At 41.4% G+C, this 113,219-nt stretch overlaps 2 protein-coding genes across 2 annotated transcripts; one reads left to right on the top strand and one right to left on the bottom strand.

Moving 5' to 3' along the window:
* Positions 1-16,531: 16,531 nt before the first annotated feature.
* Positions 16,532-55,587, bottom strand: DDX4 (DEAD-box helicase 4). The gene is made up of 17 exons (XM_086629206.1): positions 55,510-55,587; positions 52,015-52,078; positions 46,029-46,097; positions 45,508-45,582; positions 38,995-39,081; positions 38,597-38,680; positions 34,375-34,416; positions 32,964-33,106; positions 31,150-31,302; positions 29,716-29,870; positions 28,573-28,702; positions 27,350-27,516; positions 22,618-22,763; positions 21,004-21,103; positions 18,932-19,202; positions 18,689-18,775; positions 16,532-16,612 (listed from the first exon to the last, which is right to left on the bottom strand). The coding sequence occupies exons 1-17, from the start codon at positions 55,576-55,578 to the stop codon at positions 16,532-16,534; spliced, it is 1,923 nt and encodes a 640-aa protein (XP_086485332.1). The 5' UTR covers positions 55,579-55,587.
* Positions 55,588-61,177: 5,590 nt separating this feature from the next.
* On the top strand, positions 61,178-112,757 carry SLC38A9 (solute carrier family 38 member 9). Its single transcript, XM_086628867.1, has 15 exons — positions 61,178-61,206; positions 69,472-69,623; positions 80,028-80,160; positions 80,721-80,842; positions 80,992-81,055; positions 81,171-81,264; positions 82,218-82,388; positions 84,986-85,045; positions 87,277-87,474; positions 89,375-89,482; positions 94,152-94,258; positions 101,267-101,380; positions 102,711-102,859; positions 110,381-110,470; positions 112,172-112,757. Exons 2-15 carry the CDS (start codon positions 69,520-69,522, stop codon positions 112,335-112,337), a joined length of 1,680 nt encoding a protein of 559 aa, XP_086484993.1. The 5' UTR covers positions 61,178-61,206; positions 69,472-69,519; the 3' UTR covers positions 112,338-112,757.
* Positions 112,758-113,219: the final 462 nt, after the last annotated feature.

Here is a 113,219-nt window from a genome sequence, read left to right as displayed (position 1 = left end):
TGGAGCAATCTGATGGGTAAGGACGGCACTCTGCAGGAAGGACTCACATTGGAGAAGTCTGTGGACTGTCCTGTGAGTAGGGGATCCACCAGAGCAGGGGAAAAGAGTGTAAGGAGTCCTCTTCCTTTAAGAAAGAAGCAGCAGAAACACATATGACAAACTGACCTACGATCTCCCCATTCCCCATCCTCCTGCTCGGCTGTTGGGAGAGGAGGTAGATCCGGGAAGAAGGGAGGGGTGAGGGGGAAGGTGTTGTTTTGAGATCTGGCTTTGTTTCTTGTTACCCTCTCAAGTAACCACTAATGAATTAAACTGATTTGTCCCCAAACTGTGTCTGTTTTGCCCAGGGCCATGGTTGGTGGGTGATCCTTCCCTGTTCTTATCTCGACCCTCAGGCCCTTTGTTACATTCTTCTCCTCTTCACCTCACTGGAGGGGAGAAGTGAGTGAGCAGCCTCCTGGTAGCTGAGCTGGCGGCAGGGCTGAACCATGACACGGACCTAATAACATAGTTCCAACAGTTGCTTGACTTTTAAAAACCTTTAGTCATCCTTTTGACTGCCTCAGGACTACTTACATGCTTAAATTAAAGCTCCCATAGTCTTAATAAATGTGTTTTGGTGCAGAGTGGGCTGTAGCACTTAGATTGCAGGATGCAGAGGCCAGTTAATGAAAGTGGCAGTATCTGTTCCAGCCATCACTATTTGTAATGATTTAATAGTAAAGGGAAGAACATCTTACAAAGAAAGGTGATGTGATTTACCAAAAGTGATTTGCCACAGAAGACAGGAAACCTTCAGAGTATAATAGAAATCATGCCAAAAATGTGTTTTTATATCCACGCTTACAGACACTTTTACCCAGTTAGCACAGGAATGCTCTAAAAGGACGAAGTCTTCTGTCTTGAGGGTGGGAGGAAAGTGAAAGCTGCTATTCCTGAAACATACGGGAAGAAAGTGCCTTCAAAAGCCCTGTTGGCAGGATGAGACAGGACACTGCAGAACTACCGCTAAAATCTGACCCCTAATCATGCATTAATTTGTTACCTTACAGTAGCTCAGTTTTGAAAAGCATTTATCTTTTGTATTATGTATGACCACACTCCATCACTGTATAATTACAGTGAGTCTATATAAATTAATACAGAAAAAAAAATTGTGTACTTAAGTAGAAAAATGAGGTGGATTTTCACTAGCCAGTCTGCAGATTGGCCTTCCAGCATTTTATCACGCAGTCTTGATGAATGCAGGTTTGATGGAAAACATTCACAGAATTTCACTTCAAGAAAGTTTGGAAGTTATGTACTGAGAGCAGTTCTAGGCTAAACATCCTTGCCAGTCAAATCATCAGTAAACTGAAGGCAAAAATGAGCAAATCAGGGAGATCTAGATAAATGGGCAAAAGAGTAATGACCAGGAGAAGCAAACTGGTTGTGTCCACGTTAACCATTTCACCAATACCCTTGAAAAGCCAGTGCTCACTGCAAGGCTGGAAGGCCTTGATGGGCACAGAAGAAGTCAAGATGTACATGGAGTGACATATGTTGGTAAGGCAGCATTGCCTGAGCTACTCTGATAAGTTTGCTACCTTTCCTCGCAAATGTCTAGACTAAGCAAGATCAAACTTTGTCGCTCACCAGCCTGGGCTGCGGCACCAAGGACGCTGTTGCATCCTCCACAGCCAGGAGGAAATGGCCTGCCTCTTGTAGGCAGGATAGGTACCTTGAGTTGATTAGTTAATTAGTTCATTATCTTCAAGTCAGTCCAGCTGGGTAAGAATGATTGGTGCCATAATTCCCCCTTTTTGTTTTACCATTTTTTGTTTTCACAAAGGCTTTATGGGTGAGCAGAGACCCGGCCCATTCATCCAACTCCAGCACACTTCCCTCCCGCAAATACCACGTCGGGGCTTGCGGCTTTACCTTCTTCTCCAAAGGACTCTTGCTCGAGCTCCCGGCTCCGGCTCTTTTGGCTCGGGCTCCTTTGGCTCGGGCTCTCGGCTCGGCGAGGGAGTCGGGGCTTCCCAGGGTCTCACCGATGTATCACGTCGGGGTCACCAGTTGTCGCTCACCAGCCTGGGCTGCGGCACCAAGGACGCTGTTGCATCCTCCGCAGCCAGGAGGAAATGGCCTGCCTCTTGTAGGCAGGATAGGTACCTTGAGTTGATTAGTTAATTAGTTCATTATCTTCAACTCAGTCCAGCTGGGTAAGAATGATTGGTGCCATAAAACTTAATTCTCCTCTTAACTCTGCCCTTTCCATCTATTCGCACTCTGCCTACGGCTCTCCAAGCCACACAGGTTCTGCAATCCTTACAGCAATACTTCCTTCCTAACCTGCTACAAAGGCTTCAGTCAGATCTTCATGAGCCATTCTCTTGAAGACAGGCACTTCTCCCACCCCGACACAAAGTACTGACTAATCCAAATACCAAAGCCATAACTTTATTTTCCTATAAACTTGTAATAACAATGTAACTGTGAAAGGAAGCAGAAAAACATTACATCTTTGGTTCCTAAACCAAAGACTCTTCTACTGAGTCTTTTTAGTTTACATTGTCAAGTCAACTTTAATGCTAACATTAATATAGCCTGCAAAAGACCACCTGATTAATTGAGACTTGAATTTATTTTTACAGAAGTTCAAAGGTAGCCATGTTCACATTTTTTGTGGACAGGTTTTGTAGCTAAAAACAGAATTAACATAAAAGCAATCTGTAACTTCGTATTTCATTTTATTTAACTATTTTAATTATTTGTATAGAAACCTTGTTCTTAAATGTTACCTATCTTACATTTCTAACTACCGAAAGGACAGCAGCACAACTTCGAAAAAAGGCTTTCCTGATATACACAAGAACAAACAAAATTAATAGTTTGTATTCACATTTGGAAATTCTCACTGCTTCAGAACCTACAGCTTCCCTGCACAGTAACATTGAAATTGCCATGACTTCAGATCCAGCAGGTTAATGTCATAGGAAATGAATAGCACGGTTTTAAAGTTAGACTGCAAACCAAGCCACATTCGGACTGCTTTACAACATCACTAAGTACGTGTCGTTGCGTAGCTATACCGTATAACGGAAACTATCCTGTAAGAATTCTTTTGGGTTTTCCTATCAGCAGCAGGACAAAACTTTCTTCTGCATATGAAGATGCATTGTTATCAGTTTATAAAAGGTACAATTTCACAGCAATGCAAGCCAATAAATGCTGGCACTACCCCAGTCACTCCTGAACCTCTCCGACATTCCTGACTTGTCCCTTACACCAGTACTTGTGCTCAGAAGACCCTGTATAAGCCAACTCGGTCCTAGGTCACTTGTTAGGTTGAATTTTTCCTAGGACAATGACCTGAACCACCTCATTCCCCTAAATGTAAAGAAGAGGGGGCTGACTACTGACTTTCATTGACTTAAGCCATTGCAGAATCACATATAAATAAGAACCATGAGTGTCCTTCTATTCCCTATCGATTTAGTTTCTGTGTGGAGAAAATCCAGCGAAAATAGCCAGATTCTGTTATCAATTTCTGAGTATACACAAGTCTGTTTTTCAGTAAATAACTTGTCATCAGAAATCTACTACCATCAACCTCCATGCAAGGCTGCAATTTAAAGGGGTGAAAAATTAACTTTGTCCTTCTTAAATTTCATTTTAGGATAAGTAAAATTCCACAACAGCAGCACCCTCAAAACCATGCTTCTAAATTTCTGATTTATGACTATAGGCCAGTTTCAATGCAACACATTGGCCAAACTTATGACTACCTTTTCACTGAATAAGCAACAATAACATGCAACAGCTGTATCACTTCGACAGTTTCAGAGGTAGACCTACAAACTATCCAAGCCCAACAGAAGGAAGAAATGTGCCAATTGCTATGCCGAGCAGTGAGCAACTGCCCACATCTAATACACGCAGAAAGGTTTTAACAGCGAAGTGTAATTATTTGTGAATCTTCTTCATCTCTGTTGTAGAGAGGATTTACTCCTCCAGAAAAGAATCAGGTGTTTTCCTAAGAAGGCCACAAAGCCGTTATCCATTTCAGAAAAGAGAACTACGCAATACTTCCTTCCCGTCACATCTTCCTTCACGGTATTGCAACACCATAACATCAGCTGTAATTGCAATCTGTTAAACTACTGGCATAGAAGGGACCCCTTATCCCAAGAGTGCTGCCTTTGAAGGTTTACTACAGAAATTTTCAAAATGTTTTCACCCTATAGTAATTCAAGCTTCCCAAGCCTTTTGCAACAATTATAAAGGCAGAAAAACCTAATTAAACCCATTTGTACAAAGACACTAAGGGAATTACTGAAAATCCCACGTGGCTTTAACAGCAGGACTACAGGATGCTATTTCCTTTAATTTTCCCTTCCAGGACCACAGCAAGCAGAGACTCCCAATGAAGACCACACCAGCACAAGATACTGCTGACGGAGCGCCGCTGTGCAGGAAGAGTCACAGTAGTTTACAGTAACCACCACCTGCATCGAAAGCTAGTTTCTCACAAACTTACATTTTAACAAAGATTAAAAAAAAAGAAAAAGGCTATGTTACAGAGAATGTAACTGTACAGATATTCTTTTCCTCATAAACACCATGTTCAGCTGTGAAAAGATTCACTTTACTTCTGGAGCCAGCAACTTTCAAAGGCGATATGCCCAACAGCACTGCACTTCTCCAAATTAAAGGGTAGGAAACTCAACACCGCACATGTAACATATAAAAAACTCCCAAGAGCCAAAATAGCCTCATCAAAGGCAAACTGTGATAATTATCAGATTTGCAAACCCTTGAATCTCTGCTAAGCTAAGCTCCTTGCTGAGCTGGCCCTCAAAAAACAGCAGGGCCACTACTTTTCAGCTTTCTTACCTTAAAACGATGTGGCTCCTGCCCCAACCTGCCATCCTAGGCTGGGTGTACTCTGCAGTGGCAGGGTTTGGCTACTGAGGAGCTGCAGGGGTGAGGAGAAGCATGGGCTGCCCAGTGCCAGGGACAGCTGCTTCCAGCCAGTCCAGCAGCCCACCGCAGGGCACAGCTGAGCCCCTCAGCCAAGCTGGTAGTGCCTCAGGGAAAATGTGTTTAAGAAAGGGCAAAAATGCCACACAGGCACAGAAAGAGGGAACAAAAAGGAACAAGTAGCAGAGGGAACACCAGGGCCAGAGGAGAAGGAGGAAATAATCCATGGCAGAGCAGGTGTTTCCTGCAGCCCACAGAGGATCCACGCCAGAGCAGATAGTCTCTGCAGCTTGTGGAGGACCTGGGCCACGACAAAGGAAAGGCGGGAAAAGACAGGAGCAGAGTGAAACCTCTAATACTGACCACAACACATACCCCCTCTCCAGTCCTTCCCACACCCCTTGTTGCTGCTCTCGAGTAAGTGTCACTTGCGGCAACAACATGGCAGGGAGGAGAAGTCCCTGGAGTAAAGCTGAGCTTGGAAAATGGGGACAAGATGTATTTTCCTTCTGTTTCAATGTTTGTCTTTTGGCTCCCAATATCTGAATCAGTAATTAAAGATATATATATACATACATATAATTGGCAATAAAGTTAGTTCTCCCTAAATCAAGTCCCTTTCCCCTGCCATGGTAATTGGTGAGCAATTTGTCTTTATCTCTGCAAGCTTTCTCATTCCTCTTCTTCCTTATTTTCACCTGCTGGGCTGGAGTGGCAGGGAGTAAGTGAACAACTGGGTAGAAGTTTTGGTGCTAGCCTGGGCCAACACATCACATTCATACATACTCCACTTTCTGCTGCCTCTCAAATCAACTGGATGACATATGTTGGTAACAAGTGAAGGCACCTCAGACATGAAACCACCTTGTCAGTGCAAAAAAAAACTCATGGAACGTTCAGCTATGACCCCCTCATACTGAAGGACCAGCATTTAGAAAGCAAGCTAAGGTAAGCCAGTGTAATCAAGCAGCAGGCACCAAGAACTTCAGCAAGAACCCTGACATCTCAGCCAGAGCAGCAACAAGGTACTGCCATTTTGCTTGGCAGCCCCCCACACACACTGAATTCGGTGTCTACTGTCATTAACAGCTGTTTGTTAGCGCTATGAACTCATGATGACATTTTAGTTCACCGAGGATTCCACCTAGAACAACAAGAAGGGTTGTAGATTGTCAGTCTACTGCTGGGCAGCTTGGGACCAGCCACTGCAGCAGCTATGAACAGACTTTCTTCTGAAGTATGCTGGCATTGTCATGAAGTGCTTTCTGAAACTTTTCAGAGTGGAAAACATTTAAGAGGTAAATCACTTCACTGATGAATTTCTAACCCTGCAAATCTGAGGTAAATCTTGGTGGCTGAAGAATACGATAAGGAAGTACAACTGCTCTTTATCAAAATAAACAAACATCTCTAGCTCAGAGAGATGGAGTTATGGAAGCAAGCATGACCAACCTGAATTTGAGATTGTGTAGGTACTTGCTAAGTCACCACATCTCTGGAAGAGGACAGACAGTTTACGAAATGTCTCTGATACAAATGACTTACTTCCAAGTCTCTGAAATTCTCATAAAGGATTCATAGAATGATTTAAGTTACTCTGTCCTCATCTGGGTATTTATAATTGGACCTCCCAAAGAGTCAGGACAAGTCACCTTTACTTGGTGAGACTGGGCATTTTTGTTGCTGTGGTCTGTGCTCAGGTTCTTCATCATGACCTAGCAGATGTCTTATGAAGGGTATATTAACAATTAGCCAGGACTAACATGCTACCAGGTACTTATGCTTTCCAATAAATCATTGCTTTCTATTCTTAAGTTGTATATGTTGTACTAGCAGCCTTTGTGCACAAGGAAAATTCCCAAAGAAAAGTGGTTCAGTCAGGGCGCATTATATATTCACCAGTCTAGACAGCAGATGTGAATAAAGCAAGTGTGTACAGTTCTAGAAGTGACCTCTCAAGTCTGAACAGACCAACTGCTACCAAAAAGCTTATAGTGCATGCTCAGGAATTCATTCGTTCCAATCAATAATGGCACCTTTTACTTAGTATATTTGAGGATGCTGCATATGACCACAAAATACAGACTCTCCTAAGGAAAAACACATCTTTCCTTTAATATAGCTTAGTTTATTACATGACTGGCATGTTGAGTGCCAAAGTGCACCAAAAGGCCAAAATTGAGTCAACTTCATAGAATGGTTTGGGTTGGAAAGGACCTTAAATATCCTTTGTTTCCAACCTCCCTGCCATGGGGAGGGACACCTTCCCCCAGATCAGGTTGCCCAAAGCCTCACCCAACCTGGCCTTGAGCACCTCCAGGAATGGGGCACCCACAACTTCTCTGGATAACCTGTTCCAGTGCCTCACCACTCTCAAGAGTGAAGAATTGTTTCCATAGATCTAATAGAAATCCACCCTCTTTCAGTTTAAAGCCACTCCCTGGAGCTTCCAGGCTGAACAACCCCAACTCTCTCAGCCTGTCTTCATAGGAGAGGTGCTCCAGCCCTCGGATCATCTTCGTGGCCCTCCTCTGGACTCACTCCAACAGCTCCATGTCCTTCATATGTTGGGGACCCCAGAGCTGAACACAGTATTCCAGGTGGGGTCTCACAAAAGCAGAGTAGAGGGGAATGATCACCTCCTTTGACCTGCTGCACACGCTTCTTTGGATGCAGCCCAGGATATGGTTGGCTTTCTGGGCTGCCAGCGCACATTGCCGGCTCATGTTGAGCTTCTCATCAACCAAAACCCTTAAGTCCTTCTCCTCAGGGCTGCTCTCAATCCATTCTCTGTCCAGTCTCTAGCTGTGCTTGGGATTGCCCCAACCCATGTGCAGGACCTTGCACTTGGCCTTGTTGAACTTCATTAGGTTCTCACAGGCCCACCTCTCTGGCTTGTCAAGGTCCCTCTGGATGGCATCCCTTCCCTCCAGCGTGTCCACGTCATCACACAGCTTGGTGTCATCAGCAAACTTGCTGAGGGTGCACTTGATCCTACTGTCTACACTGCTGACAAAGATTTTAAACAGCACTGGTCCCAGTACCAATCTCTGAGGAATGCAAATCATCACTGGTCTCCACCAGGACATATAAGTTATTGACCACAACTCTTGAAGCACAACCATCCAGCCAATTCCTTATTCACCAAGTGGTCCGTTCATCAAATCTGTGTCTCTCCAATTTAGAGACAAGGAGGCCGTGCAGTACAGTGTCAAATGCTCTGCACAAGTCCAGGTAGATTGTGTAAGTTGCTCTTCCCTCATGCATCATCACTGTAAGCCCGCTGTAGGCAGCCACCAAATTAGTCAGGCACAATTTGCTCTTAGTGAAGCCACGTTGGCTGTCACCAATCACCTCCTTCACCTCCTTATTTTCCATGTGCCTTAGCACAGTTTCCAGGACGATCTGCTCCATGATCTTGCTAGGCACAGAGGTGAGAATGACTGGCCCATAGTTCCCTGGCTCTTTTTTCTCTTTTTGAAAATGGGAGTTATGTTTCCCCTTCTCACATTGGTGGGAAGTTCACCGTACTGCCACAACCAAATATATAGACAGTGGCTTAGCAACTTCATCCGCCAGTTCCCTTAGGACCAACGGATCACTACATGCCCTTGTGTTTTAAGTTCCAACCTCATTCACCTTTCCAGGAGGGGAAAAAAAAAAAAATCTTTGTAAGCAACCATCTCACCTCTTGTGACTAGGTCCGTATTTCCCTTTGAATAGTGGAAGAGCAGCAAAACAGTAGTCTTTAAAGCTCGGAGCAATTAAAACTGAAATTAATATTGAAACCTATGTTAGGTGACTCAGTTAAAAAAGGAGGGGAAAGAACAGTGCAAGGAAATCCTGCTTGATAGCAGTACTCTATGGTAGTGATGACAAGCTAGCATACTAAAGTCAGTTAACTACAGCCACTGTCTACAATTTTCTCAGATAATACCAGCAGGCAACAAGTACATTTACGGTGAGTTCCAAAGAAAGTATCATTCTTCATTTATACATGGAAATCAGGCTCTGACAGATGAGTCAGATTTCTACAGCTAATTAGAAGCATACAGTGGAAGACAGATATTTTCAGTTACCTTTGGCTCCCAAATAATTTGCCCAGTCAACTCTGAACGGTGCACTGACTCCCAAGTCTTAAACACAAAGTAGTTCCTCTAAGGATCCTTCCTCACCATAGTATTTTCACTTCTGCTTACTACAAAGAAGTAAAAGCCAAACTCATTACACTCAGAGGTGCCAAGGACTGTACTATACAGTTACTCTGAAACAGCTTAAAAAAACATTTAATATCTGTATTTCAACCACTACCGAACTATAGCCTAAAATTACTGTACCACTTGACTCCACTGCTTTCCTTAATTATAAAAAAACACAAAGATCAGATAAATTTGAAAAGAATGCGCTTAAAATCTAAGACTCCAATGTCCTTGGTCCACACTCCATAGGCATATGATTTCTTCTACTGTTGCCTATTAGCTACTGCAGCTGAGATGGAAACTAGACATACCAGAATAATCTCAAACAACAGAGAGTTTTTAAGAAATGGCATTGCCAAAGACTGAAATTAAACACAAGCAGTAATAGTCACAGAAAGTAAAAGTCTGCAATGACAGAACTAAACTGTCTTCATCTTCCACAATTTCTCATGTACAGACATCCACATCTGACCAAGACCCGTCCATATATGGTGTTACTGAGAACAAAACCGTGAGAGCTGGCACAATATCCCCCTCTTGTGTCACCAGAGAATTCCCCGGAACTGCTAACAGCACGCTGACACACTGACAACATGCGGCAAGCTTGCTTCCTGCTCCCTGCTCCAACTGAATTCAGTAAGGAGGGACAGGTTCATTCTCCGGTTATTTTTTAAGCTAGTTTGCAGAAGAATGCAAATTCCAACAAGTATTACCAACAATTAAAAATACTTTTTCAGAACACACTATTTATAAAGTCTTCACTATAGTTTGCTTTCCTATCTGCCAAAACATTGTGAAGGACTTAAATCAATCTGGTATTAAATAGTTTTGAGGATGAAGTCCCTGGAGAGAGACTTTTTACAACGGCACGTAGTGTTAAGACAAGGGGTAATGGCTTTAAACTGAAAGAGGGCAGATTCACATTAGATATAAGGAAGAAATTCTTCACTGTGAGGGTGGTGAGGTACTGAAACAGGTTGCCTAGAGAAGTTGTGGATGCCCCATCCCTGGAAGTGTTCAAGGCCAGGTTGGATGAGGCTTTGGGCAACCTGGTGTAGTGGAGGATTTCTCTGCCCATGGCAGGGGGGTTGGAACTAGATGATCTTTGAGGTCCCTTCCAACCCAAACCATTCTATGATTCTATGTAACTATTGTATCTTTCTGTTGATGTGAACTCTTGTTTATAATCCTTCGATTCCTACACCCTGGAGCGGAGATGCAATCCTAAATTGGCAAATTTAAACACACTGTCAGCTTTCCTCAGCTACTGCCTGCAGATCCCTTAAACAAGTCCATAGCCCATGAGTAGTTGCAGATCAAAGGCTGCAAACCACTAACATTTTCCCTTAGTGCAGAAATTAGACATCATTTGTACTCAAACTGGCATCCTATAAGCTTCAAAAGCAGAACACTTACTGTCAATATTGTTTTATGTATGTCCCATAAAAATCAAGTTTCACTTTAACTTGTAAAAAAGTCCCAGCTACACTTCTGGACTACTGTTGTCTTCCTGGTTTCTCTGACTACGCTAGAAATCATTTGCTGGATGCATTACTATTTCAGTTCATCTTGAAGACTGATGACTAAAATCACCCCAAATTCAGAAGAAACTCCTCCCCAGCTCTCTTCTCTCCTATCGCTACCTGAAATAGCAGGGATCATAGAAGGTCGCCAGTTCAACCTCTGCTCAAAGCAAGGAGACTGGAGTATGTGGCTCAGGGCTTTATGCTGTCTGGTCTGATAAACTATCAAAGACAGTGTTCTGCACCAGGAGGTGCTAGTCCATTAAGATACTAACAGGAAAGGCACTCAGACTCTCTAAGGTATCATTTTAAATGCTGTTAGAGCTCAGCATTTGTCCAAGCTGCAAAGCATAAGACCTGTTCCTCCAGCCTGCCCTGGCCACTCTGGATGTCAGCCCTGTTCTCAAATATATCTGCTAGTGCCCCCAGCATGGTATTTATTGCCTGCTAGCCTGAGGATCAAATGCTCCCTCAGCTCCTCCTAATCCTGATGCATCCTAGAATATTTTTTTCCTAGCTCCTTAAAACTAGCACTTCAGAGTCATCTTGTGATGTGCCAGAACTCCCATCATCTTCTCAACTTTTTGAGTTTCTGTCTGGTGGTTTGATTTGTTCTCACAAAATCAGAATCACACAATGACTGAGTTGGGAAGGGAACCCTGGAGGTCATATTGCCCAAGGGCTGTAAGCCTGAAACTTATTAAAAGGTTTTTCACTTCCCTTTCATTTTTACTCATGATAGTATGCAGTCCTTTGTGCAATTTCTTAGCTTTCCTCTGTACTAATCTACCAGTAACTTTAACCTATAAGAACTTAATTTGTCTCAGAGTACTTTGAGTCATGATCATTGGAAATCCAAAGAGATTGTGCCTTTTTACCTTTAAGACACTATGCCTGACTGACTGTAAATCTGTATTCCAGATTACCAGCTACTCTGGGGAATGCAGTTTAATTACAGGGTAGTGACAGAACATTCATGTAACACAAGAATGATACTGCCTCCAACTACAGCTGTACACCAGTGAGGTTCATACCCCAGTGTTTTACCACAGTACAGCCTAAGTAACTGTGAAGAGAAAAATCAAGACTTTTTATCACTACAGTACTCAAACATAGCTAGGGTGGAAATCTGAGAGATGGAACCTCAAATCACACATTTTTATCATTTGGTGCGAGTCCCAGAAAATAAAGGATATTAAAAAAAACCTTGCATGTTCCTACAATAGCAATGCAACAGGATGCACTGGGATAATCATGGTGTGTGGGCTCATCTGTTTTGTACTGTTGTTACATCTTTTTTATACATATTCAAACATATCAAACAAATTTAAGAATTGTTTCAGGCATCCCAGAAACAAGCAATAAAAAACCAAGTGCTAGATGAATTCTGCCATGTGTCCAGAAAACCACAATCACGCCAATGATCACAGACTGACCACTAACAAAAACACAGCCATACACACCATCCTTATTGGGTTTACAGGATCAGAGCAGACATCTGTCCCCACACACATCCATTCTAGGAGCTCACAGACTGGTTCACAGAATACCTGACCTCCCCACTCCCAAGTGTCTAGCAGCTCCAAACACTTTTTAAAGAAATAAAATAAAATAAAAAATAAAACATCTACAGGGACTGGTATTTATGCTAGCTACGGAGACAGACGTTGTTTCAGAAAAAGGCTGATTATCAAAACTAGCAGTTGCGTAAGGTTCTCTGTTATTTCTCCTTCATTTTTCAGCTATATAAAGAAACCCTTGACTTCCCTTAACTCTCTGCCACTTCTACAACTGCTGCTACGACCAGGATCACAGTGAAAACAGTTGTCCCAAGTCACCTCTACAGACTTCATTCCGCCCTCAGGAATGCAGTCCTCTCAGGGCCTGATGAGAAACCCAACTCATGAGGAAAAAATATTCAGACACTGAATGCATTCAGTGTCTGAACTATTGCACTGTGACAGAAACATGAAAAAACAGCAAAGTATCGTTGAAGGAAAGGTGGCTTCATGGCATTTTGCAACACTAGCTTGTCAAGAATCCCTAGTTTAACCTTGAACTATGCTCCAATACAAACAGCATTTATATATATATATATGTATATATGGACGTAAAAATAGGAAAAAGCATTTAAGGACCTGAGGGTAGCACAACTGTAGGCAGCAGAAGCATTTAGAAGGAATTACAGGTACGCTGTTGTCAGGTTTAAATCAGTTCAGTGAACCTTTTAAGAATGCTCATCCCAACTGTCAGCTGGAGGGCAATGGGACTTTTTGGATCAAAGATGGTATTAACACTGTACTTCCCAGTACGGCTTTCAACATGTTCTCCATATAAACATAAAATTACCTGAGCGCAGGAATAAAAGTCACAAGAGAGGGAGGTGACAGCACAGTTCACTCCCCACCCCAGTTTGCCCTGTTTGTCAGTGCTTTCCTCTGAGAGCAAGATCGAAATATTTCCCTGCAGATTAAACATGTACTTAAAAGAGTCACAAGAGGCTTAAAACGAAACTGAATATTCAAGAAGGACCTGTAGTCTTCTGCAAATATTATTCTTGAACTTTTCCGTTTCCCTTAATCCTAATTCTCTCTCGCTCCCTTTTCAATGGGCATTCTAAAATTCTGATCAGACAAAATTACCTAACATCAGACTTGGTTCTTCGATTTCTCATTCTCTCAGAGTAGTGAATCTGACTTATTTTCCTCTTAGAATGATTTCATTACCATTCTAGGCACAGGTTTTATTGGTTGTCTTTTTTGGGGTTGGTGGTTTTTTATGATGTAGCAGGAAAAAAATTAACATCAAAAAATTTTCTTGTGGCAACCCCTATTATCTTCAGAAACTATTTAAATGAAAGAAATGGCTAGTTTTATTCCCTTAGGAAAGGGACTGTTCTGAATATGCAGAAAGACAGACTGAAGTTGTAGAAAGCACAGGTTAGAAAAACATTTCCATGTAAAGGAAATGCAAAAAAGTCTGCCTTGGCCAGGGTAATGCAGTATATGTTGAACAGTACTATGTTTTAAGTTTATTTACAGACTGTTGTAAAAGGCAACTTCAAGAAGAAATGTTTGCAAATGTGCCACCAAATGTTCCAGAGAGACTTTACCATGGGTTCCAGATTTATGCATGCACTATTTAATGTACTACCAGTTATTACATTGGTAAAGACAGCTGGTTATTGCTTTTTTTGTTTTAAATAAATTATTTTGGTGAATATTTTTATAAATTCAATACCCTACGGCACATTTAGCCCTACCTGAAGCAGGGAAAAAAAAAAAGGAAGAATGTAGCTCAGTGCATAATGGCACTACCTTTCAGAAATAAAGATACCATACTTCAGGACTCTATGCAGGCAAGTTCAAGTGCAAGTTCTGTGCAACCTCTTTTTACCTAGAAACATGAGGAAATAAATGAAGCAAGTCTCTGCATGGAAAGACAAGATGCAAAAAGCACCTATGAAGAACAGAGTAATGAAACAGTAAATCGGCAAAAACATGCATTGAAAAGACACTGCAAGTGTGCACACATACTCACTTTTTAGTTTTATCTTTAACTAGATAAAGGCTTATTCAGAAAACCAGACTAATTATCAATCCTCTTCCCATCCATCCTGAAATACACAAAGTTGAATACTCTTTTCTCAAAATATCTAAGGAAAGCCCATGGGTTCTGATAAACATCCTGTATACACATACTCAATTCTTTTATGTGTAATGTGAGATGTTATATTTGACAAACTGTAACAGGTACTAAAAAACTATTCTAATCACTACTTTCCAAGCTACAAATAAAACGCAAGCCTGAGACTGCGGTGGCTTTAACTTCCACTCACGGCATCTTACGGCCTTTAGGCAGGTATGACAAGTTGTACCTTCAACTCCTCTATAGCAGATTAAAGACGTTTAGTTTTTCATGTAGTGCTTCTAATGGAAGATGTTTAGCAATTCGATCACTTACAGTTCCCAGCAGCAAAAGGTGACATAGCACTTCAGTAACAGTAGCTCTAAGCTAGAACAGAACCATTCTTATCTAGCTTTCCATTCCAGTGACCAGGAACAACAGGGCCACACCACCTCTTCAGACAGTCACATAACTTCCTCTGCTACCCTCATCCCAACTCAAAACGCGCAAGATGGGAGGCAAAGCACAAAACACCCAGTCATCTAAGTGGTTCTTTAAACACAGGTTTATTCTGTTACAAGTGGCCCATGACTGTATTTCCTTTGGTTCCTCTTCACAGAAATGGAAGGCTTCATCAGCTGTACAGATTTCTCCAAACACTACAGTTCACTAGTATTTGTTGCAGCCAGTAACCAAAAGTACTCTCAATTTCTTACCTAAAATTCAGAATTGATGCAAAAATCCTCAAGGAGACTTGTGAGGAAAAGGGAGTCATGCTGCCCAGAGTATTGTACCCTGAATTACAGACTTCCATTGCTTATGGGTTGCAATTTAGATATACCACCCCTTCAGCTCACTTTCAAGTACACAATTAAGGCTTATTTTACTTTTTTGCACATTATGTACCAGTAAAACTACAGTCTAAAAAACGCCAGTATTTTTGTAAATAGATATTTAAGTAGATAAATACTTTTGAAAATATATTCATACAGAGAATAATGATGACAGCTCACCTTCCCACAATAACAGATTCCATAGGACTGCCGACATCAGTTCTGATTTTCACAAACTTGGGCACTAAACCTTCAGTCTTGTAAGGAGAGCTTAAAAGTATTGTCTCCCTGTATTAAGTGGGAAGACTGTACAAGAAATAGTGCTCAGCATTGTGTGCTAAATACCAGAGAACATGAAGGAAGCTTGTAAGCTTGTTCAGCTGTGCTAGACATTATGAATTATGATTACAATTACATTACCATTTTCCTTTGGGACACAATGATATGCATCTTCGTAGCATGCTGTACTGGTAAATAATTAAAAATCTCAAAGAAAAAGCAACTTTAAGGAAATCTCCTTGAACTGTTAATGGCTGCTTACCCTCTATAGCTTCTACAAGTCTGGGAAACTCTTTTGGACATGAGCCACCAAGTCTGTTCTAAAGCAAACTTTTCCACAAGAGAACAGGAGAGTACTTGTGTCTGTCAAAAGGAAAAACATTTCACTAGAAGCAACACAGGGCTCCATCCTTCTCTGAAGACAGCTCTGTAAAAACATGTATTTCAACTAAACTGCAGATGTAGCTACTGACCCATAGTTCCATATGGAGATGTATGTTCCATGCATGTCAAAACAGTATCAGTTCATGAAATTGTGATGACATATGCTCTTCTGCCTATCTGATGTAGAAGCAACCAGCAATACGCACTCCTCAAGCTTTTATTAAGTAATTGTTTACAAGATGTTTAATAGGTCCGTAAGATTAAGTCATCTCATCACTAGATTCAAATTTTCTAACTGACCTGTTACAAAAAGGAATGAACACTAAGTTTAGACAAGCCTTTTACATAAAGTTCTTTCGCAAACTAGGTCTTCACAAGACTATCATCCCATGCAAAATTTTGATAACAAAGTAGTAAGTTCAAGGGAACTACTGTTTTCCACTTACAAAACCCTCATCTTTTTACAGCAGCATACTAGCTACCAAGCATCAAACACTTAATATTCAAAGTGTCTCCTAAAAAACTGCTTTTGACTTCCTACGTTAAGTGGTAATCACTGGGTTCATCATAACAGTACATATACATTGCTGAAAGCTTTAGCGTATGACACAAGCTACTCTTAAACATCAAGTGTTCCATAAACTCAACAGTAAGGAATATTAAATGCAACAGTTCAGTTAAAGCACAACAGAATACAATGTAGTTTGGTACTAAAGTAGTTTTAATCCCATGACTCAAATGCACTCGCAGAATACATCATCTTCTTTCCTCCCGGGTTCATGTTGCCTCTGCCTCCATAATTCTAGGAAACAGAACAGGTACTAGTTCAGAATCATTAATGCTTTCAACCATTTAACAGTAAAAGTCACTACAAAGCAATTCTAGCTTTCTGCATGGACGTCTCTATGTAATTTGAACATCATAGTTTTTAAATAAATACAGAAGCTTTTTCATCATTCAGCTTCTACACATAAGGTTTTTAGACCCCAGTGTAAAATAATGCATTTTAATCAATCTCAGATATTATATGTGGGAATAATCCTTCCCTAAGTTCAAATCTCAACTTCTCTTACCCAACACAAATCAGTTCACACAACTTCGGGAAAAACTTCCTTCTCCATTTCTTATTTAAGAATGACTGTCTTTATTACTTTCCCAGCAAAATCCTTTTCCTTTGGAAAAAGGATGAAGCCCAGTCATCTATTAGATTGTCCCAAAATAATCAGCTAGGAGCCTCCAACAGATTCCTCTTTCAAATTCATCATTTGATTATCAAATGGCCCTTTCATGCCTTCCGTTTAAAAGAGAAAGTGAATTGTAAAAACACAAGATGCTACCTTTCTTCCCGAGAAGAGAGGGCATCAGGATCCTTACTGAACACTAGATGATACAAGCCTCTCTTTCAGTAAAACGGCAAAAAAACAGCTTTAACAGTTAATTTCAAAGAAAACAGGAGGGCTCAATACAAATGCGCAGTTTCTGTCAGAATCACTGACATCAGAAGGTCTCGTAAGAAAGGAATTAGAACCTGATCATCTCCAACTTCAGAGTTACTGCACTACATGTATGCAATTAAAGAGGGCAGAACTCCCAAGGCAAACAGATTTCCTCTGAAACTATTCTGTTCAGAAGTATGTAGAAGAAGAGTCACGGTCAGATTTGGTAACTCAGAGGTAGTAAACAACATGAAGGACAGACTTGGACCTAGAAATGATAGATTTCATGAAATGCTGGCAGACACTCCACAAACATGGGAGATGTGTATTTAGAGGCAATCTAGACTCAAAGGTTGATGAGATACACCTTTGCAAGCAATCTACACAAATTGAAAAAGTGTCCTTGAGTAGGAATTTAGAAGATCCACTGAGGCTGGAAGCATGAGAAGAAAGCAAAAGTTTAAGTATGCAACTGAGGTCTCACGAAGACTCAAACAAAAAAGATTCAGACATGACTAGGGAACTAGTCAGACAGGTATATAAACCCAAAACACTCAATACTTTCAATAATTATAGTATGGAAAAAGATAATTAATGAAAGGAAGGTTTGAACTTGATCTTCGGACATTGTGTAAGCAGTGAGAGTCATTATTTTCTAGTTGTCTCTAAGAGAGCATTAACATTTGGAATACAACCGAGATATTATCAACAAGCAAGAGATGAAGGAAAGGCCTTTGATGAAGGCATTAAAATCCAAGTAGATAAAAACAAAAAGTATCAAACATCTGATGGAGGGAGAAAAAAATCATAATTCAAAGTAGGAGCAGGCATAGAATTTAAATCCTAAACTAGTGACTGCAGACTGATTTGAAAGCTATGTCACCTAGGCTGTCTCATTTACTCAAGCTGTATTTTAACATCTGGTATCAGCAACACTAAGAGATCAGAAGGCTTCTCCTCATCACAAACATTAAGAGCAATTTTGACATGCATCAGATTGGAACATTCATCTAACTATAATAAGCTGAAGTTTTTAGTCAAATGAGTTACTTGACTGAACAATTCAGAGTGACTCCTCACAAGGAGTGACTGCAACTAGCAACTATTTGCTCCTACCCTATATGTGCAGTAGAGAAACTTCAGAAAGAAGCAGAGCCTTTGCATATGTTTGCACAACTCTTCTTCCACAGAGTAATTCTTTACACTACAGATCAAGACTAACGCAGCTAGTAAGGCCACATTGTAAGAGTTCAAGTCAAGCAAGTTGTCCAAAATTAGCTTCAGAAATACTGAGCACTTTCAAGATGCACCACTAAGATAAGGGACACAGTTACAATTGAAACAGACTGAGTGGCATTACTCTGGACATATACCGCTAAACACACTTTTATACTGAGAGAAAGTTCTAAAAGCCAAGTCTTCCAGTTCATTTCTAGACTTACCTTTTGGGTATCACCTGATGCAAAGACTCTTTGTCCTTGAAAACTAAAAGCAATTTCTTCCAACCAAACAGGAACTTCCTGCTGAGCCTACATAATTAGAAAAGTGAATTTAGAGACTCTTGACTGCTTTACCAACTCATATTAAGAGTTCCATAACTATACCAAAGAAATAATAGTTGCTCAGTACATTAGACTGAAATGCTAAAGAACAGAAAAAGTTAAGCACTGAGATTTGAAACTTACATCTGAAAGCACTTTAACTAGGGATTGTGCAAGATGGCCATCTGAACTGCTATCAAAGAAGCAAACTGCTTTGCCTGTATTTCCACAACGGCCAGTTCTTCCAATTCGGTGTACATACTCATCAATGGTGGGAGGAAGATCAAAATTAATAACATGTTGAACGTTTTCAATATCTAGACCTCTTGCTGCCACTGAAGTTGCCACAAGAACTGGACATTTTCCAGAACGAAAATCCTGAAGAGCAATTTCTCTTTCTCTCTGTTCTCTGTCTCTACAAAGAAAGCAATGGTTAATGGATGTCTCAACAAATCTGCGGTATTATTTAATATACAAGGCCATGATTCATGGACAGAAGTAGTTCTTGGGGAGAAAAAAACCACAACAAAACACACACACACTAACAGTTTAGGTTATTTTAATTTTTAACTGACTAGCAGTAAGACACAGCAACTGTTTTAACCTAAATCTCTAGAGAAATTATTTTTCTTAAAACAACCAGAGATAGTCATGTATCCAACTCACTGCCTCCCTAAGATCCACTGGTTTAACTCCTTGCTTCTTTGTGCCATAGTTAGAAGTGTTCTTCCTGCTACTTTGTAGCAGGGAGTCAGAATAGCAGAGTCTAGGTAGACTCCTGCATAGGACATTTTTCAGATACACTACGAAGTGTGGCCAACCAGCAGTACAGAACTTGCCTTTCATTTATCACCAGGAGAAGAAAACTAGATTTGCGCGGGGGTTTGCATTTTTGAAGACTATTTCTCTGTTATCCAGTACTCAAATACAGTAGTTTGTCATCCAAATGAGAGAACAAGTTAGAAAGCTAAAAACCAGTGCTCTTTTGAATCTAACACAGAACATTTAGTGAAGCCTGGTATGATCACTATTCCAGAAGTGCAACTATCCTAACTAATTTCAAAGTCAAGTGAATCACAAATCAGTAACATTCACAACAGTTTAGCAGCTTCCATGGAACCAACTATTCTCTTTGTAAGTATACCTTAACTCACAGTCTAATGATTCTTCAGAAATGTGTTAAGAACCTCCTCTCACACAAGACAGGTTGTGAGACAGCAATTCACGTTAGCCAAGAACAGAAGACAAGATCTCAAAATGATCGTTCACACACTCTAAAAAACTGATAAGGTACAGGATACACATAAACATCTTGTACCTGTGTATTAAGATCGTTTTGAACCACCTACAATCTTGATATTCTAATGCCTGTCAGAACATTGCCCAAAACATCATTTTATTGGCAAGAATTCAAGTCCCTTCCTCCAATTACGGTAAGAAAAACATTGCAAAATTACATTTTTGATGTGCTACAGTTCACCAGGAATCTTAAGATTCAGCTTATTGTGCTACATTTTAATATACAAACAAACATCAGAGAACTACATTCCAGCTTATTACATGAAACACACACCATCTTTTTAGATGGATTTAGACCTGGCATACACAACTATTTCACCTTGCTTCTCAGTGTTTCTTCAGGTATGCAACACTAATGAGTAGACTACAAGCACAAATTAGAAGCATCTTCTCTTTACATCGATCTCCATACAAATGCCATGTCCATGAACACATCAAGGAGGCAGAAATTATCACACTAGAAATCTGTATGGTACATAACTAGACTTACCTTGCCACTTTCAGGAAGCCTGTAAGACAGAGCGACAGGTCCACAACTGCCACTTTAACCTAAAGGTCTGGTTCTGGCCACACGAATGATGCCAAAAACTACATATAAGCAACAGTTGATTCTACTGAATTTCTTATATACTAATTTTTTTTTCGCAGTAGGCATTAATATTCTCCAGTTCATACACAGCATTTGAAATGTGGTCGACCAGAAAGATGTATACCGAGCAAATGCTATGAAAACTGGCCAGAGACACTACGTTCTCATTTGGGTAGAGCTGCTGAGGATTACAGGGCTGTCTGAAACAAGGTAAGCTAAGTCACACAGGTATGGCTAAACATGAAATCTCAATAAAAGCTTGGCATAAGATAGAGTATTAGGTGACTTCCACTTACTACTGCCTGACTTTCACTTAAAAAATACTTACCCATGGATGCTAATGGCTGGTATTTTTTCTTGACAAAGAAAGGCTGCAATGTAGTCTGCTTTTTTCTTTTGGTCCACAAACACCATGGTTCGTTCATCACCTGTTAATCAAAAGTTTATATCCACTGCAGTTTGAAACCTGATGCATCTTCTCTATTCACAGTTGCAGTTACTTATACAAACACCTAATATCAGATCAATATAGTCCTTCACTTGGGGTATAAAAACCCCAAGCATCACTATACACTTGGTGAAGATTGGCTGGAGAGCTGCCTGGTGGAGAAGGACCTGGGGGTCTTGGTTGACTATCAGCTTGATATGAGCCAGCAGTGTGCCCAGGTGGCCAAAAAAGCCAATGGGATACTGGTGTGTATCAAGAATAGTGTAACCAGCAGGAATAGGGAAGTGATCCTGCCCCTGTACTCGGCACTGGTGAGGCCGCACCTGGAATATTGTGTCCAGTTTTGGGCCCCTCGCTTTAAGAGAGATATTGAGCTCCTGGAGCAAGTCCAAAGAAGGGTGACTAAACTGGTCAAGGGGCTGGAAAATATAACTTACGGGGAGCAGCTAAGGGAGTTGGGGCTGTTTAGCCTGGAGAAGAGGAGGCTGAGGGGAGACCTGATTACAGCCTACAAATACTTGAGAAGGGATGGTGGGGAGGTAGGGGAAGGGCTCTTTACATTAGTGATGGGTGACAGAACAAGAGGAAATGGGTATAAGCTTAGTCATGGGAGGTTCAGATTGGATGTTAGAAAGAATTTCTTCTCTGAAAGGGTTGTCAGCCACTGGAATAGGCTGCCCAGGGAGGTGGTTGAGTCCCCATCCCTGGATGTGTTTAAGAAAAGGGTGGATGAACTACTTAGGGATATGGTTTAATGGGGGATTAGGGACGGTTGGACTGGATGATCTCTAAGGTCTTTTCCAACCTAGGAACCTATAGGAACCTATGAATCAAGTTTTGAATAAAGTCTTTAGAGTATGACTGATTTCTTGCCTCTGTTAAACTAACTAAATTCAATCCATCAATTTCTAGATCGACAAAGAAACCCAGGTTAAAACAAGTGCATTGTATTTTTCTCCTCAATAAAGGGAGGAAACAAGGGTTATCTGTAAATAAGTATGCACTCCCTTTCTACAGCACATAGCTAAAAGTGGCACTAAACAGCAAGGTACACAGACCATTTTTTAATTCCAAACTCCCTTTCAATTTTCAGCATTAAAACTTAAGATATCTTCACAGCAAAAATACAAAAGTCCCAGCCATTAACAACATATAGGCACAAATGTTCATGTAAGAAGTTTAATATACCTATAGTCTGAAGGTAATACCCCCAGATGGTTACGTATTGTAACTGACCATATAAAGAAACTAACCAGCTGGGAAGCTTGTCTGCTAGTACTCGATAGAGATGAGACCTTGACAAACATCCACAGCACAAATACGCCTAAAATCTGGAACTCCCCAAGGTCTGCTTCAAGCTTCAACCAGTAGTCTTGCAAAATATGTAACATGCGTAATAGAATGGAATCACGACTAGGTCAATAGCAAGAGCACAAGTTTAAAAACAAGCAATTTTGTCTTCCCTGGAAAACAATTAGCAATAAGGAAAGTTACCTATGCTTTGTAGAATTTCAATCAGTTTATCCCTCTTGGAATACTGAGAAACCTGAAGAATATTTTGCTGAACATCACTGCAAGCTCCACCCACTCGTCCAACAACAACAAATAAATAATCAGTTTTCAAAAATTCACCAGCCAGCCTTGAAAAGAAACAAAATCACGCAACATGAATTCTATTATGTAGCTTATCTTTGCTTTATGATCAAATAACTTATATTTAAGCAACCCTCACAACAAACACTTTATCATTCTTCATAAGGCAGAGCATATAAGTAATTGTTATGTGCACTTTTTGAAAAAAGCTAACAGTGTGTACTGTTTTCTAGACAGTTGTACAAAAATCACTGATTGGTAAGAAGGTAAACAGACTCATTAGGTCCCGGCAGCTTTTCATAACACAAACACTGCATTTTCTACCCATCTCAGAAAGAGTTCCACATATATGCTTGTATTAACATAGGTTACTGACATACACGCTCACAGAAACATTCTTGGTGCACTATTTCATAACAAGCTGGAGAGATGGGAGAACTCTACACAGGCCAGAATTCCAAACAGGCCTCCAAGAGACAACATCATCCTTTTTGACTGTTCAACAAAAGCACTCCCTAAAACACATAGTTTATTACAGGACATGTGGCATTTATTTATCAGTTGCCACATGCAAAACTCAAGCTTTACTCCAACAGCATTCCTTTTCAGTTATCCCTTCCATAGGTAAGGTTCAATCCCTTGATCAAACTCACCAAAACAAGTAATTCCTTGGAATGCCCCACAATATTCAAGTGTTTTACTAAACTGTATTACTTATCAATACAGTGTGCTTCACATCCAGTGTATGCAAAACAGCTTCCACTACTGTAAAATTCAAATGGTAAATAAGTCAACCTTTAACTAAAAACTGGCAACCTCAAGTTTTAGAACAAATTCCTAAAAGAGAGTAAAGTCTTAAAAATATTACAAGACTGCCTTAAGGACTTGAATCTCACCTGATTTACAGGTTTAATTGCCACTGAAAAGGTGTTTTTCATAGCAAATAAAAAAGTTACTGGAAATTTAAATGTTTAGTCTTAAGATCTGACTGGTTTAAGATCTCACAGAGACATAGCTCTAAATTTGAAGTAAAGGGCAAGTTTAAACTCTGAAAATGGAACAGTAAACAAAAAACAGGAAGGGAGAGAAGAAAGAAAAGACCTTTCAATGGGAGATATAGAGCCCCAGATGCTAAGCTGAAGTTCACCACTCAGCTAGGAAATGCATGGTTCTCTCAACTCACGTGCTCAGGAAGACCCTTAATGATCAGATCAAAGGTTTTTGTAGCAGCAGACACGCAAATTCAGGTACCAAACCAAACAGTGTGTTAAAACAAAATCTGATTACACTCACTGAACAGAAGTGCAGGACATCCTGAACATAGCAGGGTCAAGGTCAAAGCACCTTGTCCTATACTATCGGAAGAGTATACTGTCCAAAGTTGTTGATAGCAGAGTATGAGAAAACATTAGCTTTCCTGACTGCAGAATTAGAAAGGCAGTAAATCCTGGAAGAAACCAACTCCAGAAAATAAAGATTTTCAATCTCTAAAACAAGAACATCATCTCTAGGCATTCCAGTTTCAAAAGATAAAAAGAATATTATTATGCACTTGCAAACCATGATTCAAGCACTCAGTCTCAGCACTGAAGCCTTCTACCAGCACTTGTACATAGAATTGTAGAATGGTTTGGGCTGGAAGAGATCTTCAAGATCACCTTGTTCCAACGCCCCTGCCATGGGCAGTGACACCTTCTCCTAGATCACGTTGCTCAAAGCCTCATTCAACCTGGCCTTGAACACTTCCAGGGATGGGGCATCCTTCAACACTGACAGCACAAAGGTAGACCTGTGGTTTTTGTCATTAAACAGAAGATGACAGTCAATATCTTGCACAGTTGAAGGAATCTCCTCCTTTCAGATGCTGGTAGTTACACTACTCTTTGCTCATCCCTCAGTATGTAGCAAAAACCACTGCAAGAGTATTAGTGAAAACACATGGATAAAGACAACAGATCTAGAGATCAAGGGATCAAGATTCCTCTCCCAACCCCAAAATCTAAAGCCATCAAGAGCGCACTGTGCATCTTAAAGCGAGACATACTTGATCTTTTCCCAGGATGCAGTACAAAGTAAGACCACATTCCCGCACAAACAGTAAACACATGGAATCAACACGGAATGAACATGAATGCCCAGAGAGGTGGATGCTCCATCCCTGGAGGCGTTCAAGGCCAGGTTGGACGAGGCCCTGAGCAACCTGATCTAGTTGGAGATATCCCTGTTCCTTGCAGGGGTTTGGACTAGATGACCTTTGAAGGTCCCTTCCAGCCCTAACCATTCCATGATTCTATGAACCACACTCATGTAGAGTATCATTTGAACACTCGATTCCCAGCTGCGGAAACAAGGCAGTTCACTTAGCTTACTAAAGATCATCTTCTAATACAAACAACTATGAAAAAAGTCTTGACTGGGGAACCAAAGCCACAACAGGCAACTTAAGGACAAGTTTACAGTGAATTCAGTCCTACTTAAAGAAAGATGATTCATCTCCCTAAGAGCTGTCAGTATTAACTGCTTGAATGAGAGAAAGCAGCCCAATCTCCTCTTTCATTCAGGACAGTCGACTACTGAAGATATTTTCCCCTCACCTCAAAAAAGCTTTTGAAGGCTTTTGAAGGCCAGAAAGTTGTCAGGACTTGAGTCACTGAGTACTAACATACTTCACTGCAATGGTCTGATGAGTTTACATGCTCTCAAACTGTAATATATCTACTGGTATTTTTAGTGATTCTTTCACAACAGTAACCCTACCACAAAAGTCACCAAATTATGTCAACTGCTCAAACTGCAGTTCAGACTTCTACAATTTGAGTATTCAGATCCCTGACTCTTTCAAAAGTGGAAATACTGAATAATTTCCATCCACCTACAGGGAACGGGGTGTTTTGTTCTGTTACTCCCAGGCTCAGCAACCTCATTATCATCTAATGAAGACTGTTATCTCAGAAAAGTGGAACTTTAAGGGTAGTGAGTACATACAGATAGATATATCCTAAATTCATTTGTGGGAGCTTTAAAACTACCGAAAACAATAGCACTTATGCATGTAAGAACTGTATGTCAGAAAGGTTGGTAAACTGACCAAGGCCCTGAGCAACCTGATCTAGTTGGAGATATCCCTGTTCCTTGCAGGGGGGTTGGACTAGATGACCTTTGAAGGTCCCTTCCAGCCCTAACCATTCTATGATTCTATGATTCTATGAGCAATAACTGGGATGCGTGGTGATATTATGTCCTGGTGCCAAAGAGTGCTATCAGTGCTGCTTGTGAAACAGCAAGATGACTGTTTTTGAGCTTGCACAGATGTGGTGAGGGAAGGACAAGAAAAACAGGAGCAGTATGAGGACTTCTGCAGAAGTGGAATTTAAAATTCAGATAAACTTCTTAAGTTGCTTTAGAGTTTCCACCTAAATTAAGCAGTTAATCTATGCAAGTTCCCTGAAAACAGGGAAGTCTTCAGCAAGGAATGTTAACATCATAGTTTTTCAGTATCTTTTAGCAAGATGTGGTGGGTTGACCCTGGCTGGGTGACAGATACCCACCAAAGCTGCTTTATCACTCCTCTCCTCAGCTGCATAGGGGAGAGAAAATATAGTGAAATGCTCGTGGGTTGAGATAAGGACAGGGAGAAATCATTCACCAGTTACTATCACGAGCAAAACAGACTCGACTTGGCGAAAATTAATTTAATTTATTACCAGACAAATCAGAGCAGAATAACGAGAAATAAAACCAAATCTTAAAACTCCTTCCCCTAATCCTGCCTTCTTCCAGAGCTCAACTTCACTCCTGAATTCTCTACCTCTTCCCTCTCAGCAGTGCAGGGGAATGGAGAATGGGGGTTGCAGTGAGCTCATCACACATTGTTTCTGTCACTCCTTCCTTCTCAGAGGAAGGACTCCTCACACTCTCTCCCTGCTCCAGTGTGGGGTCCCTTCCCAGAAGAGACGGTCCTCCACGAACTTCTCCAACATGAGTCCTTCCCACAGGCTGCAGCTCTTCACAAACTGCTCCATCATGGGTCCCTCCCACAGCCTGCAGCCCTTCAGGAACAGAATGCTCCAGCACAGGCTTGCCATGGGACCACAGCCTCCTTCAGAGGCATCCACCTGCTCCAGCATGGGGTCCTCCATAGGCTACAGATCTCTGCTCCACTATGGACCTCCATGGGCTGCAGGGGGAAAGCCTGCCTCACCATGGTCTTCACCATGGGCTGCAGGGGAATCTGTTCTGGCACCCAGAGCAACTCCTCCCCTTCCTTCTTCACTGACCTCGGTGTCTGCATAGCTGTTTCTCTCACAGATTCTCTTTGGATGCAACTGCAGAGTTTTTTTCCCAAGCTTTCTTCAAAATGTTATTACCGTGGCGCTACCACCCATGCTGACAGACTCAGCCTTGGCCAGCAGCAGGTCAGCCTTAGAGCTGGCTGGCATTGGCTCTATCGGACAAAGGGGAGGCTTCTAGCAGCTTCTCACAGAAACCACCCCTGTAGCCTCCCTGCTACCAAAACCTTGCCACACAAACCCAATACACAAGATAAGCTTTCAAACAGAAGGAGTGCTAACTCTTCAGACATTTAGCTCTATACAAGTACATCTTCTGATATATTGCCATTTACTTTACTCACCTCTGAACTTCCTCAGGAAAAGTGGCACTAAACATTAGTGTTTGACGTTTGTCTTTTGGTGGCATGCTTGGATAAGAAATCAGCTTCTTCATATCTAACCCAAAACCCATGTCAAGCATGCGGTCTGCTTCATCTAGCACCAAATATTTCACCTGATGCAAACCAATCTGCAAGTATTTCAGTGAAAGACTGTATTAGTTCACTGGCAGTATATGCTTATAGAATTTCCTAATTGTCAAAATCCACCTTTTACTTATTATAAAGTCTAGAAGCTATTTATTCACAATTAAAAGCCCATGTGCACTATTTTATTCCCATCTCAAACCTCTACTTAACTTTTTAACCTGTACTTATTCTAATAGTATGTGTACACTTCAGAACCTGGTTCAGCAATGTAAACCAAGACAGAGCCTGTAGATCAATTATTTTTTGGCACATCTGTTTTGAAATTATGTCTGACTTTTAGAAAGGTTCTCTCATACAACCCTCGCATATTCCAAAAAACTCCCTGTTCTGAAAAAATTTATGCCAGAAAGCATTATGGACATCACAACTTCACTGTTGCTGACCAAGACTGTCACTTTGACTACAAGCCTGACAATCGCAGAAAGCCAATCTCCAGTTTATTAGCAAGAAGTGTTTTTCCAAACCTCATTTGTCCAGTCTAACATCACTGACCCACCATTATGTAATATTTAGCAATTTCGATTTGAACTTACAATGCCTGGAAAAATAAAAATTCAAATACAGTACTATACCTGATTTTTTTTATATTTTGAATAAAATCAGTATTAAAACACTCAAAGAATTAATAATACCATCATTCCAGACAGATAAAAGCTATTGCAGCAAAATAAACGGGAAGTCAAGTAAAAATCTGCTATGGAATTTTCCATGAGAACTAGGAGAAGGTGGTTCCATGTATTTTAACTACAAAATTTAATTGCCAAGAACACTGCAGCCAGTTTGATTTAAACTGCTATTTTCCAGTGGGCCCTGAAAGGGACTGAAGAGATCTGGACTCACATTACTCTTTCAAAAACCTCATGGTATAGATGTTACAAGAAAAGTTCACTTATATTTTAAGTGCCTGTACAAAGGCTGCAGCATATTGACTGTTTTTCATGGCTCCACCTTCACTTCTATTGAATTTGAAGAATGAAAACCAGTATGTAAAAAGCTAAGAGTGTTCAGGGAACTCAGATTAAGTTTTAAGATCTTACCTTCTCTCTTCCAATGATGTCTAGAAGCCTTCCTGGAGTGGCACATAGTATATTACAGCCTTGCATTACCTGACGAATTGAATGGCCTGTTTGTGTACCTCCATAGATTACAACAGGCCTTATACAAGTTCTATTATACAGAAAAAAAAACCTTGGATTAATTATGTAAGCATGCAAACAGTGTTCTTTCATGAAAACATGTAAAAATTCATCAGATCTACCATTAACCAGCTTAGAGGGGTTCAATTCCTTCACCACACAGCACAGCTTATAACCAAAACCAGGACCCAAGACCAGAAACTCACTCACCCTAAGCTCAAAGTTCCCATTCACACTATGTAACAGAGGCTCCACAGGTGGCTTACTTGGAAAGAACAATGCATTTCATGAGCATTCTTCCCTCTCCCTTCAACAGAGCTACCGGCAGTAAGAGCCAAAATGATGTTAGGCATTGTCCCTTTTAATACAGTACACTTAGAAAAAGCAGAACAACCAAATACACACCTTTAGAGCTTCAGAAGTTATCTTTCCACACCCTGAAAGGACAAATATAATTTTCTTCCTGTGCACTGGTGAAACCTATCTCTTAGCAGCAGAAAGATCACTGGCAAACTACTACCATGGCACTCTCGTGCAACATCCAAGGGCTCAACGACAAGTTTAGACTTTTTGTTCTGTTTCAAAGAAGCAGAGCTTTAAAAGAGCTTGCTTGAGCTGTGAAATTTCTGTCCAAGACCAGAAACACTGGGAAGTACAGAGTTATTAGAAACCATCACTGAAAGTTATATGTATCTCTATTTTTGTCAAGATGAAAATAAAATCATGTATACATCACATATGGCAAGCTAAATTTAAGTTACTTCATTTAAGAAATTCTGTTTTTCTTATCAGTAAAACTCATGTGACACAAGTTAAGTACTAATCTCTTCAAGCCGGAGTAAGCCTCCACTCCACCCTGTATCAGGAAGATTAGGAGTTTAAATCCCTAGCCATATAGTAAGAAATCTGCTAGCCAGTATTACCATCTAAGTTCAAATGTCTGTAGTCATTTGACTGGCATTGAAAAAAAATTTGAAGTGTTAATGAAAAATAAAACACTGCTGATTCAGACAAACGATACTAGGCAACAGTGCAAAAGCTTACCCATACACAAATTTTCTTGCTTCTAGGAAGATCTGATTTATCAGTTCTCTAGTTGGGGCGACAATAATACATTCTGGTTCTTGCTGCTCTTTAAAGCTAGTAGCAGTTACTCCATCTCTCATCATGTGGGCCACAATTGGTAGAAGAAAGGCCGCCTAAAAAAAAGCATCAGTATTTATGCTGCTTACTTTCAAAGCTTTCATAATTCACACTAAAAGCTCTACTATCAATTGTAAAGCTAGAATGACAGAGCACATTATCAACTTTAAGGAAATCAGACTGCAAAAGGATTGACCTGAATGTACTACAAAACATTTAAGCCTAGTTCTCCTTGTTCAAGAACTATGAAAATATCTCTCTGGACCTTAAAGAGTCTAATAATGCACAAAGAGAGTCATACACTAGCTAACTTCTGGGTTCTTCAGGATGTTCCACACTTCACGCTGACATGCATTGATAATTATGTACCCCAGGATCAAAACCCCTCCTTAACATTTACTTACAAGCTTTACATTATCATCAGTAGATTTGTAAGGTAACTGTATCACCATTCTCCAGACTACTACAATAGCAGATCAGTTTGCAACACAACTGCACCAGCACCCTTACTTCCATGTAAGACTAGTTACCTCCGAGACTCTGTACAGCAGTCCCAAAAGCATTCAGAATTTTTCTAGCATAAACTTTGAACATTTCCCCCTCTGCAAACGGAAGATGCTTTTCAAAACAAGTAACTAATAAGCTACGTAACAACAAAGCTAGAATTCCATACTACACTGAACAGCAAAAAACTATACTTAATATCCAAATATTCTCATATAGAGCTGTCAGTGGTTACATTTGGGTACATTAAACAGTTTAACAAGTTGAGACAACTGTCAACTTAATATCAACGCTCAATGCTTTCCATGATTGATGCTCAGTCAGCTATAACTAAGTTTGGTGCAGAACAGACTTAATCAAACCAAGGATGAAAGACCAGCACAACACATCATTACAACCTGGCATAAGTTTAAAAAAACAACAACAACAACAACAACAAAAAACCCACAAAAACAAAAAACCCCACAACCACACACAAACCAAAACATAAATACCAACACAAAAAAACCACCCACAACTCAACACAAAAACCCATACAAAACTGCTGAGTTTTTTTTCTCATCAGCAGTTTCTGTGACTGCCTAAACTTCTGAATCTGTAACTGCAGCTCTGAAGACTGGCCTGCTGTATCAAGACACTAGTTCACTGAAATTAAACACAGCCCAAAAATGTGACTGTCCATCCATCATTCACATCTGTGCTTAATACTACACCTGTCGTTGCAGTGCAAGTCGAATCATTACACAACAAGCTGTGAAGCATCTGGCACGTGGAAAACCGAGGCATCCACCTCAAACTTCTAGTAGCATGAATACTACACAAAATGCTTACAGTTTTTCCTGATCCTGTCTGGGCACATGCCATTAAATCTCGTCCTGCCAGTATCACAGGAATGCTGTACTTTTGCACTGGAGTAAGTTTAGAGTACCCAGCTCTGGCAATATTCATGTTTAAAGTCTGACAGAGGTTAGCTTCTTCAAAAGCCTACAAGAGAAAAAATGAATTATTAACAGTACACAACCACAGAAAATAAAAATTTAAAAACCGAGATGCCTACCATAGTATACAGACATCCAAACACAAAAAAGTAGTAATATTTGAAGAGGTCTCACCAGTCAGCTAGATTGCCAAGGTTTCTAAAGGCAAAAGCCCAAAAGGTTTCTTCAACCTGTTCATGCCATTCAAATAAAGCTGTCTGTGGGACAGTGAAGGCCTTTAGGTGGTCTTATCAGCTTTGATAGAAAACTACTTGGAAGCCATACATCTGGATTCAGGCAGGTAAATTCACATCACGGCGTACTATGGAAACAAACTGAAACTCTTGAGCCAGCAACGTGCACTTGCAGCCCAGAAAGCCAACCATACTCTGGGCTGCTTTCAAAGAAGAGCAGACAAGAGGTCCAGGGAGGTGATCTTCCACCTCCACTCTGATCTCATTAGACCCCAATTGGAGTATTGCACTCAGCTCTGGGGCTCCCAACATAAGAAGGACATGGAGCTGTTGGTCCAGAGGAGGGCCATGAAGATGATCCGAGGGCTGGAGAGAGTTGGGGCTGTTCAGCCTGGAGAAGGCTGCAGGGTGATCTTACAGCAGCCTTCCAGTACTTAAAGGGGGCCTACAAGAAAGCTGGACAGGGACATTTTACAAGGGCATGTAGCGATAGGACAAAGGGCAATGGCTTTAAACTGAAAGAGGGGAGATTTAGATTAGATATGAGGAATAAATTTTTTACAATGAGGGTGGTGAAACACTGGAAGAGGTTGCCCAGGGCAGCTGTGGATGCCCCATCCCTGCAGGTGTTCAAAGCCAGGTGGGATGAGGCTTTGAGCAACCTGATCGAGTAGAATGTGTCCCTGCCCATGGGAGGGAAGTTGGAACTAGATGATCTTGAAGGTTCCTTCCAACCCAAACTATTCTATGATTCTTGTTTCACTTCACATAGGCGATGCACACTTAGTAACTGTGCTGTAAGGGGAGCTAAAGCAACATCCCTATTCAGCATCAAAAAGCATCATACATGACAAAATCAGTTTAAGAGAGAAAACCTTTCAGAACATGGATGGCAAAAAAAAACCTCTGCATCTTCTCTTTCTACACTACTTATCCCCTCCGCCCTTCTTCCTCATTCTTCTCCCCTAAAAGGAGCTTTTTTTTTCCTTAACACTAGTCACCTGGTATGGTTATATGTTACTTTTAAATAATAAACAGCAGCCACAGAAAAAAAGGCTATTAATTACTTCAAAAACACCTCTCTGTCTAAATGAAAACTACTCCAACAGGTATTTACATTGTTAAAGATCACCCAGTAACAGACTTCAACAAGATTACTCTAACAGGCTTCCCAGAAACTGCTGTCAAAGACCTCTTTCTCTCAACACCTCAAATGGTATTGTTCTGCAATTTAAGGACTATGCTTCCTGTCCATCCAGTATTACTTTCTCGGAGCCATTTCTGTAGTTTGTCAACGTTGTTCTGAATTCAAATTTGTTGTCTTTCAAATGGGCAGCATCTCCTTTCAACCCAGTACTGTCTGCAAGATTCAAAATCTTTATCAATATTTTCATTAGCAGTGAATATTAGACTTAGCATACATCCTTGCGGACTCATGCTCAACATAAACCCTGAGATTAATGAGTTCACTAACCAGTAATGGTGCTGGAGGGTCAAGTCCTGACACTTCGACAACGTTTTCATCATACTTGTCAAAATTAATTCCTGTCTGATAACGTGCAAAGATGGCTTGTTCATCATCAGGCGGAGGAGGAGGCACATAAGTCACCTTTGGACCTTAAGAATATAATATATATGAACAATATAAAGAAAACTTAAACTAAAACTATTTTAAGCATGGAGCTATTGAAGTTAAGTTCAGTGAGATGTCATTTAGACTTCTCTCCACTTCTCAGGAAGGCAAGAAAATCTCATGAATGAATTCTATTAGAACTTAAGTTTTCTACCACTAGACCTAAAACTCAGTTACAAATAAAGTCAGACTTTTGTAAAGCATTCCTGTCTCGCATTCGCTCAAGGACCTTACTTTGAAGGGCAACTCAGAAAATTAAATTAGGCTCCACTTCATCACCATGAGAAAAACAATTCCGCCACAGAAACTCATTACACTATAAATTATCCTATTCAGTAAAAATGCATTTATTAATACACAAGGATAAAATTAATCTGTTCATGGCAGTACATTTATAGTTGTCTTCCTTAAGGTATTTTTTCAAGCTAATAAACTCAGAGGTATAAAATTAATTATTTGATGCTAACTAGAAGGTTAGCAGTAGAAGCCATTTCACAGAGACCTCAAATGAGGAAGGATCAGGAACTAAAATTATTCATACAAAAGTCGGGAGTTCACTATTTGTCTTTTTGCATTTCAAGAGTAAGAGAAAGGCAAAATAAGACTGAAGTCATTTGCAAAAACACTGCAGGTAAGTAAATATTCTAACAAATTGTCCCAGCTGACACTTTCTATACATGTCAGAAAGTCATTACTGATCACACATTTCAACCTGATCTCCTGCACATACAAACCATGAAACGCTATTTAATAACTTGCACTCAGTAAAACACATCAAGCACATTTTCTAGAAATAGCATCCCAGATGCTGTGGCATCTGAAACTGAGAATCTACTGGTTCTTCGCCATTTGCTTTAATGACTGTCATCACTTAAGATGCCTACACTGTTGCCGAATAAGTTCTTGTTACACTTGAGTCTCAAGTAGATCAGCTTTACAAGTCGAAAGAAGAAACAGCCAGCAACTGAGGAATTCTATAGCACCCCATTTCAAAAACTTAGTCTTTATTTAGGTGAGAACAACCACTGTGTTGCCCAGAAATTTAAAGATTAACAAAGTTTAAACATGCTGAGTTTAACAGTAACTTCTTGGCAACTCAGGTTAGGTGAACAGTTTTGAGATGGTTATGCATTTACCAGAATCACTACCTTCTTTTTTTACCCAAATACTTCCAGGAACTTTAAGTAAGAGAATGCTCCTTAATTTAAAAGCAAATTAAAACTGGCATGTTACTTGTGAAAAGGCTACTTACCTTTTTCAGAGTTTATTTCTTCACCGCATTCTCTGTAAGCTGCTGCTAAAGAAAGCATTCCAAAGTTAATTGCCTTTAGGAAAAAAGTTCATTTGAGAGAAAACCTAAATAAGAATCTTAATGAAAAATTCCTAGAGGCACTTCAAAAGCTCAACAGTGGGTCCTGATATGGTCGGTAAAATGAGTGGAAATATTTAGGCAAGCAGTGAAAGTTTAGTTACAAAAAGCCAGAAGACAAAGGCCCCGTATTTGTGTTTTCAAGAGCAGAGAGGATGTCATAACACTATGCTTAGCAGGATCTCACAATAGCAACATGCAGGAATTAAACTCAGCATCTTGCTGAGGGACTTCACAAAGCAGATCTGGTCCTTATGCGACTTGCAGTAAGTCCCTTATCATCAAATCAAATGCAATTATCCAGATCATGAGATGACTATCACAAGATGTCTAGATAAAGCAAGTTGTATTTAAAGACAACCAAGAGGAATGATCCCTCCTAAATCCAGCATTTGCTTTGCAAGGACAGATACAGTTGTCTATATTCACGGAGAACAATCATGAACAAAAAATCACCTGCAACAAGAAACTGAAATGCCACAGAAACGACAGTTTTATAACCCTGTTTTGTTACCTCTTAAGGGAGGTTTTCCCCTAAAACTGATAAACAAAATATTGTGAGTAACAAGAAATTCACACATGCTTAACATTTACAGCATCCTGGTTTTAAGAACTGCTCAACTTCTCCACAAAATCAGGAGATGTTCGTTTTACACTATGCAACCAACTTCTAAACAACTGAAGAGTCATAGCCATAAACTTCCATGTCATCACAATAACTTTTCAAGAGTTAGGAGAAAATTTAAATCTGAAAACTATCATTATTTCAGCAGCCACACATTTATAACATCCACTTGATGAAAGTTCTGACTTTGACACCCACAATCTATCCCGGGGACTCTCTACTCTCAAGAGTGCGCGCTCTCTCTCTCTCTCGTTCTCTCTTTCTTTCTCTCCAGGCCTCTTGCTCATCCAGGACTGCGGTGTCAGGACTTACTCATTTTGGGACTTCCAGGGATGGGGCATCCACAACTTCTCTGGGCAACCGGTTCCACTGCCTCACCACACTCAATGTAAAACATTTCTTCCTTATATCGAATCTAAATCTCCCCTCTTTCAGTTTAAAGCCATTGCCCCTTGTCCGATCACTACATGCCCTCGTAAAAAGTCCCTCTCCAGCTTTCCTGTAGGCCCCCTTTAGGTACTGGAAAGCTGCTATAAGACCACCCCGGAGCCTTCTCTTCTCCACACTCAACAGCCCCAACTCTCTCAGCCTGTCTTCATAGGAGAGGTGCTCCAGCCCTCGGATCATCTTCGTGGCCCACCTCTGGACCCGCTCCAGCAGCTCCATGTCCTTCTTGTGTTGGGGACTCCAGAGCTGAACACAGTATTCCAGGTGGGGTCTCACAAGAGCTGAGTAGAGGGGCAGAATCACCTCGCTCGACCTGCTGGCCACACTTCTTTTGATACAGCCCAGGATACGGTTGGCTTTCTGGGCTGCCAGCGCACATTGCCAGCTCATGTTGAGCTTCTCATCCACCAGCACTCCCAAGTCCTTTTCCTCAGGGCTGCTCTCCATCCATTCTCCGCCCAGCCTGGACTTGTGCTTGGGATTGCCCCAATCCATGTGCAGGACCTTGCACTTGGCCTTGCTGAACTTCATGAGGTTCTCACAGGCCCACCTCTCCAGCCTGTCAAGGTCCCTCTGGATGGCATCCCTTCCCTCCAGCGTGTCCACGACACCACACAACTTGGTGTCATCTGCAAACTTGCTGAGGGTGCACTCGATCCCACTCTCCATGTCTCCAACAAAGATGTTAAACAGCACCGGCCCCAGTACTGACCCCTGGGGAACACCACTCATCACAGGCCTCCACGTGGACATTGAAACGTTGACCACAACTCTTTGAGTGCGACCATCCAGTCAGTTCCTTATCCACTGAGTGGTCCATCCATCAAACACATGTCTTTCCAGTTTAGAGACAAGGATGTCTCTAAATATATAGATATTTTTTTTTATTTTCTAGATATACTCTCCCTTTTTTCCTGAGTTCCAACCAAAGATATCTGTTCAGCTAGGCTGGACCTTTTCCCCACCGGCTTGTCTTTTGGTATATGAGGATGGCCTGCTCCCGCACCTTTAGGATTTCCTTCTTGAACATCCAGCCTTCCTGGACTCCTCTGCCCCTAAGGACTGCCTCCCAAGGGACTCTGTCGACCAGGCTCCTCAATGGGCCAAAGCCTGCTGTCTCGAAGTCCAAGGTAGCAGATCTGTTCATCCCACTCCCTACTTCTCCAAGAATCTAAAACTCTTATCATTTTCTGATCACTATGCCCAAGATGGTCTCCAGCCATCACATCACCCACAAGTCCTCTGTTCACAAACAACAGGTCCAGGGAGGCACGTTCCTTCATTCTCACCCATCAGCTGTATCAGGAAGTTCTCTTCCATACGCTTCAGGAATCTCCTAGACTCATTCCTCTCTGCTGCACTGTATTTCCAGCAGACATCTCATAAGTTGAAGTCCCCCATGAGAACAAAGGCTAGTGGACAATCAAAACACTCCCTAACATGCAGGGCTACCCCACCACCTCTCATTCCTTGTCTATCCTTCCAAAGAGTTTACAGCCAGCCATTACAGCACTCTAGTTGTGCAAGTCATCCCATCACGTTTCCAGGATGACAACTATATCATAGCTCTCCTGCTGAACAATGGCTTCCAGCTCCTCCTGTTTGTTGCCCAAGCTGCATGCATTGGTATAGATGCACTTCACCTGGGCTACTGATCCTGCCACCTTTTTGGAGGTAGAAGCCCTAATTTCTAGACGACCATTCTCAGGCTCTTCCATGGTTTCTAACACATCAACAACCCTTGCATCTTTGCTACCACATGGATCTCCCCCACCCACCCCCCCTGCCGTTGAGACAGCAGACTGAAGGACCTTGCTAGTATACCATCCCTCAAACACTGGCATGCCACCCCCAGGCTTATCTCTCATGAGCCTGGTTTTATTGTTTTTCTCCTTGAGATCTAGTTTAAAGCTCTTTGAATGAAGCTCTTCTTCATGAAGTAGTAAGAAATTCTCATCCTCCATTAAGGATGCAGTTATGTCCATGACCAGTATTAGCATGTTGACTCTAAAACCACTCAAGTTTCTAAAAATCAGTATTTGAACTAAAAATTTGAAAAACATATTCTGAACTAAGTCAAATAGAGGCAAACCAATTGTTCTTTGGATATTAAGGAGCACTTCTGAAAACGCATTCTATCTTTTCTACAGCAAAAAATTCTTTTACCAGTATCACAAAAAATGTTCTTACATTGAGAATATCAGTCATCCACTACACATTACACTAGCTTAATGGTATTTCTAACTTGAATTATGGGACTTTTGTGAGTGATAGACTACTATGCAGTAGGTAGCAAAACAGATAGGTTACAAGTTGAGAGTTGTAGAACACTGGAACAGGTTGCCCAGAGAGGTGGTGGATGCTCCATCCCTGGAGACGTTCAAGGCCAGGTTGGACGAGACCCTGAGCAACCTGATCTAGTTGGAGATATCCCTGTTTGTTGCAGGGGGGTTGGACTAGATGACCTTTGAAGGTCCCTTCTAGCCCTAACCATTCTATGATTCTAAGTTACAGTAGCATCGGTGGCAAAGAAATATAGAACCATGAGGGAAAAATCCTTTGTAGACTGAAAAAAAAAAACCCCACCAACATTAGAATCAAGACATCAGGAAGAGCTACAGACACCACTTGTCAGCCTGGACAAACTTAAAACAACATATCCCTTTAAAGGGGAGGTAGAAGGAGTCTAGAGTGACTATTACAAAACTGAGCAAGTTCTTAAAGGCTTGCGTTGAATTTTGGAGTTAGCACCTCTGCTTCACTGTGCATTAACTGACCCAGAAGCAGCAGGACAAAGAAAAAATTACAGAAGACAACAGCTTTGAAAATCCCATTACTAAAATTCATCCAAGTTACAAACATGTGTTGCACGGGCAGGCAAGCAAGCTGTCTATCATTCGCAGTAGGCTCTTAACGCAGACAGGAAGAACAATCACAGTGACAGCATTTAGCAAAGCTAAGAAGGTATTGCATTGCCACAAAATCAGCAATGAGGAAACCTGAAAGGTTCACCACCCTACTAAAAAGTCTCACCTGCACGACCTCCAAATGTTCCTCTTCCTCTAGAGCCAAGAAAAATGCCAGGCTGAGGTCCGCCTCTTTGCTCATCTTTAATACCTGTAAGTAATACAGTGTAGTGGATATAGTATCTAAAATTAGTATACTATGCTTCAAGCTAACACTATTTACTCAAAAAAAATCTACAATGCAACAGCCTCAACAGATTCTTTGTGACTCCAACCTATGCTGTATTATTCCCAGTGACACTATTTTTCAAAGATGCCATCCATGTTCCACAACACAGCTGAAGAAAAGAAGCTATTTCATAGCTTTCACCTTTATACTTGTCATTCTCAGTGAGCAGGCAAACCCAGAAAGAATGATTATATGTATGTTGTTCCCACACAAACCAGTCAATATAAAAAACTTACTCTCGCTTTGTCCAGAGCCACCAGGAAATCCTCTAAAACCTCTATTTTTGGTACTATAATCTTCTACAACGTTCCTTTCTTGAAAACCTGCAGTAAAGCATAGCACACAACTTAGTTTGCCCAATTTTGCATGTGCAGAACAAATGTCTCTTATCTTGCAATTACTGTTTGCAGTCCTTATTTTATTAATTCAAACAAAAAGCACAATAAAACTAAGTGATCTGCCTAAGTAGATAAAAAAATGAAGAGAATAAATATTTTTTGCCAAAAAGCATGATGAGAAGAAGAGTCTACTGCTTTCCTGTATTATTGCTTCCTGCAAGAAGTAAATCAAACATTTAGTCTTGAAATATTTGACTTTACATGCACATATGCCATATATTTGACTTAATATGCGTATATATTTTATCGCTTCGTTTATGACGCAGAGAAGTTCAGTCCTCTGGTTCAGTCACAGGACAACTGACAGCATTTGTACCTCCTCAGTTTTCATAACCAGCACTGTAGAGTGAGGTAGTATTGCCATTGCTGCATCCTATAGAGAAAGGATCTGAAAACCTGCCTTTCAGATCTATCAGTTTCTATTTTTTTTATTACTCAGAATTGCTTATTCAGTTGCTTGGGACAGGCAGTGTCAAGTATTTAGTGCATTTTTATTTCTAATCCCTTTCCCTAGTCACCCTCCTGATGAGAGGGAGAGGAAGTAAAAAGCCCCATGCACAAACAAGGTATTTCTCATTTTGGATTGGACAGTTTTAGGTGTTGTCTAAGATCCATGCAGTCAACTGGTATCATCGTCTACTCCTTAGTCTTTATTCTTCAACTGACGATCTGTTCTATCATCTTGTAATGACAAAGAGCATCTTCTGCTAAATGAGACCAAGAAGTTCTCCTACCACAGCATTTGTAGCTCCTTCTTCACCAATGCTTGGTGCATACCTATTTATATGTCATTTGAGTTTTTCCAAATTAAAAAAAAATATTTTAAAAATAGTCACCACATCTTAAAAGCAATTGTTGGAGTGTCGGCAACAGAACTGTTTGTCATCATTCCACAGCACCACCAGTGTCTGGCTGCCTGCTTAGTCAAACAAGTCTAGCACTCCTCGACCAGAATCATAGAATGGTTTGGAATGGAAGGGACCTTAAAGATCATCTAGTTCCAACCCCACTGCCATGGGCAGAGAAATCCTCCACTACACCAGGTTGCCCAAAGCCTCATCCAACCTGGCCTTGAACACTTCCAGGGATGGGGCATCCACAACTTCTCTGGGCAACCTGTTCCACTGCCTCACCACACTCAATGTAAAAAATTTCTTCCTTATATCGAATCTAAATCTGCCCTCTTTCAGTTTAAAGCCATTGCCCCTTGTCAGATCACTACACACCCTCGTAAAAAGTCCCTCTCCAGCTTTCCTGTAGGCCCCCTTTAGGTACTGGAAAGCTGCCATAAGATCACCCTGGAGCCTTCTCTTCTCCACACTCAACAGCCCCAACTCTCTCAGCCTGTCTTCATAGGAGAGGTGCTCCAGCCCTCAGATCATCTTCGTGGCCCTCCTCTGGACCCGCTCCAGCAGATCCATGTCCTTCTTGTGTTGGGGACTCCAGAGTTGAACACAGTATTCCAGGTGGGGTCTCACAAGAGCAGAGTAGAGGGGCAGAATCACCTCCCTCGACCTGCTGGCCACACTTCTTTTGATGCAGCCCAGGATACGATTTCCTTTCTGGGCTGCCAGCGCACATTGCCAGCTCATGTTGAGCTTCTCATCCACCAGCACTCCCAAGTCCTTTTCCTCAGGGCTGCTCTCCATCCATTCTCCGCCCAGCCTGGACTTGTGCTTGGGATTGCCCCAATCCATGTGCAGGACCTTGCACTTGGCCTTGCTGAACTTCATGAGGTACTCACAGGCCCACCTCTCCAGCCTGTCAAGGTCCCTCTGGATGGCATCCCTTCCCTCCAGCGTGTCCACGACACCACACAACTTGGTGTCATCTGCAAACTTGCTGAGGGTGCACTCTATCCCACTCTCCATGTCTCCAACAAACATGTTAAATAGCACTGGCCCCAGTTCTGACCCCTGAGGAACACCACTCGTCACAGGCCTCCACGTGGACATTGAACCGTTGACCACAACTCTTTGAGTGCGACCATCCAGTCAGTTCCTTATCCACTGAGTGGTCCATCCATCAAACACATGTCTTTCCAGTTTAGAGACAAGGATGTCGTGTGGGACAGTATCAAATGCTTTGGATAAGTCCAGGTAGATGATGTCCCCTCTTCCCCTATCCATCAATGCTATAACCTCATCATACAAGGCCACCAAATTAGTCAGGCATGATTTGCCCTTAGTGAAGCCATGTTGGCTGTCACCAATCACCTCCTTGTTTTCTATGTGCCTTAGCATAGTCGCCAGGAGGATCTGCTCCATGATCTTGCTGGGCACAGAGGTGAGACTGACTGGCCTGTAGTTCCCCAGTTCTTCCTTTTTTCCCTTTTTGAAAGATGGGGGCTATGTTTCCCCTTTTCCAGTCAGTGGGAACTTCATCAGATTGCCACGACTTCTGAAATATGATGGATAGTGGCTTAGCAACTTCATCTGCCAGTTCCCTCAGGACCCACGGATGCAACTCGTCTGGTCCCATGGAATTGTCCACTTTCAGGTTCTTTAGATGGTCTCGAACCTGATCTTCTCCTACAGTGGGCGGTTCTTCATTCTCACAGTCCCTGCCTTTGCTTTCTGTGACTTGGGCTGTGCCGCTGGAGCTCTTGCCAGTGAAGACTGAGGCAAGGAAGTCATTGAGAACCTCAGCCTTCTCCATATCCTGGGTAGCCAGGTCGCCCGTTTCCTTCCAGAGAGGGCCTACGTTTTCCCTAGATCTCTTTTTATCAGTGACATATCTATAGAAGTTTTTCTTGTTGCCCTTGATGTCCCTGGTCATATAATGGGCATCAATCAGATCAAACAGATTCAGAAATGGTGCAGAATTTTTAAACATAACTTCTAGCAGTTCCACAGCTGTTCTGAAGGTCAGAACTTTTGCCAAACATGCTCAAACCAAGACTAGTTTTCATCTTCCTTGTTTAATCACAAGTTGCGTTTACAGCCACAAAACTAAGCCACTTACGACCTTATTGGCATCACGGAGACGTGGTGGGACGACTCCTATGACTGGAGTGTCAACATGGAGGGGTATAAGCTTTTTAGAAAGGACAGGAAGGGGAGACGAGGAGGGGGTGTCGCTCTCTATGTCAGCAACCGGCTGGAATGCGTGGAGCTTCGCCTGGGGTCGGAGGAGGAGCTGACAGAGAGCTTATGGGTCAAGATTAGAGGACGGAGACGGATAGGGGATGTTACGGTAGGGGTCTGTTACAGGCCACCTGGCCAGGAGGACAGAGCAGATGAGGCGCTTTATAGCCAGATAGGAGCAGCCTCGCGGTCACAAGCCCTGGTCCTCATGGGGGACTTCAACCACCCTGACATCTGTTGGAGAGACGATACGGCAGGGCACAGGCAGTCCAGGAGGTTCCTGGAATGCGTGGATGACAACTTCCTCCTGCAGGTGATAGAGGAGCCGACAAGGAGGGGTGCCATGCTCGACCTTGTGCTCACCAACAGGGAGGGACTAGTGGGTGAGGTGAAACTTAAGGACAGCCTTGGCTGCAGTGACCACGACACGGTGGAGTTCAAGATCCATGGGGCAGCAAGGAAACCACTCAGCAAGCTCTGTACCCTAGACTTTAAGAAGGCAGACTTCGGCCTCTTCAAGGACCTGATGGGCAAAGTGCCATGGGAGGCGGCCCTGGAGGGACGAGGGGCCCAGGAAAGTTGGTCCACATTCAAGGAGCACCTCCTCCAAGCTCAGCAGAGGTGCATCCCGACGAAGAACAAGTCGGGCAAAAAGGCCAGGAGGCCTGCGTGGATGAGCAAGGAGCTCCTGGACCAACTGAAAATGAAGAGGTTAGCCTACAGAGGGTGGAAGCGGAGACAGATAGCCTGGGAGGAATACAGAGAAGCTGTGCGAGTGACCAGGGATCAGGTGAGGAAGGCTAAAGCCCTGAAGGAATTGAATTTGGCAAGGGATATAAAAAGCAATAAGAAATGCTTCTATAGGTATGTAGGGGATAAAAGGAAGTCCAAGGAGAATGTAGGCCCCCTCCGGAAGGATACTGGTGCTCTGGTCACCCGCGACATAGAGAAGGCTGAGGTACTCAATGAATTTTTTGCCTCAGTCTTCACTGATAAAGCCTCTTGTCTTACCACCCAAGCTGTGGAAAGAACTAGCAGGGACTGTGAGGATGAACCACCGCCCACTGTACTTGAAGAGCAGGTTCGGGAACATCTGAGGAACTTGAAGGTGCACAAGTCCATGGGACCTGATGAGATCCATCCGCGGGTCCTGAAGGAACTGGCGGATGAAGTTGCCAAGCCACTGGCCATTGTATTTGAGAAGTCGTGGCGGTCTGGCGAGGTCCCCGATGACTGGAAGAGAGGGAACATAACCCCCATTTTTAAAAAGGGGAACAAGGAGGACCCGGGCAACTACAGGCCGGTCAGCCTCACCTCTGTGCCTGGCAAGGTCATGGAGCAGATTCTCCTGGGAACCATGCTAAGGCACATGGAGAGCAAGGAGGTGGTGGGTGACAGCCAACATGGCTTCACCAAAGGCAGATCGTGCCTGACCAACTTGGTGGCCTTTTATGATGGGGTGACAACATCGGTGGACAAGGGTCGACCAACGGATGTCATCTACCTGGACTTGTGCAAAGCTTTTGACACTGTCCCGCACGACATTCTTCTCTCTAAACTAGAGAGGCATGGGTTTGATGGATGGACCACTCGGTGGATAAGGAATTGGCTCAATGGCCGTACTCAGAGAGTAGTGGTCAACGGCTCGATGTCCATGTGGAGACCGGTCACGAGTGGCGTCCCTCAGGGGTCCGTGTTGGGCCCGGCCCTCTTCAACATCTTTGTCGGTGACGTGGACAGTGGCATGGAGTGCACCCTCAGCAAGTTCGCCGATGACACCAAGCTGTGTGGTGCCGTCGACACGCTGGAAGGGAGGGATGCCATCCAGAGGGACCTCGACAGGCTGGAGAGGTGGGCCCGTACCAACCTCATGAAGTTTAACCAGGCCAAGTGCAAGGTCCTACATCTGGGTCATGGCAATCCCAGGCACAAATACAGACTGGGCGGAGAATGGATCGTGAGCAGCCCTGAGGAGAAGGACTTGGGAGTACTGGTGGACGAGAAGCTCAACATGAGCCGGCAATGTGCTCTTGCGGCCCAGAAGGCCAACCGCGTCCTGGGCTGCATCAAGAGGAGCGTGGCCAGCAGGTCAAGGGAGGTGATTCTCCCCCTCTACTCTGCCCTCGTGAGACCTCACTTGGAGTATTGCGTCCAGTTCTGGAGTCCCCAACATAAGAAGGACATGGACCAGTTGGAGAGGGTCCAGAGGAGGGCCACGAAGATGATAAGAGGGCTGGAGCACCTTTCCTATGAGGACAGGCTGAAAGAGTTGGGGCTGTTCAGCCTGGAGAAGAGGAGGCTCCGGGGTGACCTTATAGCGGTCTTCCAGTACCTCAAGGGGGCCTACAAGAAAGATGGGGAGAGGCTGTTCAAGAGGGCCAGTTGTGACAGGACAAGGGGTAATGGTTTTAAAATAGAGGGAGGTAGATTCAGGTTGGATATTAGGAAAAAATTTTTTACCATGAGAGTTGTAGAACACTGGAACAGGTTGCCCAGAGAGGTGGTGGATGCTCCATCCCTGGAGACGTTCAAGGCCCGGTTGGATGAGGCCCTGAGCAACCTGATCTAGTTGGAGATATCCCTGTTCCTTGCAGGGGGGTTGGACTAGATGACCTTTGAAGGTCCCTTCCAGCCCTAACCATTCTATGATTCTATGATTCTATCTAGAGAGATGCTACGTGACAGCAGCTTCCACTGCCCTATGTCCTTCCAACAGTACCTGGTGGAAGCATATGCAGCAGCAATGCCAAACTGCCTATTACTAACCTCTTCAATGTACACTGCACACAATAATGACACTTGCCATTGTGAGCAGGAAGAGGACAGGGATTAAATATTGCTTTATTGATACTAAAGAAAGCAAGCTTTCAGGTCTTCCACAGAAGAGAACTGGTATACCCCCTCGCATGGCATTTATGCAAACACTAATATTCGGCTGCCTTTTTACTACATTGTGACTCATCAAAATTATCAGAAAAATATCACTCTGGGGAGAATGGAACCAAAGCAAGAGGTAAACAAAATACAGACTTTAAATGTAGAGTCCTGTCTTCTGGCAAATATGGTGGGGTATTTTATGTCATGCAGTCAAAACTGAAGGGTGATACTGAGCACCTACATTATGCAGAAATAAAGACTGGTGTTACCCTCCAAGTCATAAATACTCATTTGGCTCTGACACAACAAAACCGAGCACCTGAATAGGGAAAATTTAACGTACCAAATATGACTAGCCACTAGAATTACAGACACTCCAGAAAGTTACCTCTGTTTCCAAAATTCCTTCTGCTACCAAATCTGCTCATTGGTTGACACTGTCTGTTCAGATACACATCAGTATCTATAAATAGAAAAGAGAATTGACTTAGCATTCAAAGATATCTTTGACTCCAGGGTAGGCTTTTGGTTTTGGGTGAATTTGGGGTAGGTTTTTTTGTTGTTTCAGTTTGGTGTGTTTTTTTAAACTCAACAGTAAAATTACAGAATCATTCAGGCTGAAAGGGACCTCAGGTCTGTAGCCTACCTGCCAATCAACAAAAAAACACCATGTGACAAAGGTGTCCTTTTATAAGACAAGGAAAATGAACTAAATTACAAAGCTTAGGACAGGTGTAACTACTGTAGCAGTGTCATATCACTCAGCAACAGTATTGCTACCAACAGAGCAAAATTTGAGGTTCTCGAATCTACTCGGACACCGCTTGCAAGGTCTTCCATTCTAAATGTTTGTCTAAAAGGAAGGCTTCACCACCCCCAAAACTACAGATTTCAACCATGCAATCCCACCTCTACTCCTAGAATACTCTCCAAAATGATCCTGCATAAGCTCACTTCTGTTAGGCATTTCAACAGCACCTGCAAAAGGCAAAGAACAAGAAAGTAAGGCTTTGACACTGTCTCCCATAACATCCTCATATACAAATCAATGAAGCACAGCCTACATAATCGGATAGTGAAGAGGACTGAAAGCAGGCTGAACCCACTGGGCTCCAAGGGTTGTGATCACCAGCACAAACTCCAGCTGGAGGCCAATTACTAGCAGAGTACCCCAGTGACTGATACTGAGGCCAAGACAGTTTATTATCTTCATTCATGACCAAGATGATAGGACAGAATGCACCTTCAGCAACTCTGCAGCCACACAAAATCGAGACGTAACACTGGGCTGTTGTCCTGGTTTCAGCTGGAACACAGTTAATTCTTCTTTTTAGCAGCCAGAAGAGCTCTGTGTTTTGGTGTTAGTCTGGGACTTGCTCTGAGAAGAACACTGACAGCGCACTGAAGTTTGTAGTTGGCAGTGAGCCATCAAGGACTTTTCAGCCTCCTGTGTTTTTGTCAGTGTGCAGGAGCACAACAGGCTGGGGAGTCGGGAGAACATAGCCAGCACAAGAGGTGCACAACTCTCCTTAGGATTTGAATTTAGACTTGGGATTGAGGGCTACATTGGCCAGCAAAGTATTCCATATCATGTAGCATCATGCCCAGTATACAGGTGAGAGCTGACCAGAAAGAAGGGCTCCTGTTATCCCGGGGACTCTCACTCTCAGAATGCTTCCCCCCCTCCCCCCTCTCTCTCTCTCTTTTCAGGCCTCTTGCTCATCCAGGATTGCAGTGTCAGAACTTACCTGTTCTGGGATAGTTTGCCAGGACACAACAGGCCTTGGTCACTGGGTGGTGAGCAATTACACTGTGCATCACTTGTTTGTATATATTACTATCATTACACATGTATATATTCATACATTATTATTAAGTTGTGCCTATCTCAATCCATGAATTTCCTTCCCTTTCCCCTTTAATTCTCTTCCCATCCCCTGGGGGTGGGGGAGGGTGCGCGAGCAGCTGTGTGGCATTTAGTTGCTGGCTGGGCTAAAGGACTACAGCTGTGTTTCACTCAGGGGAAACTCAAAACATGCTAGAGACATGGGCAGGCAAGAACCTCGAAGATCAAAGAAGAGAAATGCAAAATCTTGCACCAGTACACACTGGGGCCAACCAGCTGGAAAGCATCCTTGCAGAGAAAAATCTGAGGACTGTAGCAGATAGCAAATTGGACATGAGCCAGCAATGTGCCCTTGCAGCAAAGGCCAACAGCCTTCTGGGCTACATTAGGAAAAGTGCTGCCAGCAGGTGGGGACAGCTGGTCCTTCCCCGCTGATGACACTGTGTTTAGAATGCTGCATCCAGTTCTAGGCTGTCCAGTACTAAACAGATACTGACATACTGGAGTGAGTCCAGCAAAGGACCACAAAGACTACAAATCGCCTGATGCATCTGTCATACACAGAGTGGCTGAGAGCTGAACTGCTGTGCCTGGAGACAAGAAGGCCCAAACGATCTTACATCTCAACAGAAGTGAGCAAAGACAACAGAGGCAGACTTTTCACTGATATCCAACTAGACAAAAAGAGGCAATAGGCACAAACTGAAATACAGGAAATTCCACTTTAACACACGGAAATCTTTTTACTCCGAGGGTGGTTAAACATTAGGCAAATTGCCTGGACAGCTTGTATAGTCTCCATACCTGGAGAAATTCAAAACTCAGTTGTACAAGGTCCTCGGCAACCTGCTATACTTGACCCTACTCTATGCAAGGATTAGGACCAGCCAATCTTTCGAGCTGCCTTCCAACCTGAGTGATTATATAAAAATGAAATTCTCTATTCTGCAATATCCAAGTCAAGATCAGGTTACATCAGCAAACATCATAAAGGTATGAAACGTGAAATCAAAACATGAAGTCTACAAAATTAAATGATGTGCAAGTACATGGCACATCACAGAAACTGATTGTTACTGTTTTCCCTCCAAGTAAAAACTGGTTAACACAATGATATAACTACCTCTGAAAAAAACTAGGCACTAGTACAGTTCACAAGACAAACACATTGGTTAAAGAAGATATCACCTGTATACAAGAGCTTGTCATAAAGGAAAAAAAGAAGACAGACAACATTTGGTACACTACTAAGCCACTCCACCAGGAAACTTTGCTGGTACAACACTAAAAGTGTTAAGCTACTGCGTTCACAGTCTGAACAACAATGTTCAGAGTTCCTGCTTCCTTGGAAGATTTGAGTGAGTAGTTTGTGGCAAAGCCAATGTAAAGGATTCTGATATTCATGTTTATATGCAACATGTAACAAGCAGCAAATAAAAAAAACTTTACCAATTATTTAAATCAATATTTTTATGGTTTACCAGAACAGATTGACTTCCATTGACCAAGTCTATTTGCCTTCAAAGGCATGAAGACTCGCTTCCCTTTACTTGCCATCCTAACACATTCTTATTCCACCACTTCCCTCCACTGAGATTTCCATACCTTAAGTGCACTAAGTTAATTCAATATTCAAAGTTTTCGGAAAGTACATCATGTGCCAACAAAATACTTAATCAGTAAAGCACCTTCTTTAATAAGTTCCTTCATCATGCTGTCTTCTGTGTTTACGGCCTCTACTAAGGAAAGAGGCCGGACAAAAACACAGATGTATAGACAGTGAACAGGACACAGCCCATAATCATTCTTTAGTCAAGTCTGCTATGCTTCGCACTTACACCAAATTGACTGCACACTGCACTGTTACTTGCCAACCAACCTATTAAGATTGGTAAAACTACAGCAACTGTCACAATTATCATTTGCCTACTATGCGAATTACTCATGTGACTCATGTCTATACAGGTTTGCAAGCTAACTGGTCTGATAAGGAGTCTAGAAGTATCAAATGCAACTGGTTAATTCATCACTGTATCATTTATCACTCTAAAATTTACTGGTTTCTCAAGTAATATTTGATAGATTTAGAGGACAAGAATGAATTCTCATTTCCAATTCACTGGAATCAAAATGCAGCATTGCATCAGCATATCCCTGAGCAACAGCCATTAGATTCACTGATTTCTTCATCATATGCATTCACTTACAGTTTACTACTGTACACGGGGATTTAAAATCCTGACTTCAGTCTACTCAGAGACATCCACTCCCAAATCCTGTACATGCTAGATGTCATTTTAGCAAGACTTTCAATTGCATTTTTTGTTTCTGGCTTTTTGTAGGTGTTTTGTTGTTGGTTTAAGTACCAAAGGAGTACGAAACAAGAAAGAAAAAAGTTCCTTCAGAATTGAAAATTCAGAATAGTCAGCTTGTAAAGAAAGTTTTGCTTTCACGAAGCTGCAATACAAAGAATGAATTCACTTGTTCAAGTCAAAGTAAAGCTTCAAAAAAAAACAATTTGCAAGTATGCAATATCACTTTTACCTTATTCTCATTACAAGTATTTACACAAGACTACTACTACTAGATATTGTTTCAAGGAAAAAAAGTCAAAATTAAAGTTTAACCTGCACACATCAACTCTACTCATCCTATTTAGTGTCAAGTCAGCTGTATCACTAACAATATAGTTATAAACTATACAGAGCCTGAAGTGCACCACACAGAAGATAACGGCTCATCGGAGCTTAATTTAAAACTCAGCTGAATGAAGTACAATCTGTTCAGAAATTGTTTTTGCAAGGAAGAAAAAAAACCCAAGGCCCACACAGTCTTCTCTGAGAAAACTGCAACAGAAAAAAAAAAAGAAACTTTTTTCTCATCATGTTGTAGGGAAAGAATCCCTAATACTGATGCACCCTTTTAAACAAGGTCAAGACAAGATGTATAATCTTATAAACTGAGAGCCTCACCTCTGGACTTCCCAAACAGCTTTAGTTCTTTAAGTCCTTATTTAAACAGCAAATAAAGTTTGATCGTTTCTATCATAAGTAAGCAATCTCAGTATTGTGACCTATGCTTTAAAACATTGGTAGAGTTACCTAACAACGAAGAGGAATCAAAAATGCTGTGTTAAGCCAAAACAGACCCTTCGGAATTGGTCACATTGATCTAAAATGGCACAATATGCCTAGCTCAGGAAAGGAATAAAGGTTAATGATGACAGTGAAAGTCCTTCAGCATGAAGAGCCCTGCCTGCCCTCAGCTCAGTGCAAGAGGCATTAATCAGATAGATAGTATTTAGTTATTCTTGCAATACGTAATGGAAAAGTTAGTAGACGGACTTGACACCTAGTCAGAAAGGAAGAGTTGGAACAAAACAAAACAGGAAGCTCCAAGACTCATTTCCACCTAATTTGCAATGCAAGTTCTCCTCACTGCTTTTCCTATTTGTTCTGTGTCAAACTATTACTGAAGTTAGCAATCCAGAAACCTCATAAAATATTTCTGCTAAGACAAACGTAAAGCCTGTCCTCTGAAATTTCTACATCCTGTAACTGTGCAAATTCAGAGGCAGTCAAGTAGCTGAAGTGATATACCTTGTTCCTGCCTTTCCTAATTTCCCAACATCTTGGGGACAAGGAACCAGAGAAAGTAAGTCTGCCTTTCAGCTACAGGCTAAAAGACAGAGGATACAAACATTAGCATATATGAACACGCTACCGTGTTCTAACTGCTCATAAATACATGAGCAGTTAGAAACATACAGAGAATCTGTCCCATGAGGAAAGGCTGAGCGAGTTAGATCTTTTCGCCCTGGAGAAGAAAAGGCTCAGGGAGAACCTCATCACAGTAATTCAGTACTTGAAAGGTGGCTACAAATTGGACAGGGACTATCTCTTCACAAAGAGCCACATGGAGAAGACAAAGGCCAACAGGTACAAGTTGCACTGGGAGAGGTTTCATCTCAATGGAATAAAGAAATTTTCTACAGTGAGTAAAATCATTCACAGGAACAACCTCCCCAGGGACATGGTGGAGTCCCCATCACTGGAGATTTTCAAGATGGGACCAGACAGGGTGCTAGATAATCTAGGCTTCCTTTACAATGGAAAAGTTGAACCAGACGATCTTTTGAGGTCTCTTCCAACTTAGGCTGTTCTGTGATTCTAAGATATCAACATAATTTGTGCTAACCACAATTTGTTAAAATAAACTTTAAATTGTTCCTCCACAGTTGGATCGACTAAAGCTCAACATTTTTATCTCAGACTGAATTTCTCTAAAGTTAAAATATCCTCCAGCAGTCTTAAAGAGCATTCCTAAATTCAGAGACTCCAGTGAGAATACCCCAACTGCCTTATCCCACAGACTGTCAGTTCTAAGCAAAAATCGGTTTCTTGATTTGAATATATTGTAGAGTCACACAAAGTAAAGCCTGGGGCACACTATTTCAGCAGCAACCCTGGCTTGGCATATTTAAAACTTCTGTCTTCTATATCTAAACCTCTTACTTCTATATCTAAAACTTGTGTTCAAGATTATGAAGGCATCATCATCCGCACTAAACCAAGAATGCTTTACATAAACATGATACTAAACATCAATGTTTTGTCTTGCGTTTTTTTCTTTTTTTTTTTCCAATTGGATCTATGTTCCTGTTTAACATCATCTTACCTTTTCTTATTTTAAACACAACTGTCAGACAGGATCTCACTAGAACTGCTCAACATTGCACACAACCTTATTTATTTCCAATTCTGTTCATGTTTAGCACCACCTGTTTCAGAAATGCTTGGGAAGTAACACCTACTGACTCTCATTCGAAGTTACATGCTGTATTCAACACAACTGCAGTAAATAAAGAAGGGTTGAGGGTCAAAAGGAAAGTCTATCTGTTATGTTACCCATATAATTTTATGTTGCCTACTCCACAGGGGCACATGAAAATATCACAATGACAACACTGTGGTTTTCTTTAGTCTCCTAAATTGTCCAAGGAACCAACTCCCTCAGATGCCCGTAAAATCAAAAGCACCTTTCACATACCAAATGAGCCTACACTTGGACGGAAGTCAGACGAGGGGCCATTTGGTCTTCCAGAGAAGCTAACCTACAAAAAGGAAAAAGGCACATCATCATGTTAATCCCAAGCCAAGCAAAGCATATAAATACAAACACAGCTGCTGAGTCTTGCACTTGAAAGAAGTTGCCTTCTGCACCTTCTGAAACGCAGCCTCTCAGACTCTTCTGTTCACTTCAGTTTATTCACTTTAGCATACTGTTTGCATCTGAATGTCTCCAAAACCACATTATACACAGCGGACATGCGGAGTTAAGAAGTTTACCTTGCCTTCTGTCACCAATTTATGGGGGCATCAGCCTTGTCACCTTGCCAACAAACATTTTAAGCCCTGAATATAAGAAACACTTACTGTTCAAAATACTGTTATCTTTTGAAGTGTTTTTCTTTTCCAATCTTTCAGACTGTTTGTATTGTGAATAAAAACCTGTTTTCATAACTGTATTTCTAGGGTTGTAACAGAGGATGGTTACAGATTATCTTAGAATCATAGAATCATAGAATGGTTAGGGCTGGAAGTGACCTTCAAAGGTCAAAAAGAAAGAAATAATCTTAAAAAGTTAGAAGTTAGTTAGAAAGAATCTTAAAAAGAAATCTCTGAAATATGTCAGTCCCTGTTCTTTTATTCAAAGATTCAGACACTCCTGAATTTGAAACAACACAGAACAGCACCTGATTTTCACATTTCGCCATTATGGTCAGTTTTATTTCCAGCAAAGACCATGTTTAACTTTCTACTGTTTAATGCAAGCCAGACATGTACTAGTAAGCCAAAACACTAGCTGACTGAGAGACATCACAAACCTTTTACATCGAGATACTACTACTGTTTTCACACTTCTTAATGTGGCTAGCAACCAGTACAGGACATTAAACCCAAACTGGTAAAATTACTATTCTGAAAGTGTACACTAGATTTGTCAACTTTCGTTTTTAGCCTCATACATCCATTCACCTCTCCTCTTCCTCTCTGTTCCTCAAGGCTGAATTTAAACATCCATTAATACCAACGCCAACAAGCAAAGATTCATTACAAATTCTTCTCAAATTTACTGCAGTTTCTTCTGATACCAATATTCACTCAACAGCAGAAGCAGTAAAATATTATTTTTAGCTGTCTCTCATTACACTCCTCTATCTTATCCTTTTCACACCAAAGCATTTTGCAGCCACATAAAAAAAATAGCAAAATTGAATAGGAAGAATTTCTACACAAGATTTAGTTCAGAACTAGGCCTGACAGTAAGTATCTGACATCACTCTAGTTCTGCTTTGAACTCCAGAATTTTAAGAATTCTTCTCGCCTGCTGCCAAACTCTTTGGACCATTAAACTCTACAGTTTAACAACTTACATGTACTACCGCCTGACCTAACTGTAGCTTTTCTCCTGCAAGAGTTCTATGAGCACCCTTTTTCAGTTTCCCTTTGCAAGCTGGGTTTGCAAACACTGTAGTAGCCCAGCTCACTAGAGAGGGGGCAGGGGGAAAAGCAGAGTAGAGGCAACTTACAAAAGCAATTTAAACAGAAGATCTGAGAGGAAGTAACAGCTCCACTATTTCTGGATACATGATAGTTTCCTGTAAGCTTGGGAATGAAGAGGAATGAAGACTGTGAGCTATCCAGACCTGGAAATACAGTTGCTACATAATCCTAGCCAGGATCCACGAGTCCCTTTGCTCTTCTTCTTTAAAAAGCTGGGTATTAAAAACACTTTCAAAATACATAGCAAAAAGATTGAATCCCTTTACAGAACATAGTCACCATGCTAGGATAGACTTAGATTAGATACAAGGAAGAAATTTTTTACATTGAGGGTGATGAGGCACTGGAACAGGTTGCCCAGAGAGTTGTGGCTGCCCCATCCCTGTAAGTCTTCAAGGTCAGGTTGGATGAGGCTTTGGGCAACCTGGTGTAGCGGAGGGTGTCCCTGCCCATGGCAGGGGGGTTGGAACTAGATGATCTTTGAGGTCCCTTCCAACCCAAACCATTCTATGATTCTATGTTAACTTATTTTAGAAGACAACCATGATGATGGGATCGACCACCCATGGCGCTATAGATGTAATGAAGCCCATTTGGTTTCTATACACATTTAAGCCTGCTTGAAAGGCCAGGCTCCCAGTTTTGAAGACTGCAATTTCCCAAGCAAAGAAAATCATGCAATAACTCACTGCTATCAAGAACAGATGAGGTTCCATCTACTTTCTCTTTACGAGCTTTAGTGGTTAATGCCATCTACGTAATTTCTCCACCACTGAAGACTAGTCTCCAGGTTAGAAAACTAAAAGAGCTCACAAAAAGTATACAACAAGCAGTGGTACCTGAACAAAAGAACAGCAAGCAAACTGCTGGTGAGAGGGAATCCTCTTTTCAGTAAGAGTGAACTCTTACAGCAGCCTACCACATTTGCAACAACATACTGTAAATCATATTCAAAGTCCTATCTCCAATCAATCCTCAAACAGGTGCACTCCTCACCCTTCCTACAGCAGCTAGGCATTTAAGACCATACAGTTCGGGAACAACATGAAGTGCAATATTAACTGAATAATGGAGATCAGGTGAGCGAGTCCATGTTGTGTTTGTTGATGTAGTGTAAAGAAATACCAATTCAGTGACTGCCAACAGAGATAGCAAATAGAATAGCTAAAAGGACATCTATGGCGCAGAGACAGAAGTTACAATTTACATCTAACCCATAGCCTAGAACTACCACCAAAAGACACCCTGCTTCTAGTCTCCAATAAGGCAGTTCCACCGCTGCCCTTTCACTATTCAAAAGACAGTAATAAGGACCATCAAAAAAAACCCTACTAAAAAAAAAAAAACAGTGACCTGTTCTCAGGTTACCTTACCACTTCAGAAATGCTAGATGTGACATACATGGGGGAATCAGAAAGTACTGGAAAGACAAAACGGCAGGCAACAGAAACCGCCCCTTTCAGTAGTTACAGAACTTTTGAATACCTTTTACAACTGATCTGCAATTTTAAGTTTCTATTCCATGTAAGATTTTGCTACTTCCCTTCCAGCCTCTGCTGGTCCACTAGCCTATGACCAGCCTATCCACACAGGTACTCAATTCCTAGCCCACGTATTGGGCCCACGAGTTGCTAGCATGCACCACTTTTATGCTGCGGACTTTTCCAAAAAGTACACATCCTCTCATAACTCAATGTAAGGAGGCTACATTAAGCAGCTAGAAGAGTTACACTAATTGGGTACACCGACTATGCCCCAGGAGCCTCCAGGGAGGCAATACACCTCAACATTTTGAGAGACTGAAATTGCTACTATGCAATAAGAAAACACTCCTCAACACACAAGTTAAAGGCAAGTTCCTCCAAACGCTTCAGGAATCACAAGAACAGGAGACCACAGCCCATCAGGCACCCACACTGCAGGGCCAGGGGTGGAAGGAAGGGAGAAGAGAAGCAAACAAGCTGCTGCCACCCCATACCTGATCAAGGGACGGGAGGATTGGTGACGCCTCGTCCCCCATCTCAGCATTCCAGTCCTCTTGGCTCATGATGTGCCCTGCCAGACCTGCTTACGGGACGCAAAACACACCAGCATCAGGCCCCTGCCTACTCCCAGCAGGCCCCGCAGCGCCCGCACAAGGGACCCTTGTGACCCACCACCAACTGTCCTCACCACCACCCCCACGCCGCCGGGGAAGAGAGTGAGTCTTCACTCACGCGCCCAACCCCGCGCCGCTCCTACCTCCCCTCCGCGGCCACATCGGTTCCTTGCTAGAAAAAAATGGCGCTTTTCACCGAGGCCGCTCTTAACGCCACGGCCACGTGCAGCAGCCCGCCCGTCACGTGCCTCGCCCGCCAGCCAATAGGAGCGCGGATCGCCGGCTGAGCGCGCGTAGTCGCGCGGGTCGCTGAGGGCGGGGCACGGGACGGCACGGCGCGCGCGGGGCAGTGAGCCGTTACGAAGGCGGGGGAGGGCGGCGGGGGGTCCAGGCGGGGGGCGCGGTTTGCTGTGCCAAGGGCTGCGTCCAATAAAAGTGAAGTCCACTGCTTGGCAAAGCCGCAATTAAAGTATTGATGATTTAGCCGCAAACAAAATTTTCAAGTGTTGGCATGACAGCTAACAGAACACACCCCTTTACTAGAATAAAAAGAAAAAAAAGTTGGTTTTAGGTTAAACAGGCCATATATTTCTTAAACAAAAAAAAAAAAAAAAAAAAAAGCATCCCCTTTCCACAGTTCTTTGTTATACCAGACTCGGTAAAGAAAAGAGAGAACACTAAAATTCCTGGCTTGGGAGTTTTAGAATCATGGAATCACAGAATGGTTCAGGTTGGAAGGGACCTCAAAGATCATCTAGTTCCAACTCCCCTGCCATGGGCAGAGAAACCCTCCACTACACCAGGTTGCCCAAAGCCTCTTCCAACCTGGCCCTGAACACTTCCAGGGATGGGGCACCTACAACTTCTCTGGGCAACCTGTTCCCCAGAACCTCACCACCCTCCGAGTGAAAAATTTCTTCCTCATATCGAATCTAAATCTGCCCTCTTTCAGTTTAATGCCATTGCCCCTTGTCCTGTCACTACATGCCCTTGTAAAAAGTCCCTCTCCAGCTGTCCTGTAGGCTCCCTTTAAGCACTGGAAGGCTGCTGTGAGATCACCCCGGAGCCTTCTCTTCTCCAGGCTGAACAGCCCCAACTCTCTCAGCCTGTCTTCATAGCAGAGGTGTTCCAGCCCTTGGATCATCTTTGTGGCACTCCTCTGGACTTGCTCCAGCAGCTCCATGTCCTTCCTGTGCTGAGGACTCCAGAGCTGAACATTTTATTGATGCTGAAGTGCAGTCGGACATAGATAGGGCTTGTATCAGTTCAACGCGTCTATTAAAAATTGCAGCAAGTACTCTGACACCTCTGCTTGCGTTGCTGAGCTGCTGGTGCAGTGTGTGTCTTCTCCGCACCTCTTTGCATGCTGTGAAATAATAATATAGCAAGGCTTATTCTTAAAATTGTCAAGGAAGTCTGTATCGTTTCGTAAGTGATAAAATACTTGTTAACCTGCTCCACCATGTTTAATGGATTTGCCTCGTCAGGAAAACTATTTGAAAAACTGTGTGCCTGTTTGAGAACTTTAATGTCTTCTGTATCTAATTTTGCAGTGAACTTCTGAACATCTAGTGGAGGCTGTGGGTTACAATAAGGCAAATTGCAGATGGAGATTATTGGAGAGTGGTCTCTGAAATAATGCTTTGGTTATTTTCACCGTACTCATTGTCATTTAAGATCTACCCTTTGTAGCTGCTCATTATTCAGGAACATCAGGACAGGCCATAGGTCACGCTCAAGTTAGAATGCAAAGCAGGTAAGAAACGAAAGAACCAGCTTCTCTGTCTCACAGTAAGCTTAAGACTGTGCCACCAGATGATACATGCGAGGCCGAGCTTAGTGCAGGTAGCAAAGATAGCCGTTGGAGTTAAACGCTTTCATTAAGTAATGAGTAAGATACACAATCTCCAAGGATGAAGAATTCGCAGTGGGAACATCTCTGCGAGAAGTGTATAAAGCTATTTACAAGTTTCTGAAGCAGCATGTGGAACTAGCAGAGAGGCTCACAAGCTAAATTTTACCCACTTTGTAACACACCATCTTACCTTTTGCCTAAACAAGAAAACAGAGTAGACTGCTTCATGAGCCAAAATGGCTTCTGTTTCCATTGCACTGAAGCTCTATTTTGGACGTCCATAAAGAAAAAGAGCACTGTGTCTGTGCTCCTGAGAAGTTTATGGTTACTGGCAGATGCGCTACTCTGGTACGTCTAAGCCAAACAGAGAGCTTTCAAAAGGTCCATCTTGCTTTCCACCAACAGGTTACCATTCCCTCAGCTTCGCCAGCGTCACTTCATGTTCAGCACTCCCTAACTCACTCCAGGAGACACAGTTTAGCTTAAGACTTTTAATGGTAGAGTATGAATGCAGTCATTGTGGTAGATCTGTAATCATCGGTGGGTGATCTCTTAGTTCATTTTAGATACAATCAGATGTCACGGCCTCTAACTGGTAGATGGACTTGAAGAGTTCTTATTTTCTTCCTCTATTCCTTTGATTCTGCTCTTCATAGGACGCTATCTACTGCCTCCAAATTACTTCCCACTACTTCAGGAGAAGGCAAACGATGAAATTTTGCAAATGCCAAGAAATGACATGGTAAATGTAACTAATTTGTTCAACTCAGAAGATTCTTCAGGGAGCTACAACTTTTTTTTGTCTTTTTCCAAAGGCTGCTAACAACTCAATGTAAACCGTGGTGGCAGGGCACAAGTTGCACAAGATGTTTCCTGACTACCCTGGAGATCGTTTTGTCCAACAAGCCCCACTCAAGCAGAGTCACCTAGAGTCAAAAGACAATAAGGTAGTATCCAACATACAGAAACGGTGTCTTATATAGTACATTCAAATGTAACATGGAGCTGCACATCACCAGAAAAACATATAAAAGTATATTACAAAAACTTATAAAAATGTCCCCAAGTGTGAGTGCACCCCTCTAGAGTGAGGAAGAAGAAACCAGCAACATAAACAACATATTCCTCCCAGAGAAGGACTCCAGATGCTGACAACTTGACATAATGTCCCCTGCTCTCACCACCGCCCAAGGATAAAACCATCAACCTAAGGACCCAGAGCAACAGTGGAAGAGTGTGGATAACACCAGGAAAAGGGCTAGAAAGTAAGCATGTGCATAAAAAATTATCCTCTATCTTTTTGTGTATCAATTGGAGCTGGACTAGTAATGATTAGACTCCTAGGGTTTCAGTCACAGTAACAACAAATTCTTGGCTTTACTTACATGTAAGATGTGCTTTCTCTTTGCCCACAAACAAAGATCTTGAGTGTAACACAATTTCTGTATCTTAAATACTATCCTGATGTATTATCAGTATTTTTCAGAAATAAATCTGGTGTAAGCTCAAACAAAACGTAAAACTCACAAAGTTTGTTAGCCATGTGACTATACCCCTATTTGCAATGATGGGGAAAGTTATTTGTTCATCCACTATAATGTTCTATAATGCCTTAATTTTATGAATTTGTGCATATTACAATTATCTTATACCTGCAAGTACAGACCAAGTACGCCTTAAACCTAAATCGAAGGAAAATTCACATGGTGTGAGGTGGAAATTTTTTTAAGAGCTGGATTGAATATGCTCTCTTTTGTCTGACAAATGTACCAGGAGGTCCTAAATGAATTTAGGCTCTCATTTTTCTAAACACTGCCCAGGCATGTAGGAAGAGGCACTCTTTGACCCGAAGGTAATGTGTCATCAGAATAGAAAGCCACAACACAGCTACTGCAGCACAGTGACTGAATGCCCTTTTGTGAAGTCAGCTGTTGGCAACAGTTCTCATGAGGGAGCAGGAGGAATCCTACACTTCTGTTTGGCTCAACTGCAGTTCTTACAATAAAACATTTTTCCTAAGCATAGCTCAAGGACCGTAGTTGCTGACCAAGAACACCATGAGATGTAGGTCACCTGTCTGCTGTCATAGTAACTATGTAAGTCTTTCATAGCATAGGACAAAGCCTGCAAGAGTCAGACTAGATGCTTGCATGCTGAAAAAAATCAGTTCTTCACACATCTCTACTTTTGCAGGTTTTAGTTTAATTCACTTGCATAGCACCAGCATGTGGTGTGAGCATGGTGTTTCGAATTCAACATGGTAGCAGGTGGACAGACTTCCTGACTCATCCACCAAAATCTTTAAATGTCCAAGAGCCACAGTACAACGTACGCTTGGATTCTAAGAGTGGCTCAGAGGCAAACGATGATGACAGTGCATTTGCTGGGCTACAAAGAAGCAGGAGGTTTGGCCGGCTGAGCTTGTGCACCGCTGAATTTCAGAATGACGGGTGGTGTTAGTCTCTGCTGCCTCGTTTCCTCCCGCAGTCCAAAATTCCATTACACAGCAATGTTCTTGCAGGAACAGTCTCGCTGCTAGCCACACAACCTGTTTTTGGCTGCACTTGAACAGAAAGGACAGGCTGGGATATGTCTCCGGCTTGTTCTGTAATGTTGTTCTCACATGGGGAAGCTCTCTCTGCTGTCTTCCTTGTGTGCAATTCAGCAGTTTTCCCAAGCATGAGCTATAAACATCCCCAGAATTTTGCTTTAACCAGGGTTTCAACTATGAAAAGGCCATGTTCTCAACGTGATTTAACTAGGACCAAAAAAACCACCTAGGATTAAAGCCTGAATTTCTGAAACGTTATTGGCTGGCTGGCGCTGCTGTCTAGTCTGTTCTTTGCTCAGCAAGGGTCACGTACCTCCCTGAGCAGGTCAGGAGACTCATGACACATCGTTCTCCACGGAAGGTGCTTGGCCAGTCAGGTGAGGAGCAGCGCAGTTTGTTTTGGCAAGGATTATGTTTACGCTTTGTCACCATACTTACTGCAAGAGCATAAAGGCAACTGGGCAAGCTTTTTTTTTTTTTTTTTTTTTCCCCCTAAATTGAGGGCCCTCATCTGTCATCACCAGCAAATGCAGGTCTTTTCCTTACGGCTGTTTGCTAAATGGTCCTCCACACCGTAACGACCCCCCTTCAGAACGTGGTCAGGCACGGAGCACGTTTTGTTGTAGCACAGGTGCTTCCAGGCGGCGAAGTCCAGCGCCAGGAAGAGCGGTGCGCTTCACTGCCCAACCAGAGAGCCTGTTTACACCGAAAAAAGAAGAGGGAGGCGAAAGCGCCCCCGAGGATAACCATGGCCCCGCCGGCCCTAAATCCGCAGGCTCCTCAGACCGACTAAATGTCTGGGTTGGGTTCGCCACGAGCATTAACCCCGCCCGGAACCCCCCGGAGCGCCGCGCCGAGCGCGCACGCCCGACAGCCCCGGGGCGGCCGGCGGGGAGCGGCGCCTGCAGGCGGCGGCGCGGCCCCTCCCGCTGCCGCCCCGCCAGCCCCTGCGCCGCGCACGGCTCCCTGGGAAGCGCAGTCCCACGCTCAGTGGCGCTCGGCCGGCTTTCCCAGCGGAGCCGCCTTCAGGAACTACGCGGCCCGCCACGCCCGCCGCGGCGGGCCGCCTTTCGCCGCCCGAGCCCCGGCCCCGGCTCCGGCTCGGGGTCCTTCCTGTTGCCGCCGCGGGAGCGTGGGGCTGGCGGAGCGGGGCGAGGCGGTGCCGCTGCAGGTAGCGCAGTCGCGGCTGTTTGTGTGGGGCGGGAAGGGCGGCTCGGCGGGGCGCACCGCGCGGCCCTCCCCCGGCGCTCCGCGAACGCGGCGCGGCGAGTGTCGCTGCCCCTCCCGCTCCGGCCGGAGCGCCGCCCGCAGCGCAGCTCGCTCAGCCCCCCGCGGGGGCCGGCGGGCCGAGGCGCTGCCTCCCTCTCTTCCTCTCTCCCTCCCGTCGGGGCGGGCTCCGAGGCGCCCGGCCCGCCTCCCGGGGCGCTGCGTCTGCCGGGAGTGGGGGGGGGGGCGGGGGGTCCGGGGCGGGAGCGGCCCGGGCCGCGGAGACTGAGCGGCCACAGCGTGTCTGCTGCGGGTGTTGCGTGGGAAAGCGAACGGGTCAGGTCAGAGCGTTGTCTGATGTGCAGAAGCGGCGCGAAAGCTCTGCTGGCGATCCATAAATCAGGGAAAAGCCTGTATCAGTTTTAACGGGCCTGTGTACCCATTAACCTCAAAAAAGAAAATGGTGTTCAAATTTAAGTTGATCCCTAAGGTGATAACTTCATATTCTTGCAAGTATATCTTTACATTCCCCGCAAAAAAAGTCTGTACGCAAATAATAGATGCTTTATCTGTTGAAGGCAAATCTAAGTAATATTAAGAAGAAATGGAACATTAATTTGATGTATTATCTGGCAGTGACCACGTAGCCACTGGTTTGGTCAGAGGTACAGAGAAGCTCAACAGTGGTTCAGCTTGTGTTTTCAAGAGTTTTTTCCCAAAAGGTTATTAACTTTCCTTGCTTCTACAGTTTTAATCGTCTTCAACCAATACAGTTGTAGGGCAGAATGGGCAAGCTAATTGGGGCAAAGTCTCCAAGTTTTAAGGAGGTCTGAAGGTATGCTACTACTCTTACAACCACTATAGCATTCTTCAGTACTTTCTGATGGAGGACTTGCTGCCTCAAAAGAGGAACTAAGGAACTCTTCTGACCTGCTTTGAAGTTCTTGTTTTTCAGTGTAGACCCTTCTTGTTTCTCATGATTTATGTGTGCAGAGCCTGCAGTTTACCTGAGTTTTATGCCTTGAGCTTTATTAATCCATTTTTCGGCTCAGAATTTGAAAGGTGACCATGTTGCACCAGGTAGCACTTTTAAAAATAGTTTTCCTTATTTGAACTAAACATTTTCGTTAGTGGATTCTAGCATTTAAACCAGGAGTATGAGGTGGAGTTTTAGCAGTAATGACTTTAAATAAGACATGAAACAAGATGTGTCCACAGTTTAAAGTGTCATGGTTTTATTTGTGTAATGTGATTGTCTGGGAGCCATCCTGTTAAGAGCCACTAGAAATCTCAAAACAAAGAAAACTGTTGCTGCACATAAGCACAAGAACAGCTATTGGTGGCAAAATTCCTACCAAAATAATTTAAAGCTGCAACTGTAATTAAACAGATTGAAAACTAGCAAGTTAGAGGTGACTAAGTTCTGTCATCATTTATTTTAAGGTACATGACTTCCAAATTAAGAGTTCTGGCTTCATCCCTGCTGGCTGGTCCACTGAGTCTCTTACACTTGGAAGTTGTTACAGAACCACTGCTGGCATCGGCACAGCAGCTTCAGCTTTAGTAACGTGGAGCATAAACAGCTCTCAGAGCTCGAGCTTCTGTGTTTCCAGCACCATGTCCATCTGCAGTGGTAGCAACGATGGCATGGTAGAGACTGTGGTGGTAGTGGCCCCCTCCAACTTTCTTCCCCCTGCCCTGCATGAAAGGTTCTCTGATAAACAGCTGTCCTGCAAAATAGCTAAGCACAGTTGGTGCTCGCGGGATGACTGACTAACTGAACGTGGTTTTGTTTCTGCTATGGGATAAACCTGTTTGGTAACCCTCTTACATGGCCTGGGCTGTAGCTCTGAATGATCTGTCAAGATGGGGGTCTCATCTTGAAGCATTGACACACACATCTGGTAGGTGAGATAGAAATTACGGTTGTTAGATTCACAGTGCAAGCAGACTGCAATATGGTTTTGTTATCCAGTACAAAGACGACCAGATCACAGCATGGCCACTAGGCTAGAATGAGGTTTCTAAATCTGCTGGGTCCTTGTCTTCACTCCTTGAAGCGTTTCAGACTTTGCAACCAGGGGAGAGAGAACCTGAAGGCAGGAAAAGAGAAACTCACAAGGGCAAACCACTGAGGACTAACAAAGGTCTAACCCTGCTTAGATGATTACCATCTGAAAGTCATGTGGAGTGTAGTCCAGAATGAGACTAGGAAAAGTCAGCCTGTGGTGAAGCTGTCTAAGGCAACCAGTGAAATTACATCCTGAAATGAAAAGGGATGACAGGATTTGAAGTCTGTGCAGACTTTTGACCATTGAAAGACACCTCAACATTAATGGTGTTTGGACATGTAGGTGATTAGATACTTATGATGGTTAAGACTGTGTTGATAGCATATGATTAGAAAAAGTAATTGCTGTTTCAAGCCCCTTACCTAGAAGAGAACCTCATACTTAATTTAGCATGCAGACAGTTTGGACAGATTTTTTTGTCTCTGGAAGAGTATTTCAAATTTCCTTCTAGATGTAGCCGTACCTTTGTAAGTGAAAGGATGACAACTGATCATGCTTTAAGGCATGCACAACAGTTCTTAAAAGATGCTGTTGTCAGCATCACTCCAGGTTTGTTGGGTTTTTGCTGCTACAAAGGTATGTCAAGAATATATTTTCTTTATCACAGCTGTTGTGGAAGATGTATCTTTTTATCTTAATAACTATGCTAGATACAGACATGAAAGTGTAGGGATGTGTTTTCAACAGCACTTAATGCTGACTTTCATGGGGGTAGCAGAGCCAGAGTATTTCCTGCTGGAGTCAAATGCTTGGAGGACTAAGCAGCAGACATCTTACATGATAGGTTAGGAGTTTCACAAGCAAAACCAAACGCTTTCCTCACCAAAGCTGAGTTGGAAACGAAAAGAAATATGGGTGCAGAAAAAACATTCTTACAGCCTTTTCGTCAGCAGCAATGCAGCGTGCTACAGGGGAAAACAAAATTTCTTCCTTTGTTCCTGCCTTATCCATTAGATTTTAGTCGCAAGAGGATACAGTTAGCACTTTCTCTGATCTCCATCTCTGCAGTCACTAGTAGAGGTAAAGAGAGGGGAGAAATTATGTTTGTGGCAGAGGAGGACAGCAAGTAGGCCTCTGCAGGTGAAAGAAGAGAACTTGCAGAAGAGTAGAATGGTGACAAACAAACGGCAAAGGACATGGAGAGACAAGAAGGATTTTTAGAGAGCATAGGATACAGTATGTTGAGGAAAAAAATCGTTCTCATTCATTACCAAATATGTTACAAAGTGAACCTAGTATCTGTGTCACATAACTAAACACACAAACCTGTGTTTAAAAGGACAGAGGTTGCAAAGTTGAAGTATTCAAAGATTGGAGTATTAAACTTAGATGAATTTAATGAAGATTAAAATTGCCTAGGCAGTCTTAGTCATCTTGGTACATATCAATTAGTATATTATTATGTTAATATCAATTAGAAATACTTAGTTATCCAATCATTATTTTTCTCAAGCTGGACAACTCTCAGAATAGGGAATGTTTTCTTGGAGCAGCAAAGTGATAATGTTCTGTTCACTTTTGCGTGAGACTGATCTGCCTTATTTGCTGCTTAACAAACCATAACTGTTCCTCTTGGACGTCTTTTGCAGTGCTTAATATGAATCACAGCTAAGTTTTACGTAAAAGTTAATTTCTCTTCAGAACATGTCTATCAGCTAAGACAAGTACTGGCATTATCCTTATTCTAAGAATGGGGAATAAAGCACAGAAAAAAATCCGCTAATGTTGAATGTTCAGTTTGAGAGTTACTTGGTTTCTTTCAAAATATGTAACATTATTCAGTGGTGCACAGGACAAATGCTCTTTTGTTTTCCAGAGTTTCATGAAGTAGGTTCTAAGCAGAAGGAAGAAAACAGGGAACATAACTGTCAGATGTAAGTGGTCCCTCAAGCTGTGGTTTTAGTTATGCTTACTGCAGTATTGCCTTCTTTTTTCCACAAACCATACCCGTGTCTCCTCAACTGGGCAGTGAAACTGCTGGTTCTGCAGAACTACAACCCAGACAACTCCAAACCAGACTCAAAACAATTCTGTTCCTCTTTTGATTTATTTTTTTAGCCAGATCTATTGCCCAGTCCCTTTCATTCCACCACGGCAAGGGAAAAGACAAATACCTGTGCCGCCACAAATAGGGGGAGGAAAGACACTGAGACTGAGCAGCAGGGAAGAGCGATGCGTTTAACTCATAGCACTGCCGAAGACAAAGTACCATGAATTCATGTCACCAACTCCAGGTACACTACAGCTAGCAGGAACCTCTTTCCCACTAGCAGGAAAGCTCAGTTCAACAACAGATGAGTCAGGTATCCTTGAGATAACCTGTAATTCTCTGAATGCAGTAGTGGCCTCATGGAAACGTAACCATAGTGTATCATAACATATACAAACAGAATGAGGTTTGTCAAGCAACTTTGATTTTTGACATGAACTCTTTGTGTTTGATATCCCACTCCTGATTATAAGCTTTTAAGACCATATAGAGAATACTGCATATCATACCACAATGAGGTAAACATAGATCAGATACCCAGTATAAAAAAGTCTTTAGATAACTGGAACACTAGGAAAATAAGCCGTTGAGAAGAGGTTATTGTAATAGAAAGTGTCAGGCAGTAAGTTCAGATAGCACAACTGGCTCCATCCCATGTTAAAAATGTTTATTGAAAATGCAGTCTGATGAAAAGGGGTAGAAATTAGATAAAAGAGCAGTTAATCATGTTCATTCTTCTTCATTTTGCTCTTCTGCCTACAATTTTCTTTTAAGCTGTATGGACTCCAACTGCAGCCTTTACATATATGATAGCTGCATCTATTTGTAAAGTAATAAGTTTGGTGATCATAAGCTTCACCTATCTGTTTTCAACCATAAGCACTTGGAAAATAAACTATCTTCACCAATCCAGCTTTTAAGTAGACCGTAAAGTGTCAGTAAGCAACAGTTCCCTAAGCCTTAAATCATGCTGTCAAGCCAAACTTAGTGCGTGCTGTGTTTTGAAAGGATTATTTTTCTTCATGGAATACTATAAAATGTTCTGGGTTCTTTATTTATAGCCATACTGCAGAGAAAATCAAACTGGTGGTCAATGTTGTGTTCATTTGTCGAATTGTAAAGCACAAATATGTTATTTACAACAGATTTTAAGTGAAGGATGCATTCAAAGCATTATCTTAAATTAGCGTTTAATGTCTGCTTAATCTGCACCATAAACCAGTGCCTGTGGAAGGCAGGGATCTCGGTACTGCAGTCTTCTGGAAAATTCTGGCTAAAAACGCTTCTGAGTATTTAGAGTTTGAATTTATTTTGAATTTCAGTTCAGCCGTTAGGAATTTAAATTTTCATCTGCAATTTTCTGGCTAAATCTAAAGTGTAATTTAAACTCAGAGTGTTGCAAAACGCAGAACAAGTGAGGAATCTGTTTTTGAGACCTAGGTCTGGCTGTTCAGAAAAAGCATGCAGGATGCTAAGGTGAAAAAGAAATGAACAGAGTGAAAGAAGACAATACCACATTACCAGTCTTCTACCTGAGACCACTGGTAAGGTCTTAGAAAGAGGCTGTAGAGTAATAAAAGTCTGTGAAGGCTACTGTCTTGAGGAGTGGTCAGAGGGATGCAGAAAAATGTTTTGTAATGGGAATGGCAGAGGAGTAGGTGGGTATCTGTAGCAGTGCGTGAAATCTCTGGGGCCTGCGGGTTTGTTTCAGAAGTATTTAGCTGCTGGAGGAAGTTGGTGCACAGCGTGAAAGGAATGCAAAGTACTGTGGAATCAGTAGGGAGGAAGAAGGTGAGCTAGAGCTATAGAAAAATAAGGGAAATCAATAGGAAAGAAAGGAACAAGAGGAGAGCTGTAAACAGTTTGGAAAGGAACGGAGTTTCTACATGAAAGGAAATAAAAATATTCCTGTGAACGAAGAAATCTCTTTGTAAACAGTGCTTAGTAAAGGCAGGTTTGACAGTGTGTAGGAGAGAGAGAAAATAGGGAGGAAATGAGCAGGAATTCAAAAGCTGAACATCACCAGAGGAGCTGAGAAGGTTGAGACGTTCCATCGAGGCCAAAGAACCAACAACAATGATGTGGAAGGGAAGGACTTTGGGGTAAAGAATCTGAGCTGATGATTTATAGAAGGGCTACAGTGACAGATGAGAGGAAGCAATACGTTAAGGTAGGTAAGGGAAGCCCCATCTTGGGAAAGCTTTGGAAAGAGGAGAGGAAAAAAGCTTTAGAGAGTGTGACAGCAAAAGTGAAGTGCAAGAGAAAGAGGATGCTATCAGGCAGTGCAAATAAGGCTGTTAAGACATTATTATCACCGAGTCCTTATTGTATCCTCTCAAAGAGCTAAGATGAGCAAGAGAAAATCATGCCTTTAAACTCAAAATCATGTCTTTAAACCTTACAACTTCCTTCAAATCTTGTCATGGGTGCTGAAACTGGGAGGAAACTGGAGCACAGCCAGATGAGATGGCTTTGTGCGTGCACTATTTCCGCCTCTGCACAGACATGCAAGTGTGTGCAGCCAGATAAGAAACCCCAAGCTCAACACTGATTTGGATTTAAAACAAGAGAAAGAACGGTTAATTTTCATCCGGATCAGTATTCCCAATCCGTTTTAGTGTGGGATCACACAAATGCCCTTGAGCTGTCGAGGGCAGGACTAGTGCTTTCAGTAGCATTTCCCTGAAGCGGAGCCTCCGGTGGTCACCTCCCTTACCTCTGCTCAAGCACACCTGGGGCGCGAAGGGAGAGGGGGAGCCACTGCTGTCCTCTGGAATGCGCTTCCTCAGGAGATTGAGACAGTCATAGTGCTTCTGCAGTCCTTGTTTTGCCACTACTACTTCAGCAATTGTTTGAACCCCAGAGAGTCGAGTTGATTGAAAACTGCTTTCTTTCCTTTTTCATTCTCTCCTTCAGTTGTTTTTTTTTACTGGAGGCATTAGCAGGATGAGATAATGCAAGAGGATTGGCAGCACACAGCTAGGAAGGCATAGAGCCATGTCAGAGCTTTTCTTAGGTTGATGTGGTTTCTGGGATTGGGCCTTTACAGTGTGTTTCCGTGAGGATGCAGAAAGATAATGCACACCTCACTCTTTCTGTCTTACCTTCCTCCATTGCCACTCCAGGTTTCAAATAGCTGATGTCATCCTTCCTTACCTTGTGCCAGCTCTGGTTCTCATCTGCCTCTCCTGTATAAGATTCTAAAGCATCAGGAAACAGTCCCTCTGAAAGAGCAGATACTTCTACCATTTTTCTTTGAAGAAAGAGTCCTGAGTGAGGAATTCTTTAGGAGGTAGCAGGAATGAGAGCTTTTAGAGCCATGATGTTTGTTTAGCAGTGCACGAGACTGCAGCAAGTCCCATGTGAGGACTGAAATTCAGTCTAAATAGAATTCCATTAGCTTAAAAATGATCTGCTCCCCATTGTTTGGCCCGGAGTGCTCTGAATGCATATAGTATGTTATTATTAATGCATTATTAAACCATTCATTGCCTGTAATTCAAAGAGCCTTAATACAGTAGACTGCAATAATCTGATTTTTATTCTGGGAAATATGCTGGAAAATGTGTCTGCTGTGATGTTTGAAGTAGTTTAGTGAAACAATAGTCTCTAATAACTGTGATAAATTGTTCTCAGCTGTGCTGTTACAAATTGGAAATACAGCTCCTTTAAAAATCACACTGGTCTTACAGTGGAGCAGTAAGAAAAGAAGTCTCATGCTTTGAAAGCAGGAAGACATACTTTTGAATATTCTTAATGTTAATTTCCGCATGGAGGACTTGATTCTTAGCTGTGGTAGCTCAAAGGAAATTCAGATTTTGAGTCTCACTTTTCGCAAACCTTTTTCAGTCCCAATATAAGCAACAGCATCCATCATATTGCTTTAATTTATATTACCTGTTGTGGTGCTAAAAGAGATTCAAAACACAATTGTACATTGACCACTTTATTTAAATGGGTAGTGTGTTGTAAAAACTACTGTCCCTGCTGTACTTGGCCCATGATGTTTGTATTACAGAATAAGATTCTCAAGGGGTAAGTTGAAGGGATTTTGTGGTGTTTTTCACCCCAGGAGCTTCTGAAGCTGTGGGACTCTGCCAGTGTTAAATTCATAGCAGGGACACAGTTATACTTAACTGCAGTTGTCTCATTTCCTGTTTTTGTTCAGGTCAGCATAACTGACAGAATCTAGAAGAAGGACACGCATTCATCAAATATGGAAGAGGATACCAAACCTCTCGTGGTTCCTGTGGGAGACGATGAAAGCAATTATGGAATCATGAATATACAGTTTAATCCAGAAGATTTTAAGTGCAAAAGGTATGAGGAAGGCTGAACCTACAGAATGATTGCATAGCAATGAGTTGTTTTAGCAACAGAATCCTACAGAAACAGAAGATTAACGTTTGGAAACCAGGATCTGAGTACAAACAGTTCCTACTTTGTCTCTATATGACACTATATCCAAGCACCAGGTGAACAGATGTTCATGCTGTGTTTTGTTTCTACGGATAAGACTTTTCTATTGACATCGCTTCAGGGAGAGTGCTCCAGTAAGAACTTGGCATATGGCTTTTAAAGTGCTCTTCAAACATTTAATGTCATGTGTGTATACTGAAGCATGATGGTTTTTATTTAGCACAGCAAACTGAAATCTTGAGAGTGTACAAGAAAGCTTGCCAGATGATGTAGAGGAATGACTGTCAGTATGTGTCAATGGCTCCGTATGCATTCTACAGATGATACCAGATACGGTGTTTTTGCTAGTACTTGAGGGACCTTTACTGCCATTAAGAAAAAAACTGCAGTATTTTTTGAGGTTGAGCAAATAGGAAAAATTTGGCAGCCCAGCCTTTCTGCCATGCCTGTGAAAATAGTACATATCAAAAGGAGGTTGGAGTAGGAGACTTGCTCTGCTGTTGCAGTTAAGACTTCTCTGAGCTGGTCCTGGAACCAAAACTAAGGTTGAAGTGGGAACTAACCTTAATGCTAGCTGTAGGCACCAGCTCTGCTTTTCTAGATGAAGGAATAGCTCTCTGCTACTTGTTGAACTCTATTTATGGCTTTTTTGCCCTCTGCATTCAGCATCGATTTCAGTAGAGTACTTTTCCTGAACTGAAGATGGCACTGTTGTATATAAAAAAAATCTTGTTAGGGCCCACTTCAGCAAAAAAGTAGTTCTTGATTACAGTGTTTTGCTGCTGTCCCAGTAAAGAAAGGAGGATAAGGGTCTGTGTGAGACCAGGGGAACAAATGGAGCACAAGTGTAGGATCATACGGAATTGCATATATAAAAATTTAGGAGACAGTGGAGTACTTTTAGGTGGGAAAAGGCAATGTGCAAAATGAATTCTTACTTTATCTTCTTTCTGAGGAGTGTCTGAGGCCCTCCCAGTGTAAGGATGCTCCTAATTTACATGATTTTGGGGAGCTCCTTGTGTCGGAGGAAGTGTGTGTTGTTTTCGAGGAACGGGGGGTTTCAGGTGGTGTGGTGATGCAGGAGCAATGAGAGAAGTTTACACCTTTGTGATATATTGAAATGCCAAGATCCACTTTCCAAAAGAGAGGTTAGGTATTGTTTCCTCATTGTGTGCATTTTTATTGTGATTTCTTAAGTTTGTACACTCAGCTTCATAAAAGGTCATAGCATGTAGCAATTGGTTCCTTCCCCAAAAGCAGAAGCGTGTACTTGGATTGTGTTCCCACCTTCACAATCTCCAGCTTTGCAGATCCATCCACTTTGTCCATATTGCTCCTCCCTTAGTACATTCTCACATTTTCTGCAACCTAGTCTTTTGCCTTCCAACCATGCAGAGGCAAACCATAAAGATGAAAGGCAATGAGCCCTGGGATATCAGGAAGGCCTGGAAATCTTAGTGGGGCCAAACCAGGCTGAACCTCATCTCCAGGTATTGGAAGAGGTGATGCAATCTTTAGAAGGAATGAGGAAGAGCAGGCCATCAGAGTCTGTGTCAGGCAAGGTCAGAGCAGTGGGCGGTTTGAAGGGCTGCTTCTTTAGAGCTTTAGGGAGTAGCAGCTCCAGGAAAAGAGGTTTATCATGCATTAAAGTATCAAACAGTGGAAGTGCAATAGTATGCGATTTGCTCTGCTTAGTTTGCTCCTTATTTAACTCGCTCCTCAGAAACGTTATCAGACATTTGTGGGTGGTCATTTTGCTTTGATTGAGATAGCTCTTGAAGTGTTTTGTTTGATTTGCTTGTAATCACTATTTGTGCTGTTCTGTTTGAGCTGTTTGAGATTTGACAGCACTTACATAGTTATTTGGTTTTCTTAACAGCTAGGAGGATTTGGGATTTTTGAAAGGCATACTTTTTGGTGTTTACATAAGAACAATAAGCTAATTGTGCTTTAGAGTTGTAAATGAGTTTGTCTTAGTATTCTTTTGCTAATTTGGGGGAAATATAAAGCCACTTTTAATCCTCTTAAAGAGGAAATTACTGTTCTTTACAATGACACGAATTACACTGTATTAGGTGCATTTTTCCCATTTTATAGGTCTCTTTAGAATTTAGAATGTCATTGCTGCAATGGCTTATTGATGATTATTGTATGCAAGAGAGGGAGTTTCTTTTTTTCTTCTGACTGCTAAATCTGTATATTGTCTTCAGGATTACTTCAACCTTCAAAGAAACAAATGATGTTTTGTGTTAGTTGTTTTGCATATGAAAAACTTGACAGTGCCGCCTGCGAAAGAGAGGTCAAGCCTTCTTCCTTTTTCTATTCTTTTTGAAGTCCTGTAGTGTTCTCACACAATGTAGGAGGGATTAGTAGGTGAAATTCAACAGCTATAAATTAAACAGTATGGTAGATGACAGTCAGAGAAGGCTTTTTCATGCAAAAGTGGTTAGTTCCCTTTTAGTTTCAAAGTTCTTTTAACTTAGAAAAAGGTAGACAATGGTCTGGACTAACCTGTGGGAAACCACCATTTCTGCATTCATTTACCTCCACGCCCATGGGGTCTTTTTACTCCATTGCCTGCTATTCATTTTTCTGCGTTGCTAACTTGTTTACTGATTCCTAGTATTACTACTTCCTAACTGGGAAGCATTAGAACCTTCTTAATTAAGAACTTTGTACTTCTGTGTAAGGTAAGAATTATAGAAGGGCATAGGCTGGAAGGGACCTTAGAGATCATCGAATCCAACCTCCCTGTCATGGGCAGGGACGCCTCTCAACTAGATCAGGCTACTCAAGGCTCTGTCCAACCTGGCCTTGAACATCTCCAGAGAGGGGGCATCCACAACTTCTCTGGGCAATTTATTTCAAAGTCTTACCACCCTCGTACTGAAGAATTTCGTCCTAAGATCTAATCTAAATCTGTTCTCCTTCAATTTAAACCCATTTCCCCTTGTCCTATCAGTGGACACTCTTGTACAAAGTCCCTCCCCAGCCTTCCTGTAGGTTGCCTTCAGGTATTGCAAGGCAGCTATTAGGTCCCCCAAAGTCTTCTCTTTTCAAGGCTGAACAATCCCAGCTCCCGCAACCTGTCCTTGTAGCAGAGGTGCTCCAGCCCCTGCATCATCTTCGTGGCCCTCCTCTGAACATGCTCCAACAGATCTATGTCTCTCTTATGGTGAGGACACCAGAACTGGACGCAGTATTTGAGGTGGGGTCTCACAAGAGCAGAGTAAAGGGGGAGAATCACCTCTCTTGACCTACTGACCACGCTTCTCTTGATACATCCCAGGATGCGGTTGGCCTTCTGGGCCGCATGAGCGCACTGCCGGCTCGTGTTGAGCTTCTCATCTATAAACACCCCCAAATCCTTCTCTTCAGGGCTACTCTCAACCCACTCGGTGCCCAGTTTGTATTTGTGGCTAGGATTGGCCCGACCCAGGTGAAGGACCTTGCATTTTGACTTGTTGAAACTCATGCAGTTAGCACTGGCCTATTTCTCAAGCTTGTCAAGGTCCCTCTGTATGGCATCTCTTCCCTCAAGTGAGTCCACGGCACCACACAGCTTGGTGTCATCAGCAAACTTACTGAGGGTGCACTCAATGCCATCATCCATGTCGCTGACAAAGATGTTGAACAGCACTGGACTCAGAACAGACCCCTGAGGGACATCGCTTGACACTGGTCTCCATGTAGACATCGCACCATTGACCACAACCCTTTGAGTGCGACCATCCAGCCAGTTCTTTATGCACCGAGTGGTCCATCTGTCAAATCCGTGTCTCTCCATTTTAGAGACAAGGATGTCATGTGGGACAGCGTCAAATGCCTTGCACAAGTCCAGGAAGACAACATCCATTGCTTTACCCATGTGAACCAGCGCTGTAGCTTTGTCGTAGAAGGCCACTAAATTAGTCAGGCACGACTTGCCCCTAGTGAAGCCATGTTGGCTGTCACCAACTGCTTGGTTATTTTTTTATGTGCCTTAGTACAGCTACCAGGAGAATCTGTTCCATGATTTTACCTGGCACAAAGGTAAGGCTGACTGGTCTGTAGTTTCCCGGGTTGTCCTTTTTTAAAGATGGGGGTAATGTTTGCCCTTTTCCAATCTGTAGGAACCTCACCAGACTGCCAGGACCTCTCAAATATGATGGCTAGTGGCCTAGCAACTTCAGCCGCCAGTTCCTTCAGGACCTGGCCTGGATGTATCTCATCAGGTCCCATGGACTTGTGCACCTTCAAGTTCTCTCGGTGTTCCCGGACCTGATCTGCTCCTACCCTGGGTGGTTCTTCACTCTCCCAGACCCAGCCAGCATCCTCTGTGATTTGGGTGGTGTGGTTCAAGTGGTTGCCAGTGAAGACTGAGGCAAAAAAGTTGTTGAATATTTCAGCCTTCTCCATGTCCTCAGTAACCAGGTCACCTGTATCCTTCCGGAGAGGCCCCACATTCTCTCTTATTTTTCTTTTTTCTCTCATGTACCTATAAAATCCTTTTCTGTTATTTCTAATATCGCTGGCCAGATTTGACTCTGTCCCGGCCTTAGCTTTTCTAACCTGGTCTCTGAGTACACGAGCAACTTCCTTGTACTCATCCCAGGTTACCAGTCCCTGTTTCCATGCTTTGTGTATTCCCCTTTTGTATTTGATGTTAGCCAGGAGTTCTTTGTTTATCCATATAGGTCTCCTGGTGGTTTTGCCTGATTTCTTCCTTTTAGGGATGCAATGCCTTTGAACTTGGAGGAGATGATCCTTGAAAGTCAACCAGCAATCTTGGGCTCCCAGTCCCTCCAGGGCTTTATCCCATGGCACACTACTAAGGAGGTTCCTGAAGCAGCGAAAATCAGCTCTTCTGAAGTCGAGGGTTTCAAGCTTGCTGAGCTTCCCCCTCTTTGCTGCCCTTAGGATCTCAAACTCCACCATCTCATGATCACTGCAGCCAAGGCTACCCACGAGTACAACATTACCTACCAGCCCTTCGCTACTGACGAGAACAAGGTCTAACATGGCACCTCTCCTCATTGGTTTCTCTATTGGTTTCACTTGGATAAGGAAGTTATCGCTAATGCATTCCAGGAATCCCCTGGATTGCTTGTTCCCTGCTGTGTTGTTTTTCCAACTGATGTCAGAGTGGTTAAAATCCCGCATGAGGACCAGGGCTTGTGAACGAGCAGCAACTCCTATCTGCCTATGTAGGGCCTCATCCACTTGGTCCTCCTGATTGGGTGGTCTGTAGCACACTCCCACTGTAAAGTCTCCTACCCTTCCTGCCTTTGACACAAAAGAGGGAACAATGCTTGAAATGTGGTATGGTGAAACTTGTGATTGATTCTTTGTTAAAACGTGTATCCTGTGAGTGACAGAGGTGACTTAGTATTGTGCTCAGAAAGGTTATTTTGGTCCTGCATCCAGCATTTTAAGATACTTGTATGGTCGTGCTGTAATCGTTACAATGACCATAGTGATATCAGTGTGGAAAAAGTTTAAGTAAAATGTATTCCTAAGAGAATAAAGATCTTACAGGATAAGCAGTAAGCATGCTGTTTACAGTGCTTATGTAAATTTACGCAGCTTAAAAAGCAAAAATCAAGGCAGCCGTGGAATTCTTTGGAACAGGTTTCCTGAAGAGAAGTGCACTGACTTCTGTAATGTTTCTATTCAAATAGGCAGTTCCCGATTAAGAAATAGCAACCTATCAGTATAGTCATCTTATTACTTTTTCTCCTTACTTTCATTCCATGATAGTGAATCATTTTTACTCCTTAGTTTCTCCTGTGCCATATACAGCATCCCTGTAATAATTTGGTGACTCAGTAAAACAATAAAGCCATAGGAATTTACTAGCTTTATTTCTGTGTAAGAATCTTATCGTATCCCTAGGAAGTAACTGATTGATGTGGAGTGTCAAAGAAATCTGTGCAGTAGTCTAAAGTGGCACCTTATGGTCTTTTTGGAGGAGAAGAAAGAAATTGTTAATAGGTTTTTTTTTAATTATTTATTTAAAAATTAAAAGTTTGTCTAATGTGAAGTCATTAGTAGCATCATGTAGAGCAAAATACACACTGACATAAAAAATTGTATTATATCGTAACAGCTGAATACTTAGTACATTACTTTTCGTCAGATGTCCAGAAGCCGTTCCTTGCTGTTTAAAAAGATTTCAGCAAAGGTACTCAGAGAACAGTATAGTTCAAAACTTCTTGAGATAGGTATTCCCACCATACTGCTTCATTGCTATGCAAGACATAGTACATTGTTGAAAATACCCAGAAAATAGATGTAGCACCCTTATGGATGCTAGCAGTGGTGAGATTGTATTTAGTTTGTCCAACAACTTTTCCTTTTGTGCTGTTCTTCCTAACCCTCCAAATCCAACACTTGAACTTTGCCTAGAACAGAATTTGGAAACAACTTTAATCGAGAGCATCTTTTTTTGTTTTCTGTGCTTGCAGAAATCGCTACTCAAGTTCGTAATGTGAGAAAGTTTGAACAGAAGCCCTCTCTTTTTCTGGACGAGTACTAGAAATATTAACTGTTCCTTTGTATGAGTGAGAAATAGCTCGCAAATTAGTGTAGCTGCAGGAAGTACCATGTGTGGGGTGTAGTGTATGGGAGGTGTGGACCTCCTGCTTGAGATCCTGCATCTTGTCCATACCCATTGTGCTGTGGAAAACACCTGTGTTTTACTGGTGTGTTTGCCCTGGTAAAAGAACACTGTTTTTCAGGCTCGCTATTGACATATAAATTGTAGTTGTGTTTTTTAGTGTGGTTATGTTCAATTCATTGGACACTGTAGTCCGTCTCAGTGCATAGAAATTGTCTGCTCTGGTTTGCATTAATAATCACACCCTACAGTCATGTAGCCTCTCTTCTTCCCCCAGAACATGTTGTCCTGCATCCTTTTCCTAAATATTTTGCCACTTGAGAGATATAATGTGATTACCTGTATAAACCAGAAAGTTTTCTAGGAACCTGTTGCAGCTGCTGATGCTTACATGTACAGAGTGCTTGTCTGCTAGACTTAATAAGATTCCTAAAGAGGGTTTTCCAAAATACATCCCAGATTATATGCTATCTGCTTTGGACTTTGAAAATCTCAGTCTTTGAGAACTTCTTTGAGTCATTGAGAGCTTCTCAGACTTCTGTTTGAGTATGAGTTACTACAGCCAGTCTTTGATCTAGGTGTAGCTGGGGGCTGGGAAGTTACGTTGATCCTAGACAGAGTGCTGCCCTCTCCTAATGGAGATCAGGGAGGAAGAGAGCATCCTAGCCAGCCCGCATAGCTTCCAAGTCAGAGTGGTGTTTCAAAGAGATCTCTAACAACCATAAAAACGATAGGTGGACGGTCTATTTTAGCATAGTCACTCGATTGGTAAGACTAGAGGTATGGTGATACCCTGAGAAAAAGGAAATTAATTGCTGCTTTAGGTCATTTTCATTCTCAGCAGATACACACCAGAAGGGATCAAGAGGGAAGGTAGCACTGGCAGCATTAAACATCTGCACTCCTCCAGGCAGGAAGCAACAGCAGCAGATATACAGAATTTCTTAGGGGTTGTTTAGTTTTTTCCTCACCCATAGATTAGATTCTGGATTATACCCTTCTGTTTTGTGCTGGACCATAAACGGCTTATTCAGTCCAGACTCTGTTCATAATACTAAAGAAAGTGAAGTATCTTTCTCTAAAGAACTTCTTACCTTCAGACAGATGTTTTTGCTACACGTGAAATTTTTTCTTGATATTTGTTTGGTCATTGACCGGTAATACTGCTTTCCCCATAAAATTGGATGTTATATTCATGCTTTCTGTTGCTTTGCTTTTAAAATCATCCATGACTTTTAACTTGAGTTGCTTTAAAAAATAATCTCCCGCTGTCTTCCAGTCTGGGAGAATTTTCTTTGACATTCATGTAAGGAGTTGTTGAACACCATTTTGAAGGAAATCTTTGCCACAGATCTGCCCACTTTGAAACAAAATGTAGACTTTGTCTCAGTGTAATTTTTCCACAGTAGCAATGGAAGATTATGAGGGGGTGCATTAATAATATTAATTGGAGATGGGGAAGTAGGTAGTCCTCAGGAAGCTTTTCACACTCTGCAACTGCCATATAATTAGCAAAACACATACTTTTCATGTTCTAAATATAATGTATGTCAGTGATCCAAAAAGAAAACAGCAGAGAGATGACTAGGAGTGGGGAGGCATTTAATCATATTACATTTCCTGTTTTCATAACTACAGTCTTTATTTTACAGGTCATCAAATGAAATACTTTTTAGTGATGTCCAATGATTGGATCAGCCCAGTAAATTTTGAGCTGAAACAAGCGAAGTCCTTTAGAGCTGACAGTCCATGAGTATTACGTACCTATGGAATTACTTAGCTCTGTGTACCTCTGACTTGAGTAATAAAGCTATCGCTTAAAATTTATTCCTGTTTAATTGCAGTATCTCTCTTGTTTCTAAGAACATCAGAGAAGTCCACACACAAAACGGGGATTTCCCCCTTCATGTAATAGACATGGGAAAAAAGGAGTCAATTGAGAATGTTTTAAAAATTGAAAGTGTTCACCTAAGTAGGAAACAGTTTAGCAGATCTAAGCCATTTGCTTCATAATGAAGGAAGATGTAAGAATTAATGAGGTTTAAGATGAAGAATGAATTTGTGGAGAAAAGTTATTTTTCTTTGGTTTCCATTTTTGTCAGTCAGTTTTTATTAGTCCCATAAATACTGTTACCTGCTGTGTCCCGTTAAGCACACAGGAATAAGGATCTACCTTCATCTCTTCTAGGGATACAACCAGCTTCAGAGCTGTAATCCTTTTCTTCCTTACAGATAAAAGGTGGTGCCATGGTGCAAATGCTTAATGATTCACTGGGAAAGAGAATGAGACCTTTGTTGAAGTATTGAGAGCTGAAGCAGGAGGGGTTGACCAAGTTCCTTTGTAGTCTGAGCCAGAAATGGGGATTGAAAAACACTCAATTCAAATAGACTTTGCTCATATTACAGGAAAAATGGTGTGAATTTATTGCTGACCTAATTTCTGCTCTTGGTAGCCTGAAACTTGGTGTGATCTGTACTTTTGTGGGTTCCAGTTTTGGGGTGGTTCTTGTTTCCAAGTGATTTAAGTATCAACCTGGAAGAAGGAGAAGATCAGAAAGCTGTTGAGATCGCTTAGGAATTGAAAGCATTTGTGAAAGGGAAAAAACGCCAAACCGTGTATCAAGACTTAGAGGTCACCAGTATTCTCTCCCTTGTTTGAGAAATGAGCCTGTCAGTGCTAGGAGTGAATGTCACATTTAAGCAGTAGCGTAGTGTGCCTGTATAGAAGTAAATTATACTTGATTTAAAGAAAAAATCTCTGCAATATCTTGATTAGGTTGCATATCTCTGGTAACGCGTCTTGCATGAATCTAGGTTTATGTTGTGTTGTGACTTTAGGAGCAGTTTTCACTCTTGACTGCTGTGTACCTACAGAGAAAACACAGGGCGTGTGGTGTGGCTGCTTTCTCCTTTAGTGGTGGTGACCATGCCTGCAGTCTGACTCAGCTGAGGAAGAGGGAAGGGCGACCACCTGTGTTCTGTGCACCTCTGTGTGAGAGATGTAGGACTTCTGATGCTGACAGTCCTGTTCTCCATGATTACCCCGATAAAATCTGAAGGGAAGTTGTGAAGTACTTCAGAACTACAAATGGACATCTCTTGTTCCCTCTTCTGTGACAAATTCCGTTCCCAGTCGTGTTGGCTTAAAAATAGTATGAGCACGTGGACTTAGTTAGGATTGGTTCTTTCTCCATTAAACACAATTTCATACAGTGTTTTTGGCTAAATTATTAGTTCCTAGCTTTTTCATAGGTAGTGGTCATTACGACTGCTCATTCCTCTCTTTCTCTCTGTCGTCTTTTTGCTTCTGCATTCTCATGCTTTCTGTTTCTACCTCTGTTCCTCATCACTAGTTGTAGCAACACCAGTTGTAAGCACTAATAAGCTTGGCCAAGCTTATTAACATGTAGTTCTTGTGTGACTCATTGTTGAGAACTAATAGACTGGATATTAGGTTTGAGTTTTCATGTTAGGTTGCCCCGCAGAATCTGGGCAAGAAGCCATTTTAATGTGGATGGTGTAAACACGTGGTTCTTCTGTGGATGGCAGCTTCCCTCATGGCAGTGATGTTTTTGCATTTGCTTTCTGTCGGTAAACACCACACTCATCCTGAGGGATGCTATACTGTTCTCTGAGTTGTATGTTAGCTCTTGTGTTCTAGGGTCTTAAAGATTTCTCCTTTCTGTTTTTTTTTTTTCCTCCTTTAGACCATTTCATGTGGAGCCTACAAACATAGTCAGTGTGAATGATGACATGCAAAGAGTCACTGATGAAGCTTCAGCAATGAATAAGCGGATTCATTACTATAGCAGGCTCACGTCTCCTGCAGACAGGGCATTGGTAAGGCAAAGACAGAGTCAGATTAGCTGAGCTGTCTCTGGCATGTTGAGTCTTCCACAGCCTAGGTTTACAAAAGAAGCGCAGATAAAGGTAGGGGGAGAATCGCTCTGCAGCTTGCTTTGAAGTAAATATCTAGTAGCTGAGTGCCTTAACAAGGTCTTGTGTTATCACAAGTTGTGATTGACTTCTTGTGCAATGCCTTCGTCATCCAGAGAAAACATAAAAACAGCTTGAATTTTGTAACAGTGGTCCAGGCTGCCTAGATGTGCGTACTCATTTCTCTCCATCTATAAGAGGATTTAAGCAGTGGTCAGCCGCAGTGATCGAACCAGCATGATCTGTGCATAGTATGTTACAGACATTTTGCAGAAGAAAAATCTATAAACTTTTTTCATGGAGAGAAAATTAATATAGTCCAGCCTTTTTTCTTTTCTTTTTTTTAAGAAAAAAATGCGCTTTTTATGGAAATATTTTGTGATTTACAACAGTTGGCTTGCTGTATTTGGAATAATTGTTACTTTGGTGTTACTAATAAGTCTTGTTCTTTATCCATTCATTAGGTTGCTCCTGATCATGTACTTCCAGCTCCTGATGAAATCTATGTGTACAGTCCATTAGGAACTGCTTTTAAAGTTGACAGTTGCACAGATGGCTATGGTAAAAACTCCAGTATAGTGACAATGTATGTTAAGCACCTTGCCATATATTAGCCAGAAAATACATTATTATTAAATATTCTGTATTGTATGCATAACTATTGTAGCTAAGAGAACAGTATGAAGGAATAGTGCTCCTTAAATTAGTCACTGTCTTTTTTTCTTTTCTTCCCAGATTTATGATATGGAATACAATGATGGGAACATCTATATTAAGTATCCCATGGGGAATAAAACAGGTAAAACTATGAAAAATATATTCGTATGAAAATGCTTTTGGCAACATGGTTCGCTCTTCATTTTTCTGAAGCATTATTGATAAAGCAAGTAAGCTGTATTTCTCCTTCTTAACAGGCAGGCTTTACTTCTGGAATCATTCTCATCTTACTGATGGGCATTTTGACTCTTTATTGCTGCTACAGAGTTGTGAAATCCCGGAAAACGATACGTAAGAGATACAAAGCTTCATAGTGCAAATGTTTCCATTAATTGTGAAATACAGAGATCTAATAGATTCTTAGCTTGTCTGTATCTTTACTACATGTTAGACCCGACCTGTAAATAAAAGCTGTTCCTTCGAACATCTTCCTACTTTAGTCTGGATCTAAGCTCTGTAACCTAAATGTCTGTCTTCCCTTATTAGTTCTTTGCAACCGAAGTGTTATAGCCAAACCCAAGCTCTTAGCAAGCAAGGTTTCAGATGTTCACTTACGAAGCGTTTGGGGACTTATGGAGTTAGAGGCTTCACTTCTTCTCTACAAGCACTGTGCAGTTCTCTACATGTATTTCTGATCACGTTCCACAGTGGAACAGTGTGGGCTGTAGCTGCATCCACTTGTGTTGTATGCCTATGCTACCCTAATATTTGTGTATGTTCTGTGTTGGAAGCAATTTATGGACAATTGCCTCACTGACAGTGGTTCTACTTAGAATGTACTTTTGTACTTCAAAACTCATCTTACACCTCTTGTAGTTGGTGCTTTTATGCATAAACTAACCCCTCACTTGTCCAAATAAAGGTAGTTAAGACATCCAGCTTGTGACAGCTAATTTCAGGGCATTGTTGAGGACTAATTTGTGGTCTGGCCTACTCCTGCAAAAGGCTTTAGCTGCAAATGCATGGCTGTGTTTTTGCCACCATGTCTTATTCCAGTGCTTCTGAAAGTACTCGAAGTAGTAATACGAACATAATAAAAGGGTCTGCTTCTTCAAGCTCCTTCAGTCAAAACACCTAATGAGTATTGCACTTTACAGTTAAGAGCAATCTTCTTAGCCCTTGGAAGCACTGTGAGTTTGAATCAGAATATTCTGAAACAAGAACAAATGCTGTCATGAAAATTTCTACTGACTCTAATATAACATTTTGTTTAGATATGTTTCTGGTTTTTGTATCTTCTTCAGCTTTAATAGATACCTCAAACTGGGAATTCCCAGATGTTTGCAAGTATTACTTTGGATCCTTTGGTCAATGGTCAAGCCTCTTGTTTTCTATGGTATCGCTGGTTGGAGCCATGGTTGTTTACTGGGTGCTTATGTCCAACTTTCTGTTCAATACAGGAAAGTTTATATACAGTAAGTATACAGTTTTGGTTCACTTTTACAGCTATCTTGTGGAAAGATCAAGACTGCTTCAAACCAAAAAAGGATTGTCCATTTTGCTTAATCTTGATTTTTCTGTTACTTTGCATGAAAGGTCAAGTGAGAATAAGCAACTGTGTGGAGCTATGAGCACACTCACGCATGTTTTCAAAGCCAGTTTCTGAATCTCTCTCTTCAAGTGTGGTTTTAATCAAAGACAAAATACCAATTAACTGATTTGCATGTCAGTAATGAGGTTTCATGGTGTAGTTTAAACAACCCAAACCTGGTTCCTTGTTTCCACCTTGTATTTTCACTCCCCCTGTGTTTGCCTAGGTGTAACTATTTGAACAGTCATATAACAGGTTAATGAAAAGAGGAATCATTCTAGATTTCGACAAGCACACAGTGCTACCATATAGAAAGTGTCTGCAAGTGTCCCTGAAGGAACGATGAACTGTAGCACAGTGAAAGGATGATTGTTAGACTGGCATTGCTACAAAAGAAAACATAAGAGTTATTTACACGTTTGTACGTGCACAGACACACAAGCTTTTGTGGATACAATCAATTAGGTATGTAGAGTTGTGGGAATAAATGATGGAACTGGGCTTTGAAAATCTGACTCATAGCGTTGAATAGCACAACTAAGATTTAAGAGTTTCTATTTTGAAGGTAATTAACAAATCTCTGAGGCAAACAGCAGCATAGACACCTATACCTCTTAAACAATGTTTAATTAGAGTTCCCACCATCCCTGAAGGACATACTTTACTTTATTGGTAAATGACTGGTGTATTTTACAGCTGACCTTATTCCTATATTGTTAAGGCCATTTCATTTTACGTTTTTTTGATAAGGTTAGCACTTTAATTCTAAATTATTCTAACCCAAATAACTCCGATTCTAATAAGCAAACTTCAGAATGAGCAAAACAGTTCCTTTTCTAGGAAAAAAAATCCTGCTTTTCCCCCGAGATTGGCATGTTATTTTATCATTTACCTATGTTTGCCAGGGGTTCTTGTTTAAGTTGTTTGCTCTGTGATAATACTAATCATTGGATTCTTTGTCCTAACTTTCATTGTGGCTACTTAATTACTAAGTTATAAAATGGGTAATAGGATGTAGGTTTGACACAATGGCATCTTACAGCCATGCGTTTCTAAGTTATTCTAAGCAGGCGACTATATTTAATTCTAGTACATTCAGATGACTTTTTTAAAAATATGCAGACACAATTTAGGTGGGAACAACCTGATTTCCTAAGGGAGGATGGTCTAGAAATTAGTAGTATGCAAAGAATGCAAGAACTGTAAGCCAAGTATCATATCCTGTCTTTTTATTTTTAACAGTATCCCATGCTTTTGTTTTGTTTTTGTTTTAGGAAACAGAAGTAAATCCACTAATGCAATTGCTAGTCCCAAAACACTTTTTAAGTACAGAGGAAGCATAAATTGGCTATCCATCTATAGTTAATTTTAAAGTGCTTTAATTCTGTAAGAGCTATCAGTTCTTTTGATGGCTTCACACTAGGTACTTTTTTGTAAGTAGCAACACAGAACAATGAATTGAGAAGGTGGTGACTGAATTAAATTTTAATTCTGATTTTTGTATACACTAAACTGATATCAGCAAGTAGGAGAAACTCAATTGTGATTCAGGGTGTCATAAATCAAAATGAAAAAAAAAAAAAATAGTTTTCTTCCCACAAGACTTTCTGCTTTCTTTATGAGAAACAAGCTGATGTTAATTGCATTTAAAAAGTCTGAGGCTTACTGCACTGGTTGATTTTCTGTGTGCTTAATACTTCCATGTGCAGCAGAAGCAAATTTTAACTAAAGACACACTAATTAAATTTCCAAGCTTATGGGCCTTTTCTGTGTGTGTGTGTATATATATATATATACACACAAATGTAAGAAAACTGCTGTCCCAGTACTCTCATACTGGTGGAGCTGCAGAAACTTGAAAATATCTGGTGTGGTAGAGCTGTAAAGTAGCACAGGAGTGTACTGGAAACAAAATACTACTAGAGATGATTGTGGAGAGTGAGACTTAAACCTTTTTCCAGAGATGCCTTTCGTTAAAATACAACATGGAAAAAGCATCCCACAGAGCCTCTTCTGAAAAAAAGATTAGAAAAATGAGTAGGGCAAGGTTTTTCCCTATAATACCGTCTGGACTAAGGATATGATGGCATGCACTTTTTTCTGTCCCGAAAGAAGCTGGTTTTTAGCTTCCTTTAAAGCTTTTAAGTCTCCTCACTAACCTATTGTACAACATACAGACAGAGGAGCTGGGACAAGTCGAGGTGTGCTGGGGGAACAGGAATGAGCAGCTTGGAGAAGAGTCTTGGGAACTTCATAAATGGACAGGGCTGCTGAGAAGAAAGTGTGGTGAGGGGCTACTTTCAAGCTCTTCTAAAAGAAAGTTTTAAAATATCCACTTAGGGTTGGGGGTAGTGCAAGCTGCTGTATCACGTCTCTGATATTTTCCGAAATATTTCTTTGCTTATTTTAATCAAGTCAACGGATAAAAGCCTAATAGCAAGTTTGGGACACTGATAGTAAGATTTTTCTTTTTCTTTTCAGACTTTGTTCATGGCATTAATGTAACAGATATTGTTCCTGGCACAAATGGAAGTAGCAAAGGTAAGAAGTACTGAATAGTATTGTGTTTCCTGTTCTGAGGGGATGGTGTTTAAAGGCAAATCGCCATGTTTTCATGCCTAACCTCATTCCAGTTATAAACTTTATATGGTGAGTTCTAACTACCTGTTTTTAAGAAAACTGTAGTTTTCTACGTGAGACTTGTACTTCCACAAATATCCGCATGCTTGAAAAGCTTAATAATTGGGGAAAAAGAAAAGAAAGTGGGAGTGGAGATAAAGATTAAAAAGCAAATTGCAAGTTTGTGTATACCCAGATAAATCCTCCTTAAAACCATGAATGTTGGACCTCTTAACAGTATTTGCACACTAAGGAATTGCCTTAAGGAGTTGTAACTTTCACACCCTAAAATTGAGGCACATCAGATCTGTTCAGTGTTTGAACTCTTGGCTGGGGCATCTTTGCTCCTCGCCACCTCTGCAGCAACATTCTGACTTAAAAAAGTGCTGTAAACAGCTTTAATGATGCTGAGTGCAAAAAGGAGAAAGTGTCAGGCAATGTGAGTTGTCTGGTTGCATTTTGCGGAGAGTCTGACATTTGCACAATTAAGGGAAGAAACTGCATTCAAATATGAAGATAGATCTGTTGGGAGTTCTTAAGTAGGCAGAATAATGTAGAACGAAGGCAAGAGTTAGGCATCGTTAGTCTCTGATCTTCCTGCCTACATGTAGTAACTGAATGCGTAGTTCTTTCTTATGAAGCAGAACATTTTCTCTGTCCTGGGTGCTTATGGGAATGGGGAAACATTTCAGTACTGGCCAGACTGTGTGTCACACTAGCTGCAGCCATGTTTCTGGGGAGCAGCTGTTTGGAGTCAGGCAAAGGAGTTGAGAAATAATTCTGAAAACCAGTTGATTTGCATTTGAGCTCTTGTTGAATCATATTTCTCCTACAGTCCTTACTGGCAGGGCACCAATAGCTGCGGTAGTGCTCTCTCCTGCTTCTGCTGTTCTGTCCCACTCTTGTACAGCAGGGGATATAACTTGGAGACAAAGTAGACAACAGTATTGCACAGCATCCTTCAGCAACTGGAAGATTTAAAGCAGCTGCTTCATAAAATTAAGGGCTGCCAGATGTTCAAATGACTCTTGGCAGGGCATTCAGGGCTACCAAGGAGATCAGTGAGAACAAAAGCATTTTTCAAGTTCTGTGAAACAATGCTCTTATAAGCAGTGGAGAGAAAGCAAATGAGAAAATTGGAAGTAAGGTAACATAATGGTGTCTCAAGAAATTTGACAGAACACTCTCTGTACCTTTGCCTTTGTAACAGAACACGCATGTGGCCAATGTGGGAAGGAGGCTATCAAGTATTGTGGGATGCCAAAATTTAAAATAAGACATTATGAGAACAATAAGACGGGTTCATATTTCAACACATAACTTTGTAGGCATGTATTAGAAGGAAATGCTGATACTAACGAAAATCAAATAAATTCGTTTTTATCAAGGGATCTTTTTATTTGGCTGGTTTTGTTCTAGTCACTTGTTTAGGGGCTGCCATTGATCAGCCTCTGCGTAACAGGAGTATGATGTTCCCTTTTGGTAGAGTTATGGGTGCATATCTTAAATTGCTTCTGTTGTGTTCTCTAGCAGTGATGTACTTGGACCTGGCACGGCACCAACATGACAGGGTGTTTTGGTTTGTTGCATGAGTTTTAGACTTGACAATCGTTACAGTAGCTTTCTTGTCATCTTTAGTCTGTGCGTTCCCAGGGCAACGTACAGTAATACAGGCTCTTCTGTACACAGGTGCACTTGCATCTTGGTTCATATGATCTTACTGAAGTGTGCAGGGACAGATTACAGTGCTAAATACTCAGCCAGATGCAGAGGTGTGTTGCTATGACTTGATTCCAGCAGGTGCATGTAGGCGCTGAACACACCTAATGATACGTATGTGACCTTGAAGGCTGACCCTATGCCACTGCTCAGACTTCAGACAGATTTGCGTCTTTGTTGTGCTCAGCTGAAAGAACTGTAGCACTTCTCAGCTTAGAGTGAGTGCAGGGTGCCTAGCAGTGAAATCTTAGCACTGAACTCTTGATAAAAACACAACTAGAAGTTAGGAACTGACTTGTCAGACATTGCTTTTGAGTGGTCCCCTTCGCCATAGGTAGAATACTTTACAGAAATTCTAGGATCTTGACTGTAAAGATTCTGTGCAAGTGAAACTCCTTTTCATCTAGGGCTATTTTTATTTTCCTTTTTTCCAGTCGTTTGTCCAAGTGCTGCTAGTGGTCACCCACCACAGAACAGGAGCGTGATATTCTCCTCCGGCAACAATACAGGTTTTGAACTCTTCGAGGAGTGGTGGAACAAATCACACACAGTACCGTTTTACCTGATAGCTGTTCTTCTGCCCCTGCTAAATCTGAAGTCTCCATCCTTCTTTGCAAAGTTTAATGTCCTAGGTAAGTAACAAATACTATTAAAGCATTGGTTCATCGTGGATAAATGGGTAGAAAACAGAGAAAGCTTTTCCAATGAGTAGAATTATAAAATCATAGAATAAAATCATAGAATCATTTAGGTTGGAAAAGGCCTTTAAGATTGTAAAGTCCAACTGCTAACCCAGCACTGCCCTGTCCACCACTAAACCATGTCCCTAAGTGCCGTGTCTGCACATCTTTTAAATACCTCCAGGGATGGTGACTCAACCACTTCCCTGGGCAGGCTGTTCCAATGCTTGATAACCCTTTCAGTGAAGAAATTTTTCCTAATATCCAATCTAAACCTCCCTTGGCACAACTTGAGGCTGTTTCCTCTTGTCCTATGGCTTGTTACTGGAAGAAGAGACCGACACCCACCTTGCTACAACCTCCTGTCAAGGAATTGTAGAGAGCAATAATTAAGGCAGTTCAACTTGATGATCTTAAAGGTCTTTTCCAACCTAAGCAATTCTGTGATTCGAAAATACAACACAGGCACTTGGGTAAGTAATAGTGCTTCTGTGTAAAAAGGAAGGTTTTAACATAGAGTAGATATAACGTTAGGGATAAGAAAATACTTTATCAAGTAAGATCTAGCCGCAACTGTGTCTGCTTTTAAAATAAGCACATTATCATGTGCAACTATTTTTTTTATTTGAGAATCTGAAGATTAAAATACGAAATTTCTCATAACTTCAGCAGATTGAGTAATTCAGAAGCTGTTTGAAGGTGCCTTAATTTTTGTAAGCCTTGAACAATAGGATAAGAAAAAAGTGGAAGGCAATTTTTGCGAAGCTGAAATAAATCTTAATAGAGCACTTTAATTAATCTTTGCACCTACAGAAAGCTAAACCATTAGGAAACTACAGAATACTTTAGCTGTTAAGGTGATCCTCAAGTACAGAACCTTTTGTCTTCCTCATTCTGTGACTATGCTCCATGTAATCAAATGATAATTTCTTCAATTTATTTTTTAACCTTGGAGATATTGCTAGAGTGAAACAATGTCTTACTTGAATCTGTATCCTAAACTGTAAAATGCTGTTTCTTTGTCTTTACTTACTCATAGCCTATGCTCTGGTGACCAGCAGTGTTATTGGTCAGGAGGTTACAAAAGTAGCCCTAATTACTGTTGCACAGTTTCCTTCAACTTTTAGTTATTATTCTCCCCTTATCTCTTTCAAATGGCAGAAGCCAAGATCATGTGCTTTCCATCTCACATGCAGACACATCCAGGCATTTATACCCTTCCCTGTCTCACCTGTAGTCCTCTAGCTCTGCAGAGTATTGCTGGGCACCTCTGAAACAATGAGATGGAGTGCAAATCCAGTGTCGTGATCAAGATTATCCAAGGTTATGATCAAGACAAGGTTTAAATCAGTAGCGATCAAATGTCATTATCTAGCTCCTAGTGTAAAGTTCACAGTTGCAGTAAATGTTTATATCTCATTGGGCCGTTTGGTTTGCAAATTCAATGACTGAATGGGTGTTGTAATAGCTGCACTGCTGTGGCCAACTTTGTTTCATGTTAGGTTAAAATCCTGGCAGCTAAAGCTAGAACTGATCTGTTAACTGCCTAGAGAACTCCCTACCTGCCCAGCAGCAGGGATTACAGGGTACACTTCCACTGCCACTAGTGCAGCTTCTGGAGAACATTAAATATGTTGAAAGCTTGCATTGGGTGCAAGTGTATTATTGTTTCTCTCTGACCTATGAAAAAGATAAGGAGAATGAAAAATTAAACCTAGCCTGTGTTTTTAAGGATGAATATGAGCCCTAAGTGTTTAGGCTACTGGTAACTACTTGGATGGAACAAGAATAAAACACAGCACAAATACTTTCTCCTTCCTCATGGTGTTTGTTTGACTCTTGTCTTTTCTAGGTACAGTTTCAGTTGTCTACTTAGTTTTTCTGGTAACTGTAAAGGCTGCTCGTCTGGGAATTCATTTAGAATACAACTGGTTTACAGAGGACGATTTTTTTGTGCCAGGTAAGATAGTTAAAATGCAGTAATGAAGCATACGTATGATGAGGTTAAGGTTTTTTAAAGCCATTCATGAATGACTTTCTCATTTACCTTTTAACACCTCTGTGGTATAAGTAAAGTAAGGAAATGCTGTCTGCTATAGCATATAGAGGCTTATAAAGGATCCCTTGTGACAAAGTAACAAGGAATCCCTTGTCAGGGATCAGTATCAACACTGTGGAGAAGAGGAGGAGTGCTCATCAGAGGCATCTCCAATGTGTATCCTGTGACAGGGAGCTCGCTATAGAATCATAGAATGGTTCAGGTTGGAAGGGACCTCAAAGATCATCTAGTTCCAACCCCCCTGCCATGGGCAGGGAAACCCTCCACTACACCAGGTTGCTCAAAGCCTCATCCAACCTGGCCTTGAACACTTCCAGGGATGGGGCACCTGCAGCTTCTCTGGGCAACCTGTTCCAGTGCTTCACCACCTTCAGAGTGAAGAATTTCTTTCTTAGATGTGATATAAATCTACCCTCTTCCAGTTTAAAGCCATTATCCCTTGTCTTGTCACTACATGCTCTTGTAAAAAGTCCCTCTCTAGCTTTCCTGTAGGCCCCCTTTAAGTACTGGAAGGCTGCTATAAGATCACCCCAGAGCCTTCTCTTCTCCAGGCTGAACAGCCTCAACTCTCTCCAGCAGAGGAGAGGTGCTCCAGCCCTCAGATCATCTTCCTGGCCCTCCTCTGGACTCGCTCCAGCTGCTCCATGTCCTTCTTGTGTCAGAGCTGAATGCAGTATTCCAGGTGGGGGGTCTCCCAAGAGCAGAGTAGAGGGGCAGAATCACCTCCCTCGACCTGCTGGCCACGCTTCCTTGGATGCAGCCCAGGATATGGTTGGCTTTCTGAGCTGCAAGCACACATTGCTGGCTCATGTTGAGTGACCATCTAGCCAATTCCTTATCCATCGAGTGGTCCATCTGTCAAATCCATGTCTCTCCAGTTTAGAGACAAGGATGTTGTGTGGGACAGTATCAAATGCTTTGGATAAGTCCAGGTAGATGATGTCAGTTGCTCTTCCCTTATCCACCAATGCTGTAACCTCATCATAGAAGGTCACCAAATTAGTCAGGCAGGATTTGCCCTTAGTGAAGCCATGTTGGCTGTCACCAATCACCTTCTTATTTTCCATGTGCCTCAGCGTAGTCACCAGGAGGATCTGCTCCATGATCTTGCTGGGCACAGAGGTGAGACTGACTGACCTGTAGTTCCCTGGGTCTTCTTTTTTTCTCTTTTTAAAAACAGGGGCTATGTTTCCCCTTTTCCAGTCACTGGGAACTTCCCCAGACTGCCACGACTTGTGAAATATAATGGATAGTGGCTTAGCAACTTCATCTGCCAGTTCCCTCAGGACCCGCGGATGCACCTCGTCTGGTCCTATGTACTTGTCCACCTTCAGGTTCTTTAGATGGTCTCGAACCTATAATACTGTTTCACCTATATTATAGTAAGTTCTAGCTGCACTATTTTCTGATCACGTCGATTTCAGTAGCAGTTACAAATGACAAACTGTAGACAGATTGACTGGTAAAGGTGCTGTGAGTTTTCCACACACTTGTCTTGCTTAAATGAAATAGCTCATTCACCATAATTTACGAGTACCATTTTCCTGTACTTCCCAATCTAACTGTGACATTAGCCCATTGTCATAGCTCTTCTCTTTTCCACACCTGTTAGCTCTTCAATATGTTTCTTTTATTTCTTGAATGTTGTTTTGGTGGCTGTTTGTTCTTTCTAAATTACTGGTACAAATTACTGTGTGAGATGTCACAGTCATAAACAGTGGTATTGCATGACTAGATAGTATAAAGAGATCACTTTCTTGTTTTAGGAGGCTTGGAGTGAGAGATCTGGGTTAGGTCTTAGCTGTTTTTTTCCCTATCCTTTACCACGGGAAAAATCATATGACCAGTTAGCTCCAAGGAGCTGTCCTGTACTATTGAATTGTATCACTACTCCTGTTCTTAGAAACAAGCGTATACTGTCCTTCTTTAAAAGTTATTTACTTAAGCAAAATTCAGAGATATAGACCTTCTCAGAGTTTCTTTTGTGGGTTTGTGCGTTTTTAATTGTCTAGTCACAATAAGCACTGTACTAACAGTTTTACATATAGGTTGCAAACTATTGTTAGGTCCAATAACGTAGAATTAAAGCAGAAAACAAAGGATAATTTAAAACATTAGGATGGATTTTGAGTTAACTGTAGCAAGACAGAGATAAAAATGAAAACACTAGAGTTGTTCTGTGTTTCTAACAGAACCTGATCTAATTTGTGGAATCATGGTGATGCACTGTGGCAACAAGAGCAACAACTCAGTGAGTAAGCTACAGATAGCAGTTAGTTGAGTAAAGTTACTGATGTGAAATGCAGCTGATTTAAGTGTGTTCATATCACAGTTGCCGTGGTTCTGCAGCTACCTCTTCTTTGTCTTCTTCTCACCCTCTTTGGGTTGATTCAGCTCTCTAGTTGAACTGAAATCGAGTCTGGCACAATTATAAGCAGAATGAACAGCTCAGCTAGCATATCTTATGTATGTTTGGCAAAGAGGTCTGCTCAAAACCTAGTATTCCCCTCCTCCACCCCTCAGCCTCTAGCATCAAATCTGCTTGTTCATTTTTCCTAACTGCTGAATGTCATTCCTTCCTCATCTCAGCCGTGTATTCATAACACCATTTCAAGATCTGAATGAGAAGAAACAAGTGAAAGGCTACGTAAAACAGCTTCTTCAGCTTGGTCATGTCACCAAGAAAAAAAATATTACTGTCCTTTCTGACTGAGTCTTCAAAGCCAGGCAATTTTTGCTGAGTGTGACTGTGTGCAAGAACAAACCAGATGCTTTGAGGATGAACTGGATTATCATCCTAATTCCCTAAGAATCCTCCTGACTTCTGCAGCAAAAGTACAAATTTATAGATGGATGTAGGTAGTTCTGTAACAATGCTATCTATGCTGTCTGTTTTCCTCCATCACTGCATTTACTTCTAGGCAGAATTTTTGGACTAACAAACTGCTTTTGTTTCCAGTGTAATAATTTGGATTTCAAAGCACTGGATGATTAGTATCTGTGTTAATAACCTGATTTATTTCGTATGGTGTTACTCTTAATGCTATCTGTAAGAAGAAGTGATAGTCAAGCATGTGCTGCTCAGTCAGTAGATGGACCACAATCTTTGGTCTTTCTCCATTGTGAGCATCAAAACATGGTTTTTAACCTGAACTGTCCCAGCAGTCTTCAAATACTCACATGGCTTCATATCTACAGTCTTCCTGAGAGTGCAGGAGAAAATTAGCCCAAACTATGGTTCACTAACAAATCCATGTAAACTTAAAACCAGCCTAAGCCTACGAAATCAGGTGTTAAGCATCTTGAAGTTTAACTCCAAGATCTACTAAGCAGTCCTAGGGTAAAATGAGTTACAGCATGACACGTGTCACTAAGAAGTGGAGCACTCAGTAGTTCAGTTGTTTTGGCAATATGCTAGGAGATAGACAAAACATGTAGCTAATGCTTATAAATCCAGCTACTGCTGATTGTTGTAGTGATGGGAGAACTGCTGTTTGATTTTTATTATTGAGATTAAAGTAGTGGATGGAAAACAAACCCAAAAGTCACTTGCACTCTGAATTCTGTCAGTAGTGCTTCATGCTAGTTCGGTATTGAAGATACAGTGAATCCAGGGAAGGCATATTCTCTCAACCTGGATGAGCCCTTTATTAATTGCGTGGGGTGTGTTTACTTTGCTCACTTCATAGCACTTTAGAGAAATCTGGTTTAAATGTGTTTGCATGGACCTCTCTGTGGTTTGATCTGTAAGGGTTTCCGAGCCTCTGATGAGTGTTTTGCTATGTTGCTGGATGCTTTCCAGAAGCAGAGCTAGGTCACGGATCTCTAATTGCTGTTAACACTCTAAAGAGTACATGTATCCTTACCTAATACCAGCAAAGATGGTGCTTTAATGATGTTACACGCTAGTGAATTCCTAGACCAGTTGCAGCACTTCCAGAAACACCATCTTGTGAACACAATCCTTCAAGTATTAAAAGAAGAACAACAATGCTATTCCCATGGAGACAAAAAAATAAGTAAATTTTTCATAGATGCTGTAAGGTGCATGATAAGACAAGAAGTTGCTCTGCATTTCTTTATGCCCTAGTTTGTGAGCATAACCTCTTAAATATGTGCAGATGTCATTTTTCCCCCAGTAGCATAAGTGACTTCTTAACAACAAAAGATGCTCACAGAGCAAATGATTCCTTCTCCCCGTCTCCCTGTTCAGGGGCCAATAGATACACAGCCTCACTGCAATCAATTCCTGCCTCAAAAATACTTTCCAGTTAAACTGTTGAGAAGCAGAAAAGTTTCTATGTGTAAATCCCCGGTTAACCTAATAATCTTTTGATGGTTGTGGTCCCTCAAGAAACTTTGCTAGACTGTGTTATATAGTATGGTGGATTTTGTACTTCCTGATTAAATACCTGTGTTGGCTATCGTCAAAGATAAGCGAGATTGTCCCATTTCAATGTGGAGGTTCATGTTTCTGCCAGTAGACTCCACAGTGCTGTAAGTCCTCTGCATTTTGGCATTGTTTATTTCAAAGAACTAAGTTACTGACACTTATTTTATCCTCCCTTAGAGTTTAGAGTTCTGTTCCCTCAGCTCACAGGGGTTCTGACACTTGCCTTCTTCATCCACAATTGTGTCATCACACTTCTTCAAAATAACAGGAATCAAGAAAACAATGTAAGTAATTTCACAAGACTCTGCTGATTTGTATCTAGATTGCCTGGTGACCCTAATTTTTCCTGTCTGCTTCTCTTGGAATCGGTCCAGGGACTGTAATAGCTTCAGAAACTGTAACTCACTTTTGTGATCTGATAAGAAACCGGTTATACATACTTTTCACTGTCTACCAAAGGGTAACAGATGCATTACAAATTTATTCAAATGAAAGTCTTGAGGATCATCTCAGACTGATTCGTGGTCAGGCTGGTACTAAATGGCTAAATTATACACAAGAGGCAGAAGGCTTGACAATGTTGTAAGAATCTAGAAAAACTGACCAATTTTAGAATGGAAAATGCTGGAGAATATTCGGCACGGGACTGATTTTAGCAGTGTCCTGAACAATAATATTGAAGTCTAGATGTTATTTTTTCTCAGAGTTGCTTCAGTAGTTGTGTGTCACAATCAAAGACAAAGTTCATAGGGAATTCTGACCCTATTTAGGAAATCCTCAAAGTTGAAGCCTAGATTGGGAACCATTGTGATATGTAGCCTTCGGACTGGTCCTCTGCCCTTGAAAAAGTTATGTGCTGCTCATCTAGATGGAACTGTATTCTTTCTTAATATCTTCCGGTTCTAAAATTCAAAATGGAGTAAACCTGATTCACAGTTAGAGTCCTGGAGTACATTTTTACTGTATTTTGATTTTTTTTTTTCCTCCCTACTTTCCAGGATTCTTGTCCAGCTTCATTAAAATCTTAGCTCTAGAGGTAACTAGATTATTCAGAGGTGAAGTGCGGATTATGCGCCAATGCAGTGTGACCTTTTGCTTTAGTAATTTGCATAGCTACTTTTTTGTCTCTGTGAACCAAGGCCAGCTTGCGAGTGACCACCTCTGCAAAGGAGTCATGAATTTTCCTCCAGGAAGGCTTCTTGAAGTTTATGGGCATTTCTGAAAATAGTTGAACAATTAAAGAGAGGGTTAGTGGAGCTCTGGAGAAAGAAAACTAAGTTTCTTCTCAGTTTTCTTAAGAAGATCTTGCAATGCGGAAAAGGGCAAGATTTCTCTTTCTCTTTAGCTGCAGCTTTCAAATTCTAAAGGCATGGTCACTCCAGCAATCAGCTCTGTATGCAGAGGAGCCCTAATGCCTTCATGACACCTTCAGTACCTTTCCTGTGGCTTTTCGTCCTCCATTTACATCGGAGCAAAGCTTGCCTTTCCTGTGTTAAGGAGGAAGAAACTGCTGCCTGCATTTGAATTGGCTTTTCTAAATGCCCTTCCTGGAGCTTAGGTTGAAGTTCCAAGTCAGCTCTAGCGTGGATCCCAAGCCCTGGACAAGACTCTCACATTCTAGAAGTGTTCAAATTGCATGGAAAGAGCACCTTTAAGTATGGCAGGAAAGGTTTGTAATAGGAAACCAAATCTGTGGATAGTTCTTCTGGAAGTTTTATTTGGCTAGAGATTTCCTCCCCTGTTTGTAGCAGTACAGGAGCCTTTCCCCTAGATCTCAAAGTGCTTTGCAAGTGTTAATGAGGCACCGATGCTCTTGAGCTGACTGTTTTGTGATTATTTCACTAAACTAGGTGGGATGTTTACGTATGTGTAAGAGTCTCAACTTCTGTCATAAGTACGGTGTTGAGGGTATTTTTTCCTATGTATTTACATCAACAAGATGCTTTCTTATATCAGTATATCATGGGGAGTCAAATGGAGACTCCACTGTTTTATGGATCGACTTGTTACCATGTCACTTCTATCAGAGTTCTGTGAAAAGGCACAGAACTTGGCAAGTGGCAAGCTGGAAAAGTACTATTTTAGTTTTGAACAAAACTTGCTGAAACTGATGGTCATAAGAACAACTCTTTGGGGAGGTGGAAAAAAGTAAGAGAAACAATAACATTCCATTTATGGAGTCAGAAATGCAAAACAATAGCAGCTTCCATTCTGGTCACAGATGTGTATCACTGCCCAAAGCTAAAACACACATGGAGGGAGGATTCCTCTGGCTGCTGTTCCAGTACAGTGGTGTGGGTGTGAGAAGACCAGTGCACTGGAGTAAGCCACATGTCAGCAGCACAGCCTAGAGAAGCCCTCTGTGCAGGGTTCTTAGTCTGCAGTTCAAAGTTGAGCTCCCTGTTCCCATCTCCCACTGCTGCCCCCTTGTATTTATCAGTGTAACTTTTTGTGCACTGCACAATCAACTGATTTGGAAACCGATTGCACAGAAAACTAACCCAGCCACAAAAAGGTGATTTTGTTTGTTTGGTTTGTTTTTTTCTGATTCCCGTCTGTGATCTGGCTCCCTGAGCAACTGTACAGATGCTGCACAAGCCCAGAGCAAGATCTACAGGCATGAATATGCTTAGTGTTGTCTCTTAGCAATTGTTTGTGGACCTACCTCAGGGAAAGGCCGGAGCAGGGAGGTGTTTTTTGTCCAGATGGTATCTGCAGAAGACATGGAGCTGTGAATGGTTCTTACAAAGAACAATAGCTCTTTTCTGCAATATTGAGACATTATATATTCCCTGTAAACAAAGTGAGCTTCCAGTGATGCTGCCCTACTCTTGGTTTCCCTTTCCAGCCAAAATGATGCACAGCGTTATGCATCTTGGTGACCTACTTTTTTGTCATCCTGTTAAATGTTATCACTTGCCCTTGAAGCTTGAACAGGTGAAGTCCATTTTTATAGTACAGGCTGGGCGGAGAATGGATTGAGAGCAGCCCTGAGGAAGAGGACTTGGGAGTGCTGGTGGATGAGAAGCTCAACATGAGCCGGCAATGTGCGCTGGCTGCCCAGAAAGCCAACTATATCCTGGGCTGCATCCAAAGAAGTGTGGCCAGCAGGTCAAGGGAGGTGATTTTGCCCCTCTACTCTGCTCTCATGAGACCCCACCTGAAATACTGCATTCAGCTCTGGAGTCCCCAACACAAGAAGGACATGGAGCTGCTTGAGCAAGACCAGAGGAGGGCCACGAAGATGATCCGAGGGCTGGAGCACCTCTTCTATGAAGACAGGCTGAGAGAGCTGGGGCTGTTCAGCCTGGAGAAGAGAAGGCTCCGGAGTGATCTTATAGCAGCCTTCCAGTACCTAAAGGGGGCCTACAGGAAAGCTGGAGAGGGACTTTTTACAAGGGCATGTAGTGACAAGACAAGGGATAATGGCTTTAAACTGAAAGAGGGTAGATTTATATCAGATCTAAGAAAGAAATTCTTCACTCTGAGGGTAGTGAAGCACTGGAACAGGTTGCCCAGAGAAGCTGTAGATGCCCCAGCCCTGGAAGCGTTCAAGGCCAGGTTGGATGAGGCTTTGAGGTCCCTTCGAACCTGAACCATTCTATGATTCTATAGATCAGTGTCCTGTTGAGATATTACAGAGGCAGCGTCTCTTTTGAAAAGTGACCAATCTGAGATGAGATGATCAAAAGGTAGTTCTAATGTGGTAATAATTATGAAGCACTTACAGAGGCTTCTCCATCCAAGAAGTAACTTGACAAACTAGCTTTCACTGTGGTACTGAGGAAAAAATGAACCATTTATCCATGGCATGCAACAGAGAAAATAAGGCCTGAAAGTTGCCGGTTCTTTTCAGCATCACATAGGAAATATCTGTAGAGCCACAGAGCCTTCACTGTGCTGCATCCAGTCCTGTGCCGCAGGTCCAGCCTGCACCTGGATACTAGTCTATGAGTATGATACATCTTGTACTTTCAGAGTTTTCTTTGTTAGCTCCACCCAATTTATCAGACTTACCGTGTTGTTAGGAGGCTGATTTCTGCTCCGGAGGTACTTTTAACACTTTGCTCTCTGCATCTGACCAGAAAAGCTCCTGGTCAGCAGTACCTGCAGCTAACATATGTTGTCTGTCCAAGTTCTACCTCAAAATCTGCTGTTAGTTCAGGTGTACTTGACAAGGACTTGGCAGGTGCCAAGCTGCGATCCTTATGGACTGTGACCTGTATGTTATCTTTGATACTTCCCTTACACTCTGATTGTCCAAATACTTCCTCCTTTCAACCATTTTTTTCCTGCCTTTGAATCTTAGATTATAAACTCTAGGTGCAAGGACTGCTGTATTCTTTATGCTTAGGCAGCTTCCACCCCAGTGATGTCCATTCTGCATATAAACATCTTAATATAAAATTTAAAATAGACAAAGGCTATTATTGCTCTGTTACTTAAAATTAATCCTTTTATCTCTCTCCGTGTGTCCTTTGGTTTTATCTGGAATTACACTGTCCAAACAGTGTTTATAGACAAGGTCTTTAGGAAGTGAGCCCAGGTCTCCTGAAGAGTAATAAACAGTAGTCAAAAGATGTTCCTGTTATATACACAAACACACACTCTTATAAAAGATAGCCTTCTTATACGCAGAAGCAGATGTTTGCAAGGGAGCTGATGGATGTTTGAGAGAAAATAAATTCAGATTTTTGAGTTGTCTTTATTTCTTTTCTTGTTGCTTATGGAAATCAAAATCTGGATATTATTTGTATGATGACAGCACCTGAAGACAAAGGTCTGTTGTTACGTGCTACAAAAGTACATTATCAAAGTCACCTCAGCACTTAGTTTCACACAGATTAAAGCATACACCCTTAAAAACTGTAAGAATATGGACTGGTAATAGCACACCAGCTATCTACCCTTAATCAAGCATAGTCAAAAGGAAGCAGTAAGAATTTCATGACAAGTACTTGCAACTGCAAGTACTTGTCACAGTATAAAAATACTTTTACCGTTGGTTCTAGAGCTTGTATGTAAACTGAGTACAAATAACAACTGTTAGTTACTATGCTGTCTTTATGCATGAGGAACACACCTAGAATACCAAATGTAAAGCAAGTGAAAACAGGTCTTGTCAGATGATATGCCTTAGGAAGCTCTGGGGTGTATTTTGAAAAATCGTCCATGTCTTGTCTTCAAGAGGTGAGAGTCCCTGTCTTTTTGCAAAACCACCTTACCCTGATTAATCTCTGGCTCCTGCAGTTAATGGAAGTTATTCACAAATACCTATGAGAAATCCAGATGCTCAAATTTAATATTCCTAAAACACCTTTTAGGACGGGCACTGGTGTTTTGAAGATGTGTCTATTATATAAAAACCTGTACAACTTTTCATGTCTCTGGGAATAATTTAAAGAAAATGCTGTTGCTTAACCTCTGGTGGAGGTTGATAGTCCTTACTTAGTGACCAGAGTGAGTAGAGTGAATACTGGAGAAGCATCTTCCAACTGCATGTAACTGGTCTGTAGGAGGAAGGGGTTGCAACTGGAAGTGTGCAGCAGCTGGGGGCATAAGGGCCACCCTGGGGTACAGGTTAACACTGTATTGTTGTCTGATGAGAAATATCGTTGGCCTCTTGCAGGCTGATGGGGGGAAAAAGGCATCAATCTTCTACCCCAAAGCACTGGCAAAATGAGCAGGAGATTCCAGTTCCCTCACTAAAAACTGGCTTCCTTCTGGACTTCTCTTGAAGCTCGTAATCTAGTATTTTATATGTTCCTCAGTGACCACCATGTCCTTGGAAGATCCCAGAAAGGTATAGGACATGCGGAAGACCCCACAAAGGTATAGGATATGCTTCTTTTGTTAAGGAGATAGTGTGAAGAAACACTTAGGGAAACATTTCCATGCACAAATGTGAGCAAGCTTTGCCCATGCTCAGTGAGCTGGCTGGAGGCCGTAAATATGATTCTGTCTGGAAGCCCTGTAGTCCTAATAATTTGGTGCTGTGCGTGATCTAATGAGACTTGCTTCTCAGTCTTAAGAAAATAAGGTCATGTATGGAAGCATTAGTAGTAAATCCTTTAAGCAGCTGATTATTAGCAGCAGCTGAACAAATGGTTTGCCATAAGGTAATGAGCGTTTTGTAGTGTAGCATAAGCTTATACAGAATATAGTTTAGTAATAACTAGAAACAAATGGTCTCCCACTTTATTTAAAAAAAAAAAAAAAGAATTTATGCAGAAGAGTAACCCAGTAAGTACATTGCTATGAGGTCACTCTGATGTATACATGGATTCTGCAATTTCATAAAGTGCTTGAGTAGATTTGCTGCTTATTTTCCAATGCTAAGTGTTGCTAAAAAACTTTAACTACTTTTGTGTAGTTGACAATTGTTTCATATATTAGATACTTTATAAACATAGTCGGAAGTGAACATTGAAGTTAAGGCTTAAATCCATACTGATGTATTTAGCAATGTCTCCTAAAAATCTAACTATTATTTAGTGCACTTACCTGGGGTGGTTTTTAGAAATTCAGTAATAAAGTGGATAGGCAAATTTAAATGGAATAGTCATTATAAAATACAATCCTAAAGCTAAATGACATATATACCTCTGTGCCTACCTATGCTTTTCTGGTTTATTTGTGTTTTTTATTTAAACGTGTATTATCTGTGTCTTCTGTTATCACACCATTCATACAGAAGCCTGATGTATTAGTTTCTGGTTTGGAGCAAGTGTGTGTGCATTATCTTAGGTTTCAAAGCAGCTTCTTAAAAAAGATCCTTTATGTTATGTTTGCAGTTGGATAAGCTGATGTCTTTCATTGCAAGATTTTAGTCGTAGAGATTTAATATGTGGCGTTGATGGGCTTTCTGTCTTTGACAGCTGTCTCTGTCCGAAGGCTCTTAGCAGGAATACGTGAATGTAAGAAAGTAGAGAGGGTTTCTTGTTTGTTTGTTTGAATAACTAGTGTATGTTTGTGCGTCCAGAAATAACATGCCACATGCATGTCTGTTTCTTGGTGCCTTTTCTGTATGTGGATGGGTACATAATACTTGTTTAGCTCCACCTTGGAGTATCTTCTTGCAGCTTTCTGATGTGATCCAGGACCAGATTTGAAGTCCCCATTCAAGTAACTGAAAGTAAAAGTGAAAATGTAAAAGCAATAGTAATGAATATAAAACAGTAATAAATGTAAGAGTAACAGTAATAAATGCAACGGAAATCTTGCATGAGGTTTTCATTTCACCTATTTCGGTGTGTCAGTGATGGCCAAAATAAGATTTTATTTTTCCTCAGGTGAGAGACCTCTCTATTGCATACTTCCTGGTGGGATTAACATATCTGTATGTCGGAGTGATAATTTTTGCATCTTTTCCTTCTCCACCACTATCCAAAGAATGTATCGAACAGGTGAGATATTTTACTGCCATATATATTTGTCCTTGATCTTTTAATAAATATGAGTTAAAAAAAGAACTGCTACTGCTTCTTGCTTCATGACTCACCCTGGCAGACACATCTGTCCTTGACTCTGGCCAGTTGGCTAATGCCTCATGGGCACTGCCACAAGCAGATGAGTAATGCTTGTGTTATCTCATTTATATTCATGTTTGGTTGCCAGTAATTCTGTAAAAAACAAACATTTAATAAATACTCAAGTGATGTAGAAAGGACCAAAATGAACAAGTGAACTGTTGAGGCTTTAATTTCTTTAGCTTCCTTAATCCTGAAAAATGTTATGTTTGTGTGTAGTTGTGTGTGTAGTGACCAATCTCCCTCACTGGAACTGGTTTCAGGTACTCCAGAAAAAGAAATATAACACTAATGCAAGCTTGTTTAGATGGGAGTCCTTCCTATGGGTGGGTTTGGAGTCTTAACACTGTGGTGAGCCTTCCCAGCAGAGTTCTTCAGATAACACCACCACATGAACACCCTATGAAGGCTATTAAACTCTTACCTGCTTATAGGCAAGGCTGATTGCCACACCCTAAATTACTTCAAAGATGGAAGTTACCAACTGGTGGTCCATTTTATGTCAGATGTTCCATGTCTCCTGCATAAATACTATTTAGCAATAAAGCAGCATTTAAAGCCTTCCTCTGACTGTACGTTAGTTAGAACTGGTACCATTGTTTAACCATGAAATGATTTTTCTGAACCATTTGAAATAACTTCATGGGTTGAAATCCACAGTTAAATAATAGATGACAAGTGATTTTTTTTTCCCATTTATTTTCTGTAGTTATCCTAAGTACTTATGAAGCCATTTGTATATTTCCGTGATACTTAAGTGTTATACTGCTTTTTTCAGATGCTTCCACTTGTAGTATATGATCCCTTCATCATTTATATATGATCCAGTTTTACTGATTAAATAACTTTAATATCTATAGATGTGCTATGACCAGTAATAGGAACATACAAATCCATCTTCCTAAAAGAAATCAAGTGGCCCTTTCACAGCCTTGATTGTTTGAGGATCTTTAAAAAGATTAGAAAGTAATTCCATCTCTAATGCTAACATGAAAGCTGACATCAGCCCTGTAATATTCAAAAATCAGTTGGTATTTGTGGCAAGCAATTGTGAAAGAGGGAGAGGGCATTTCATGTTACGGAGTTCATTTAGCAATTATAGTTGCTTGGCTTTTATCCCTTTCTTTCTTGTACACAGCTATTAAAAATCAGAAGATACATATAATCAAGCCACAGTTGATAAGTTCAACATTATTCCTGTGTTTAGAATTTTCTAGATAACTTTCCCAGTGATGACATCATGTCATTCATTGCAAGAATATTCCTGCTGTTCCAGATGATGACTGTATACCCACTGTTGGGCTATCTGGCACGAGTTCAACTGTTAAGACAGTTTTTTGGAAATGCTTACCCAAGGTAAGAAGTCTACTTGACAAAAGCTTGGTGCACTTTGCTTAACTGTCATTCTGTTGTCAGAAATTTGACTGAGCTTTTGGGGATTTCTTTTGCTGCGTTAGATACATTTCAAAAGCTAATTTCATAATGTTTGTAGAGTCAGGGAGGGAGTGAATAGGCATGCAAAATAAACTCTTGCCTGCAGATTAGGACTACTACAGCTTGACAGAGCAGAATGAGAGACTTCTTTTACTTTAGCTCTTCCATTTTGTCAATAAACAGAGGAATTCCATCAACACAATTCCTTTGTTTTATGCATTTATATGCCAAAAGAAAAATTGTACAGGGAAAAAAATTGCTCAGTTCAGAAACGTTTCATCAAGTTGTCTTAAAGCTGTAAAGGACGTACACTCTGGATATGTGTTTTGACTGTGCATAGTTAGTAATCATCCATCTGTTTTTAAACAGAGCTAATAGCAAAGTGAGTTGTTAGCTGTGTTATCTAGGCTGCTACTATGCTTATAAAAATAGCTTTTCACAGGCTAATTTCAGACATGAGCCACACCTCTGCATTTGTACACTGTCTGAACTCCGGGGAAGAGCTGATCTCAATTTTAGTTCTTTTGTTTTGGTTTGGTTTGGGTTTTTTAAATAAAACCTAGGACATTTATATTTGGAGTATTGTCTGAATTTCTCACAGCTGAGAAGTTGGCATGTATATCCGAGTTTCTTATTTTGTGTTGTGAATTACTGTTGATGGAGGAAAGGAAAAAAAACAATACCCCAGGAAGAAATGTGTATTTCCTCTATGGCAGCAGCAGTAGCATACAGGTCTCGGAAGACGTCGTTCCAAGTTTCGTATTTCTTCTGAGTACTAAAATAGGTATGAGAAGGTCTAGAAATTGGATGCCTAAAATTAGGCAGTGAAATAAGTGCCTACTTTTTTTAATGCTAAATTGTACGCAGTTCAACGTTAAGATTTTTTAAGAACTGCTGCAAGATACTGTTGGAAACAAGGCCATTGATTTAAGTGCTAAACATGGATTTCACTGCCATTGGGAAATAGCTATGTCCTTCATATTATGTGGATGTGCCTCTTCCTATCTCCTCCCTCCAGTTACTCCCTGACCAGAATGGTTTTCATTTCCCTCATGCCCTCTCCTAGAACCTGCAGCTTTATACCAGTCTCTTTTCAGGTTAATTCCAGCTTGCTGTTTTAAGCCTCCGTGGTATGACAAACGTGATGATGCAAATACTTGCTTGGTTCTTATCTCCAGGATGTCCTGTGGGTAGCTTCACTCACTTTTTTTTGTTGTTGTTGTTAAGACTCCTTATAGGGAGGTATTTAAAGTTTCTGAGAAGTCAAAAATGGTTTCTGGGAAGCCAGTTAAATCATTTCAACCTACAGTGATAAGGTAGTACCTTCTAGCTGGCTGACTGTGTTTCCCTTTCTTGTATCCCAGTTACCCCAAGTATAGCACAAAAATCACTCAACTAACCTTTAAGTTCCAGTTATATGCATTTATAACTGACAAGGTCAGCCCCCTTAGTTTTTCTGTGTAATAAGGACTAACGGAAGACTGGTAGCAAGCGCAGGACCTGTCTCTGGGAAAACAGTAAAGATTTACCACCTGGTTGTGAATCATGTCTTTCGATGACTGGTTCTCGCCAGTAGCTAAAGCTGACAATGGTCCTTTAGTAGCACTGTGCCTATATCACCGTTCTAGGAGGAATTTCAGTATTCTGGGTTTTTCTCAGAGCTGCTTTTGTGGGGAAACATTTTGCAAATATGAAGAAGTAGCTGTTACTGACATAAACTGATGTCTTACTGGGGAGCCTGTTGATCCACCTTGAAGAACCTACTTGGAAATACATTCCATAGCTTTTATGTAGGAAAACGAGCACTCTAATAGTAGTTTTATATACTTGGCTCCCTTTATCGAAATCTTCAATGCCCAAGGCTAACGGTTCTTGGGCAGTAAGAAGAATGACCTGCAGAGACTTAAGCTTTAGCTTTTAGATGCATGCATAAGTTGTGTATATGGAGGGGAATATTCTCAGACATTTAGAAAATTTCTATGCAAATAACAAACCAAAAGCATGAAGCAGGTGAAAAAAGCACAACAGAAAGCGGCATTCTATGCTGTTCTTCTAGAAGAATTAAAAAAAACAACCAACCAACCAAACAAAAAAACTCAATAAACCTAAACCTGGTTTAGGACCAGCCAGCCAGCAATTAAGCACCACATGGCTGCTTTCTCACTCTTCCCCTCCCTGGAGGGGTAGGGAGGAAAAAATACAATTAAAGGCTCCGTGGGTGACAACAAGGACAGGGAGGGATCACTCAGTAATTATAGTCACAGGCAAAACAGACTCGTCTTGGGGAAAAGTCAATTCAATTTGTTGCAAATCCAATCAGAGTAGGGGAATGAGAAATAAAACCAAATCTCAAAAGACACCTTCCCTTCACCCCTCACTTCTTCCCAGGCTCAGCTTTGCTCCTGATTTCTCTACTTCCTCCCCCTTAGCAGTGCAAGGGAATGGGGAATGGGGGGTGCAGTCATTTCATCATGTGTCGTTTCTGCCACTCCTTCCTCCCCAGGGTAGGACTCCTCACTCTCTTTCCCTGCTCCATCATGGGGTCCCTCCTACGGGAGACAGTTCTCCATGAACTTCCCTGATTTGAGTCCTCACCAAGGGTTGCAGCTCTTCACAAGCTGCTCCAGCGTGGAGTCCCTCCCATGGGGTGCAGTCCTTCAGGAACCGACTGCTCCAGCACTGGCTTCCCATGGTCTTTTTCAGGCACAGCCACCTGGTCTGTCATGGAGTCCTCCATGAGCTGCAGGTCTTCACGGACTGCTTCATCATTAACTTCCATGGGTGGCAGGGGGGCCACCTGGCATCTCAGCACAGGCTGCAGGGGAATCTCAGCTCCAGCACACCTCTTCCTGCTCCATTTTCACTGCCCTTGGTGTCTGCAGAGTTGTTTCTTTCACTTCTCACTCCTCTCTCCACAGCTTCCCCTGCCATTTTTTTTTTTTATTTCCCCTTGTGAAATATAATATCACAGAGACGCTACCACCATTGCCAGTTGTCTCAGCCTTGTCTAGAGGGTCCAGCTTGGAGCCAGTGAAGCTTCTAGCAACTTCTCACAGGAGCCACCCCTGTAGCCTCTCCCCCCACCACCAAAGCCCTGCCACACAAACCTAATACTCTTGTCTGAAGCATAGAGGAGATGAGGAGCATCCTATGTCCTCCAGCAGTAAGGAGGAGAGCAAAAGCACCCTTGCTTCTAAGAAGGGGGATTCTCCTTCCTTTTGTGTACCAGTATCAAGTCACCTGTGTCTTTGCCCATCTTAAAAACAAGTATGTATGTAGACATGCTGAGCACAGTAGTTTTCTGACAGACGTCATGATAAAGCCTTCTGCCTTTTTATGCTTCCTGCAAACAATTTAGAAAGAAGAGAAGGTGTCCCAGTTCCTTCTTTCATTTTCCAAAATGTATGCTTGGGTACAGACTACAACACAGAAAGTGGTGTACTGGGATGAAACCCAAGAAACTGTTCATTCTCCTCTTCTCTCCCTGGTGTTGTAAAAGAAAGTCAAAATGTTGTGTATTGGGAAATTACTTTATTTTCTGAAGTGAGATATGTTTGCAATGGCGTCATTTAATGGGTGACTTCGGGCCAGAGGCATGTGGTTTATCTGCTGTTTCTTACGTGACTCTGGATCTTCTTATATGTACAGAAAGCTATTTTTTTATAATCATTACTGGCTCTTGGCGACAATGATATTTGGGACAGAGAATTCCCATGATTAATTATATGCCGTGCATAAAATGCTTTGTACAGTCATCTGATCAGTTTTTAAAACTTTAACATCTTTCTGCTCTAAGAGGTTAAATAGGCTGATGGACAGAAATCACTTGGCTTTCCTTAAAGATTGTCCTCCCTTTACTCCATGGTAGCCCAGCAGACCTGCCAGTTCTCCCACAGATGTGCGTCTTCTGATGCAATGAAATAAATTTCTGCTGTTTGGATGCGTGTTTAGTTATCTGCTCTTCACCTAACTTCTGTCTTGCTGCTCAACTGCAGTGATCTATAGTCTTTTGACCAATGTCACTTGAGTGAGACTTCCAGGAAGAAAATGCATTTTTAGATACAATAATCTTTCAAAAATTTTTACTTAAATAATCTTGTTTTGCCTTTTTCCTTGCTTTCCTATTTCCCGTATCATGTGTGTTGACCCTGTGACTCCATGCCGAGTGCAGCACTTCTAATTTCTGTGCCTCTGACCTGAGAGGATTTAAAATCAGTTTCTTTCTCTAAATGTCCCCTGCCTTAGGGTTTTGTTTCACAGTTTTCAATATGATTCTTGCTTTGAGGATGCTGGAGTTAATTAAGTAGATATGTCGTCGCTGTCATTCAGTGGGTTATCTTGTAGCTATCACTTCCACAGGAGAGAACTTGATAGAGCAAGTCCTCTAATGATCTTCTGCAGCATACCAGGTTGTTTCTTGACTGTCAATCTGAAAAGTTAACCTTGCAATGGGGAAAAAAACTTATGAGAAAAAAAATCTTTTTTTTTTTCCTCCTGTCTACTATTGTTGCGGGATTGTGGGATTTTTGCAGGTGAGCAGTGATTCGCTTTATAGAAAAGAGTTAGACTTTTCATCTGCCCAACTGAAAATATTGAGACTGAGGACAGAATATAGAAGACAGAGCGCCATGTGCTGCGCTTGGATTGTCGTGGATCTGCCTGTTTTGAGAATTACAGACTCCTTGAGGCAATCCAGCCTGTGCCTCAAGAGCAGCAGCCCTAATCAGGCTGCCCAAGTTGACAATCCCCCCTGGCATGGGCCACGCACCTCTGCTGCCACTGACCGAGAGGAAGAAAGTTACACTGCTTAGAAAACAGCTGTGTGCCAGCAGGGTGGGTAGGTAAAAGGGGCCAAATCTTTTCTGATCTCTAACATAATCTAGATTACTTATTACAACGATGGGAAAAAAGCTCAGTTATGCCGCAGAATTATTTTTTCTGATTGCCCTTTTGCAATGTGTGGTGACCATTAATTGTATTGTAAGCCAATGTCAGGGTAAAACTGAGCAATTTAGAACTGGTTCAAAACGTTACAGGCTGTGAGAAGTGCTTGTCCCTTCTGGAGCACACTTGCATGAAACTTACAGTCTTATGAAAAGTACTGTCTCAAATAATACAGCTACTAGTAGCCCTAGATATCAGATTCTTCTCTATTCAGAAGGATAGTTTTTTTCCAAATGATAACGCCTTTCTTTCCGTTAAGAATTTTTCCTGTCTTAGAGTTTGAGGTGAATTAGGAATATCTGCCTAGGCAAAAGAAAGCGTTCACAGCTTAAACAGCTGTTGTCTAATAACATAGTTAGAACTTGAGCTGTTTCAAAAAGGTAGAAAAAGGAGCAAGGATGTTCCAGAGGAGAAATCCAGTGTAACCTTTTGCTTTGAAACAGATGGATTTAAATCCTTTTCAGACTTTCTGATTTTGGTATTCTTGAGGATCTTGCTTAATTGTAACAATTAAAACTGTAAAGCATTACTCTGCAAGTACTGAATTGTTTTGGAGGCTCTAGCATTTTGAGACCATTGTTTTCAGTTGAGCCAAAACACATTTCCCTCTCCAACCCAATTATTTTTTCCCAGATCAAGAAGTTGAAAAATGTGTTATTTCACTCCAAACACGCGCACACACACACACACACACCACTTTTCTTTTGAAGTTACAGGAAACTAGAATTAATTTTTTAGCACGAAACAACTTTGAACTACAAAATCACTTCTTCTGTTTTAAAGCATGTCAGAATGAAATACTTCAGATTCTTTCACACTTTCTGCTGAAATATTCTGAACTGACCCAAATTCGAAAAACGTTTTTGAATTACTAAGCCCGCACTCTTTTTAATCCCTCTTGCTAAAAAATTAATCTCAGCAAAAAGAGAATGGAAGAAGTGCCGTCATTTTCTGTGTTCATAAAATTTTGGCTTCAGTTGTGCTATCTGACAGTAAGATTTGCAATCTGCCGTGTATGTGGGGGAGAGGAAATAGTTTTTAATGGCAAACACTTTCATGAACGGTTTAATTAGTTGTCTTTCCTTAGCAATATTAGACAAGCAGTAAACATTTGGTCCTTCTTTCTCTATATAAGTCTGATTCTTGGGATTTTATCTGATTCTTGGGATTTTATATTTTATTCTTGGGGGTTTTACCAGGTTTATACCCAATTATGTTTTTGTTAAAGTTTCAGCTGGTGTATTCCCATGGCTGTCTTCTGTCTCTGAGGTACACTCTTGAACCACTATTAAATTGTCATGTACAAAATTACTGATAATATTTCTGTCCTTTTGAAAACGATTTTCAGGAGTGAACATTAGAAATAGTCCATATCTCAAATTATTCCTTTGTGTTTAAATTACCTCCATTCCCCTAAACTTAAATGAGACTAAGTCTCTAATCTTTCTTCCTAACTTGGAAACCGACAGCCAGCCTTTCAGCCATGGAAGCAGTCACTTTTAAAAGTGTCACTTGTGAGTTAGTGACATCCTCCATGACACAGATACTTTCTACAGTTAAGAAAACATTAGCATTGGCTTACAGATTTTGTTTATTTTAAGAAAGCAAATCCTCCAGAAGAATAAACACAACCTGTAAGTGTGTGTATGTTTCCTCTGTGTGAATTCTTTTTTCCCTTCATAGAAACAGCTGTGACCAAAATACCACAGTTTTTTATTATATTTCCTGATTTTACCTTGTGTTAAAATATGCCAACATTTCATATTCTCTGAAGAAAAGTGATACTCTCCTGAGTCTCAGCTCTGTGCATAACTACACTGAGTTTGTCTGATGCATTAAAAGCTGCTTTTGCGGAACAGAAAAGCTCCATTTTTTCATCCTTAATGCAAAAAGGAAAGCGACAGGAAATTATTTGTCAAACAAATTAAAAAAAAAATCCAGTATAAATAGTACATAGGTCATCTGTTAAATGACATCCAGCGTTCTAAATGTTTGTCCTCTATCAAAATGCATTAGAGTTCAAGCTTTAAGGTGTTATTTCCCCCCTGATATTCTATGTAATGTTTTCCACTCAATGCATCTTTTCCTTTCTTCTGGTTTCCATTAGTTCATTTTGAGCAATTCAGATCATTCTCTGAACAAGCTGATTCTTTCTTGTGGGAATTAAGTTATAAAGTATTGGGTTTTGGTATTCGAATCTGAAATACTTGAGTGCTGAGTACCACGTATGGTGTTTTTCAGAAGAACTGCCAAATTACACATACTCAGTTTTTAAGAATGTTTTGAGTTAAAACACTAGATATTTAGAATTTGGCACTCTGAATATTCAGTAGATATTGTGTTTGCTGTGAAATTAATTCGCTTTAATAGAATGAATCGTGCAAATGGGGACACCATCATGTACAAGTTAAATGTTAGTGTAAATGAAGGATAACAGTCGTATTCTGTAATAAATAACAGCATAGATGTTTTTAACACTCTTTCCTCACTTTCCTGTAGCATTTTCCACGTTCTTGTCCTGAACGTAGCAATTGTAGGAGCTGGAGTAGCAATGGCAAGATTTTATCCAAATATAGGAGGTATCATAAGGTGAGTGTTGCTTGCACAGTGAACTTGCTTCTGGTGTTGCTGCATGTTTGCCTCTTGATGTTGAAAAGGAACAGTATGCGTGCAAGTAATTGTTTCTTTATATTTTGTGAGCCTTATGCCTTTTTAAGTTGTAAACAGTGATTTAGAAGTATAAACAATCAGCTCTTTTAAAGTTCTGACAAGCGGCTATCTGCAATTGTGCTTCTGTATCTGAGGTGACTGGGATGATTCCTCAAGTTTCACTGGAGCTGTATCTGAGGACCTTGTTAGAATATGGTGTCAGTAGAAAAGTTGCTCGGTTATTGTGTGACTTTTCTCAGGTTTCTGTTTTGTGTTAAGACTGTTTGAAGCTGGTTTTAAGGTCCGTAATAAAAATCCAAGAAACCAAATAACTTCAAAGGGAAAAGTGACGTAAGAGCTGTACTTCCAAATGATATCTTACACATGGGATTTCTCTAGTTGACAAAGATTAGAGGCAATAATCTAATGAGTTTTATTTTCTATGTTTGACACCACCATGTTTGTAATCATTGTCATTCATTCCTAATTTGCATCTTTCATACAGCAACCAGGAGAGGGAGGTGTTTAAAAATACAGAGATCTACAATTATAAAACCAGAAGGACAGGCTTGGGTCTGACCAGAGTAGCAAAGTAACTTACTTTTGCTCAGTGGCTGATCTTTGAGGTTTTTTCCATTTCCTTTTTTTTTCTACTTCTCCCTTTAGTGAAAATTTTTGTATTCTAGTAATAGAGATAGTCTAGTTATTAATTCCAAATAAATATGCAATACATTTTTCTGTTTGCAGACTGATCCTGACCTCTGCTAACGTGTTCATACTGTGCATAGTAACCAAGTATTTTTTTCTGCTGATAAGTTGTCTATATACAGTCTAACTTAGGTATTCACTGGTTTTGTGTTGCAGATGGTTACTCTGTTTTATATGTTTCCTGCGACTAAAAGGAATGTTCAAATATTTGAAATAAAATATGTTGTTAGTTAATAAAGCACGTTTGGCTGCAGTACAGCTTAGTAGGTGGAAACTCACAGTAGGGGAAAATAATGAGGTTTTGGTAAGCAAGGGAGTGGTTAGAAAAAGAACAGTTAAATGTTTCACTTGCTGTGGTTGATCATGTTACCAGGAGGGCATGTTGATCTTTTCAGGTCTGTAGAATGGTTTACCAGGAGCTCATTAAATAAATTAAAATAAAAGCTGCAAATTCAGGAACATTTCTATGCTTACATGCTTTAACATGTGTCCTCAGGTGACTGGGGTGCAATGAGATTTGCAGTTCTGACAGTAAAGGATGCCTAACAAACGATGCACTGTTCAGTCTTTTTCTGTTGCATGTTGACGAATTTCCCTTTCCCATAATAGAAACATCGAGTCAAAGATAGGGAGTCAGTCCTCAGAAACATCTGGGGATGTGACTGAGATGTCAGAGGCATGTCAAAATGCTGGAATACGGGAGCAGAGGGCTGAGCAACACAGAGCAGGAAAATTAAATGCCGATGAAGGAGCTAAAGGACAGCAAGGAACAGAAGTTGATGTTTAACAGCCGCAGATAGTCATTGTTCAGCCAGACTGTTCATTGGTCTGAGGGGGGAAAATGACAACAAGAAACAAGAGTTAACACAAAGCATTCTTTTTTTCTTTTTTTTTTTTTTCTTTTCTTCTTCCCCTCTGCCTCCCTTTCCTCAGATACTCTGGAGCAACATGTGGTCTGGCCTTTGTATTCGTGTATCCGTCCCTCATCTACGTGATCTCCTTGCATCGTGCTGGGCAGCTGACGTGGCCAGCGTTGATCGTTCACATCTTTATAATCCTCCTTGGACTGGCTAATCTGATTGCTCAATTTCTATTGTGAAAACTCCCCCTTCTCCCTGTGGCTGTCACAAGTGGTACTGTGACATTTGGCAACAGCCTTGAGCAACACTGTCATGCATGAGAATGAACAGTCCCCAATTTGATCTTCTTGAGAAAAACTGCACCTTTGAAACAAATTCAAAACACGTCTTTCAGGGGCTTGACAGGAAACCTGTCTTGCTCCTCTAAAAACACAGTTTTATGAGAAGTGAAATGGTTCAGATTTGAATGAGGTAGTTCTCTTGGTTTTGTTGAATGTACATCAAAGATTAATGAAGCTCAAATATTTTAATTTTTTACAGCGCACTTCTCAAACACACAGCTTTAGCCTCAGAAAAAATAGAACTCCTCTTTCCTCTGAAGGAATTGTTCTTACCTTTATTAACAAACATGCTTTCACAGTATTGTTCAGTGACTGTTTCAAAAGCTCTTTTGTTGCAGTTATTTTGCTGTGTTGTTTGGAAAATGAAGAAATTATTGTCTTTTTTTTTTTTAGGTAATTTATAGTCATTTGGGTCAAAATGCACTCTTAATTTTGAATATGCTATTAAATTGGTTTGGTGATATTTTTCCTCTAGGAAATTCCAACTAAGAGAAACAATAAACTCATGTCTCAGTGTTTTGTTCAGAACCAATATGTACACAAGTTATTTGTGATCTTACAATGAAAAAAGTCAGGAGGATAAAAAAATCAGAACAAGACAATTAAAATTAGAATTCCAGGCTTGACCTCACTTCAACTCTGTTAACTCTGGGCTATTATGTGCTGTGAAGTTGTCTTGTCAGGAATTGCATATGGTTTTATGAATGCAAGTTGGACACGCAATGTTCATAGATTTCATAGATTTCTAGGTTGGAAAAGACCTTAGAGATCATCGAGTCC

The sequence above is a fragment of the Tauraco erythrolophus genome, chromosome Z (assembly GCF_009769465.1).
Source record: "Tauraco erythrolophus isolate bTauEry1 chromosome Z, bTauEry1.pri, whole genome shotgun sequence".
NCBI classification, from domain to species: Eukaryota; Metazoa; Chordata; class Aves; order Musophagiformes; family Musophagidae; genus Tauraco; species Tauraco erythrolophus.
The sequence above is the reverse complement of the archived record's forward strand: the minus strand, read 5'-3'. Positions and strand labels throughout refer to the sequence as shown.

Coding starts and splice junctions, on each gene's coding strand:
- SLC38A9 (XM_086628867.1), top strand. CDS start 69,520: ATGGAAGAGGATACCAAACCTCTCGTGGTTCCTGTGGGAGACGATGAA. Junction 82,389..84,985: donor TACAGGAAAGTTTATATACA/GTAAGTATACAG, acceptor TTTTCTTTTCAG/ACTTTGTTCATGGCATTAAT. Junction 102,860..110,380: donor TTTGGAAATGCTTACCCAAG/GTAAGAAGTCTA, acceptor ACTTTCCTGTAG/CATTTTCCACGTTCTTGTCC.
- DDX4 (XM_086629206.1), bottom strand. CDS start 55,578: ATGAGCCAAGAGGACTGGAATGCTGAGATGGGGGACGAGGCGTCACCA. Junction 39,082..45,507: donor AAGGAATTTTGGAAACAGAG/GTAACTTTCTGG, acceptor GCTTTACTGCAG/GTTTTCAAGAAAGGAACGTT. Junction 22,764..27,349: donor TTTCCTGAGGAAGTTCAGAG/GTGAGTAAAGTA, acceptor TTTCTTTTCAAG/GCTGGCTGGTGAATTTTTGA.